This window comes from Panthera tigris, chromosome B1 (genome assembly GCF_018350195.1).
Source record: "Panthera tigris isolate Pti1 chromosome B1, P.tigris_Pti1_mat1.1, whole genome shotgun sequence".
NCBI classification, from domain to species: Eukaryota; Metazoa; Chordata; class Mammalia; order Carnivora; family Felidae; genus Panthera; species Panthera tigris.
Genome location: NC_056663.1, coordinates 117,944,777 through 118,088,955, shown reverse-complemented (window position 1 = coordinate 118,088,955; position 144,179 = coordinate 117,944,777). Strand labels below are relative to the sequence as shown.

Here is a 144,179-nt window from a genome sequence, read left to right as displayed (position 1 = left end):
GGACAAACCAGAATATAAAGTCATCTTATCTTTGAAACATATGTTCTGGAGCTTGTTGGATTTCTAAATCCGTGAACACTGTAGCTTATACATTTCTCACATTAAGACTCAGTAAAGTTTAAATTCCTGAGGGTTGCTGAATTTTTATGATAAATAGCAACATTTAAGCAATGATGAGATTTGAATGCTGAAATTTTGGTTGGCTCACTCAGTAACTAAGTTACTTCTGTATATCATTTTGACATAATTTAATCTATTTTATATATGATGGAATTGAATGAAATGAAATAATGAAAAGCATTATCTGGTCCTAAATTATATGTAGTTACCATTAGTATGTTCTCTTGACTGTGCAAAGGCTTCACATCAATGCCAAACATACAAAATAGGTGCATACCCTTTGTGAAAAGAAAAGACCAGAAGTAGGAGAATGAATCTTTAGCCCAATAACTTATTATTATTGATGTTATTGTTATTTTGGTTATATGTAAGTGTGTTATATTAAACAAGAATAATGTTGACAGTCTTATGAAGAAAAATATTTAATATTGTACCTTTATAAAGGTATATTTGGTGGCAGAGATAGCCAATGAAAAATGATTTGATACAGTTTATCTCTTTTTTATCTACTATTGGCTATAGACCAGGGCAATTACCTTGAACAGCAACAACAGAATGAAATATTTACGAGGATTGGTTTAGAAAAATCTTTGGGAAGTAGTTACTGTTTTTACAATGTTTTCATCTGGGTTTTGCAATGCCGAGTGATTGTCATTTGTGGTGTTTGTTCCTTTAAGAAGGAAGGAATCCTCCCCAGACAAGTGGAGAGCTGATAATGGACATGAAGGAATGGTCTCAGAGCTGCCACTGTCTTGCTTTGCGTAGTCTTGAGCCAACTAACCCACCTTTCCTTCAGTTGGTAAAGAATGGATTATAGGAATATTCCACTATTCCCCAAAAGCCATTGAAATGAGTAATTAATAGGAATTATTACAAAGCAGTAGTTGCTGTTTTGTAGCCCTCCATGGGCCTAATTATCCACTTTCCAAGTTGTCTAGGATCCTCACATTGCCTTCTTTCTTATGCTGCATGTCTTTTTGGATATTTCTTCCTGAAATAATGCTTTCGATGGAGAAAGAGAAAATTCGTTAGTCTACAGCTTTTTTTTTTTCAGTCAGTGAGGTTAATATCCAACATTTACTGAAAAACTAGTTAAGGGTATTTGAAATACAATAGCCATTTCTTCCCACCCTCTTTTTTTTATTTATTTATTTTTAATTTTTTTTAATGTTTATTTAGTTTTGAGACAGAGACAGAGCATGAATGGGGGAGGGCCAGAGAGAGAGGGAGACACAGAATCTGAAGCAGGCTCCAGGCTCTGAGCTGCCAGCACAGAGCCTGACGCGGGGCTCGAACTCACGGACGGTGAGATCATGACCTGAGCTGAAGTCGGACGCTTAACCGACTGAGCCACCCAGGCGCCCCTTCCCACCCTCTTAAAAGACTGTTTTCTAGTCACATTCCCCCAAAACTCTCATCATGAAGCTCTCCATCTACAAAGTACTTTATCCTGCCAAGCTTTGGATCAGGGGGTGGTGAGCTCATTTCTTAAATCATCCTCTACCGCATCTGAATTCTTTCATAGAATGTCATATTTTAAAGCCTTTATAAACAGGTTCTAGCTCTGTGGGTTTTTTTTTTAATTGTAAAAAGTAATAAACTGTGATAGATGATTATTTCAATATACATGGCCTTTAAAAAACTTCATTAAAATTCCATTAAATTAGTTCAAAGTCTCTATAGTTTGATTGAAATCTGTGGATCTTGTCTTTCTTTTATTGACTCTTATTCTTTTTGTTTGTTTGTTTTTTTAACTGCTTTTTGTCTAAACCTTTTGAAGAAATCTTCTGCTTTCTTTGGGAGACATTTTATTAATGAATTAATTAAAAATGTTTATTTTGTGTGTGTGTGTGTGTGTGAGAGAGAGAGAGAGAGAGAGAGGGAGGGAGAGTGGGGGAGGGGCAGAGCGAGGGTGAGGGAGAGAGACTGAATACCAAGCAGGCTCCCTGCTGTGCAGAGCCCTAAACAGGGCTCCATCCCAGGAACCCATCCCAGAGACCATAAGATTGTGACCTGAGCCAAAATCTAGAGTCCTACACTCAACTGACCTGAGCCATCCAGGAGCCCCAGGGAGACATTACCTTTACAGTGAGGAAAGGTAGTATAGTGGTTAGGATGTGAGCTCTGGGTCCAGACTTCCTAGGTTCAAATGAGGATATTAATTGGGCCTTCCTCACAGGGAAATTACAAATATTAAATAAGTTAATTCATGTAAAATGCTTAGTATTACGACTGATATGAAATAAGTATTTAATAAAATTTATTGAGGGCCTACTATAATTCAGGGCCAGTGATGTAAACACTTAGGGATATAGCTAAACTAAAAAGAGAACACATCCTTAAGAACTGAGTTTAGAAGGTGAAGTGCACATTAAAACAAATAAATGGAATGGAATGCAAATGGAAACTGCATTGTACTGACATCATACTGGTTATAGAGGTGGTATAAACCTGGGTGGTTCTTCAGTCTTCCTAGAGGAGGAGTATTACAACTAATCTTGAACTTTGGCTGGATAATGAAGAAGAATCGGCAGGCCTCTGTGACTTTGGAAAGACAGAGCAGGTGGCATCCTGGGCAGGTGGGGTCTGTGATGCCCTTGCTGGAGCCATTCCTAGGGACTTGCCCAGGGTCCACTTCTCAAGCATTCTAATGATTTAGAAAGTTCAAGGAATTAAATTGCTTTTTGCCCAAACTAGGTAGAGTAGATTTATATACTTTTTTCACTAGAACCCTGACCAATATAGTGACTTTAATATATTTTTTTCCACATTACTTTTAAAGAAATCATACTCCTGACAACTGTCTGCTCCTAATCTTGGTCATCTGTTTGCTGTCAATCAAGTAAGGTAGGCATCACATCTATACTTCTGAAATGCCAAGTCATTTTCTGGATCATACTTTTAAAATGTATATTAAATATACATTAGTATCTATTTGTACATTTCAAAGAAATTAACGTTAATGAACTCCAACTTGCTTAAATGTAAAATATAGACACTAATATCTATTATATATTATATATATATAATATGCATATTATATATGCTGTGAAGAGACAAAATAATTGTTTTCATCAAAATGCTTTGAAAACTGCAAAGGACTAATGTAAACATTAGACACTAAACCTATTTTTTTCTATGATCAAATCTTCAGGAATTTTTTGTAGTGAAACACATAAAAGGTACTGTTTCTGAGATCACATAATTAGCAATAGAAACAGACACAAAAGCACATGCATTAACCTATGGAAAGGCTAATAAATATTTGACAATCTAAATGGAAATTTAATGTGCATCTATGTTATAGTTTCATTTTTCTCTGTATGTGTGTTTGGAAAAGCATATTAATGAAAGCATTAATTGAATGAATTAATTAATGAAAGCACTAAAGGGCGTGATGGCAGGCTATGTCATCCTATTTTCCTGAGTGAAGAGCTAAGGAATTATATAGATACTTCCAGTCTTTAAATATTTTGCGTTTGTTTTCTGATCACTCTAGACATTTTCTTATCTTGAATTGTTAAAGTAATTCCTCTGAATTTGTATGAATTATTTTCTTGTGTTTCTGTTGTGTGATTCATTTCTTTGGTGGTGTTAGGTTTGAAAACATTTTTATGGTCTAAGAGTCATCTTAAACATGTTTGTGTGGTTCTTTTAAGATTTTTATTGTTTTTAACATTTCGTGATGGACCAAACAGGAATATATTCAAGTCCCTTCCTACTGAACGCAAGCAAATGATTTCACTGCTACAAGTACCTCAAAGGATTTTCCGAGTAACTTTTTAACTTTTTAAATAAACAACTAATACAACCAATAATTGAGTTCTGACTTAGATTCAAAAATGGTATCAGTGATGTCAATATCTTTGGTATCTTTTATCTCATTTTCCAAAATGTTTTCTTTTTCTAATGTAGATACAGCCATATAAATCCTTATTATCTATTTTCATTCCAGTAGAAAACATATAAGCACCAAGAACAAAGTTTGGATGAAACTGGTATTGTATTGAATCCCTGTTAGAACATTTAATCACATAGTCGATCACAGATTGACAAAATACTTAAGTTGTGAGTTCCTTTGAAGGAATGCTTTGGAAAGGATTTTGAATATCCTTTTACTTGGGCAGGCAGCATTCAAGGAATGCAAAAACAGTATGTGACAGAGACCAGCTATTTCCTTTTATTTTTATTTATTTATTTATTTATTTATTTATTTATTTATTTATTTATTTATTTAATTTTTTTCAATATATGACGTTTATTGTCAAATTGGTTTCCATACAACACCCAGTGCTCATCCCAAAAGGTGCCCTCCTCAATACCCATCACCCACCCTCCCCTCCCTCCCATCCCCCATCAACCCTCAGTTTGTTCTCAGTTTTTAAGAGTCTCTTATGCTTTGGCTCGCTCCCTCTCTAACCTCCTTTTTTTTTTCCATCCCTCCCCCATGGGTTTCTGTTAAGTTTCTCAGGATCCACATAAGAGTGAAACCATGTGGTATCTGTCTTTCTCTGTATGGCTTATTTCACTTAGCATAACACTCTCCAGTTCCATCCATGTTGCTACAAAGGGCCATATTGCATTCTTTCTCATTGCCACGTAGTACTCCATTGTGTATATAAACCACAATTTCTTTATCCATTCATCAGTTGATGGACATTTAGGCTCTTTCCATAATTTGGCTATTGTTGAGAGTGGTGCTATAAACAATGGGGTAAAAGTGCCCCTATGCATCAGTACTCCTGTATCCCTTGGGTAAATTCCTAGCAGTGCTATTGCTGGGTCATAGGGTAAGTCTATTTTTAATTTTCTGAGGAACCTCCACACTGTTTTCCAGAGTGGCTGCACCAGTTTGCATTCCCACCAACAGTGCAAGAGGGTTCCTGTTTGTCCACATCCTCTCCAGCATCTATAGTCTGATTTGTTCATTTTGGCCACTCTGACTGGCGTGAGGGGATATCTGAGTGTGGTTTTGATTTGTATTTCCCTGATGAGGAGTGACGTTGAGCATCTTTTCATGTGCCTGTTGGCCATCCGGATGTCTTCTTTAGAGAAGTGTCTATTCATGTTTTCTGCCCATTTCTTCACTGGGTTATTTGTTTTTTGGGTGTGGAGTTTGGTGAGCTCTTTATAGATTTTGGATACTAGCCCTTTGTCCGATATGTCATTTGCAAATATCTTTTCCCATTCCGTTGGTTGCCTTTTAGTTTTGTTGCTTGTTTCCTTTGCTGTGCAGAAGCTTTTTATCTTCATAAGGTCCCAGTAGTTCCTTTTTGCTTTTAATTCCCTTGCCTTTGGGGATGTGTCAAGTAAGAAATTGCTACGGCTGAGGTCAGAGAGGTCTTTTCCTGCTTTGTCCTCTAGGGTGTTGATGGTTTCCTGTCTCACATTCAGGTCCTTTATCCATTTTGAGTTTATTTTTGTGAATGGTGTGATAAAGTGGTCTAGTTTCAATCTTCTGCATGTTGCTGTCCAGTTCTCCCAGCACCATTTGTTAAAGAGACTGTCTTTTTTCCATTGGATGTTCTTTCTTGCTTTGTCAAAGATTAGTTGGCCATACATTTGTGGGTCTAGTTCTGGGGTTTCTATTCTATTCCATTGGTCTATGTGTCTCTTTTTGTGCCAATACCATACTGTCTTGATGATGACAGCTTTGTAGTAGAGGCTAAAGTCTGGGATTGTGATGGCTCCTGCTTTGGTCTTCTTCAAAATTACTTTGGCTATTCGGGGCCTTTTGTGGTTCCATATGAATTTTAGGATTGCTTGTTCTAGTTTCGAGAAGAATGCTGGTGCAATTTTGATTGCGATTGCATTGAATGTGTAGATAGCTTTGGGTAGTATTGACATTTTGACAATATTTATTCTTCCAATCCATGAGCAGGGAATGTCTTTCCATTTCTTTATATTTTCTTCAATTTCCTTCATAAGCTTTCTATAGTTTTCAGCATACAGATCTTTTACATCTTCGGTTAGATTTATTCCTAGGTATTTTATGCTTCTTGGTGCAATTGTGAATGGGATCAGTTTCTTTATTTGTCTTTCTGCTGCTTCATTATTAGTGTATAAGAATGCAACTGATTTCTGTATATTGATTTTGTATCCTGCAACTTTGCTGAATTCATGTATCAGTTCTAGCAGACTTTTGGTGGAGTCTATCGGATTTTCCATGTATAATATCATGTCATCTGCAAAAAGTGAAAGCTTGACTTCATCTTTGCCAATTTTGATGCCTTTGATTTCCTTTTGTTGTCTGATTGCTGATGCTAGAACTTCCAACACTATGTTAAACAACAGCGGTGAGAGTAGACATCCGTGTCATGTTCTATTTCCTTTTAATAGAAATTATTTGTTTCCTTAAAAAAATCAGTAAGACAAAGGTAAACAACCACCACTATATCTACTAGTAAACTTTTCTATAAAAAAACCACAACCTCCAATAGCTCTAAAATTAGCTTAAAATAACAATTTATTTAGCTCCCATTGCCTCTGGGTTGTTCTGATCTGGGTTGGCCTTGCTGATCACAGCTAGGTTTACTTAGGTATCTATGATCAGCTGGTGTGGTTCTGTATGGCCACAGTTACATGTTTGCCAAATGCCTGGAATGACCAAAGAGCAGGTGGACCATATATCTCTCCACATAGGTTTTAAATGCAACAATAGACAAGCTCTATTCTTGTTCCAAGCATTAAAAACAAATTCTTCGCAACCTTCTACTTGCATAATAATGCTTGCTAATGTTCCATTAGGTGAAGTAAGTCACATGGCTAACCCAGATTCAAGGGCTGGAGAAATGGACTCTTCCCTTTGATAGGAGGAGAAGAGTTGGTAACCATTTATGTAGTCAGTCTCAACATCATTCAAAACTCTTTGAAAATACAATCACTCTCCAAATTTCTATACAGCTACATGCACAAAGCTGCAATGATCAAAGTATTAGTAATAAAGTAGATGACCTTCTATTGACTGAATGTGTTTCCCTAAAATTCATATGTTGAAACCCTACCCCTTAAAGTAATGGTATTAGGAGGTGGTACCTTTGCAAGGTAGATAGGATTAGATGAAGTCATGGGGGTGAAGCCTTCATGAATGGGATTAGTACCATTATAGGAGTCACCAGAGAGCTCACATCTGCTCTCTGTTATATGCCTTGTAAGGGTACAACAAGAAAGCAGTCTGCAACCCAGGAGAGAGCTCTCATCAGAGCCTGACCATGCTGGCACCCTGATTTCTGACTTCCAGCCTCCAGAACTGCAAGAAATAAATTTCTGTTGTTTATAAGGCACTTAGTTATGGTATTTTGTTATAGCAGCCTGAATTGACTAAGACGATGCCCTTACTGCTGAGAAGTACTTTTCTCTAACGTTAAGTCAAGACACTTATTGTAGAGAGGCTGCTATTAAAATAAACACGTTAATGTGCACACCCTGAGCAGTCATCTAAAACTTAGTTCTTTGCAGAGGTTCGGATGAGAGTTAGTTTTTCAAAAGTTAATGTAGGTTAAGTCCATAAAAAAATAAAGATACACTTCCTGAATTGTATTTTCTTCTAGAAAGAAAGTATATTCAGTGATAATAGTATAGGGAGATCTTTGTGTAATATATTAATGTATTACATACAACATGTATAATCACATATATTTTATTTTCTCTAACAATTATTAGATATTACATTACAGGGTTTAAAATTATTTTTTAATATCTATGTTTATTCATACTGATGGGAACATGTACAAAGTGACCATGATGGGAGAGATGGAAGTATGTCTGGGCCTAACAGTATACGTCTTGACTTATCTAGGTGGATGTAGCTTTGCTACTGTTGAATGTCTAACTTTCCAACAACCGAAACCAATGTTGAGCCCCAAATATTGGAATGGCTGAATAGATTGGGCCTTTTCACTCTGAAGCTCTTTTGAGAGGTTCATACATACTGCAGGTAATGGTTTGCCTGCAGGGTCTCAGCCATCACCTTTATCTGAGAGTATAGTGTTTGATCCACTGTCATAGAATTCTCATAATTCTTCATCATATTGGATGAAGAGACCCAATTTATAGCAAAAGTATATGGAAATACACCCATGAACATGGAATTCACTGGTCATATGACATTTTGCACCACCCAGAAGCTGCTGCCTTGTAGAGGGTTGTAATGGATAGCTGAAGGCCTGGTGAAGTTCTGTTTAAAGACAACATTTTAGTAGAATTGGGAGTCATCCTCTAGATCTCAATATATACCATAAGTAAAAGACTTTTCTATGGTTTTGATCCTCAAAAAGGGTAGTACATGGATCTGGGAAACAAGGGGGGTCTAAGCAGGACCCGTCACTTGCCATCATTCCTATTGACCACGTTGGAGAAATTTGGGTGCCTCGTTTCTAGAACTCTGGGTTATTGAATTATAAGCCATAATTCCACTTGTGTCCTCTGTCCTCCTCCTGGCAGAGGTAACTAATTCTTATGATCAGGACAGAGTATGGACATTATTACAAATTGAGGGCAGGAAGAAATATGTTTGACTAGCAAGCAATCCACTCAGTACTCCCCTTCTTAGTACTCTCCTGCCCATTTTTTTAAATAGTCAAAATAGTTTATTTTGTTTATGAATATGGGTCTTGAGTCAGCCCAGGTAGGCTGTTCTCACTCAAGTTTTCTCATGCTGTTGTGTTCAGATAGTGGCTAGGGCTAGAGTCATCTCAAAGGTATCTTCACTGATGTATTTGGGGCATAGTCTGGGGAGACTCAAATAGCTGAGGGCTGAAATAGCTGGGAGTCCTCAGGCATCTCTCTCTCTCTCAACAGCCCATTAATTTTTGTTGCTGTGTGCAAAATTGCTGTTGCTCTACTTTTTTTGAATGAATACACCACAATTTATTTATCCATTCTACTGCTGATGAGCATTTGGGTTGTTTCTAGCTTGGGGCAATTATGAATAGTACTGGTATAAGCATTCTTTTTTTTTTTAATGTTTATTTTTGAGAGAGAGAGTGAGTGAGAGAGGGGTAGAGAGAAGGCGACAGAGGATCTGAAGAGGGCTTTGGGCTGTCAGCATAGAGCCTGATGTGGAGCTCAAACTCACAAAGTGGAGATCGTGACCTGAGCTGAAGTTGGATGCTTAACTGACGAGCCACCCAGGTGCTCTGGTATAATAAGCATTCTTAAAAAAATTTTTTTTCATGTTTATTTATATTTGAAAGAGAGAGAGACAGAGTGTGAATGGGGCAGGGGCAGAGAAAGAGAGATGCAGAATCCGAAGCAGGCTCCAGGTTCCCAGCTGTCAGCACAGAGCCCAACATGGGGCTTAAACTCACAAACTGTGGGATCATGACCTGAACCAAAGTTGGACGCTTAACCAACTGAGCCACCCAGGCACCCTGGTATAAGTATTATTGAATGCATTTCGTGGTACACATATGGGAACATTTTTAAGATATATACCTAGGACTGGAACATTACAGGTTTAAATTGAAAATTAACATCTTTCAAAAACAGTTCTAGTGTATGTTTGAACAAAGTAGTGATAAAAGTTTCAACAGCTGTTTGCTTTGCTTTCTTTCTTCCAACTGTCTCTCCTTCTACCACCAACACAAGGGTTTTTTATATCCCTCTGATCTGGTGCTAACCACAGTTGTAAAATGAATCATTTGCCTTCTCGAATTTGACCATCTTTTACATATAAATAAATGAAAAGTATTTTTTCTCTGGATGAAATTGTTGATTGTGTCAACATTTTTCTGTAGTTAAAAACTTTTCTGAGTTGTGCCTGAAACTTATAAAATCTTTTTCTTGGGATGGTAGTCAATCCATCCATCATCCATCTATTCATCTATTCATTGTTTAACTCAGTGGGCCCAGTGTAATCATAAGAATCTCATAAAAACAATATGTTTGATAGAGACATTAGCATGATTCCCCCCTGTGATAGGAGCAAAACAAGTATGACTACTATCATTACTTCTATTCAGTATTTTACTGGAGTTCTTACCAAGTATAAAAAAGCTAGAAATAGAAATAAATGTTAAAGAACTAGGAAAAAAAAATAAAATTGTTATGGTTTGCAAGTGATATGGTGCTGTTTGTAGAATATACAAAAGAATCTGTAGACATATTTTTAGAACATATGAGTGAATTAACAAGGCTATCCAGATGCAAAATCAACATACAAATATCAATTTTATTCCTATGTACCAGAAACAAATAGGTATAAGATAAAATTAAAAACTGATACCATTAATATAGTATCTTAAGATACCTAGTATTTACGAATAATTCTAATGATTTCTACACAGAAACTTACAAATTATTATTGAGAAAAACAAAAGAAACTTAAAGGAATGGAAGTATATATGTTCATAAATTAAAAACTCAATATTGTTTAGGTGTCAATTTTCCTCTCATTTATTCTTATATTCAGTGCAATCTCAACTAAAGGTGAACAATTTTCCTGTTAAAATGACAGGCTAATGCCAAACTTTAATGAACCTAGAGTAGCCAAGACTGCTGGAGGGATTTCACCTAACACATACTTACTAAAGCAATAGTATTAAGACAGTTTGAAACACAGATAAATATACCAATGGAATAGAACAGAATCCAGAATAATATGTACACATATTCATACTGCCAGAAAGTGGCATTTCAATGTGATGAGGCAGGAGAAAGATGTCTTTTTAATAAGTGGTGCTGAAGCAATTAGATATATGTAAGAAAAAAAATCTTGACATACTTCACACCATACACAGAAATCATTCCATACAGATTCCAGATCTAAATGTCAAAAGTAAAACAAAAAAGATTCTAAAAGAAATCCAAGGAGATTATGTTCATAAATTTGAGGTAGACAACCATTTCTTTAAAGACATAGAAAGCACTAACCATAAAGGGAAAGATTGGTAAATAGTAGTATATTGAAATTAAGAACTCTTATTCATCAAAAGATATTAATCAAATCTTAGAAAATTCAAGTCACACAGTAGAAGAATATATTTAAATGCACATAACTGACAAGGTACTCATACTTAAAATGTATAGCTATCCTACAAATCAATTAGAAGAAACAAGCAATCCAATAAAAAATTGAGCAAGGGTCTCAAGTAAGCACTTCATAAAAGAATAGATTAATATTGCCAATACATTTTTAAAAAGGTGCTCAACTTCACTGGTCCTAAGTAAAGAATTAAAACAGTAATATAACTTGTCCTGGCAAGGGCCAGGTCAGCTATTGTGAAAAAGATAACCCAAAAGTTGATGAGGGCGTGGAGCAACTAGAAACAATAGGAGAATAAGTTACTGCAACCACTTTTAAAACCTGTTTGGCAGCATTTACTAAAGCTGAACATACATATGCCCTACAACCCTATGACCAATTCATCTAAAGACAAATATAAGAATACCACTTGGCATCACTGTTCATAATGACCCAATACCGGAAACACCCCAGTGTTCAACTATACAATATAGTATGATAACTACATACAGTGGAGTACTATACCACATTAATCTAACATACCAATTTTCAAATCTCATACAGTAAAAGAAGTTCCCAGTGACTGCTTTCAAATGTTACTTAAGTTTTGCTTCCAATGTTGAATTTTATTTTTGGTCGTGCGCTATGGATTTGACATAGTCTTAGAACAAGAATAGAACAATGTCTGTCATCATATAATAGATCCTATGTTGTATGTTGGAGATAATTTGGGGAAAAATGTTCAATGTCTGTTTCTGATAAATGTTTGGTTTTAGTGTTGTACACAATTTCATAGAAAAATCATGTTTCATGATGAAATTAATCTTTCTCTTGTCAACGAAAGTTTGTTAGATACATGTCATGATCATTTCTCAATAATGTAAAATGTATAGCATTTGTAGCTCAAAAGGATGAGGGAAGTTGAATTGCGTTTCAGCTTTTTAAAACTGCGTAATAATTTTTCCACTCTTTTAATACCAAGCACCTACATAAATTTTCAGTGTAGCATGTGTAGCACAGTGTAGCACTGTGACTTTTGTATATTTCTACACAATTGTCCTGAGGCTTAAGCATTGTTTGAGAGAGTATTTAATATAAATAATAAGATTATAATCCAGTCAAATGAGCTGTAAAGGGAAGACTTTCTCTCATAAATACTTCTTATTAATAGCTTACTTATTTTGCTATTATTTGAAGGGTGGATTATAACTAGAAGCTGGCAAGGAAATTATACAACTTCTATTCAATCTTCTTAAAGAAACTGTCTAGCAATTGAGTAATCTGAATGAATTGGAGTTTGTGATTCTGATTTACTTATTTCTGTGTGTTGTCTCAAATTTTATTAGAAGCTGACTGAAGCAGATATTATTATTATTATTAATTATTATTATATTCTAGGAATTTCTTAGAAAAATAAAAGTCACCATATCTAATTTAATTCCCAGAAAACCCCTGTGAAATCGTTATCATTCCCATTGTACTGAAGAAAACTAAGATTCAGAGAGATCATACATTGGGATTTAAACAATGGCCTGTATGAATCCAAACTTTATGCTTTAACAATTGCATTCCTTTGTTTAATTCATTTATTCTTTTAACCATTAATTTTTCATTATATGTCAGTCATAGCTCTGGATCTGAGACTGCATTGGTAAATAAGCCAACCAAGATTCTTGCTCTCATCAGCTTTCAGTCTGGTAGCGGAGACAGATATAAAGGAAATGAGCAAATAAATAAACAAGAAAGATATCAGATAGTGATAAATGTATGAAGGATATTAAAAGATGATGATATGATAAGAGATTGAGAGATCAGGGAATATTTCTAAGAGGAGATACAATTGTAACTGAGATCTGATTGACAGTAATTAGCCAGCCATGACAAGATCAGAAGGAACTATTTCCAGGCAGAAAGAGCAACTAATGTAAAAGCCCAAAGGCAAAAATCTAGTCCTAGGGACAGAGGAAGGTTAATATGGTTGAAGCAGAGTGGGTGATGTAAAGCATAAAGCAAGATGAATCAAGGAGGCAGGCAGAATACAATCATTTAAGACTTTGTAAACTAGGGAAATATTGTATATTTTAAGTGTGATGAAAAACCACTGGAGTTTCTTTAAACTGACTGTTGTGTGAATGATGAATTGTTTATGATCAGAGTAAAGGCTAAGGATCCAGCTCCGTGGTCACTGTAGTGACATAGGTGAGAGATAATGTTAGCCAAATGTAGGAAGTAATGCAGATGGAAAGAAACAGTTTTTAAGACAGAGTTGACAGGACTTTTAAACTGGTTAGTTTGGGTAGGAGGGAAAGAAAAGAATCAAAGATAGCTTACTGGCTTAAGCAACTTGTTGGATGGTAGCATCATGTATTGAGATGTAGATCAGAGGAAGAGTTAGTTGGGGGTGTTATGACCACCTCCGATTGGTCCCATTGGTGAAGGAAGGATCCTATCCCCAAAATCTAGGAGATGGTCAAACGTCCTGATACTGGATGGATGAGATTGACAGCAGTTTATTAGTCATGTATTCTTAGCCCAGGGGAAGAGGGCACTGCATGCTAGATTAGGCCATATAGGTGTTGTACTTGGGAGCTGGCTGAACCAGACGGGCTGTAGAAGGCAGGCCTTGTAGTAACAAGAGGGTGCAGGGCCCATTGGTTCCTGCAGAGGATATGATTAGCTTGTTTGAGGAATTTCATGGGCCAGATGGGAGGTGAATCTGTTAGGTTGAAGACGAGGTGGGAGGGGTGCATTTGGTCCAGCTGATCGGAGAAGTACTAGGGGAACCTTTCCCACTGGGTAGGAGCACTTCTGGAAAGAGCAGGGGAGCTCACAGCTAGACTTTTGAGACCCTGTGAGACTTGAAGACATCAAGATAGCACTTGAAATGTTAGTTCTTATAATACAGGTGGGCATTGAGTTCTTTTGACGATATTATATTTGAGATGCCTGTGTGAAGATTCCGTTCATGTAGAAATGTCAAGTTGGATAAACACAACTAGAACTGGAGATAATGATTTAGGAGATAGAGATATGTATCTAGAGGTCAGAATTGGAGGTAATGATTTAGGATATGTAACTAGAGATCAGTATTGGAGGTGATGATTTAGGAGATAGGGATATGTTAAATGATAGGTCTGGGTGGGAGAGTATATAGACAGAGAAGATAAAAGGGCCCAGGATTTAGCTTTGGATACATTTCCACATTGAGAGGAGTATCAAAAAGACCAAGAAGAGTAGCTGGAGAGAGAGGGAGAGGGAGAACGGAAGGGTGAATTACCATAATCCAAGAGAAGCACTCCAAGAAGGAAGTGATCATATGTGACAAATGCTCCTGAGTTGTCTTGTAAGAGAAGTAATCGTTGAATTTATAACCTGATAATCTTGAGCAGAGAGTATCTGTGGAGTTGTGGGAAATGGGGAGAAAATTGGACATTATTTGCTGGTCCCCATTTATAGTTCAGCGAAACCAGTGTTGTCTACTGGTCTCTAGCATTTTGTTATTGTTTCATTTTGACAGTAGCAACAACAAAAAATACCCGATGGAATCTGAGCCACATGCATATAGAAAATAAACATTCATTTTTTTTTGCATGGGAAGTTAGCCTTATCTCTCTTTCAGAGGCCACTGTAAGAATTTGTGAGGTGAGTATTTATCACATGAGAAATTGCAATAGGGCAGAGGTACAGCAACCACCACATGGCCCTGCTTCCTCTCATGTCACACTCCCTCAATACCTACGCCAGAGCCTTTCTCACCTTTTGGTTTCACAAGCAAGACAGGTCCCTGCTTCAAAAAATTGGATACACTTTTATCTGTGCCTGAAAAAATAATCTCCCATTTTCTTCTGGATAATCAGGATCATCCTAGGTTTCTGTTTAAATGTCTGTTTCTCGGGAAAACCTCCCTGGCCTCTCAAATTAGGTTATGTTTCCTTCCTAAGCATTCTCATTGTGATTTGTTTCCCTTTACAACTCTTCAATGGTCATAATTAAATGCATACCCAGGTAATTGTTTGAGTACCATCTCTTCACTTGTCCATAAGTTCTAGGAAGTCCTGATCTCTATTTTGTTCTTAATGATATTTGTAGTGTTTGGCACAAAGCCTAGCATAGCATGAATGAACAGTACGTGTTTTGATCTTTTCTCAGTCGTAAGTAGAAGTGGAAAGGATTCATCTAACAGTAAGGATAAGAACAAAGCCCATTTCAATTTTTTTTTTTTGTTTTATCTATGCCTAGGATGACATATTGGACTAGTTTTTTTAGAATATTAGTATTGTGTATTCAACTTTGCTCTTTATAAAAATCTACTCAAAGTTTGAACTGTCATATTAACTTAATAATAATAATAATAATTCCAAACAGGGCCACCCTAATTAATATAAAATTCTGCAACAAAATAATTCTATCTATCTATCTATCTATCTATCTATCTATCTATCTATCTATCATTATTTTAATATTGCATATGTCTCTTAAACAGTAATAAATGACAATTATGGGAAGGCTTTGTTAGTAATGGAATAATGCCTCAGAGTTACTTCATGCATGATCCTCACTCCAGCTTTGACTCATTCTGAACTTGATGTCACTCCATTCCAATCTCTCTATGTGTCTTTCTTCCACCTTAAGCCATTTATCTCTCCACTCAAACTTGATCCTTTTCTTTTCCTTCATCTCATCCCTGATGTTAAGAGGTTAGTGTCAGACATCGAGCAAACACATGTTTTATTTTTTTATTTTTATTTTTTTTTTCGTTTTATTTATTTTTGAGACAGAGAGAGACAGAGCATGAACAGGGGAGGGGCAGAGAGAGAGGGAGACACAGAATCCGAAACGGGCTCCAGGCTCTGAGCTGTCAGCACAGAGCCCGACGCAGGGCTCGAACTCACGGACCGTGAGATCATGACCTGAGCCAAAGTCGGATGCCTAACCAACTGAGCCACCCAGGCGCCCCTGAACACATATGTTTTAAATACCATGGTAATAAAACAAAGCTAAATATTTCATATTAAAGTCTTCCTGAAATAAACATAAATTATTGCATTAATGTTTCTGGGTCAAAATAAAATGTTTTGTATCCAATAAAGCCAACGGCTTATACCAATAATGTAGAAGAATAAAAAATCTATTTCATTGCTTGTAATGATTCAGAAAATTCACTTCACACTGAGTTTGATCTGAAATATTATATACAGGAAAGGCCTTGGTCATTTGTAATCAGATTAGTGTCCATTCCTATGACTTTGATGAATGGCTGGAAGAACCTAAGGAGAATGTGAGGAAGATTTGAGCACTTCTTTGGTTGTGTGAATCTAAATTGATATTGTAAAAGGTAACTGGCTCTATCTGGCAGGAGTAATTTATTATTTGGCATATTCAAACCTCAACGCAATTTTAGTGTTGCCTAATGATGTACCATCATCTTTACTCTTTTTTTAAAAAAATTTTAAAGTGTTTATTTTTGAGAGAGAGAGAGAGAAAGAGAGAGAGAGAGAGAGGGAGAGAGAGAGAGAGAGAGAGAGAGAGAAGAGTGAATAGGGGAAGGGCAGAGACAGGGAGACACAGAATCTGAAGCAGGCCCTAGGCTCTGAGCTCTCAGCACAGAGCGTGACGCGGGGCTCGAACCCACAAACCGTTAAGATCATGACCTGAGCCAAAGTTGGACACTCAACTGACTGAACTACTCAGGGGCCCCTATCTTTCTTTACTCTTAATTTTGAAAGTAATTTAGAGTTAGTGGGAAAAAACTTGTGGATTGTTTAGGCCTCTTTCCCTCTGTGCACTCTGATTTCTATGCTTGACTTTTTCTTCTCTTTGAGAATGCCTATTTATCCTTCAGGATCTACCTCCAGCATCACCTGTGAAAATTATTCTTTATCCATCTCTTCTTTCCTTGTAATTCTTCCAGGTAGGCAGAGGTGCTCTCCTCAGTCTGTTCCCATGGCACCTTACCATATATTTTTTAATAATTTTTTTTTGTTGTAGTGAAATTATTGTTCATAAATGACTGGGCTTAACGTTTTGAGGATTCAACAAGATAGATGCTACATTTATCAACAGTGTCTTAGTAGCAGATAAGAATTGCAGTCTGAGGAAAAAATAGAGAAAGCCAATAAAAGAAAATGACATTATATAATAGCCTTTTTTGTGATTCTGTGTTCTTCAATTTCCTGAATAATTGTTTTTCCATGGAGGAAATTAATGCGCCGTTTAGCCAATATTCTGATATTTTCTCCAGTTCCCTGTGAGTTTTGCTAAAACAACTCTCCTGATTTGGAATCAACCCTGGGATACCCTCAGCTTAGAATAAGAACCAGAACGGGAGTTTATTCATCAGGATAACTAGACCTCGTGCAATGTCTCAGCATCTTATGGATCAGCATCTTCTCTGAAACACCACATATTTTGAGAGGTTTGGAAGTAGTAGTTCATCTACTTCAAAACTGCCACATAATATTCACACTTTAAAGATTAAAATGTCAAAATGTGTCAGGGTTGTTTGTTTCCTAAGATTATTATCAGACACAGACATATACAACCTTTACTTCACCAAGGTCATGTGGCTGGATCTCACTCTACTAGTCGAAGTCATAGGTAGTTTTTGGAGTCAGACTGCCTGGGTTCAAAGTTAAGTTTTACCAGTAGCAAGCTGTGATTTGGGCAGGATGTTTAAAATTTCTGCTTTAATTTCTTTATTACTTTATAAGATAGTGTGAAAAATTAATAAGCTATTCATGATTAAAAATATAGACTAAGTGTTCTAATTGGTAATAAGGAGGGTGAGGGTGATTGAAGCTGGTGATGAACTTGATTTGCTGAAATAAACACAGTAACTTAAAAATAAATCTCCTACTAAATTGGGCATGCTTTTCTCTTGCCTTCTCACAAATATTTGCTGTTCAAAACAGACAAAATAAGAGGAATAAATTGAGCATCCTCTAAGTCTACGTTGAAAGGAAATCTTCGTGGCCTCGGTAAAATATTATGGACTATTGTGAATGGTCTATACCCTAATAGTCTATATACTCACTATATTCTCTGAGGATGGTCATAATAATAAACTGAATTATTATTACATAACGTGTAATTATATTTTGCTAATTATGTAATGTTTAGATATTTTTAGTTGCTTTCACTTTTATCTATAAAGGGCTGTCCTTCATAGTCTGCTTTTCTGTTATCATATGAGGTAGGTGGGGACTACCTTTTATATTGGACCATGATCTCCATGGACTCTGACAGGCATAAAAAGGAAATAGCTGATTCATGGATGCAGAAGTTCCTTTGATTTCTGAGAGAAATCAGGAGATGAAATCTGAGAGAGGCTAAGCCAGGAGAGGAAGCAGACATATCTAAATTTAAGGTAATAGGTTTCTCAGCCTGAGAAGAGCAGCTAGCATGTAGACCTTAGTTGTCATACTCAGGGTCAAAAGAACTTGCAAAGAGGTTGCTTAATTTTGGTTCACTAAGAATTTGAACCTCCAAGTCTGAAAGAAGGTTTCCCATAATCCAAGAACAAAGAGGGATACTTCCTATAAAATCTTTCTTGCATGCATACTCACAAAACTTGAAAACAATTTTTTCCTAAAATATTTAAATCTTCTAAATTAAGAGTTCCATTCTTCAATGTTCATATAAGACTGGTTAAAATATTTGTTAATCACCTAAGAAAATATAGCACCTTTCAGTATTTAAGAGTAAGCGATTGAATTACAGACCAGAATATTAAGAAAAACTTACATGTAATTAGTGAAAAATTAGTGTAATGATAAATGATTTTGCCTGTTTATTTGCATATAAGGAGCACTTTTACTTATTTTATGTTTTAATACCCATAGTCAATAGTAGAGGAAGCTAATGGTATCTCATTTTTCCATTTGAGTATATACATATGTTTGTGGTACATGTGTTTTTATTTTATTTATTTATTTAAAAAAATTTTTAACATTTATTTTTGAGAGATACAGGGAGACAGAGCACAAGCAAGAGAGGGGCAGAGAGAGAGGGAGACATAGAACCGAAAGCAGGCTCCAGGCTCCGAGCTGTCAGCACAGAGCCTGATGCAGGGCTCAAACCCACGAAATGTGAGATCATGACCTGAGCTGAAAGTGGACGCTTAACCAACTGGCCACCCAGGTGCCCCAGGTGCATGTGTTTTTAGATATGACAGCCATTACAATGGGATACTAAAGGAGTCCATTGCCAGGAGAAGAGGTATACCCAATACTTATCCTCTGGAATTTCATCACTGCTAAGGACCAATGCTGGCTGTGTGCTTCCCATGCTTCCCTTTTCTGAATTTGAGTTTGTAATTATGTTCATTCTGTCCCTTCTCCACCATTGTATACTGGATGTGGAGTGGGGCAGAAGGCTTGCCATTTTAGACTGTCGATTGCAGGACCATGAGGAACCCTATCCATATCAGGTGGAGAGGACTGCACACCACCAGGATATCCTGGTCTTTGAGCTGGACACAGTCACTGGACGCCATTTTGTGATGTCTACAGTGGGGTGTGTGGGGGTATATTCTGTGTTCAGCACTAATGTTGCGCATAGATATTTGATGATCAAATGGGGGGTAATCTGCGGCAGAAGCTAGATTTCCATCAAAGAATTATGCTGCCCTGCCACAGTGCAAGGTTGTTGCTAAGAAGCAGCTGCTTAACCAAGGTCTATATTTCTCTGGCTCTCTTGCTTTAGGTGGTACCATGCGTCTAGTTCTTGTCAGTGGAATATAATTAGGAATGAGGTGTACCTAAACTTTCCCACATACCTTGATTCAAGAAAACTCACTCACATTGGAAGCTGAGTTTAGAAAATACCAAAGCCGCAGAGGAAAAGAGCTTAGTTCATTGAGAGCCACATACTCTAAAAGCAAGAGTTCTATCTTTGGACTTCATATGAAAAGTAAACTGTTTAAGGTAAAGTTTTTGGCATCATACATTTAATTGATCATTACTTAATGCAAATATGTATTTGGTATTTAAAAGTCAAATTATCAAAAGAAAAATTATTTAACTTTTATTTTCTGATGGCTTTAAGTTGACTATATGTTTGTAGAACTATTTTCAACTTTTGTCTGTAAGTGAATGCCGCATCTGATTTTTAAAACTATTCTTCATTTTTTTTTTATTGAGTTGTCAACTTTAGTAAATTCATCATAGACCTATGTTTTCCATACTATAATCTTGTTCTTTAAGTTGTAGAGGACTAAGAAATCATTTGTCCCTCTGGTTCCTCTTAAAGCTTTTCGGTTTGTAGTCAACTATCTCTTTAGCATTCCCACTGTAAGCATTTGCAGACCCCACCTTGGGCTAACATAAGTGTAGGAAAAAGGCAGAGCACTGACTTGGCCAGGGGTGGTATGGGACAGAGGGAATGGATGAGATGCAACTGGAAAGGAAGAGATGGAACTCCTGTGTAGCAGCAAGGTCTACCCTGGTGAGTAGGGAGGTAACGTTTCACAATTGTTTGGACCAAATAGTCTGGATGACTATACTTAAGTAAACAAACACTGTTATTCTGACCTATACTCACAAGGCCTTGAATGAAAGGGTAAAGAGTGTTGTGTAGGAAATTGATGCTCTTTTTGATCTCTTGTGCCTTTATTATGTAAGCAGAGAAAGTTTAATTTCAGCCAAATCCTTTCATTTTTTAGTAATTAGCCATATTTGTCAAGATTGTCATTTTAGCATGAATTCTTTGAATATACAAATATATTTTAAGGTATGCAAATTGTCTTTGAGATGCCAGGGTCCTTTTCCTAGTACCCAACATTCTTAAGTCAGTTTCTCTTGCTTAAAAGCCTCATTCTACTCTTCATTGATCCAGGGTCTCCATTGGAGCCCCCACTAGGTCAGTTTCACTTGGTTTCTCTTTGCTTAGTTCAGGTTCTCAGTGGCTTCTTGGGTGCTCAGAATCTGTTGGTGTCATGATTGCATATTTTGATATCAATTAGTTCAACCGTGCATCCTGCAAACTCTCTCCACCCACTATGCTTACTTATGTAAGACTTAATGGTGCTATGTTAAATAAAGAGTCATTTACTTTTGGGGTCTGCCTTTTAGGAACACAAAGTTGAAGCTTTACATGTTTTAGTGTTTTCCTTAGCCTGGTGCATAAACATATATGCTCAGGGGATAAATTCATTAAAATACCATTTGTCCTCTCAGGCCACCTAAGGCCACCCACACAGATCCACTCTTGGGCCATTTGGAGGTTGGAGGCAGAAGGGACCCAGCAATTGAGATCTCTGGTCCAAATGAGAGTTCTGATTTAGCACACAGAACCATATTCTGATGCCTTTTCATTTATACACAGGATCTTTTTCTGTAGCTTTTCCAATACACTTTAAAAGGAACTACAGTTGTCTTGTTATAAACTGAAAATAGCATTTTATTGGTAATAAAATATAAATTAATCAAGAGTTCTTCACCTAGTCCTCCTGAAATCTCAGACTGGGAAGGGTTTCAAGTTCATTAGGAGGAGTTTGGGTCATTCCTCATTCCTTGTTTGTCTTGTCAGAGTCATAGAAGCTATTTTAATTAAACATATGTTTGTGAAGGTGACATTATATCTAGACAGCAACTATGTTAATTTCCCCTAATGATGATGTCATCTGCCAATCAGTAGCCAAATATTCTAACCTCTAAAAACTGTATCAATTGTTCTTCATGTTCGCTAGCCACAGTAGCAATAACCTTGAAAAAAGTGAAGAAATTTCCTGAGAATTCAATTAAAATAAACAGCTTCACCTTTTTCCTCAGAATAATGCTCTTGAAAATTTTGTAAAATATGGTTAACAATAGCCATAAAAATAAATAACCGAAATAAAAGGAAAATTGCAAACTGTGCTTGTAGTAAATAAGATATTTACATAACATTTAAATACATTTTCTTTCCCCAAGGCACCTGTAACAGACATCTATCATTCTTACTGAATACCTAGCGTGTGTGTTTGGGGAATTTCCACTTATAAGGCAGAGCCTGTCTCCCATGTTATAAACAGAAAATCTAATAGTCCTTTTCAACTGGGCTTGGAGCTAAGGGCAAGCACCCAGCCTAGGCTGTACCAACTGGATGCAGCCACTGTGGGCTTTGGATTGAAAGCTAGTGAAGCAAAGCAGCAGAGATGCAGGAGGACCCATTCCAGTGGAGGTGTGGCTGCGATGGCACCGACATGCGATTAACAGAGGCTAAAGCAGCAGCAATACTAGCAGCAGCCTTGGGTTCCTGGTTTTGGTGATGAAAATTTTGCAAATGATAATGATTGTGCCCAGCAGTTCTGGTGGCAGTATTGCCACTTTAACGGCTCTGAGATGTTCTTTTGTCTATGGCCAGTGACTGCATTGCCCCAGGCCTGATGTTCCAGCTCTCAAAGAGAGTGTGTGAGCTACCTTAATGTGTTTTACAAAGTTCTTTTTGACTAAGATTACCTGAATTCATTTCTTTTTTTTCCTTAATTAAAAAATATTTTTTTAAATCTTTGTTTTTGAGAAAGAGAGAGACAGCACAAGCGGGGGTGGAGGTGGGGGCAAAGAGAGAGAGGCAGACACAGAATCCAAAGCAGGCTCCAGGCTCTGAGCTGTCAGCACAGAGCTCGATGAGGGGCTCGAACTCATGAACCTTGAGATCATGACCTGAGCTAAAGTCAGACATTCAACCGACTGAGCCACCCAGGTGCCCTTGAGTTCATTTCTATTGCTTGTAACTAAAAATACTGAATCACTGGATTACTTCTTATTATATGATTGGAAACCTATTGCAACATGCTTCTGAGTCTAGGGTAAATTTTATCTATGGGCTGGGATTCTCTGAAGGAAATACTTAAGTTCAATTTCAGGGTCTTTTGGTTCCTGGACCCAGTTCCAATGTATGTGTGTGTGTGTGTGTGTGTGTGTGTGTGTGTGTGTGCGCGCGCGCAAGTGAGGTCTTCCCACACAACACCAAGCAATTCTCAGACACTAGCAGGGAGTGTCTGAGAATTCAACTCAATTCTGACACTGTCTACCTGGAGGTAGCATCAGGATCCACAGGTTAGAGGCTCGGTCCTATAAGACTGACTGCTTCCCCAACTGGCTCCACCTCATATGCCAGTCTCAAGCCAAGGTTGCTACCTGTGTTTCTTACCCTTTGGTGACAGACTGGAGTTTCCAACAACCCTCTCCAATGCAGGATGTCAATTGCAAGTCCTGGTTGTTACCTATATTTCTGACCAACTGGCTGTAGAGCAGAGGTTCCCATTACCTCCTCCTGGGGTTCAATTAATTTGCTTGAGCAGCTCACAAAACTCAGAGAAATATTTCACTTACTAGATCACTGGCTTATTATATACTTACAAAGGATATATAAGAACAGCCAGATGGAAGAGACGCATAGGGCAAGGTGTGAGGAAAGTGTGTGGAGTGTCCATGCCCTCTGCAGGTGGGCCACTCACCTAGTGGAGACTGTGTTCACCAACCTGGAAGTTCCCTGAATCTAGTGCTTTTGTGTTTTTATGGAGATTTCATTACATAGGCATGATGGATTAAATCATTGGCCATCAGCAATTGATTCAACTTCATTCCCTCTCCTCTCTCTGGAGGTAAAAGGGTGGGACTGAAAGTTTAATAATGTGGTTAGTTCTCACGGCAACCAGTCCTAATCCTTAGGTGGAGCCCAAAGTCACTGCGTTAACATAACACCTCATTATTGCTCTCAGAATTTAGGAAATTCCAAGAGGTTTATAAGCTTTGTGCTAGCAATGGGATGTAGGACCAAACATATATTTCTTATTATAAATCACAATACCTCATAGGATAATGGCCATAATAAGGGCAAACATTATAAGAAATTCAGTTGCATTCGTAAAAGAAGAACCAGTCCTTCCACTAGTTTGTAAGGTCCTGTTAAGTTCTGTTCAACCAACAGTTTTTCTTGCTGATTTGATGGGTTTTTCCCTTTGGGCTCTTTTAATGATATAAGATATTGATATTCCCATTAGATTTGTTCCTTGAAATCCTTATTCCTTTTTGTTCAAACAGTTTTATTGATGTATAATTTATACCTGGTTAAAGCATACAATCCAATGGTTTTTAGCCTGTTTACAGAGTTGTGTAGATAACACAAAAATCTAACTTTAGAACATTCTCATCATTCCCCAAAGAAACCTTGTACCCACTGGCAAGCACTACCCTTTTCCACTCCTTTCTCTCCCCTCCAGCACAAGACAGCCAGGGAACAGCAAATCTGCTTTCTTTCTTTCTAGATATATCTATTCTGTTCATTTCATATAAGTGGAATCATACAGTTTGTGGTCCTTTGTGACTGGCTTCTTTCACTTAGTATAATGATTTTGAGTTTCACCTATGTTTGTAGCACCATTATTATTTCATTTCTTTTTATAGATTGCCAAATATTTCATTTTATTGAAATATCATGTATTCTGTATTCATTTGTCAGCTAGTAGGCATGTGGATCATTTCCACTTTTTGCGAATTTGAATAATTCTGCTATGAATGTCTGTGTACAAGTTTTGCGTGGACCTGTTTTCATTTCTCTTGGGTAGATACCTAGGAGTGGAATGGCTGGAACGTATGGAAACTCTACGTTTGACGTTTTGGAAAATTACCAAGCCCTTCCACAGCAGCTGTACCATCTTTCACTCAACTCAATTCCAGTATATCCACGTCTTTGCCAAACTGTGCTATTGTCTCAATTTTAATTATGGCCATCCTAAGTGGATGTGAAGTGGTATCTCACTGTGGTTTCCCTAGTGACAAATAATGTTGAACATTTTTCATATGCTTTTTTGGACATTTTTATATCTTCTTTGGAGAAATGTCAATTCAAACCCTTCAACCATTTTGTTTAAAAATTTTTTTAACGTTTTGTTTTATTTTTTGAGGGACAGAGAGAGACAGAGTGTGAGTAGGGGAGGGGCAGAGAGAGAGGGAGACACAGAATTCCAAGCAGGGTCCAGACTGAGCTGTCAGCACAGAGCCTGATGTGGAGCTTGAACCCACGGATTCATGACCTGAGTTGAAGTCGGATGCTCAACCAACCTCAGCCACCCCACAAACCCTTCATCCATTTTTAAACTGGGTTTTTTTGTCTTTTTGTTGTTGAGTAGTAGGAGTTCTTTATATATTTTGAGTATGAAACCCTTATCAGACATATGATTTGCAAATATTTACTCCCATTCTGTAGGTTGTCTTTTTACCTTCTTGAGAATGTCCTTTGATGCTCAAAAGTTTTCAATTTTGCTAAAGTCCATTTTATCTATTTTTTCTTTGTTGCTCATGTGTTTGGTGTCATATCTAAGAAACCATTGCTGATTCCAGTGTCATGAAAATTTACCTCTATGTTTTCTTCTAAGAATTTAATGCTTTTACTGCTTATCTTTAGGTTACTGATGCATTTTGGATTCAGTTTTGTATTTTGTATTGTAATTCTTTGCATCCTTATTCTTTTCTTTTTTGTGAATCCAGTTCTCCTAATTCCATTTGTTAAAGAGATTATTCTTTCCCCATTTAATGGTCTTAGCACTCTTGTCAAAAATCAATTAGCCATAGATGTACAAGTCTGTTTCTGGACTCTTAATTCTATTCCATTGGCCCAAGAATATGTCTGTTTTTGTGCCACTGTTACACTGTCTTTATTACTGTAAATTTGTACTAAGTTTTGAAATTGAGAAGTGTGATTGGAGCCCTTCAACTTTATTGTTCTTTTTCAAGATTGTTTCATCAGTGTGGCTACCCTGCAATTTCATATGGATTTGAAGGTTGACTTTTCCATTTCTGCAAAAAAATGCTGTTTATAATTTTAATAGGGGTTGAATTGACTCTTTAGATTGCTTTGGGTAATATTGATGTCTTAATACTAAGTTTATTATTTGTTTGATCCATGAATATAGAATGTCTTTTCATTTATTTGTTTGTTTTTAACTTCTTTTGGCAATGTGTTGTAGTTTTCAGTGTATGAGGTTTTCACTCCCTTTAGTAATATGCTGTTGGATTCAGTTTACTAGGATTCTGTCAAGGATTTTTGTAACTATATTCATAAGGGATATTTGTAATTTTGTTTTCTTGTGATTTTTTTAATCTGGCTTTGTTATCGGGTTAATACTGGCCTCATAGAATGAGCTGTAAAAGTAAATCTTCCTCTTCTGGTTTTTGAAAGAATTTGAGAAGGCTTGCTGTTATTTTTTCTTTAAATGTTTGCCACCTGTTCTTAGTCTTGTTGTTTTTATTTATTTATTTATTTTTTACTAATTCCATCTTTTTACTTGTTATAGGTATTTGAGATGTTCTATTACTTCTTGATTAACCCTAGGTAATTTGTGTATATCTAGGAATTTGCATTTTAACTAGATAATCTAATCTAGTATTCTTTTATCATTTTCATTTTTGGTTTTAGTTATTTGCATATCTCTCTCTTTTTTCTATGACTGTCTAGCTAAAAGTTTGTCAAATTTGTTGACCATTTCAAAGAACCAACTGGTGGTTTTGTTGATTCTCTCTATTGTGTTTCTATTCTCTATTTCTTTTGTCTCTGCTCTAATCTTTATTATCTCCTTCCCTTTAGTAGTTTAGGGTTTAGTTTGTTCTTATTCTAACTAGAAAGTGTGTAAAGTCGAGCAATTGATTTGAAATATCTCCTCTTTTTTAATGCAGCCATTTGCACCTGTAAACTTCCCTCCAAACACTACTTCACTGCATCTCATAAGTTTTGGAATATGTTTTACTTTTCATTCATCTCAAGTATTTTCTAATTTCCCTTGTGATTTCTTCTTTGATCTTTTGATTGTTTAATAGAATGTAATTTAATTTCCACATTTAATTTATGTCCTGATGCTTTGGATATGTGGTGGTCAGGTGAAAATATCCTGTTTCTTTTTTTCTCTTCTGTTTATGGCAAGTTGGTAAGATAAGGTAGGGGACACTTGTTTCTATCTGAGTGGGACAGAGGAATGGATCAGGGATAGAGGAATGGGTCACAGCAACTCTTGGAAATGGGTAGGTAATGAGGGTCATTGCTGACTCCTGACACAGAATTATCTTTGGGCATTCTTCTCAAAGCACATGGGCGAAGGTGTTGAGAGAGCAGTCTGTGGAGCTGCCCAGGAAGCCTACAAAGAAATTTTTCTGCATTCTCAGCTATCAGCTGGTGGGACTTAGGTTTTAAACTTGTCTGTTGATTGTTAGAGCCCTGAAGTCATGGCTCTACAATGCTATGTTATATACTCAACTTCATACTATTTCAGCTCCACATTCCAATTCACTTGCTCCTGATATCCACACCGAATATTTTTCTACATTTTGATAACTTTTCTTTCTATAGATTTTTTTTTCCTGCATCAAGTTAACTTAGGAAAGCTAGATATTTTTAATGAGAAAAGATAAGGAAGGATAGTTCTGAGGGTGAGTGTGTTCAGACAAGACAGGACCTTCCATAATATATGTTTTGCTAGCCAGTAGGAAAATATTAGGGCTGCTTTCATTTTTAATCCTATTTTTAATATTTTACAGAAAAAAAAGCAAAAACAAATCTGTCAGATATTACCACATACACAAAGAGTATGAATATATTAAACCCTATTCAGTACAATTACCACAACTTAAAAATACTTTATTCACTAGTTACAAACTTTATATTCATTTATTTCTTATATACACAGAGTTTTCACCAAGCTATTTTACAACACACAATCACTGACCTTGTACAGAGAGCTGTTGTACTTTATTTTTCATTCCTGCTTGGCCCTAAGGGAAATTATTACAATATTATTCTACATGACCAGTGTCATGCTTCATTTCCTTAACTTTTGGAACACTGTTGGCAACTATTGGCACTATTGGGATCTCAAATTGTTACTGTTAAACCTGTGAGAAGTTGTAACTCTCCTGCGTTTGCATTTGATGGAATCATTTACCAGACACGAATCAGAGGTTTTCTGATGAAATTCTGCATCAACAAAATTCAAGTTCAGATTAGAGCTGGCCAGCACTGATTTCTCACATTTATTGTGTGCTTCTGAGGTTTGATACTAAGCTCCCTGGCATTCTTCTATGTGCTTTGTAAGAGTGGAGGTCACTTTGAAGTTGGTCGGATCTCTGCTGATAAGAGATTGGCAGGATCTGGAAAGGAATACAGATTTGGCTGCTGGGTCAGAAATGTCACCATCATGAAATTGCGAGATGGAATAATGCAGCAGCATACTAAGCTTACTAAAAAAATAAAAGCTGTTAGATAGGATTCTACAATAATCATGTTGCTTTAATTTTTTTCCTATGCAAGTAATTTCAAAAACACTTTTTCCAGATGCAAAATAATGAAAATACAACATTATTTATTTATTTTTGTCTTTTATAAGTATTTAAAATGATGCAAAGCTTCTTGATTCTCTCAGATTTTTCCCAAAATATTTTGTATTTTTCTGTCACTGATATAAATCCAAAATATCCTAGGATATTTTAACTATCTCCCTAGTATTTCTAGCCAGTTTTTACCTTCAAACAATGAAAAAGATTTGCAGTGAATTTTAACCTCAGAAGATAGGGTGAATTTTGGAGAGAAATTATTCCAAGCCCTGACAAATGTGAAAATATCAACATAGCTTTATTTAAAGTGACCTCTACTGAAAATTACTTCCATGTGTATTATTGTATAATTGTCAGTGTCAGAATTCAGAAAAAAGGGCTAAAATCTTCTCTCTTTCATACTGTTCTTGTTTTATAATTATTTTTTAAACTTTTGACCTTAAAAAGTTCCGCTTTATAAGTTTTCATTTAAGAGTCACAAACAGTGAGTGAATGATGTCAGTTTCCCCTTAAAAGTGTTAGAAAGGTACTATCTGGACCTCAGGTATTTCTGTCACACTCAAAGGATGATACTTGCTACACCCAGCAACACCAAATCTACTGAAAAAGACCAAAAAACCAAAGCCAAACCAAACAAAATGAAACAGCAGATTGAAGGACTATTTTTCCTTAGATGTTTTAGCAAATTATACTAAGTGCTCCTACTATGTGTGAAGGCCAAGACTTATGTTTTTCAACCTATATTTGGTGGTAGCTGACTACAGTGAAACTGAAGGCCAAACTTCACATCCACATTCTGCAGCTAAAGATGGTCCTGTGTATCTAGAATGTTAATTAATGCTAGTCTCATAATCATTTGTAAGTTTAAGGAGATAATGTGTGCTTTAAAATATTAGACTTTTGTTGACACTTTGACATTGTATGATAAGCATTTACATGTTTTGGGATGAACATTTAAAAACATTATATTCAACAATGAGATACTAAATAACGATAAATTTGCTTATCCAAAGCATGCACACAAGCTTCATAGTGTATTGAACTGTTTGTGGCAACCCTGTAATAATGATTGACTATTTTAGCATTCAAGTTTGAATTTAGTTCTTTGAAGTTACATATATTGAGATGATTGTATTTGCATACTCGTGTCTTTATGTACGTGTGTCTGTTTATTGGTGTAATCAGAAGAAATCAGCTTACATACATGGTGGAGTTGTTTAGACTTTGAACACTTTGTAATAATCAAATATTTCTGGCTTTGGGTTCAAAATAGGAAAAAGGATTGGAAAATTTACTTTAGCGGTGGCAACAGACTGTGATTTCCTCTTGAATAATTGCTTTTATCTTGTTTTTCAAAACAATAGTTGATTCTATATTGATGGAGGTATAACAATCCAGTAAAGCATTACAGGTAATTATTTTAGCTGGATAGCTTTAAAAAAGACTAACTGAATATTTTAGACTTTCTGAAAAGTTTGTGTGGTACATCCACATTCTCAGAAGGTTTCTGCTTTTTTGAGGAAGATTGACAGTATCTTTAATTCAAGGAAAGATGATTTATAAGCACTGAGGTCTGGAAGATAAATTCTACACTTAAAGTAGACCTTATTTTGTTATGGCTCTCAGAAATATGTCAGTAAATTTTTGTTATAGTAAATAGATGCTTCCTCAGGACCATTAGCTCACTTCTTTCTAGGGGGCTTCTGAATTATTTAAATAGACAAAATACACCTCTCTGTGGAGTGGTGTATATCATACTCTTGTTTGCCTACTATTAGTTCACATACATCCAAAATATTGTCCTGCTTTCTATTCTAACAGTTGATTCACCTTTCTACATATGTTTATTAGTATATACAGGTAGCACATAAACTTTCTTTTCTAAGGATTTTCATTTGAGTATATCTTCTGATACTTTTCCCTAGTCCTTACACATTTTTCAATGGGAGGAGAGAGAGGATAAGGATGCTCCAAAATTGATAAAGTTAATGTCCAACTTCTTTGTTTCTCTTTGAGTTCTGGGGGAGAGACACTTCTTTGGTGCTGGTAGATATTCCTGTCTGCCATAATAATTATGAGTTTCTATCTTTAATTCTTGCCTACAAAAATTGGTAACCCAGTTTCAGAGACAATTGGGATTCTCCCCTTCATTAGAAGGCATCTTTAGTGTTTTATAATCTGCCTATTTTCTTTAAAAAATTTTTTTTAATGTTTCTTTATTTTTGAGAGAGAGACACACACAGAGCGAGAGCAGGAGAGGCGTAGAGAGAGAGAGAGAGAGAGAGAGAGAGAGAGAGGGAGACACAAAATCTGAAGTGGACTCCAGGCTCTGAGTTGTCAGCACAGAGCTTGATGCAGGGCTCAAACTCACAAACCATGAGATCATGACCTGAGCCGAAGTCAGATGCTTAACCGACTGAGCCACCCAGGCGCCCCTATAATCTGCCTATTTTCTAAAAATTTTTAAGTATTTGTGAAAAATAAAGAGGATCATAGGAATTTGCTTTGTCCTTTTAAGATCCTAAATTTGACTATTTCTTAGCTTGGTATTTTAAAATATGTAACAGTCAAAAAGTAAAGGATTTTTTTTTCTTTTGATGCCACTTTCTCAGAAAAAATAATAAAAAAAGTGACATGTATGTTGTATAATAATTTTATGAGATTTCCTTTCCAGTTACATTTCATGGAGAAAAATCTTTAAATCTTTAAAATTTTTCATTCTTCCAAATGAGTTCATTTGAGTAAAGATTTTCATTAATTCCTACTCTTTGAGGCTAATTTTCTTTCATTCTAATGAGAAAAATGAGTCATTTAACTTTTTTCTGTTTTATTAGATGAAAATGTTTAATTTATATAGATTTTGTTGTCACTCACCACAAAGCTTCTTTAATCTTTTGGAAAAATCATGTCACTTTAGTGTCACAAATACATATGCAACTTTAAAATTTCTTTTATTTTTAAAAAAGTTTATTTTGAGAGAGAGAGAAAAAAAATCATGAGTGCAAGTGGGGGAGGAGCAGACAGAGAGGGAGAGAGAGAGAGAGAGAGAATCCTAAACAGTCTCCTCACTGTCCATGCATGGCCTGACTAGGGACTTGAACTCACCAACAGTGAGATCATGACCTGAGCGGAAATCAAGAGTCTGATGCTTTAACCGACTGAGCCATCCAGGCACCCCTGTAATTGCAACTTTTAAATGAGAAAAATGGAACATTTTAGAAGTATTTTTCAGATCTATGTTAAGTTTGTTGCATGTAATAATTTGGAATTTTCAAAGCATAAATTAAGAGCCCATTTTATTTTTGAGGGGGTAAATCTCTTAATAGTGTCTTTGTTACATTTCTCTGCTACCTTTCTCAATTGAAGCATAGCTGCTCCAAAATTGCCCTCTGTTTCCAGACAGTAGGTAAGACAGGACTGCTAAACAGGAGAATGGGGGCTTATGCTGGCACCATGATGCCCTAATGCTAGTCTTGCACTTCAGAAAATGGATTTAGGAATATTCATCCACAGAGGTATAGGGTGAACTTATGAAGCTTGACGTGGTGGAGGCAGATTTGGAATTCCTGCGGGAACAGCCACTGAAGCTTGGGTCTCTTGGGGTTGCTCTCTTCTTTCGACTGGCTTTGGAGTTGTCTGGGTCGCTGGGCTCAAACACCACTGTCACCGACTCCATCCTGGTCACCGTGTAAAGGCTGCTTTGCCGAGTCGGGTGAAACCTGGTGGTCTTGAGCTCCAGCTCATCATAGCTAGAAACTTCAATGAAAGGGCACCAGCGAAATGCTCTCTTGAAGCCAGCTCGAAATCTGAAGAGAAAGAAGCAGGCCACAGAGAGAAAAAGCCATGTTTTCAAGTGGAAATTTCCTTCAATTGTCACAGAAAACCCTATTTAAGGCAATTAAACACAATCAGTTTTTGAATTTGATTTTCTAGTCAAACTCTTAAAATGTATGCCGCACTATTGGTACTAATCTTTTAAGTTTTCTTCATGAATTGAGTCGTAACTTCCTATCAGTTAGAAGCAAGTCATTGAATAGTAAAGTTGTCCAGCATCAGGTAATCCATAATGCAAAGAAACAGTGTACATTTCTTCAGTAATTTTATACATCTGCATACGTGTACTTGAATTAGGCTTGCCAGTTAAGGCACGTAAAAATGATGCATTTCAAAATAGCTTGTTTTAGAAATGATTACACATTTATGAAGTCTCGTTTAATGTTAGAATTAATTACTAACCTTGATGGTTTTTATCTAATCATATATGAAAATACAAAATCCTTTGCTTTGTAAACCATTAAGTGAAGTTGATGAAAAACAGATGTACTGCTTGTGGGGTGGCTTGAATTGATATATGGTTTATGCAGTTAATGAAAGAAAAGAAGAATTAAGTAATTAACAAACGTAAAGCACTGCATAGTGGAGGCCAACTGGAAAGAGAGCCTAGGATTTAGCTTATAGTTACTTACATGAAGTTCTGTTTCTAGTTGTGCTCAAAACACATTGGTTTATTTTTTTTTTTATTTTTAAATGTTTATTTATTTATTTTTGAAAAAGAGAGAGAGAGAGAGAGACAGAGGAAGAGAGAGCACACAAGCAGGGGAGGGGCAGAGATAGGGAGACACAGAATCTGAAGCAGACTTCAGGCTGTGAGCTGTCAGTACAGAGCCCGACACGGGGCTGAAACCCGCGAACTGTGAGATTATGACCCCAGTCAAGGTCAGACGCTTAACCGACTGAGCCACCCAGGTGCCCCGGAACACACTGGTTTATTAAGGGAATTATCAATGTTCTGAAATGTAACCATGCTCTTCCACGTTCTGACCATTACAACCAAGATGATTTTATCTGGAAACCACATTTTATGATTCTTTCCAGTCTTAAATCTGACTACAGTCAAATACTGCTTTTTAAAAAGTTTACTTTACAAGTAGCTTTTCCTGGGGTGCCTGGGTGGCTCAGTCGGTTGAGCGTCCGACTTCGGCTCAGGTCATGATCTCACAGTCAGTGGATTCGAGCCCCGCATCAGGCTCTGTGCTGACAGCTCAGAGCCTGGAGCCTGCTACGGATTCTGTGTCTCCCTCTCTCTCTGCCCCTCCCCCACTCATGCTCTGCCTCTGTCTCTCTCTCTCAAAAATAAATAAACGTTAAACAAATATTTTTTTTAAGTAGATTTTCCTTAGCGTCTGGGTGGCTCAGTAGGTTAAGCGACCAACTCTCTGTTTCGGTTCAGGTCATGATCTCACAGTTTTGTGAGTTTGAGCCCTGCATTGGGCTCTGTGCTGGCAGTGCCTAGCCTGCTTGGGATTCTCTCTCTTTCTCTCTCTCTCTCTGCCCCTCCCCTGCTCATGCTCTCTCTGTCTCTTTCAAAATAAACTTCTTAGAAAAAATTCAAAGTAGCTTTTCCCTGGCCACCTCAATTTCTTCAGAACTCATTTCCATGGAGACTGCACCCTCTCTTACTCACTGACCTCATTATATAGGAAGGAGGGTTGGAATTCTCTTTGCCCTGACTGTTGCTTCTAGAACCCTCGCAGCAACATCTTCTATTTTGAAATGTATTTACAAAACATCCTTCTTAATAGAGTCCACTCACATATGCCATCATCCTTTCATCTTGTAGAAATTATCCGTACATTTCTATGAATTATCTTCATTTCTTTGAACTGGGCATTTTTTTTTCCTGCACAGACAAAATTCTGATGGGTTTGGAGGCAGAAATAAAAATTTCCCAGTTAGAACTTGTAAGCATATTGTTTTGAGAATGTAATGGTTAAGGTGGGATACTTCATAAAGTAGGAGGAAGTCTAGAAAAAAAATCATGCTCTGTACTCCTGTCAGTGAATTTTTCAATTTTCCCTTCTTTTTGCATTAAAAATTCTTTTTAATATTTCTTTATTTTTGAGAGAGAGAGACACAGAGCACAGATGGGGAAGGGGCAGAGAGAGAGAGGGAGACACAGAATCATAAGCAGGCTTCAGGCTCTGAACTGTTAGTGCAGAGCCTGATGCAGGACTTGAACCCACGAACTGTGAGATCATGATGTGAGCCAAAGTCAGATGCTTAACCAACTGAACCACCCCGGCACCCCTTACTTTTGCATTTTTAATGCAAAAGGGGGAACAACATTATATGCTTTCAGCTAAGCCAGGAGTGACAAGAAACTTGCATTTAGTAATTTTGTTTTTACCTTTTATTCAAACAGCAGTAGATGATGGGGTTGTACATGGTGGAGCTCATTGCCAGCCAAAAACTAGCCAGGTAGACCTGCTGGATGTATTTCCATCTGTTCAGCTGTTGATAGATTGCTGTGAGGATGAAGTAAATATGATAAGGCAGCCAGCAGATGGCAAATGTCACCACGACAATTATCATCATTTTTACAACCTAAAAGGAAAGAAGTAAAGAGGTCAGTTTTGGAAAATTCAAAAGTCATTAAATGTACTGCAAATCATATTTTTCTGCCAATATAGTTAAATACGTGGCGTGCTTAAGGCTTAGTATTAGAAAAGTAAGAGGTAATACAGGGACAGCTGCCTAAGGTAAGCCTCAAGAAAGCATGCTAATGTCACTAATCCTTCTTTACCTAGCCCACATGAATGGGTGGCACTAACTCAAACAGAAACAAATGTATCTTAACTGGCATGAAGACAATAAGTGTTCACAAAAATCCAAAGAGCTTCGGGGAGAGAGGAGCAAGATTTAGCTGTGCTAGCCTGCACAGTAAAATAGCAGAGATATTATACCTAGACAAAGTGCTGCATCACTGGGGATAACTTAGGCTGTTAGGGCTGGGCTGGTTCCTCAGTATTTATTATAGCCTGACTATAGTGAAGACTATTTGGTTTTCTTTACTCTCATACCATGCTCATGAGGCAACCTTCTGAATATTAATATGGTTTCTCTTATAATCTGATATTGGGGAAGCTTTCTCTGCATAGTGATGATGAATATTCACATTAGTCTGAGGAAATATCATTAACTTTAAATTTGTAAATAGGCAATCATCTGGCTTATACATTCATTAGGTCTTTTGGTAAGCATGAATCATTTCCTCGGTTTCCACACCTCTGAAACAAAATATTCTAGAAAGCCCTGGCCGCAGAAGAATATCAAGCTGTATTTCTCTACCTCTGGGCCTTAAGTTCCTAAATGGCAAAGAGAATGTCTTAATTATCTTAATATCCCCAGCATCTAGCGCAATCCCAAGTATATAGCTGAACATAAACAATTAGATATAGAATGAACGAAAAATGAATGACAGTGTACAATTTGCAATAGTGGGTTGAATGAGAGGATGTTTTATGTGTCCCTAAATAAAATAAAATCTGTGCATTGTCTGTGACTATAAGAAAGGTAAACTCAAAGTAGCTTGGCTTTGTGTGGAAAAGGAAATAATACTACTATCCTATGATGACCTCATTTAACATTTCTCATTAGCAATCTATCTACTAAATTTGTTCATACTTCTTTTGGCAATATGGAAATAGTAAAATGTTTAGAATGATATATGCTAAATAAACTAACTTGGGAGCTTACCCATAACAGATCAGAACACAAATCAGAGAAAGTCTTGACATAAATGACCTATGGGGCATCTTAGAACTATGGAAACACACTATTTATGACCTGGGCTTGTCATTTCTCTGCAAGTTAGGGATTCAGATGAAATGTTGGCAAAGTTAAGAGTCAGGAGAGATTCTAGAACAAGGCAAATCATGAAGTGGATCACTGTGGAAGGCAAAGCTTTCCTAAGGGTCTCATCCCTCTAACATCCATGTGACTAGCATTGATCTGATGGACATTGGTCATCAAAGCTGAAGATCCAGGTCAATAGCTCACAGAATGTCATCACTGGCTGCACTACCTAAAGCCTTTTTTCTCAGTGCTCTTTAAACTGCATTTCCACCCCCGCCCCCGCCCCCGCCCCCGCCAGAAAGCTATGTTCAGATTTATGCATTTATCTCTCCTCTTTCTCATTCATGGATTTGTGGCATACAAGTTAAGAGTTATATTTTATTACAATTCACACTTATACAATGTTTCACATATTTAACAACTTATTAGTTGGTTTTCAATGTGTTTTAAGAAACTGAGGCAAAGACCAAGAGTTTTGACTGCTGTGGTTCATGCAACTAGGCTAGATTTTATTTATTTTTTAATTTTTTAAGTATATATTTTTTATTTTTTTACTTCAAGAGAGGGAATGGGAGGGGCAGAGAGAGGGAGGGGGAGAATCCCAAGCAGGCTCCGTGCTGTCACCGTAGAGTCCGATGCTGGGCTCGAACTCATGAACTGTGCGGTCATGACCTGAGCCGAAATCAAGAGTCAACCAACTCAGTCAACCAACTGAGACTCCCAGGTGCCCCTAGGCTAGAGTTTTAAAACTAAGATTTTTAATTCTTTTTTCCCCCTTGCCTACAGTTAACATTTATTGAGTGTCTGGTAGGTCTCAAAAACAGTATAGAGAAAAATAATGAATAGAGGACTATTCCTTATCTTGAAGAAGCTTACAATATAATGAAAAAAATGTAAATTAAAAAAATGCATGAAAATGTGAATATAAAGATGTATATAAAATTGAAATAATATTGATAAGAACTTACTAGTTTATTTTAAGCAAGAATGACGCAGTGCATGGTAACTGTAGTCTCAGGGGATGTAAGAGGAGTGAAACGAGTTCTATTGCCTTTTTATCTTGAACATATGAACATCATACTATTCCTTGAACATGAGAGGCAAGCTCCTGCCCAAAAGTATTCTCCCTCCAGAACATTCTTCCCGTGATTATTCCCGCTGGTAACACCCTCATCTCCTTCACGCCTTGGTACAGCTGTCACTTTCTCTGCTACTCCTTTTCTGACCGACCTGTTTAAAATTGCAGTCTGGGGGCGCCTGGGTGGTGCAGTCGGTTAAGCGTCCGACTTCAGCCAGGTCACGATCTCGCGGTCCGTGAGTTCGAGCCCCGCGTCAGGCTCTGGGCTGATGGCTCGGAGCCTGGAGCCTGTTTCCGATTCTGTGTCTCCCTCTCTCTCTGCCCCTCCCCCATTCATGCTCTGTCTCTCTCTGTCCCAAAAATAAATTAAAAAACGTTGAAAAAAAAAATTAAAAAAAAATAAATAAAATAAAATTGCAGCCTGCCTTTCCAGTTCCCAACCCCTTAGCTTGCTCTTTCTTTTCAGTTTTTTATGTTTATTCTTTACTTTCTGTCTCCTCATGCTAGAATATAAAAGGGCAAGAATTTTCTTCTTACTTTGTTTGTTGACGCATTTCAGGCGCATAGGCTGGACTTCACATATAATCAGCTCAAAAATTTTTTTAAATTAATGAATGAAAATGAATACAAAATGAAAGAAACTAAAGGACATATAGTTGGTTAAGAGATGTCCATAATTTTATTCAGTCATTGATTACTGGTATCATTTGTCCTCCAAGTTTAAAATGGGCATGCATATATAAAATGAGCATGACATTTTATTGCTGTTTCATATTTCTAGGCAAACAAATTCAAGAGTACGAGCATACAAACAATATAACCAATATATTATTTGGGGTGCATGAAAGCATTAAATTTTATTCTGAATAAGTGTTAAGGGCAAAAAAAAATCTGTAACAATGTGAACAAGGTACAGTCTACTATGTTAAATATGGTATGAACAAATATGCATAAACACTTCTTTGAATGCTTTTTTGCAGGCTGACCACAAACTCCCTATGCATGAAATTGTTTTCCAATAATAGTTAAAGACCTACAAAGGCTATCAGAGTCTTTTACATGACTTCCAACCACGTGGAAGAAGTCCATAATGGGGGAAAATTAAAGTGTAAGTGGAGAATTAAATGAAAATGCCTCTGGAAGAGAAGTTTCAGATAACTTCTAATTCACATATATAGAGCCTTATGGACCTTGATATAAAACATTTCAAAACTTATTTGACAATGTTTAGGAAAAATCTAAAAGACCCTAAAAGAAAAGATCTTTCACAGTGAAACACGGCTATAATATACTTCATTCATTTATTTCTATAAAATACATTTTGACTGTTAGCTTCAGTCTCTGCTCACAAAACCTTGTGAAATTATTTCTGATATCAAACTTTCAGGACCCAGGTTTAATGTAAATGCAAAAGTGGGGTCTTGGGTGGGAGTAATTGCATTACTTTGTGAAGTGCCAAAGTCATGAAATTGTAATCCTACTCTTTAAATTGCTAAGGAAAAGAACACTTTGAAACACAAACCATGAGCAGTGACAGCTGTGCACATGCTGTGAGCAGTTCCCCTGTGTCTCATGGCTGGACAATGGCACTAGCACATAAATACTAGGCGGGAAAGGCATTCAGTTGGTAGACTTCCTAAAAATCCTGAAATTTTTAGGCAAGATAAAGAGACTGAAATTTAGATGATTCAAATCTTTCATCATGTCCTAACAAATTTTGTTGTGACTTGATAAAAACATTGATTGATGTTGAGTATTTCATGAATCTGAGACATGCGCCTGCCTCTGAGACAAGGGGATTTGTTTTCCATGGCAACATGGACAGTTGTGGCTACCCACCACTGTCCTTGGCACAGACATTTCCTAGCAGGAGGAAGAAGGGAGGTGTGACAAGCAAACATAGGCAGGATGGAAATGCATGTCTTGGTTAGTGAAAATGAGCTTTGGGCACCTTTTCTTAGTGTATCAAAGGGGAAAAAAAATCTTTGATTTTTGTATCCTGTACAGGTTAGACTGGAATGCCTGCAGCTGTTCTTATCTTTCATATTAAATTAGTGTAGTGTGGATGATTTTGAGGTTTAGGTCATAAAAGAAAAAACGTAAGTCTAGGAAATGAAATAAAATACTGCCAACCGTAAAAAAAATCTAGGAGTCATATTCTTCAGTGCAGGATTTATTCTTTATAAATGTCCGAACTGGAAATTACCAACTCCATGTGAGAGCAAGCTTCTTGTTTTGATTAGAACCTCTTCAGAACGTGCATTCTGGAGGACCATCCCATGGATCACACCCTAACACTGGCCCATGCCTTTTGTCTGCGCAAATGTTCTTAAATGGACCATTATATTTCTTTAAGTCAAAATTTCAGGCCTGTTCATTCTAACCACACATTAGCAAATTAAAATGATATTCTCAGGAGCAAGACATGGAAAATATTTCAATAACAGCATCAAAATTTAAGGTACCATTTCATGGGCTACTTAGGCTGAGCTTTTGCTACTTCTGTTTCAAAGACTAGTCTTAAAAAGTTCAGTCTCAAGTGAGAAAATAAGAACTAAGCAATGATAGCTGTGAAAAAAGTGCAGGGTGGTCCAGAAGCCAAGTTGAATTTTGCTAGCATGAGAATGGATGAGAATATGGGCATACTGGGTAAGTGCCATCCAAGAAATGTGACACTTGTGCCAACTCCAAGTAACATGTGCATGCAATTAACGTTAACTTAGAGTAATGCCTATAAGAAATTATGTCAAGGGGATATGTTTAGAACTTTTTATCCAAAAACAGCAGAATACACATTCTTCTCAAGTGCACATGGAACATTCTCCAAGACAGATCATATGATGGGTCAGAAAACAGCCCTCAATAAATATAAAAGAATTGATATCATACCATGCATATTTTCAGATCACAATGCTATGAAACTTGAAATCAACCACAAGAAAAAATTTGGAAAGTCTCCAAATGCATGGAGGTTAAAGAACACCCTACTAAAAAAAATGATTGGGTCAACCAGGCAATTAAAGAATAAATTTAAAAATATATGGAAGCAAATAAAAATGAAAACATGACAGTCCAAACCCTTAGGGATGTAGCAAAGGCAGTCCTAAGGGGGAAAATATATTGCAATCCAGACCTATCTCAATAAATAAGAAAAATCACAAATGCAAAATCTAACTGCACGCCTCAAGGAACTAGAAGCAGAACAGCAAAGAAACCCCAAATCCAGCAGAGGAAGAGAAATAATAAAGATTAGAGTAGAAATAAACAATATAGAATTCTCCCCACCCCGCCCAAAAAAGGAAACAAAAACAAAAACAAAACCAACCTACCAACCAAACAAAAACCCTCTCAGTAGAACAGATCAATGAATCTAAGAGCTGGTCTTTTGAAAAACTAAACAAAATTGATAAACCCCCAGCCAGACCTCTCAAAAAGAAAAGAGGGAGAATAGATAGATAAAAATCATGAATGAAAGTGGAGAGATCACAACCAACACCACAGAAATACAAACAATTATTAGAGAACACTATGAAAAATTATATACCAACAAATTAGACAACCTGGAAGAAATGGACAAATTCCTAGACACCCACACACTACCAAAACACAAATGGGAAGAAATAGAAAATTTGAAAACAACCCATAACCAGCAAAGAAATAGAATTTGTTATCAAAAATCTCCCAACAAATAGGGGCACCTGGGTGCCTCGGTTGGTTAAGCGTTTGACTTCAGCTCAGGTCATGATCTCATAGTTTGTAGGCTCAAGCCCTGCATCAGGCTCTGTGCTGATAGCTCAGAGACTGGAGCCTGCTTCAGATTCTGTGTCTCCCTCTCCCTTTGTCCCGCCACCTCTCATGCTCTATCTCTCTCTCTGTCAAAAATAAATGAATATTTTAAAAAATTAAAAAAAAAATCTCCCAACAAATAAAAGTCCTGGGCCAGATGGCTTCCTAGGGGAATTCTACAAGACATTTAAAGCAGAGTTAATACCTAACCTTCTTCAACTGTTCCAAAAAATAGAAATGGAAGGAAAGCTTCCGGACTCATTCTATGAAGCTAGCATTACCTTGATTCCCAAACCAGACTCCACTAAAAAGGAGAATTACAGGCCAATATCCCTGATGAACATGGATGCAAAAATTCTCAACAAGATAGTAGCAAATTGAATTCAACAGTATGTTAAAAGAATTATTCACCATGATCAAGTGGGATTCATTCCTGGACTGTAGGGCTGGTTCAATACTTGCAAATCGATCAATGGGATGCATCATATTAATAAAAGAAAGGATAAGAAACATATGATCCTGTCAATAGATGCAGAAAAGGCATTTGACAAAATACAGCATCCTTTCTTAATAAAATCCCTCAAGAAAGTTGGGATCGAAGGAACATATCTTAACATAATAGAAGCCACATATGAAAAGCCCACAGTTAATATCATCCTCAATGGGGAAAAACTGAGAGCTTTCCCCCTGAGATCAGGAACACAAAAGACATGTCCACTCTCACCAGTGTTGTTTAACATAGTATTGGGAGTCCTAGCTTCAGCAATCAGACAACAAAATGAAATAAAAAGCATCCAACTTGACAAAAAAGTCAAACTTTCACTTTTCGCGGCTGACTTGATACTCTACATGGAAATCCCTAAAGACTCCACGAAAAATCTGCTAGAACTGATACATGAATTCAACAAGTCACAGGATACAAAAATCAATGTACAGAAATTGGTTGCATTTCTATACACCAATAATGAAGCAACAGAAAGAGAAATCAAGAAATTGGTCCCATTTGCAATTGCACCAAGAACCATAAAATACCTAGGAATAAACCTAACCAAAGATGTCAAAAATCTGTATACTGAAAACTATAGAAAACTTATGAAAGAAATTGGAGAAGACACACACACACAAAGGAAAGACATTCCATGCTCATGAATTGGAAGAATAAATATTGTTAAAATGTCAATACTACCCAAGGCAATCTACACATTCAATGCAATCCCAATTAAAATTGCACCCAATTAAATTTGCATTCTTCTCAAAGATAGAACAAACAATCCTAAAATTTATATGGAACCACAAAAGACCCCAAATAGCCAAAGTAATATTGAAAAAGAAAACCTCAGTGGGAGGCATTACAATCCCGGACTTTAGCTTCTACTACAAAGCTGTAATCATCAAGACCGTACGGTATTGGCACAAAAACAGACACACAGACCAATGGAACAGAATACAGAACCCAGAATTGGACTCACAAATGTATGGCCAACTAATCTTTGACAAAGCAGGAAAGAGTATACAATAGAAAAAAGACAGTCTCTTTAGCAAATGGTTCTGGGAGAACTGGACAGGAACATGCAGAAGAATGAAACCAGACCACTTTCTTACATCAAACATAAAACTAAACTCAAAATGGATGAAAGACCTAAATGTGAGACAGGAAACCATCAAAACCTTAGAGGAGAAAACAGGCAACAACTTCTTTGACCTCAGCCACAGCAACTTCTTACTCGACACGTCTCCAAAGGCAAGGGAAATAAAAGCAAAAATGAACTATTGGGACCTCAACAAGATAAAAAACTCCTGGCCTGCAAAGGAAACAATTGATAAAACTAAAAGGCAACCAATAGAATGGGAGAAGATATTTGCAAATGACATATTGAATAAAGGGTTAGTATCCAAAATCTATAAAGAACTTACCAAACACAACACCAAAAAAACAAATAATCCAATGAAGAAATGGGCAGAAGACATAAATAGGCACTTTTCCAAAGAAGACATCCAGATGGCCCACAGACACATAAAAAGATGCTCAACATGACTCATCATCAGGGAAATACAAATCAAAACCATTTTGAGATACTGCCTCACACCAGTCAGAGTTGCTATAATTAAGAACTCAGGAAGTAACAGATGTTGGTGAGGATGTGGAGAAATGGGAACCTTCCTGCACTGTTGGTGGGAATGCAAACTGGTGCAGCTGCTGTGAAAAACAGCGTGGAGGTTCCTCAAAAAATTATAAATAGTACTACCATACGACCCAGCAACAGCACTACTAGGAATTTATCCAAAGCATACAGGAGCACTGATTCATAGGGGCACTTGTACCCCAGTGTTTATAGCAGTGCTTTCAACAATAGCCAAATCATGGAAAGAGTCCAAATGTCCATCAACTGATGAATGGATAAAGAAGATGTGGTTTATATACATAATGTAATACTACTGGGCAATGAGAAAGAATGAAATCCTGCCATTTGCAACAACATGGATGGAACTGGAGGGTATTATGCTAAGTGAAATAAGTCAGTCAGAAAAAAAACAGATATCATGTTTTCACTCATATATGGAACTTGAAAAACTTAACAGAAGACCATGGAGGAAGGGAAGGGGAAAAAATAGTTTCAAACAGAGAGGGTGGCAAACCCATAAGAGACTCTTAAATACAGAGAACAAACTAAAGGTTGAATGGGGGGGGTAGGCAGGGGAGAGGGGAAAATGAGTGATGGGCATTGAGAAGGGCACTTGTTGGAATGAGCACTGGGTGTTGTATGTAAGTGATGAATCATAGGAATCTACTCCCGAAACCAAGAGCACACTGTATACAATGTATGTTAGCTAACTTGACAATAAATTATATTAAAAAATAAAATAAAAAGAAAGAAATTATGTCAAGGGGTGCCTGGGTGGCTCAGTCAGTTGAGTATCAGACTCTTGATTTCAGCCCAGGTCATGATCTCCCATTTTGTGAGATTGAGCGCCATGATGGGCTCTATGCTGACAGTGTGGAGCCTCTTGGGATTTTCTCTCTCCCTTTCTCTGCCCCTTCCCCATGCGGATGCACTCTCTCTTTCAAAAATAGATAAACTTAAAAAAGTACGAAATTATGTCAAGCCTAACAAATGAAAAAGAGAACTATGTGTGTATGTGTACAAACATGGAAAACATTTCTGTCTATGTGTGTGCATGTGTGTGGTATTGTATTTGGACTCTACTTCTTTACGTGTTATTGGTCATGCTTCATTTTTAGTGTGTTTTCATTTTTTCCATTGGAAACTTAGACTTTGAGAACATTGTAAGATTTTAGGCTTATGACTATCTAAAGCCAAAGAAAATGATGCAGCCATAAAAGGGAAGATGAGATGAAATTAGAAAAGGAAGTACATTATAGCAAGAAGAATAAAGACTGATGTTATGGGATCCTGGTTAGAGATGAAAATGAATGGAGGCTTCTTATGGACCGAACTGTGATCCCCCATTTTAAAAAAATTTATAAGATTTTTATTTATTTATTTATTTATTTATTTATTTATTTATTTATTTATTGAGATATAATTGATATATACTGTGTATGTTTAAAATGTACAATGTGATGATTTGATGTATTGAGAGATGATTACCACAATAAGTTCTCTCACCTCACACGTAGTTACTGTTTTTGTATTTTTGTGCCTGGTAAGTACATTTAAGATTTACTAGCAACTTGCAAATATATAACCCAGTATAGTTAGCTACAGTCACCATGCTTTACATTAGATCCTCAGGACATATTAATTTGGTAACTGGGTCAGTGGGAGACCTGCAGGAGAGGCATTTCCAGTTGCTTGTGGATGGGCCTCCGGTGGAATCCATAATGGGTTAGTAGAATCCAAGTGCTTCTGATGATAGGTTCCGTTTACCCTGCTTGCTGTTTTTCCAATCACTCACCAGCTTCCTAGTCCTGCAGCTCGTGACCCAGTTCTCTGGATGGAGAGGGAGAGACGTGGGCCTTTTCGGCAGCACCTGCAGAGCTGGGGTAGTAGATACTCACTCACTCACATGCTCTCATACCCCCTCAGGAGGAATCACCTCTGAGAAAGACTCTGTTGGCATTGGGCTGGGTCACTTTTAGGGAGAGGCAAATTTCTCTTAACTTACAGCCAAGGGAGCTATAGCCAAGTTCTCAAGGGTATAGAGATGTTTCTGGGTCTCTAGGTGAGACTTCATTTCAGCCTCCTGGATGCAGGCCTGCCTTCTCAAAATGATTCTCCTCTTTCTTGGACTGCATCAGAATAATCAAGAGTGTCCTATTTGGATCCTTCAACTCCCCAAAAGGCACTTTTGCCTGTGGATAGATGCCAAATTGTTATTGAGTAAGGATATGACAAGACATGTCTTATTTGGTTATCTTGCTGATGTCACTTTTCAAAATTCCTGTTGAAGTCCTAATCCCCAGTATGTCAGCATGTGACTATATTTGTTGATAAAGTGTTTAAAGAGCTAAGTAAGTTAAATGAGTTCATTAGGTTGAGGGCTAAATCAGTATGACTGGTGTTCTTGAAAAAAGTGACTAGAACACTGACACACAGAGGGAAGACCATGGGAAGACAGAGGTTTGCAGCAGTCTGCAAACCAAGCAGTGAAGCCTGAGAAGAAACCAACCTTGACGACACCTTCAACTCAGACTGCTCACCTCCAGAACTGTGAGAAAATGCATTTCTGTTGTTTAAGCCACCAGTCTATTGTATTTTGTTATGGTGGCCTGAAAAGACAATAATGGTGTTTGAAATGCTGAGGCTGCTAGGTAATATGGCTTCATGCCAGCAAAATAGGAGGCAAAATACTATTCAGGGTCCCAGAAAATGGAGATTTCTAAAGAGGTTTGGATTGCTTGTAGAATTGCTTTTAGCAATATAGAATTCCTTTTAGCAATATTGCTTATAGCAATATAGCATATATAGCAAGATAGGCTACGATCTCTATTTACATCAGTTGATCCTCTCTTAGGTTGTAGATGGTCTTCCTCATGAGCACTATTTTCCATGATAATTCCTTTGCAGCAGAAATAATGTCAAGCACATAGAAAGCTTGCTTGCTGAATGAGATGATAGATTTTTCTTGGTTTTTATACAATTCAAAATCCAATTGATTAAGGCAAAACTCCTTTGTTATCACACTTAGGTGTTCACCTCTGACGGAGCAGGGCCGTTATGGCTTATAGGTTAGAGGAAGAGAATTAAAACAGATAATAGCCAGAAAACAATTTCTATAGTTTAAAAAAACAGTAGAAGTAGATTTCTTTACCAGCATTTCATGGGTATCCAAATAATCAAGAGCAATTTTAACAAAAGCTTTTTTTTAAAATTTTTTAACGTTTATTTTTGAGGGAGAGAGAGTGCAAGCAGGGGAGGGGCAGAGATGATTATATTACAAAAATGTAATAAAAGTATACTGTTCACAACATATGGACAAAACACAAAAATACTAATTCATAATGGACTATGAGAAGGTGGTCTGATAACGAGAATAGAGTCTGAAATTCTTTGATCAGTATCTCGTGCTGTTACCTACCAAGAGGGGCTGGGTTGTTAACATTTTAACTGGAGTGCAGTAAAGAGCTCGTTCCTGGCTCTGCATTTCAAATTTCTCCCTTATATAAAACTCTAGAAGATACCCCAGTATTTTCAAACTAAACTTGTGCTCTGCTTAATGACGTTTTCATCCTACCTTTCAAAACTTCTATTCCCTTATTACCTTCCTGCGCCAGTTTCTGTTGATACAGACTGTGTGCTACAGAATGCAATGCCCAGCAGGAGTGCTGTAGAGTATGCATCGGCCAGGTAGTTCTAACACTCACTTTGAGACTCAACAAAGGAAAACCGTGCTGATAGCAACATTGTCTTTGAGAGAGGCAAGGCCAGCGGATGCATTTGTGGGTAACACTGATGGATGACCCAGTGGAGTTGTGTTACAGGCTTAGTAACAGGCTTAGTGCTTTTTATACTCATTAAAAAAACAAACAAAAAAAAAACCTTTCAAATGTATGAACTTATCATGATAAACCTTTGACTACATAGTTTCTTTATTTTATGAATAAAAGACTTAAAACAAGGAGGTGGAGTGTTTTCTCAAGATCACAAAGACAGGTTCAGAGCTAGGACTCCTTGGTCTCTTAATTCTTCATTGGCTAAGGACTCATTTTGCATACATCCTGCTTCTCAAAACCTTTAGAAAAATAGCCCTTGCTTCTTTCTGCATTTACATGCTCAGAGGATGTGTAAGTAAAGGATAGTCAAACATCCATATTTTGCTGAGGATCTACCCACTTGAACTTAATGTGAGATGAGATATTTTCCTAAAGCTAGAAGATGAAAGAGTGAGAAAGAAGTTGGAATGGTGGAGTGGGCCGGGAACTAGAGGTTAGAATTCGGTTTGTCTAATGCAATGTGAATATGGACAGATTTATGTACACTAAAACTATGAAATAAGGATTCAGTACTACAAATATTTTATGTGCTCATGTGGTACCATTTACTTCGATATATTTCATTTATGTAGAGCGTGTTTAAAGACAAATGGAAAAGAAGTATAAGTTCTTAACAATGCTGTATTCTTTACACCCCGTAGCCATAAAGTAGGTCTACTGAGAAGACTACTTTAGTCCCAAATAAATAGTTGCTGTTAGGATTTAAGACCCTTTGACATTCACAGAAGGGGAGAGAGTGAAGAGAATTTTTTCCTCAGTTACCTTTCCAGGGAAGTGAGTGTAAAAGAAAAAAACAAGTGCAACCAGTTGCCATAGGGCAACTCCTTTTCTGTGCCAGGAATTTCTGGGGTAGATCTGGTATCTTGGGAGCATGCCTGGCCAGGAAAAAAGGCTAGGCTGACATCATTTGCCAGACTGAGAGATTTTGTCTTCCTCTATATTGACATCACTTGTCCTTTTAAAAACACACTGTTACTAAGGGGTGCCTGGGTGAGTCAGTCAGTTAAGCATCCAACTTCACCTCAGGTCATGATCTTGCAGTTCATGAGTTCGAGCCCCATGTTGGGCTCTGTACTGACAGCTTAGAGCCTGAAGCCTGCTTTGGATTCTGTGTCTCCCTCCTCTCTGCCCCTAACCTGCTCGTATTCTGTCTCTGTCTCTCTCAAAAATAAATAACATTTTTAAAAATTAAAATCAAATAAAACACTGTTATTAATACATTGTGGTCTGAAATGTTGATCCAGCCAGTGTTTTAAGATACTTTTGCAGTTGGCTTTTTATCTTGAAGGTGTGCACACTTTAATTGCTTTTTGAAACCGTATAAATCTAGAATATTTAAAATTATGCTTTCCAATATCAAATCTAGTAGAAAATAAGATCAGCCACTGAAAATTAATATTTTTCTCTATAATATATGATAAACTAAGAAAGCATGGCTTATAAATAATGTTATTATCCTTATCTGTAGTTACCTTGAAATAAATCTTTGTGATTTGCACATGCTTATCACTTTGCCTAGAGTGCCCTGATCTGATACCTTTCCATGTAAACTTTCCTATCCATTTTTTAGGAGGTCACCTCAAGTTCACCTCTCTCAGTAGCTTCTCTTATTTCTTCATGCAAGTAGTGTTAGATGCTGTCTAATTGACTTAGCATATCATGCTTATATCTTATAACACAGATACATATTACAGTCAAGCATGCTTCTGTTTCCTTCAGTCCAGATACGGGCATATGCATTATACTTCTATGTGTCTCCAGAACCTAGAATAGTTCTTGACATTGAATAATTACCTGTTGACTGAAGTTATCTGATTTTCCCACTCATTTTATAAACACTTTAATTGTAAGAAGCATCATTTATCTTTGTTTTACCAGTGTTTTGCCCTATTATGCATGTAATAAGATTTCAAAAATATGTATTTTTGAACATGGAAGGAACAATTTCATTTTCTTTTTTCCCCCTTATGCTGTGCTTTTTATTCCCGTGCCCTATGCTTTCCATAACTGGAAGCCTGTATCTCCCTCTCCCCTTAACCCAGTTGCCCATCTCCCCCTTCCCTCCCCTCTGACAACCATCGGTTTGTCCTTTGTAATTATAGGTCTAATTCTGCTTCAAAAATATTATTTAAGTGAATAAAACAAAAATGCATTTAAATATCTTATATCTAAATTAAAATAATTATTATTGCCCCTGACTTTTGTGTTTAGCAAGATATTTGAAAAGAATAGTTATTTGAACCATGTGATGGCACAGCCTTCAGAAGGAAGTCAATTATTTTTGCTTATCTAATTTATTGTACACTTAGATTATGAATGTTGTACAACAATGCCATTTTTCTAAAGAAACCAAGGCCCCAGACTCTAGAGATACAGTGCTAAATTAAAAAAGAAAAAAAAGTGGGGCGCCTGGGTGGCTCAGTCGGTTAAGCATCGGACTTCAGCTCAGGTCATGATCTCACAGTCTGTGAGTTAGAGCCCCACATCAGGCTCTGTGCTGACAGTTTAGAGCCTGGAGCCTGCTTAGGATTCTGTGTCTCCCTCTCTCTCTGCCCCTCCACTGCTGATGCTCTGTCTCTCTCTGTCTCAAAAATAAAAAAAATAAAATAATTAAAAAAAAAGAGAAAAAAGTTATCTATTTCCCCACCATTTACATCCTATTAATAAGACATTTATTAAACAGTAAATATAAAAATACTGTGAAATTACAAATTATGATAAGTTCTATAAAAAAAAAAAACAATCAGGGGCACCTGGGTGGCTCAGTCAGTTAAACGTCTGACCTTAGCTCAGGTCATGGTCTTGCTGTTCTCGAATGTGAGCCTCACGTTGGGCTCTGTGCTGACAGCTCAGAGCCTGGAGCCTATTTCAGATTCTGTGTCTCCCTCTCTCTCTGTCCTTACCCTGCTTGCACGCTTTTGCTCTCTCTCTCTCTCTTTCTCAAAAATAAACAAACATTAAAACAATTAAAAAAAAAAAAGAAAAAATAATCATGTCTAGATTTGTAGAATACTATGGAAGGTCTACTTGAGGAAGCACCATTTAAGCTGAAACCCAGAGGATGTACAGACAGATGAATAAAGGGCACATCATTTTAGGCCCTGATAATAGACTGTAAAGACCAAAACATGGTAGAAAGCTTGATGTGTTCAAACAACTAAGAGCCAGTGTGACTGGAACATGGTGTGTGATGGCAAAGTGGTACAGAACAAGGTTGGCAGAGTAAGTGACAGCAAGGTCATGTAGGACCGTATAGCTTATTTTCAGGATTTGCGATTTCCTTTATTTATTTTTTGCAATTTCCTTTATTTTCTTAAGAATATTGGGAAGCGGGGCGCCTGGGTGGCGCAGTCGGTTCAGCGTCCGACTTCAGCCAGGTCACGATCTCGCGGTCCGTGAGTTCGAGCCCCGCGTCAGGCTCTGGGCTGATGGCTTGGAGCCTGGAGCCTGTTTCTGATTCTGTGTCTCCCTCTCTCCCTGCCCCTCCCCCGTTCATGCTCTGTCTCTCTCTGTCCCAAAAATAAAAAAAAATAAAATAAAAAAACGTTGAAAAAAAAAAGAATATTGGGAAGCTACTGAAAAATTGCAAGCTGATTGTTAGTTGATTTACATTTTAATGTTTATTTATTTATTTTGAGAGAGAGAGACAGTGCTCTGGGGCTTGCATGAGTGGGGGAGGGGTAGAGAGAGAAAGAAGGAGAGAATCTCAAGCAGGCTCCACACGTACAGCTTGGAGCTGAGTTGATTTATATTTTAAAAACACCATTTGTAATATACAACATAGTGGCTATAGTTACTAACACTGTATTGTATACTAAAAGATGCTAAAGGAGTAGGTTTTAAAAGTAATCACAAGAAAATAAAGTATTTTTTTACAGGAAAAGAACTTTTAACTATATGTGGTGATAGATGATAACCACACTTAATGTAGTGATCATTTTGTAATACATACAAATGCCAAATCATTATGCTGTACACTTGAAACTAATAGAACGTTATATGTAAATTATATCTCATTAAAAACTCATTGTGGCTGCTGAGTGAAGAATGAATTTGGTGTGAACAAATGCAGACCTGCAGAAGTGAGTGGGAGAGACTGCTGTGGTAGACTTGTTGGCCATGATAGAATCTTGGAGAATTATTTCGATGGACACAGAGAAAAGTACAGAGATCGGAGATATCTTAGGGAGGAAAACCATTAGGATTTAGTAGTGGATCAGGTGAGGGCGAGAGAGCAAGGAGGGGGGCAGTTTAAGAATCACTCTTCTTAGGAATTAGTATCTGGGTAAATGGAGGTGTCATGCACTGGTATTTGGAAAAGTCAGACATGGAGACTCAGAGATCAGTTGTGTATCTTATATTTTTAAATACCTGAGAAATACTCAAAGCAAGGACATCAAGTATGTAACTGATCACATAAACTTAGAGTTCATAGAAGTAGTATTGATTTATAATATGCACTTCAGAGTCAGTGATCTATAGGTGATATTTAATGTCATGGGAATGAATGAACATAGGAATGAATATAGGAATATAAGAATGAATGAATTATATATATTAAACATATTCATATATATGAATTAATTATATATGTGTGTAAATATATATGTAAATATATATATTTCCTGTTGGTTCTGTTTCTCTGGAGAACCATGACATCCACTGTGCTGCACAGCTCCCTAGTATATACTACATATTTCCATATTTTTGGCTTTCCTAGAAGCAGCCAACTTCTAAGCATTTTCATATAAAAATGTATTTGATCTAAGAGAGAATACATTTTTTTTCCTGATTATCCAACCATTTGTAATCAGTTTAGCTAATGGCATTATGGCGTTGCTTCATATTTAATTAATTATTTCTGCAAATATATTGAACACTTTATATGTGTGGTCTTGGTTCACACAGTGAGGAAGGCTGAGTAATGCCATGATTGCCATGTGCAGGCTGGAGACCCAGGAAAGCTGGTGGAGAAAACTGATGTCTCAGGTGGTCAGGCAGAGAAAAATTCAACTATCCTCTGTTTTTTGTTTTTGTTTTTTCCAGACTCTCAACAGATTGGATATTCACCTACACTGGGGTGGGCCATCTGCTTTACTCAGTCCACCAATTCAAATGCTAATTTATTCCAGAAACACCCTCAGAGACACACCCAGATATGTTTAAGTAGATCTCTGGGCATCCTGTGGCCCTGTCAAGTTGATGCATTAAATTGACCATTACAGTAGCATAGCCTTCATATGCTCTTGGATTTGACTTTGATATGCCACAAATAGAGTAAGTTAGATACATGTCTGTGTTGTTCACTGCATTTTATTTCAATGGTGGCTACAGAAACTATTTCCACACACGAACTTATTTTTGTAGAATGTGATCTTGTGTCAGGATAGATTTATTTACACCCTAAGGCAAATATAAGTCAATAGAAGCTTGTGCTTTTGTTCTTTAATAGCAGCAATGGTAAAAAAAAAAAAAAAAAAAAAAAGAAAGAAAAGAAAAGAAAAAAGAAAAGGAAAGAAAAGAAAAAAGAAATGACTTTCCTTTGTAAGTAATTAACTCAAAAATGTAACAACATGTTGTACTTTTGGTTTTATAAGACAGTTTAGGAAAGAGGATAATACATACATACATACATACATACATAAGTACATATATACATACATATCTCAAAAGATAAAAGTAAAGGACAAACAGTTGTCTCCTAAGTTGAAGGGAAACTAAAATTTGTTGAGAAATTGTTAACTGAAAAGCCTACGCTACATGCACTGTGTGAGTTACTTCAGTTTCACTAATGCCAATTGGTACATATGGGAGGTGCCTGGCAGTGTTTTAATTACAGTTAAATGTCAAGTAGATATGCATTTCTTCTCTAACAGGGAGTATTGTCAAGAAGTAGAAGAAGCTGATTCTGGAGATAAAGATAAATAAAACATTCTTTTTTTTTTTTTTTTTAAGTTTATTTATTTTGAGAGAGAGAGAGTGGGGGAGGGACAGAGAGAGAAAGAGAGAGAATCCCAAGCAGGTTCCACACTTTCAGTGCAGAGCTCAACGCGGGACTTGAACTCATGAACCATGAGAACATGACCTGAGCCGAAACCAAGAGTATGACACTCAACTGACAGACCCCAGGCACCCCAATAAAACATTCTTGTATACAGTAAGTTCTTGGTTATTCAAGTGAATGAATTCATATCGCTAACCTAGACCTCTCCTCTAACTTGTTTTTTTTCCCCTCATAATCCTTAGATGTTTTGTATATTTGTATTTTGATATATTTCTTCACTTCTCAATGGTGACATCTTTTTTAAAAGTTGGAGTTTTACATTTAAAAATCATATATTTAGTCTCATATCATAATTAAATGATCTTTTGTGTTTTAGTTCATGAAGTATAGCTTATTGTTGGTATTCTGCTTCTTGTTTCTAAGCAGCTGGGTTCCCTATGGTTTGTTTTTATTTCTTTTTTTAATTCTTAAAGATTTAAAAAAATTTAAAGTAATCTCTACACTTACCATGGGGCTCGAACTCACAACCCTGAGATCAAGAGTCACAAACATATTGTACCAACTGAGCCAGCCAGGCACCCTTGCTTTTATTTCTTTTTTCCAACTCCAGGCTCTGTTCATCCTTGCCTGTGAAGATAAACTGGAAGTGTTCTCTTCAAGCAGCAAATCTGCTTATGTGTTCTTGGAAGATGCAGAGGGTAGTCTGCCCCACGTGTACATAATGGGAGCTTTAACATTCTCACGGTCTCAGCAATGATGAGGTGTATTTCACACACCCCTCTGAGCTCTGCCCACTGTCCTATCTCAGTTGCTGCTTCACTCAGGAAAATTAGCAAGTTGTAGATGAGAAGGTAGAGCTTCAGGCCACCATCTTCCCCCGGATAGATGATTCATTGGGATGTCTTAGAGACATCTCAAAATTTTATGTATAAAAAAAGCTTCCATTCTCTTCCCTTCTTCAAAGCTGGTTCTCCTGTGAATGTCCCTATCTCAGTAAGTGACACCACCGCCCATCTAGCACTGGAAGCCAGACACTCAGAAGACATGCTTGTTTCTTTGTACCCCTCATTTTTACTGCTGCATTCATTGCCGAGGCAAATCCTGTTGGCCAAGTCACCAAAATATGTTTTAAATCTCTTCATGGCTTTTCATCTCTACTGCTATAGCTTCTGCAAAAGTTACCATTATCTTTCTCCTGGTTGAATGTAATAATCACCTACACTGGTCTTTACTTCCATAGCTAGAGTGACTTAAAAAAAAATGAAATAGATTTACTCTCTAGTTAAAATGATTTCCTCATCATATCTGGAATAAATAAAACCAAATCTTCTTACTGTTGCTTAAAATTTCTACCGCATTTTGCTTCTGCCCTGTTCTCTAGTCTTACCCATTACATATTCTCCTTGGTTCTTTATGCTCCAGCACTCGTCTTTCTCATCCTTAAACACGTCAATCTCCTGTTCCAGGTATTACTACCAGTATATCTTTTCATTATTTTGTTTATCTAGGGGGTCTCTCTGCTCTGCTTGAATGCAAATCCCATGAGGGTCTTGAACATTTTAGTTTTGTTTATCCCTATATCTCTGGAATTTAGAACAATAATACATACAAGACACGATTACGCTTTTTCAGATAAATAAATAAATCTATATGTGAATGGAATAGTATTTAATATATAAAATAAAATAAAATATAAAATAAAATAAAATATAAAGTATAACATTTATATTTTAGAATTTTTTAAAAAAATGAAATAATTGGCATTCTTATACATAGTCCAAGGCTGTGGCAGTCTGAATAAAATATACCTTTATCTTCATAGAGAGAGAGCATTATAAAGTTTCTCCTTGGATTCTCTCTATATTGCAGAACTAATTAATATTATATGGATAATTTTGCACTGTGCAAAAATAGTCTTTAACATTGTCATATTTTTAACAGTGATAGATGGTGCTAATGCTAATGAGTCTTCACATATGCAAAGCGGTCATTATTTAGTCTCACGACATGGGTATGGAAATAGAAGAATGGATGCAGAGCCAGGAGATAAGAATTCTAGTCACACAGCATCACTAGCAAATTATCTGTGTGATCTTGTGCAAGTTATTTAATCTCCCTAAACTTCAGCTTTCTCGTAGGATTGTGATGAAGATTATTTAAAATAATGCTTTTAAAGATTCCATGGGGGAAAACTGTCAAAACTACTATGATATTTTAATAGCTGATAATAAAATAATTGTGTTAGCTCACGCTGCTATAATAAAATATTGTAGACTATATGGCTCAAATCGCAGACGTTCATTTTCTCATAGTTCTAGAAGCTACGAGCCCAAGATCAGGGTACCAGTAAAGTCAGTTTCTGATGAGAGTCCACTTCCAAATTGTAGGCAGCTACCATCTTACTGTGGTCCCACAGGATTTCTTCTTTGTATGTTCACAAAGAAAGAGAGTGAGCTCTCTGGTGTGTCTTCTTATTAGGACATTAACCTTATTGAATCAAGGCCCCATCCATCCTTATGACCTCATTTAACCTTAATTATCTCCCTATTGGCCCTATCTTCAAATACAATCATATTAGGGATGGAGCTTCAAAATGTGAATTTTTGGGGGTCCGGGGGACACAATTTGGTCCTTAGCAATAATAAATGTAAGATATTATATTTTCAATTGCTCATTTATGGATGTGTTTAGTTCTTTTATTTTCTAGACTTTTCCTTTGAGTTGTTAATTATCTATTGATATTTTCTAGAAAGTAATGTTTTTCTTTTGATGTTAGTTTTAATATTTATATTAATATATCACAATTCATTGTTTGGCCTAGGAAGAATGATTTCCAAATTTGGAGAGACCCAAAACACAGAATTTATTTAAGGAGCTGCAGAGAGGAATTCTTTCCCTGATATTTTAAGGATTTATTAAGTTGGTTCTATTTAGAGTTGAGACCAAAAAATTTTAATCATTCATCAAATGGCTAATCAGTGGTGTATGTTTAAGCACAGACTCTCTGGAATAGTTACAAGGAAACCTTGAAGACTTCATTGCACAGAAATATATATGGTGTCAAGAACACTAGACTCTAAGACTTGAGTTAAATCTAGGCCTTGTTCAGAAACAGCTATGTGGCCTTCAGAAAATTACTTAATCTTTCTTCATATAAATAGTGTTACTAGGAGGGAAAAGACAAGAACACTCATCATGCAGGGGGTTGTGATGTTTAAATGGAAATGTGGATGCCGGGCTCATAAGATACTCTGGGCATGCTGAGATATTCATTTTTATTTTATTCCCAAATCTGACTAATTTATATGTGTGTTTTAAGTCATTGATACACTGGCCTAAATTGACTATGAACATGCCTTTTTTAAAGGCGAAGAGAGGCTATGGTGGCAACAGGGGGATAATGGGTAAAATGCAGACTGAGTACTAGAGAGCCAAGAAATTTTGTCAAATTTTATAACAGAAAATGTGCAGACAATAGGAGTTTAAAAAACAACTCTTTTTTCATTATAGTCCCTGTTATTCATGTATGTGTGTGTGTGTGTGTGTGTGTGTGTGAGATTGTGAATGATAGAGACAGAGATATTAAGAGAGAGAATAAAAAAGTGAGAAGTGGCATCAAATCTATGTTTTCCATTACAGTGAAAGAAAATAACAAGCCTAACTATTTTATACTTAACAGTGGCTTTGTCATTTCTCCAGTATAACATATTTCTATAAAATAACAGGATAAAACGTATCCCTTGAAAAGCTATCCTATATTAAACACTATTATATTACCAGGAAGAAAAAGATTAATAAATGTCCTGTTGTTGATACTTGTTTTAGCTTTACCACTGGAAAATTAGTAAAGTGAAACTTACTTAATAAACTATTAATTGAACAATAAAAAGATCATAAAATTTTTAAAAAGTTAAAAAACATTTTGACTGTAATGACCATTTAACTGTTAACCATAATACATAGAACATAAAATCAATTCAAGGCATATAATCTCAGGATTTTTTCCTATTGCTATTTGAGTTTTCAGTTGGTTTGTGAAGTTTATCTGAGAAAAAAGAACATAACCTATGTATCTACTCCTTTAGATGCATGAGTAACTTCTGGGAAAAAGTGATATTCTCTGCTCTAATGATTCCAGAAATATATTCTAAAATAGAAAATTTAAGTCTTCCTCATCATGTGTCAGGAAAATTGGAAGTGATCTAGAAAATTAAATTTTTGGGGTTCAATTAGATCAGTAATGTCAGAAACTAATGACTTGTGTTAGAGGAAACTCCTAGCTGGGATATTGGAGAATATGAAATGAAACATTAGTCCAAGTTCGTGGGTCACTACACAGCACAAAAGGTACAACCAAAGATAAAGGACAGGACATATATAAAGATGTTTCCAAAAAAACCCCTACTAATATATTATGTAACTTGTATATAATGTATACAAGTATGTATAGAGGGTATACTGTATTGCATACAGTACATAGACAGTAGCTTGTATATGTATACACACAGGTACACATATGTATATGTGTGTACACACATAATTCATTTTTCCCCCAAATAGTTATAAATTCTTAAAAAAATATAAACAACAGTAACAACAGCAAAACCGTTTCGTAACACTGGAGAGTGATCAAAAGGAGAGTGAACATGTATACAAACTTTTCCTAAGTCCTTGGCCGTCCTGCACTCACATGTGCAGGACCAAGGCTATGAGCAATTTGGGAGGTAAACAATAGCTAAAAGGATGCAAGAGTGGAGAGATTTTAGCAGCCACTTCTAAAGGGGGAGACAGAATTTTAGAGTTTGAGTCTCACCAAATTAGACGGTCTCAGTAAACATCTTGGGTTTTTCCAGAAGAGCTAGGCTTTAAGAGTAAATACTATACCCACAGTTAAGAGATTAACCCTAAAACTAAGGGCAAAACTAAAATAGATTTACCCTAACAAAATATAAAACCAATTTCCACAAATTTGAATGATGCACCAGTAATTTGACCACTAGAAGAAAGCACAGCAGTTTTCAGATGAAGATAGTAGCATACAGAGTCTCTTAACATCCTATCTCATGATATCCAGTATAAAACCAAAAATTATTATATAAGCACATATAAAAAATGTGATCCATAATCAAGGAAAGGAGGAGTCGATAGGTTCTGCAGTTCGCATATAAGGCCTGTAAATAACTATGATAAATATGTTAAAATAGTTATAGGAAAAGGTGATTATAATGAATTAAAAGATGTAGGCTCTCAGGAGATATATCAAAACTGTTACAAATGAAAATGTTATAACAATACCTGAAATCAATACAAGGTATTAGATATCATTTCAATTATGATTATGTGAATACTGATAATTACTTGATAACACTTGATTCATTTTGTCAGTATTTCATATCACTTTCCAAAATTATACTCCTATAATACAATTTTTTTCTATCACTACTAGAAGAGAAGAATAATTTTCTTAGAACCTTTAAACTAGCAAAATCATTGAAGTGTTGAGTTCCCATTAATTGTTGCTATTTTTGACTGGAGTCTATTCTTGTTAGCAACTTATAAAACATGAAAATTAGTGTACAATGTCTTATCAAAAATTAAAACCAGATTTGGAGAGCCAAAATGAGTCATGATCTTTTAATATTTGAGTCATAATATTAGGAGACCATGATTCACTTGAGTAATGGCTTAAGACACATAAGCAAGCAACATAGAGCAACCTTTGATTCATTTGAAATATTCTATTCTTCACATTATGTATAAACTTTCACATATGATAACAATTATTTTTAAAGTAATGACTCACTTGAATAAAGGAGTGGCAGAATTAAGCTATCATCTGTCCCCACTTTGAGAGCATTATGTTCATCAGGCATCCAGGAGGAATGGCAATTATTAAAGAAAATACACCTTGAGACCCCATGAAGCTTATAGGTAGAGAAGAAAAATGAGGAGTGAAAATTATGCAAAATATTGAAAGTTCAATGTCTATGAATTTAGAAGTATCAAATTCTCACTGTTTTTCAATCTTCTTTCAAGGGCATTTGGTCATCAGAAAAAAAATCCAAGGAAACAGCTTCATTAGTTCATTTTAAAAGCATTTATAAGAGTTCCTGAATTATGCTAGACACTCTCTAAATTGTTGAATATCTAAAGATGAATAACACATGAACGTTGCTCTTCAGCTTTGTAGAGTTTGTTGGAGGAGATAGTTAAGCAAATGGATGTTTTCTATATAATGTAGTGTAAGTCGCATGCTAGACTTTTCCATATGATGTTGTGAGTGTCTGAATGCAAATTGGGGTGGAGGTATCAAAGAGGCTTCCTACAAGAAGTGGTTGTGGTATAATCAAAAGACAGAAAGGAAATAGCCAAGTGAGGGGAGCAGAAAAGGAGGGGTGAAAGAGTAGGGGAGAAGAGTGTCCTGGTCACAGAAAATAAAATATGCAAAATTTATGCCTTACTCTAGTAGTACAAATGGTTTGACCCACTTGCATGTAGTGTATAATATAAGACGTGCTGATGACGAAGTTGGGAGGAGTAGATGGAAATGAGATTAGGGAGGGGCAACATGCAGTTTATAGGCCAGAGAAGCCATTAAAGGATTTTATGGAGGACATTAAAAAATTCAGATCTTAGAGAGATCACTTTGAAGACACTGGAATGGATTTTATCTGAGTGAGACTTAATGGAGGCAGGAGGTTCTTTCATAGGCAAGTATATAACCTGGGGAGAAATTGTGTATATCTAAATAAGAGTAGAGCTGGAGCTTATGAAAGAAGTTAATCTGAGTGCTTTCAGAGTTAATTTGACCTTGTTATTGATTCTATTTCGGTTGATAAAAGGGAGATGTTACAGATTATTTCCAGGTTTTGTTGTTGTTGTTGTTGGTTGTTTTGTTTTTTGTTCTGTTTTGTCTGGGCCATTCTACAGCTATTAGTAATATTCTATGAACTGGGGAAGAAGAATTCAGAAATAAAGATGATTATTTCATTTTGACCAGCTTATTTTGAAACATTTATTATATTACACATAGGACTGGGGTGAGAGATGATTAATAGAATTTTAGTCTGGAGCTTACAGCCTGGACCTCAGAAGAAAAGTCTAGATATGGGCATAATGTAGATATAGATTTGAAGTAATTTTCAAGGTTGTTGATGTAGATGAAATGATCCCAATAAGACAAAAGCTATACAAAAGCTATAAAAATAAGAAGGATGGGCCTCTGGGGTAAAGGGTAGCATTTAGAGGTGGCTAGAGGAAGAAAAGCCAGATAAAGACACTGAAGAGGAATGGCCTGAGGCAAGAAAAGAGACAAATAACACAGGAGAGACATGGCAAGTGGGAAGTGATCAGAGATATCTATTGCTTCCATCTGGTCAAGGACTGAATATATCCAATGAATTTAGCAACAAACATGGCAAAAGTAACTTTGGCAAGAATAGTTTCAGCAGAATAGTGTGTTGGAAGCCACAAAGCTTTAATGAGAGGAGTGAAAGATTGGTTAACAAGAGGAGAAAGTGGATGTAAACAAGAGATGGAAGAGATATGAGCATGCTTGAATTTTGAGGGGAGTCATAGTAAAGTGAAGGATGGTTTAACTGATGGAAGACTGCTCTCGAGAGGAAAGTGCAAAGATCAGAGCCCAAGTAATGCGTGGATAAAGAACATGAGAACACTGTGGCCAGAGGAAGATCTCAGAAGCGTGATGAAGTGTGTAGACGATGAGCCTTGTGAGTAATAAGCTCCACCCTGAAGTGAATCCAAATAGAATTCCGGGAATTGTTCAGTACTGCAGAAGAGCTGTGTTGCTGTGGAGCTAAGATCAAGGAGCAATCAGACCCAGAAGTGACCATTGTTAAGGCCTTAAGGGAATGGCATTTACCAGCTTTAAGGAGCCATACTTCCTAAAATTAAAATGAAATGCATATTGAAGTTTGAATCAGAATGAATTGGAAGACAAAAACCAGTAGAAATGCTTTAAGGTCATTTGCTGGATCTACCCATCCTCAAATTGGAGTATAGCTACAACACTCTTAGGAAAAGGATTCAAGGGGGCACTTGGGTAGTTCAGTCAGTTAATTATCCAACTCTTGATTTCGGCTGAGGTCATGGTCTCATGGTCAGTGAGACTGACCCTTCCATCAGGCTCTGTGCTGACAGTGTGGAGCCTGCTTGGGATTCTGTCTCTTTCCCACTCTCTGCCCTTCCCCTGCTTACTCTCTCTCTCTCACCGCACCTCTCCTACATGTGTGTACTCTCTCTCTCTCTGAAAAATTAAATAAAAGAGAATTCAAAATGAATAGATGCATCCTTTTCTTCTTAAAATTAATATAAACAAAACTAGAAGCTAAAAAAAAAAAACCTAGAAGCTTTTTTTTTTTTTTCATCCAACTAATATAACCTGGTACTTTAGTTGGATGAAAAAAGATGATTGTGTGTGAGGCAACATATTGAAGAGAGATGAGAATCTGATCTGTGTTGTTCAATCACCCAAAGACAGGGATTCTGTGACTTTTTTCCAAAACCTTTAAAAAATATTAACAACTTCACATGCTGGAAAACAGTTCCTTTTGCTTATGGCAAAATATTTTTTGGTTTGTTATATAATGGATATAATCAAACAGCCATTTGTGTATCACATATGTATTAAGAAATGAAATCACTATAGCAAAACATTCCTGAACTATGCTTCCTTTTAGGACTATGGGACTTGAGGAAGGTGTGGGTAGAAACCTTCACATCTGAATCATTTTCTCAAAGTTGCCTAAATTCTAAAATGTCTTATAGGAAGACAGGAGATCAATAGAAACTGAGTTATAAGGTCTATGGTTTCCCACTCAGTGTATTACAGGTGATCTCCAAGTAAATGCAAGTTGATTTATTAATTGTCTCCCAGCAGTGGAATTAGAGCTCCCTGTACAGAGTCCTTCCTAGTAAAAATCCTTGGTCTGGTGATGAAATGTTCTGTGAGATGTCCTATGAAATCTTATGGCTAGAATGTAGCCTGGGATTATGATGATAGGACCTGGTTTATTTTCTCAGTCAAGTGAACGAAGCAGTGTCTTCTAGTTGTCCATGAAACCTTGTTTGAAAATAAACCAGTCTGTGGGATTCAAGCTGGATTAACTGTGGTATATAAGCTTATGACCATCAATCATCAGTTTTCAATTTCCAGTGAGGTGCTGTTAATATAAAGGAAATTACTATCTCATGCTTGATCTTCCGCCTTTTATTCAGTATGGATAGCATTGAAGGACCAGTTGTTTATTCTAATTAGTACTGGAATTCCTGTTCTCTTTTGGTATGCAACTGCTATTCTATTCATTGTTTTCAGTTCTTTTAAGATGCTCTTTTCCTATACAGAACTAATATGTGAAACATGTATGTGTTCCTTTAAGGTGTCGATGTGAAAATCATTCTTCTCAGCTGGGCTTAGATGGCTGTGGCAAAAGGCTTTAGAAATTCCTATTTCAGAGATTTGTATAATGCTGCCAGATCATGTTGGAGAATGATAAAATAATGAGGCAGAAATAATCTGAGGATAATACCTGAGAATGAAAACATAAGAAAAATTCACAATGTACGACTTCACCAGTTCTAAATATTTCCAAATAAAAACAGATTAAAGAGAGCTTTGGAAGGAATATAAGTGTATTTATGTATTATGTATTAAAAAATACATAAATTCGGAGATACACTGAGGAAAGCATATAGAAGTACAGAGAATCATGGTCCTTTAGCATTAGCCATCTACACAAAGGAGTAAAGTCTCTCTGAAATCTTTTCAGAGATGAAATGAAAATAAAAAAGGAGCAGAAAGACATCTGAAAAAGTCATAGAGCAAACAATTAGAATCACATACATAAAGGGGTTATGCAACGTACTGTGACAGGAAACAATGCCTACAACAACAACAACAACATTATCTTTCTATTTGTAACCATCTCCTGTCTTGGAGGGGAGCAAAATTGAGTATAAAGAAGGATATATTGTTTGCTGAGAAGGGTAATAAACATAGATGGGAATTTGCCAGCTTGGACTTATTTGAATTATAGGAACAGTGCTACAGTTTGAACTAAATTTGGGACAGTGCTAAATTTGTCTTTAAAAATTGTGGGTGCATTGGTCTTTCTGGAGCAGAGAAATGGATCAAGCAGGGGCTGCAAGAAGGAAAGGTGGAGAAAGAGAAGATAAAGAGGGAGAGAGAGATGTACATAATTACCTGGTTGCTGACTTGGGAAGACATGCCAAAGGAGTTTTATGTTTTGAGAGACAAATTCTCCCTTTCCACTAATCTACAGTCCTTGGGAAAATTTACATTTTTCATTCAGGACACACGAGAAAAAGTGATATACATGAAGTTAGTTAAAAACCAGGTCACATAACTAATGGTCAATGAAAATGGGAGATTACTGGGAACTGGCTCTCATTAACCATGTGTGGGAGGGGGGAGTAAGAGTCATAGATCACTGGGTTGGGGGGGTGCAGGTATCATGCCGGGCACTTGGAATCACTGCAAAGATTGTGTAAAGATGGGAAGGTGAAATAGTTTTAAAAGGAACTGTTCCATTGAGGGTAGGGATGAAAAAAAAAAGGGCTGGAGGATAACGGTGGTGAAAGGGCTCTCAAAAGCAAACTGCCAAATAAAGATGAAAAAGAGTAAAATGTTCAAGTCAAACAAACACAAAAATGGTTTCGACTTTTTCGGTTGACAATAAGCCTATTGAATGAAGTGGAGGGGAGCGCTAACCTAGCCACTCTCAACTTGTTAAGGAACTTACATCTTTGTAACAGCAGAAATAGAAATACTCCTTGATGCCAGCAAGTTCCAGAACCCTGAAATGACTTAATCAGAGGATTTCTTTCTAAAAGTTATGAATAACTTCTTTGTTAAGGGCCGAATCGTGCCCGCCTCCCAAATTCATGTGTTAAAGTTCTAACCCCCAGTACCTCAGAATGGGACTGAATTTAGAAACAGGGTCTTTAAAAAGCTAAATAAGGTGCAGTGAAGGTCATATGGGTGGATCCTAAGTTAATATGACTCCTGTCCTTACTTAGATACTGAGGGAACTCACCGGAAGATTCTAGAGGAAGATGGCCATCTATAAGCCAGGGAAAGAGACCTTAAAGAAACCAAACCCTACCGACACCTTGATCTTCTGAGGCTGCAGGGTCTCGGGAAAATAAATTTCTGTTTTTAAGTCACTTAGTCTGTGGTTCTTAATTATGGCTTCTCTATCGAACTCATACATTTTCCTTGCACCTTTCTCCACCACATCACCTCAACACTCCTAAATCATATCTGGCAGTTATTTTGAAATATAACTGATATGCATATTCTGTTACCTAACCAAGGTAGATCCACGGTGAGCTCTATACTTACACATGTGGAATTCACATAGCTGCTCCTCCAGTGGCTGAAGTGGCTAATTTAATCTGATATCTTGTACTGGTTGCCTCCAGCAGAGAGAGAGAGCCCTTGATTCTGTCAACCCCTGTGTCCTAGTTGTCAACCAAAGGGGCACTAAGAAAAAAAAGCTTGTTCTTCAATGTATTCTTTGGGTTTTTGGAAGGGAGTTTTCTTTCTTCTTTTTTTTTTCTTTTTTCTTTTTTCTTTTTTTAGGAAAAAGACTTATAGCTGAAGTTACCAGCTGAGGGCATGGGGCAGAATGGGAAGTTTGTGGAAATGTTTGCTAGGCTAGCAAGTCTGCTATGGATTTACGAAAAACTTAAGCATAAAAGTATACCCCTGCTACCCATCATTCTGTTAACTGAACCTCTTGATTAATTATTTTACATGGCCAGGCAATTTATATTTGATATTGATAAGGGCTGAATTGTGTCCCCCTCCCAAATTCGTGTGTTAGAGTTCTAATCCCCAGTACCCCAGAATGGGGCTGAATTTAGAAACAGGGTCTTTAAAAAGCTGAATAAGGTGCAGGGATGTGTTTTTCTCCTTTATGAAAAGAGGCATTTTTTTTTCTAGCATAGTTTGATACTAAAGGGATTTAGAATTGTATAATGAGTATTATATGCATGATATAAAGTCTTTTTACTGACTAGACTTCTTAGCCTACTGGAATACTGTATCAAGAATCTGTACAATAGGGAAAGTCCTATACCATATTTTACTTGTGGCTGGGCTGAAAAATACTTTTATTTAATGAAATATGAAAACTTTTTAAGAGCAGTTTAACTCATTCAGCAATAGATAAGTAGACTTCATTTTTAGTGCTGAGGATATTAACATAGTTCTGAAGACACTGGCCCTTATTCTGCAGATTTAGACTAAAATCTTTCCTGTGTGTGCTGGGATGAGGGGCAGAATAGCAGGGTGGAGCTCAGGAAGTCTAAATTCCAGACCTCATTCTTCCCTTCAATGATTTTGACTTTTAACAAGTCACATCAGGTGACTTCACATTTTATAATCTATATAATCAGTAGGTAGCTGATTCAAAACCTTTTTCTTTCATCCATCCATCCATTCATCCAGAGGCATTATGCTAAGCACCGAGGATACAATGGTGAGTAAGGCATATCTCCTACTCAGTATTCTACAATAGATCAGAAGCTTTACCTGTGTTAGAATGACCCACATTTCTTAGGAACACTACAAGCATAAGTTTAAATTAATTTTAATCTACTTTATTCTTTCAATACTCTGTTTTCTCTTCAGATCATATAGATCATTTGCCTTTTTAATCTACCTTATTCTTTCATTCTCTACTTTTTAGAATACTCTAAAAGTACTCAAACTTAAATACAGCTTAATTCTAAAATTAAATATTGTAAGTGGTTATTAAATAATATGTCATTGTTGACAAAAGTGGATATTTCATGTATGCACACATAGCCTGGCGAAAAGTTTTTAAGTTTACATTAAAAACTACTCAAGCATGTGAAATAGGAGGACATGTATAGCATTTAGAGATGGACGTTAGTCTTGGGAGGGGGAAGAGACATTAATGTTTATAGAGATTTACTTTATCAGATAAGAGGTAGAAAAGATTGAAATAAATTCTAACAAGAATCTTGTCAGCCTCAAAGCTGTATGTACTGAAAGTGGAATGAAAAGTCATGAATGAAGAAGAAAATTATACATTAAAGAACAAAGACCAGTCTGTTTCCAGATAAGAGATTCCATGTAGAAAGATGGAAGATTATGTCAGCACTAAATTAAAAAAAAAATCTAACATAAAATTCCATTATGAATGGAACATTCATGGATAATGAATCCATGAATCCATGAATCCAGGTGAGATGTACTGTGAGTTACATGGACAATAGAATAAGACTGATTTAACTTATGGAAGGAATTTGTTTTTTTAACATTTATGTATTGAGTATTCCTTGTATAAAAAGCTAAACAGTGTTAGAATGGTAACATGGATTATTTCCCTCCTTTTTAAAATCTCTTTTACTGACATTATGCATAATGTACTCTAACTGTATAAAGGGAACTAGGATAGCAGTGGGTTATTTCCTTGGCTTTAGTGTTAGTTTAGGATCCAAATAAGATTCTTCTACTCACTTAATACATAATTTTAAGCAAGTTAAACTCTCTAAACCTTGGTTACATCATCTGTTAGATAGTACAGTAGAACCTCAGAGTTAGACTATTAAATGAGATCATATACGTGACTCATGAGTAGGTAGCTGATTCAAAACCTTATTCTTTCATCCATCCATCCATCCATCCATCCACCCATCAGTGCTTAAGCTTCTGATCTTATTATAATTAAAAATAGTTAACTAAAGAAACATTGAGTATCGATGTTATCAAATCTAGATTTTATAATCCTAATGGCCATTTATTTCAAAAATGAATAAAGTAACAGAGGTCCATGCTAGCTTATTTACTATGAATTTGAATGAGAGGATTTCTGTCTTCATTTGAATTGCTTAAAAAAATGGCCATCTGGTTTTATGAGCTCATTTTCTTAGGGTTTAGGTTAGCTGTATTTGCTTTAATTTTTTTTACCACAGGTATCCCAAGTTAGCTCTTGTTCCAACAAATGGGGTCTTTTGAAATGGAAGCTGGAGAAAGTATATAAATATGAGTCAGTACCAATCAATCTGTCACCATGCTGAATAAACAGCTAGAATCATCCCCTGCTGACAAAGTGTCAGAAGCTGAAGACTACACATGACTATTAACACGGCCTGTATGACAATGATGCAAAATTAAATAGGAATAGAAGAAAACAGGTGATATTCACTCTCTTCCTTTTGGAAGCACAAAAATAGCTGCATAAATGATCACTCGGCAATTCATCTCTTTCAAAGAATGTTTTACTAACCTGTTATTAAGTAGTTACCTCTAGTAAAGAGGAACAATGCTATCAATGGAATTTTCTGCATTGGTTGAAAGGTTTTTAAAAATGAATTGGAAATAATAAAAAGTTGAAATAAAATAAATGTAAATCGGAGCAGGTAGTTCTGGCAGAAGGAGTTTTCTCTGCACCTCTGACTTGGGCTTCAGTAGGTTGTTGGTGTGGAGAATGGAAGGAAGGAGCAAGAGAGATGAGCAGAGGAATTTGTGCTCACGATGCTCAGTAGGTGGTTGTGCCTATATTCACTATTATTATCCTTCAGAGGATGTGATATAATGTTCTTCTTATGAAAATTTGGAGAATTTTTATGATTTGTAATGATCAGAAACACATTTTTAGTGCACATTTTTACATATCTAAAGAAGACGCCTCTTCAGTTTGGTAACTGCACGCAGTTAACTAAGAAGTTTACTGATGAATTGTTTATTAAGAATTAATTTTTAAGTTGATTGCTGGTACTAGAAATAAATTTTAAATTGGCTGCTGGTACTGGGAAATAATTATTTTTCCAAAACATTGTTATATATTTTGGTTAGTTTAATCTTCAAATGCCTTTTAACTCAGAATATGTCAATAAAAATGGGGCACCTGGCTGGCTCAGTTGGAGGAGGGTGTGACTGTTGATCTCAGGGTTGTGAGTTCAAGCCCCATGTTGGGTGTATTATTAAATAAGTAAAACTTAAAAAAAAAGAATGTCAGTAAATATTATAATAATGTAATTCAATTGTATTATTGGTAATTAAACAAATCAAAAAATAAGTAAAGAACTACTTTATCTTATTTATTTCCCCCTTGAGCAACATACAGAAATGATCAGTGTAATAGGTTAAGAACACATTCTCTAGAATAAGATTTGCTGACTTCAAATCTTTATTATTCAATAGATGAGGCTGTTCCTTAACCTATCTATTGACTGCTTCTTCATCTGTAAAATGAAATAATAATAGTTCCTTCCCCATGTGGTGGTCAGAATTAAATTGGCTAATCTATTTAAAGTACTGAAATCAAGTGTCTGGCACAGAACAAGCACAACAAATGCTTGTTGCTTTTATAAAGCTACCATAAGCATTATACTTTTTATTGGTGATCATAATTAGGTTTATTTTTGTCTCACGAATAGATGAAAGTGAGAGCAGACTGGAATCGCATATTCATGAGCATTAGGTACCAGACACTTTAATACATACATTATCTTGATTATCCCTCATCAAAAAGTTTTTAGAAAAGAAAAAGTATTTTGGTATTTTATGAATAAGAAATGGAGGGTGAGAGATTAAGAGTCAGAGAACCAGTAGCTGACAATCCAGGAATCAAACCAGCCGATGTGACTCCACAGTTCATGTTTTGTTTTGTTTTTCCCATTAACCCTGCACAAATATGTTACATGTGTTTGTTTTAGGTATGATGTCAGAAATGCAACGAAGTCATGATGGCCCTTTTGTTACAAAGAAATCTTTACTTATGGCTTAAGAAACTTAGCAAAAATAAGTATATATGTGACACAATACAGTTGAAATACACAAGACACGTATTAAGAATCAAGAATAGAGAAAAAATATTTCAAATACCAGAATCCTATAAGCAAAATGTTAAAAGAATCTTATTTTTTCTAAGAATTTAATGGTAGAATTGCTAATTTTCTTCAATTCTTACTATATTATCACAGTAAGTGAGAGTAAACACTGGTTGTATAATAATTAGTTGGTTTATTGTTCTTATGCCTTTTTAGAGCATCACTGATAAGAATATGGCAGTTACTACCCAGATGTGATGATTTAAATTTTATTTTAATAAATAATAAATAAATAAAAAAAATAAAATAATTTTCATTTCTTGTTATAGTAGCTGTACTTGATGTTAATTCATTGGATACATGTGGCTAATGACTACCACATTGGACATGGCAGATATGGAACCTTTCCTTCATTACAGAACTTTCCATTGGACAGCACTATTCTAGAGTAAGTTCGGATGTGTAACAGAATGACCAGGCAGAAAACTTTAATGAGCAAAATATTGGTTAAGTGTAGCTGCCAATTCTTTGCGTTGAACGTAATGGAAGGAATGGTTATCTTGCATTCCATAGCACTAAATGGGTTCCATGTGTACAACTACCAGCTGTTTAAGTTTGGGCAACGTTCACCTTCCTACAGCTTTAATTCCCTCATTTGTTGAATGGAAGGAAATACCTTCCATGAGGCCTACTTACTGTGGAAATTATGAAGGTCAGTACAGACAAGATATAGGAATGTACCTTGTATAATACAAGTAACAGACATAAGGTATCATTCTGAAACCTGGGTCTTTCAACTAGTTCTCTAAAAGAACACAGCCCTAAAAACTTGTGACCAGGATTCAAGTCCAAGTTCTGCCACTTACTAGTTTTATAAGTTTGAGACTTGGTTTCATTTTTTCTGTAAAGCAAGAAAAATTCATATAGCTATTATGAGAATTAAATAATATGTATGTGGAGGGAAGTCAGTGTAGGCAGGTGGACGGATGGATGATATAAATGAAGGGGATTAAGAGCACAGACACAATGTAGGTCAATATTATGTTTAAAAAGACAAATGGCCAACTTTATACCTCTTTAATTTGCTACCACATGATGCTTTCTGATCTCTACAATACTGGCATGTATATTCATGGTAAAGTGCCTAAAGTAACAGATATCAATTACTGAGAACAGTTCTTTTTTTTAAATTTTTTTTTAACGTTTATTTATTTTTGAGACAGAGAGAGACAGAGCATGAATGGGGGAGGGTCAGAGAGAGAGGGAGACACAGAATCTGAAACAGGCTCCAGGCTTCAAGCTGTCAGCACAGAGCCCGATGCGGGGCTCGAACTCACGAACCGCAAGATCATGACCTGAGCCGAAGTCGCACGCTTAACTGACTGAGCCACCCAGGTGCCCCACTGAGAACAGTGCTATGAGCTAGGTACTTTTTGGAGACTTAACATGTATTGCTTCATTTAATGTCTATACAACCATATGGATATCCATGCATTATTATTATTTTCACTTCATTTTATAGGGGTTGTAGCCTCTCTGGGGCTCAGGTAGTTTGTACTACCCAAGATATGCCCCAGAGTCAGCATTTGAACTTGGCACACTAAGAATCTCTGCTCCCAGTCATTACATTCAATTGTCTCAAGTAACATAAAAGAATGCCATTGGTTTATCCACTCATTAACCCTTTCTGTTTCTCCTTACTAAATATTTATGGTCCAGTTCTCCCAAAGTTAATAAATGTTACCATCTAATTCCAAAAACAAAAATCATTTTTAAATAGACAAAATGTTTTTATAAAATTTTTATGTAAAAGTAAACAAGTAAAAATAGCTAGGAAGATTCTGGAAAGAAAAAAGACAAATCCAGTGGAGAGTTGCCCTGTTAGATATTAAAATACATTATAAAGTTTCATTAATTTAACCAATGTGGTGATGAGCATGAACAGCTCCATAGAACAGAATAGAAAGTTGACTGAGTCTCAAACACATTTGAGGAATTTAGAATATGATAATTGTGACATCTTAAGTTAGTGTTGGAAACGATGGGTTATGCAATAAATAGTGGTGGATACAACAGAGAAGCATCCAGAAAATAAAACTGGAATCTCAATCCACAACTCATATAAATAAACTTGAGCTGGATCTAAGTTTTAGATAACACACATCAGTAGACGAGTTTTATTCAATCTCATCTGTCCATATAGAGAGTGATTTTGTAAAACCTATAATAATTGATACTATGCTCATGTGTACATTTATGTGTTTGTGTGTCCTGAAGTATTGAGAATTGTAAGACAGTGGTCCAGTTTCATTTTTTTTGTATGTATCTGTCTAGTTTTCCCAATATCATTTATTGAGCATGCTCTCCTTTTCTTATTTTTACATTCTTGGCTCTTTTGTTGTAAAATAATCAACCATATATGTGTGAGTTAATTCTAGGCTTTCAGTTCTGTTCCATTGATTGATGTGTCTGCTTTAATGCTAATGCCATAATATTTTAATTACTATACATTTGTAATATAGTTTGAAATTAAGGATCATAATACCTCCATTTATGATACCTCCAAGTTTGCTTTAGCTGGCTATTCAGGGTTTTGTGTTTGTGTGTGTGTGTGTGTGTGTGTGTGTGTGTGTGTGTGTGGTTCCATTCATATTTTAGGATCGTTTGTTCTATTTCTGTAAAAAAAAATCCTATTGGAGTTTTGATAGGAATTGCATTGAGTCTGTAGATTGCTTTGGGTAGTATGGACATTTTAACATATTAATTCTTCTAATCCCTGAGCCTGGACTTTCACTTATTTGTGTTACCTTTAATTTCTTTCATCAATTCCTTATCGTTTCAGTGTACAGGTCTTTTACCTCCTTGGTTAAATTTGTTCCTAGGTATTTTCTTTCTTTTGATACAATTGCAAGTGGGATTTTCTTTATTTTTGTTTCTGATAGTTTGTTATCAGTGTATAGAAATGCAACAGATTCCTGCAGATTGATTTTGTAGCACTTGTTATAGATTTCACACACTAAACTTAATTTTCCTGTGAGAAATCCATGATTTCTGAACCTGGTCCCAATCTTCCCTGCACCTGTGATTGCAGAATGAGAAATATTAATGGGTAATCCATAGAGAAATCTTTTCTAGTGATTGCCAAGCACTGAAGGGCTGTAGATATTTCCTCCTAAAGTGCCATCTTTTCAAAAAGGAGTAAACAATTACTCTTCTTGAGTATTACTGGAAAAGCAGAAATAAATATATAGAAACTTTCTAGGCTTTTAAAAATGATTCCTATCCACTGCCACCCATAGAGAACAGGGAGAAGATTTAATCAAAGGTTTTAAACCAAGTGGCATTTGCAGTCAATGCAAAGCTCAGGTGCAGGGGGCACTTCTGATTGCGGGTTATAGCCCCAGGTGAGGTAAAAGTTAGTGGACTGAACAGGTATTCATTTTCTTTAAGCTTCACTGTTTCAATTAGAAGTACTTCATGGTAATATTCTTCCTATCTACCCTAAATTTCAAGTATTTTTTTACTTTGTTTTGGTCTTTGTTCTTTTTCTTGAAGACAGTAAGGTTTTTAAAGACCCAATCATATAAATATTCATCGTGTCCTGATGGACTAAAATATTTAGATAATTTTCAAAGTTAAAAAAGCAGATATGTTCTAATGATTCTCATTGATCCACCAGCCAAAGCACAAACTTTTCTCAAAGTGCCTGAATGAAAAATTGTTGATAAATTATCGAGAACTTCTATATAAAAGTGCTTAAAATATTTTTCTTTATGGAGGAGATATTTTGTGATACATGATGGAAACTTAAAAATATATTTTATAGTTCTTGATTTCATTTCCCTAGAAAATCCTGCTATTATAATACTGGTTTTGTACCTGGATGATAATATACATTTGAAAAGAAAGAACACATGAGAAGATGTATATTTCTTAAAAATGGAGATATTTGAAAAGGGATATATGGTTTTATGATTAATCATATGAATAATAATATTGTGCCAAGTTATTGGGGAAAGATGCATGGAAATACATGTAAATGTGTCATAGAGGCAGAGAAATGAAGGAGGAACACAAAGATAGGAAAATCACACTGCATTATATACAAGCTTGTACATCTACATAATGTATTAATATTTGAAGTCTAAATTATATCAAGTGTTTTTATTGCAACAAAAACATAAGGATTAAACAATTGCTTATGGAGAAAGAGTTCAGACACAAACTTCTAGTTTATTCACAAAGCCAACATTTCAGCAGATTTTCAGTTAATCTGAACATTTGCCACTGCTGACATTGCACAGCGAGTTCTCTTTTAGAAAAATGTGCACATGTTGTATTACTTTATTTGCTCCAGCTGGGTAGCTAAAGGAAGACAATTTTTAGGAAGAAGTTCAGATTAATAGCATAAAATTTGATGTAAATATTAAAACACAGAGAAGGAAATGTGCTATTAAATGATTGATTCACCTTATTTTAATGGAAATTTTCTAGGAATAAGGGGTTTATAGGGTGAATTTGAAAAGCTGAAACTAACTCTTTTTCTCCCTGTGGTTGAGCTGTTGTTGTACTTTGGTTAAATGTCATCACAGGAAATTTTCCACTTATATTTTTTGTTAAATTAATATATAGGAAAAAACAAGCAGCTCTAGGCTTCTTGAAAACTGATTTTATAGTTAATGTATTTCAACTCTAAGTCTTGATAAAATCTACAGCCATCTTAAATGCAAATCACTGATTTATTAAAAGGAGTAAAATGAGAGTTGGGTGTAAATGTCCAGAATTGAATTCTGCATTCAGTTTTAGGTTCTCCATATTGAAAATGATAGAAAATGGCATGAGAAGAGGGAAATACCAATAAGAATCAAGTGCTTGCTAGGTAAAAGGCATGGTGCTAGGCATTAGAATCAAAGAATTTTAATCCCAAAGGGGCCTTCTTTAAACCTCCACAGTCTTCAGTAAACAGGGCCTAATAAAGTTAAAGAGATGTGTCTAAGATCACATGTTGATAGCGCAATAACTAGAATAGAGGTCACTGACATCCAAACCCTGCTCTTTCTGGTCAGCCATGGGATCAAGACCATACAAGTGTGGACAACTTATCATGCATATGACACTGTGTTCTTGGCCTTCCTAGTTATTAATTCAGTCATCTAATATTCTGTCTCTATCTGTAGACTTATTTATCATGGCCACAGAATTGATATTCATGTTATTTATCAATTCTGAATGAGCTAGTACTAAGAGTAGATCTCTGTGGCATGCGCCTCAAAGCCTCCATTTAGACTGACTTCATTCTTTTCATCAGCACACATGGAGCATCCAAATTCAATCAATATTAATGCGATTTGCAACAGGGCCATTTTTCTTTACCTGATTTATAAGAATATCACAAGACAAAAAAAAGAATATCACAAGACAGCTTTTTTTTTTTTTTTTTCTGATATCAGACCAACTTTATCAATGGTCTTTCCACAATGGGAACTTTTAATAAATCACCTTTGATGAATGAATTAAAGTTGATCAGATATAATTCTTATCATTGGTTTTCATTCTCTATCTAGCCACAATTATTTTTCTTATAGATACATTTAATAATTATAATTAAAGTATTAAGCTATTTTTTATGTCTACCGCATATATCTATTAATAAGTATAATTTATTTTTTCCACCTTGCTGATCACTGAGCTTCTGGAATTTAAGTTGTACATGGTTACTCCAAGATGCTTTGTCATTGCAAAGAATTTAGTATCATTTATAGGGGAATGTCACATTGCCAAAAGTAGTCAATTTATGAGAATACTATGTGAGAGAGATGGATAGCAAGTCTTCTCTGTTTCTAAAGTGAATGAGTTCAAATCGTAGCTGTGTAGATTTAGTTGTAGATAAGATCCTAACTCAAATAAGCATTACAATGGTTTATGAGACAGTATCTCTAGTTTTCTGACTCCTAGAAACTGAAGGAAATGGAACAATATGGACAAAGCTGAAAAAAGTCAAAGTATGTTTGATTTCTTTCACCAAAACATCCTAAATATGAGATGTTAGCACCCCCTACTCATTTCCTCCTTATACTGCATTTGATTTTAATCTAGAATAGCAGTAAGAAAGGGATTCATTAAATTTTAGCTTATGATCAGAGCTATCATTCTAGTATAGATTTTTTAAACTGCAAATGTATTTTAAATCAGCTTGTGAGTTATGCATTTGATATTTAAAAAATTTTTAATGATTATTTATATATAGAGAGAGAGTGTGCGCAAGCAGGGGAGGGACAGAAAGTTGGAGATAGAATCTGTACCAGGCTCCAGGCTCTGAGCTGTCATCATCGAGACCAACATGGGACTCGAACACATGAGCCGTGAGATCATGACCTCAGCCAAAGTCAGATGCTTAACTGACTGAGCCACCCAGGTGCCCCTGCACTAGATATTTAAAATCTGACTTTTTATATTCCAACATAAAGAGATGCAGTTTCAGATTTTGGTGTATAATTGTTATGACTTCAAGTAGATTACTTTCATACATGGTATCTTAGCCAGGGTTTTAAAGGTAGCCAAAATCTGTGGCTATATCCACCTGTAAGTAGAATAAAGTAGACCAGGGTCAGTTTTTTCTTCTAGAAACTAAATTATTCTCACACTGGAATGTAAGCATTAGTATAACAAGTTCAGTAAACAGGATAATGTTAGAAAAACATTCTGTCTTAAAACTTTGTAAAAATATTTCAAATTCAATTTTCAATTTGAATATTATAGCAACGTAATGTATGAAATAGTACACATTTCCTGAAGGAGAGCTTTGGCAAGAATATTAACCAATTACTACAAAAATAATAAAACTAATGAGAGCCAAGACTTTTGGGATTGTGTGGTTTTAATCAATACTTTATAATTTGCTACTATTTGAAAATACTCGTTTGAAGTGCCGAGATTCTCAAAGGATACAAAAATGCTGATTCAAAGGGGCACATGCACCCCAATGTTTATCGCAGCACTAACAGTAGCCAGATTATGGAAAGAGCCTGAATGTTCGTTGACTGACGAATGGATAAAGAAGATATATATATAATGGTGTGTGTATAATGGTGTGGTATATATATATATATATATATATATATATATACACACATATATATACGTATATATATATATATATACGCGTATATATACGCGTATATATACATATATATATGTATATACATACATATATATATGTATATATACGCGTATATATACGCGTATATATATATATATATATATATATATATAATGGAATATTACTTGGCGATCAAACAGAATGAAATCTTGCCATTTGCAACAATGAAGATGGAACTAGAGTGTATAATGCTGAGTGAAGTAAGTCAGAGAAAGATAAATATCATATGATGTCACTCATAATGTGGAATTTAAGAAACAAAACAGGTGAACATAGTGGAAGGGAAGGAAAAATAAGAAGCAAAAGAGAGAGGAAGGCAAACCATAGGAGACTCTTAACCATAGAGAAGAAACTGAGGGTTGCTGGAGGGGTATTGGGTGGGGGGATGGGCTACCTGGGTGATGGGCATTAAGGAGGGCTCTTGTTGGGATCAGCACTGGGTGTTACAGGTAAATAAATCACTAAATTCTACCCCTAAAATCATTACTATACTATATGTTAACTATCTTGGATTTAAATAAAATTAAAAATTAAAAAAATAAAGTGCCAGAATTCTTAAGTTAATCACTTTATTACATTAAAGGTACATTATTATTTCAATATGCATATTTAAATAGTCTTATATTGAAAGCCAATAGGTATATAACATACAATAATTTAAAATCTAGAACATTTACTATAAATTAAGGATATCTGGTTGTGCAATGAGGTATACAATGTGCTTTGAAGTTGTAAAATACACTTATATAAGAAAGAGTTTGTTAGTGTGATTGTTACCGTTTTTTTGGAAGACTAGTTCTATATATGTGACTCAAATGTCAGACAATCCTTCTAGCGTTTAGTGAGCTTTGTAGAGTCATTGGATTTTAATAGTGATTTTCATTTTCAGCACTCCAGTTTTAATGAGGAAATATTTCCAGAAGTATTAACTTATTTCTTAGGACTAATATTTAGTCTTTTTACCTGGTGTTGGCTAGAACTAGTAGTACTATTTTCAAACTATATATATATATATATATATATATATATATATATATATACACTTAGGTAGGACATATGTAAAGATTGAACAGGGAAGTTAATCTTCAATTATCTGAAAGTTTCATATTAGTTTAATGTTTGGATTGATACATTCTCTTTAACATAGACATAGTAATTTATTTTACTGACTGTTCTTCAGAGAATTTAATCAATGTTTGAAATTGAGCACAATTTCTGCAGATTGAGGGAGAAAGAGAAATGAAAGCAATGTTTCTCAACAGTTGCAAAGATTTCAGTGATTTGACTAAAATTTCTTAAGCTTTCATTTATTCATGTATTTGGGGGTTCCACTACTTATTTATTACCAGGAGGCTGGCTGAGAGTTTCTTATGGAGTTGTTTCCCCCCATGGTCATGATGAATTTGCACTGTTATAACCAATACTCTCTTGTTTAATCTCTGAAATCCAATCTATATTATCAAAGATTTATTCTCCAGAAGATAGCATATAATTAAAAATGCTCATCCAGAGCAGGGTTTATATTTTTGGCCTAAGTTCTCATATTAAAATATAAAAATCATATGGGGCGGGGCGCCTGGGTGGCTCAGTCGGTTGAGCGTCCGCCTTCTGCTCAGGTCATGATCTCGTGGTCTGTGAGTTCCAGCCCCACGTTGGGCTCTATGCTGACAGCTCAGAGCCTGGAGCCTGCTTCAGATTTTGTGTCTCCCTCTCTCTGCCCCTCCCCCACTCATGCTCTGTCTCTCTCTGTCAAAAATAAATAAATGTTAAAAAAAAATTAAAAAAAAATCATATGGGGCACCTGGGTAGCTCATTCGATTGAGCATCTGACTTTCGCTCTGGTCATGATCATGGTTTGTGGGTTTCAGCCCAACATCAGGCTCTACGCTGACAGCTCAGAGCCTGGAGCCTGCTTTGGATTCTGTATCCCTCTCTCTCTGCCCCTCCCCTGCTCATGTTGTGTCTTTCTCTCTCTCAAAAATAAACATACATTAAAAAAAATATATGATTACTAGATAAAAAACTATATTCCAAGCCATATCAGACAATATTTTAATTTTGGGTACAAATAAAGAAATTAAGAGGAAAGCCAGCTCAATTTTGAAATTTTAAATTTTTAGACAAAATGAGTATTACTTCTGAGATACTGATGACCATACTGATAAATGCCTGTGAACGAAATCCAAGGACAAGTTGATTTATTATGAGAAGTTCATGGCATGAATGTCATTTTGTATTATTTTAGCCCAGAACACAATCTCAGAGAAATATGCACTGGAGCTTTTAAATGTCTGACTTTCTTAAAATGTTCTAGAAGGGTCACTCTCTCAGTTTGAGTTGATATTCATACTTTGAAATTGAAGAGTAATGAAATAAAAATTAAATATTTATGCCTTACTTTCATCAGGTATATAAGGCCAAAGACAAAAATATTCTTTCTTGCTTTTCCTGTCCCTGGGACTCAAATAAAAAATAAAGAGGAACACTTAGATTAACTTTTCATTTCTTGCTAGAAGATATCACATGTATATGAGAAAAAGAGAACTATAATCAACAAATACTGGGCTTATTTTAATTTGTTTAGGAGTAAACAGGGAAAAAAATGTTAAAAAAGAAAAAAAAAAAGATGCCTAAGCCATAAGAAGGAAATGAAAGATGAGAAACTAGGCGAGTAGTACAAAGACAGACATTATTCTGAAACCCGTATCAGTTATTTAATGTGATGAACCTGACGTATAGCTATAAGAAAATAGTACCTGCAAAGAGTATCTTGCAATATGAGCAAGATGTTAGCAAGTGAGGGTTGAAATTACAAAGTAGAAAGAGAAACTATTCATTTAAGGTCACCATGTTGTTGAAATTCTTCTAGTTTTAGAGGCTTTTTTTAAATTTTAAATTTTAATTTTTTTAGATGCTAAAGGCATGATTTAGTTGTTTGTGTACTTCATTTTTAAGGTAATTTTTTGAAAGAGAAATAAATACATAATATTATAGGCTGAAATGACTAAATTAATGTGAACTTCACGCTTACTCTTTTGTTTCCAAATACTAGAGACCATGGTGAAATGTTAACTGAACATAAGTCTTATGTTCTACTATTTACCGATAACAGAGGAAAAACATATCAGTACTAAAATAGAATCAAATTTCTACATTAGATTTTAAAACCTGATTGATCTTTGTTAAGTGAGTGTTTGTAGGTAAGTGGTTTTTAAATTGTTGAGTGTTTTTTAAGGGAAGTGTCCATGTAGTAGGTAGTAGTTCTACATAAATAAGTGAATCGTAAATGGAATAAATAATAATTGGCATAATCAGTATGACTCTTATCTTTGGGAAAGCATTTCTGATTTGCATTAGGAATACATCGACTGAAGAGAGAAAGATGGAATAGATGACTGTAAGATTCTTTTTAACTCCACACATTTGTTTAAAATTTCACATATTGAGTCACATGATAGTAAAAACATCTTAATGAAAAAAATAATCCTAGTAAAATGTCAATATAATAATCTTTAGAAGCTTTTTGTTTCATGTGAATTGTTCAAAAGTAAGCTTTTTCATGCACCCAATAAGTTGTAGAAGAATATTAATGCGGCTCTCATCTCTTAATCAGACATACATGATGGCTGTGTACAGATGGGGATGAGGGAGGGGAGGGGCGGGTTGGAGGTAGGGGAGGGGCAGGAGGCGTGGGAGAGGGATAGAAAGATGGATATTAGGAAACTATAGCACATACTAAGAGAGATCCTGGGGATAAAGGAAACTGCTGGATGATTAGAGGGCATCCGAGGCATTCTGTTCAATAAAGGACAAAGATAGCTACAGCTGCAGAAATATAATCACTGGGCTTAAAGTGAAATTTCATAAGTTGCAGGTGGAGTAATTGAGAATACTCTATAAAAGGTAAATAAAAGTCCTGTAAGAAAGTGACTATTCCAGACCGATTCTGTACATGGATAGTGCTTCTAGAAGACAAAAAGAAATTAAAAGAAAGAGTTGATAAAAAGAAAGAAAACAAGACAAAAAAATAGGAGGAAAGCATTAAATCATATTATATTAAAATGTCATAACTAGGTTTTTCCCCTCTGATGAGCCGCTTACACAAATGCTGGGTAAAATTATATGAACAGTACCTTTCTTTTAGCCTTTAGCTGCTCATGGTACTTGTCGCAGGTGTCTCCTGGGATCTCTCCTCCCCAAAGAGTAATTCCAACAATGGTGTATGTGACACCCATGACGAGCAATGGAAAACAGTACACCAGTACAATGACAATAATATGGTAGCTGCAAGAAATAAAAACAAACAAACGCAAGCTGAAGATCATATTGAGATGCAATATGTGGGGAACTTTGAATTCATTTTCTTTTAAATCATAACTGAAAATTCCAAAGGATGATTTCCACATTTTCTCCGAGTCCTCATTTCACAAATTTATCAAAATATCATGCTCTTGTCTACTATATTTGTCCAAATGCTACCAGCTGATCCTTGCCAATCTTTGATTCATATACAAAAAGTATAGCTGCATTGCAGTGCTATTTAAACTGCCCATGCTCTCCTTGCCTAGAGGTTCTGGACGAATGCCATTTCTCTGCTTGGTAATTGTTGAGCTAACCTAATTAAATTTATCATTAGAGACGAAAAGATGAGACAGAATAAACAAATCAACTGACAGGTATTTTCTCATATGCAAAATTATTCTATATACCCTTGCAACATCAGTAATATTTGAAATAAATTGTTTTTATCCAAAGAAAAAAATGTAACTAGATATTCTAAACCACACTGGATCCACAAGATATATGACTATAATTTAAAAAATCAGGTAAAGACATTTACATGCATTTCTAATGTCATGACATATTTGATAGCATTATTAATTTGGTAAATAACATTCGGGTCTGTTAGTCACATCTGTTAGTGACATCTGTTAGTGTCAAGATACTATAAATTAGCAAACTAAATTCTACGTTTTTATAGATTTAAGTCAAAATGATAAGGATGTAGGGGCACCTGGCTGGCTCAGTCAGCCAAGCATCTGACTTTTGCTTAGGTCACGATCTCATGGTCAACACAGAGCCCACTTCGGATCCTCTGTCTCCCTCTCTCTCTGTCCCTCCCCCGTCTCTCCCTGTCTCTCAAAAGTAATAAATAAATATTTAAAAAAATTGATAAGGATGCAGTTGGGGAGGAATAGAAGGGCAACTGATAATATAACCACACAATTAAAATTTGTATAAAGTTTTGTGTAGTTTCCGCTGTCTTCGGAAGGCTTTAAGGAAATTAAAGAATTCGGTATACTAGTCTTCTCAATACCTGTTTCTTTGTAAAGGGAATCTTAAACCTCCTTGCCTTCCTGTTTCCTGATAGCTTTTTAAGTATTGAGTTACAGTCAGTGGGAAGCGATTCAGTCAACAAATAACTTAATTTTATTATTATGATTACTTTTATTTTGTTATACAGCTAAGATTTATTAATATCAGATAGAATAACAGTATTCAGTTTAATAACTATTTCCTGCTTTTCCTTCAATTAAATACTTCCTAATATTTTTCTTTAAAAATCTGGACTCTGGGAAGTCAGAGAAAAACAAATACCATATGATTTTACTCATATGTAGAATTTAAGAAAAAACCAAATGAGCAAAGGGGAAAAGAGAGAGAGAGAAATTAAAAAACAGACTCTTAATTAAAAAAAACCAAACTGATGGCTATTGGAAGGGAGGTGGGTGAGAAGGGGTGGGTTAAAAAGGTGATGGGGATTAAGCAGTGCACTTCTCATGGTGAGCACCAGATGATGTATGGAATTGTTGAATCATTATATTGTACACCTGAAACTAATATAACAATGTATCTTAACTAACTGGAATTATAATAAAAACTTAAAAACAAATCTGGACTTTGGGTAGAGAAGTTTGATAAAGTGACTGCTTTAAAAAATGACCGTTATATTAAACATCCTATTTCAGCTCATGTCATGATCTTGTGGTTTGCGAGTTCAAGCTCCATGTCCAGCTTTGTGCTGACAACTCAGAGCCTGGAGCTTGCTTTGGATTCTGTCTCCCTCTCTCTCTGCCCCTCCCCTGCTTGTGCTCTGTCTCTCTCTCAAAAATAAATAAACATTAAAAAAATTATAAAAGATTACCATTGTATTTGCATCATTTGTTATTTTTTAAAGAAAAAAATAGGACACTGCATTAGATTTTATTGAATTAAAATTTAAATTATCGGAATAAAAAATGCAAACAGTTGCCCAATTACTTTTTTTCCTTTTGCTTTTCTTAAGATGTGTCCAAAATATGAAATACCAAATTCTATTGTATAACATTCATAATTATTTTCCAACCTAGTGTTTATGTTTCTTTAATGCTAAAACAAAGGAGCACAACCAAGAACCTACCAGAACTGCCTTTCCCTAACCAGGACTTTAAAAGGACAATCAGCACCTTTGGGCTTCAGTTCTTCCTTTCCCATTCTTTTCTCAATTAATAACAACCCTGCTTTCCTTTGTGCATTGCTTTCATCTCCAGGGATTTTATCACTTCCTTCAGGAAACTCTCTAGAGTTACCCCATATAAAATTCATCTCATTTTTCATGTTAGTAACCTTTGTAATTTATAAAACTTATTGACCATACCATATTGTAGTATTTTAAACTTTTTTTTTTTTAAAGATTTTAAGTGATCTCTACACCCACTGTGGGGCTCAAACTCACAACTCCGAGGTCAAGAGTTACTCTACCAACTAAGCCAACCAGGCACCCATGTATTCTAGTACTTCAATGTGTCTGTTTTCCCAAATAACATATGGACCCTTGAGGGAAATGTTTATGTTTCATTTGCTTAATTGTTGCTCCCAACCTATAGTTCTTTAAGTGTTCAATAAATTGAATTGAAAACCACAGTAGAGAATTAACTTACGTGAAATGTTGTTTAGGACCCTCTGGCCATTGCACGTAGCAAAGAGTACGGCCTGGCATGACTTTAATTTTGGAGTAAAGACACTGAGGGAAGGCAAGTAGAAATGCTAGAATCCAAATACTTCCAATGACGATCTTGGTTGCTGTGGCAGATAGTCTGGGTTTCAAGGGATCAATAATGGCCATATACCTATACAAAAACAAACAAAACCATTTTGTTGGTTCTCTTGCTAGCAGAGTTAAAAATGGAGTTTCAAAGGAGTTATCTGTCTCTGGTAAGCAAGTTAATAAGGATTTTGCTTTGTAGAGGCAGCATGGAATGATAATCATGGCATAGTCTTAGGAATCAGGCATACTGAGGTTCAAATCCTATTCTGTCACTTATTCAAACTTTTTGAACCTCAGCTTTTTTATTTTAAAAATAGAAACAAGAACATTCACCTCATAGGGGTGAAGTCAAGATCAATAGAAATAAAGTAAGTGAAAGGTATTGATTATTTGTGCTGTGCCTTGCACATTATCAGAATTCATAAATGTCTGTTGAATGGAACTGGAAAAGTGCATAGTAAGTGCTTAAAAATATGAGTTCTGTACCTCAAGACCTCCATTTTTCTTCTGTATGTTTAACTTTTTAGAAGAAAATTCTGGAGAACTAATATAGATAAACCTATCTGACAAAAATGAGGAATCCTTTATAAAGGATGTCATCAACAACTCCATCTAAAAATATCGAGACAAGATCAGGATTCAGATAATAATAAATAAGTCAAGTTTGACTGAGGCTATCCCTTGCTGTTACCTCTAAAATTGAATTCATGGTTTACCATGAAAATTTTCATAGTGCCTGTGTAACTATGTATAACATAATAGTTATAGAAAAATATATTTGAGACTCTCAAAAACACACATATGATTTTTAGAGAGCAAAGTTTTGGGAAATTGGAAACTTTGAATATGGTAACAAAAATCAAGTTTTATTCACTTGTTAAAATATTAATGATATGTCTGGGAGAAACAATTGACAGCTTCAAATTGGATAATATGCCTAATTGCCAAATTCTGGCTAATAGAGTAGAAAATTAATTTGAAATTATACACAAAATTAATTATATTTTTACATTTCTATCAACAAAACATTGTTGCAATTGTTTTTGCTATTGACAATTATGTGTTTCTCAAATATATTTTGATTTCTGTAAATTTTTCAAAGGCAACAATATAATCAAAGAATGACTATTACTTAAGTCCAAAACATTTTAATTTTAAGAATAAATATTTCAAGATAAGAATAATTTTTTTTTAATTTGCTTATTGCCCTTTGTTTTATGGCTATTAGGCAGAATTGGACCTTTAATAGATATATTGGAACTTACCTATGTACTACTCATCATATTAACTTTAGTTGAAATTTACTTAAAGGAAATATCCTTAATTTATTATGTATGACAGCTAATAGGTAAAAATGAATGTTAGGTAAAAAATCATAAAAACAGTACCATAGTTTTGGAAATAAAGTGAACCACACAATGAAAATAAAATGCCTATGTTTGTTTGTTTTTTTTCCAATATATGAAATTTATTGTCAAATTGGTTTCCATACAACACCCAGTGCTCATCCCAAAAGGTGCCCTCCTCAATACCCATCACCCACCCTCCCCTCCCTCCCACCCCCATCAACCTTCAGTTTGTTCTCAGTTTTTAAGAGTCTCTTATGCTTTGAAAATGCCTATGTTTGAAATTGAAAATTGTTTTATAATTTACCTTTTATGCTTATGTTGGTGAATAGTAGCAACATTTCGTGACTGCCAATCATAAGCAGGCAATTTATTATACACATTATATATATTTAACATCCAAAACAGTCTAATCAACCAGATAATATTATTTCTATTTTACAGAAAAAGAAACTGAAGCTTAAATACATTAAGTAGATTGGTCAAAATGACCCAGATGGTAAGAGCTGGAATTCTAAAACAGTTCTGCCAGTCTCCAAAGTCCATATGGATACAGATGAAGACTTTGAATATGGCAGTTCATATAAGGAATTGTGGAAGAGAGAGAAAAATATTCAAGGTAGATGCCGTCCAAAGAATCCTATTTTGCCTCTGAATCTGAAAGCGTTTATGTGCAATATTAAAGACAAGAGTCAAGCATAGAAAGGGAATAATTATAGTTGGTTATTTCTGTTTCCACTGCTGTTGGTTATGATTCACCACAGCATTTCTCTCATTATATTAGCTGGTTGCTTAAGGAGTGTCTAGAGTCAAGCACAGCACTTATCAATAAATTTTGTTGTACTGAACTGAATATTCCTCAACTCTATCATGATATTTTGCTTTTTTGCTTGCCTGGAAGTTTATGAATGCAATTTGGATGTTTAGAGAGTTGATTTTTTTGAGACTGAAAAGAGAATTTGACTGGCATGTGCAGGGTTAAAGTCCTGTATTACTATTACAGCACAGATAATTCAAAATAGTACAAGTTGCTTCTTGATTTTGTTGCTAAGTTACTCTATATTACAGAAATTATTTCCAAACAGGTAGAATATTGTTTTGTTGGAATTATATGAAAACAGTCAATTTATGTTCTCATTAACTAACACTTCAGTGAAGGCAGAAATTTAGGAACTTCAAGCTGACATTTTTGTCATTTTTGGTGTGATCTGTTATTCATTCAACCAAACATTTACTGAATGCCTACTGTGGTATATGAAACAATAGTAAGGAGAAATGACCTTCACAGAGCTCACAGTCTAGTGAAGTAGACAGATAATAACCAAGGAATGTAAAATAAACAAAATTACAAATATGATAAGTGTTAAAAGGCAAGGAATATATAGCCATGTGAATGTATTTACTGGGAAAAACATATTTAGGTTGTGACTCAGTCTCTCCTAAGACAAGTCATTCTGGGTTGAAATTTGGAAAAGTAACTAGGCAAGGTGGCAGAAGAGTAAGGGTTGCCAGGAAGATTTCTGGAAGAACAAATGACATGTGAAAAACTCCTGCGTAAATGGTGAGTTTTTATTGGTTGAATTGTGTCCCTCTAAAAAAGGTATGTTTAAGTCCTAAACCCCAATACCACAGAATGTGACTTTAGTTGTAAATGGGGTTTTTATATAGGCAAGTGAGTTAAAATGAGGTCATTAGGGTGGGCCCTAACCCAATATGACTGATTTAAAAGAAATTTGGGAATAGAGAGAAACATATGGAGAATGCCACATGAAGATGGAGGTTTGACTGATGCATCTAAAAGCCAAGGAATGCCAAAGACTTCCAGCAAACCACAGAAAGCTACGAGGAGGCAAGGAAGGATTTTCTTACAGCTTTCTGAGGGAGCATGGCCCTTGTCAATCCCTTGATTTCAGACTTCCAGCTTCCAGAGCTGTTAAGACAGTAAAATCCTCTTGTTTCAAGTCACTCTGTGGCACTTTGGTACAAGAGGCCCAGGAAACCAAAGCGAAGGGTAAGGATGGGGAAAGCATTGTGCACTTGAATAAAGACTACTGTAATGGAAACAGAGTGTGAAGGAGGAAGTGGTCTGAGATAGAGTTGTAGAGCAGGTCGTAGATTTTTTGTCCTATGGCGAAAAATCAAGGTGATCAGTCAAAGGAAGAGAATAATCAGACTTTAGTGAGATTTTAGTATTAATTGAAGGAAGGAAAATAATGCAAGCAGTGGGAATAAGTAAACTGGCTATTGTTTTGTTTTGGGTGAGAGATGATTGCTGCTTGAAATGAGGTGTTACCAGGGAGATTGAATTATGGTAATGGTTTGAGGAAAATAAAGGAATGTTAAAACATTGTAGAAATGGAGAGCCAGTTGGCCATAGAAGTAGGTACAGTTGCCAGGCACTGCTGACAAGATTAATTTGAAACTGGTAATTAGGAATTCATTGGGGCATCAATATTTCCTGTTCTGTGGCTCTCTCCAGCAATAATAATTTGCTCAAAAGTAGGCATGAAAAAAATGGATCCTTAGGCTCATCCAAATAAATATCCTCTGGACCTTGAGAAGAAATAATCCAATCTGCGATATAATATCACTCAAATGATTGTTAGCACTTTATTTCTCCTTTAAAGAAATATGTATCTTTGATATGATCACGTTAGCTTTTCCCAGGTTTTTGTCTGAGCTTCTCACTACCATTCTTACCTTTATTAAACAGATTCTCAAATACATTAGTGCCCTTAGTATGATCATTTGATATGTAATCGCTAAGATTGGATTCTTCACTCTTTCAATTAGCATATCACTCAAACAAGTTTAAAATTATGTCTTATTATTTTTTATAGAGTCTGTAATTCTCAGAAGCATCCACTGAAAGCTCCTATTTTAAATGCCATCTTTTATCAATTTTCCTTTCCATTCTAAGACAAGGCCACATTCTTTTACCACTTACTTTTCTGATATAATTGAAGGGTCTTTTCTGGTTCTTTGATATCTAAACAGATTATTTCGACATACCGTTACTTACTTTCAATAAGCAAGCCTTTTCCATTTGCGATTGTTCTTGATATCTGGTATGATTCTTCCTTTTGTTAGCATTTTTAGTAAGCTCTGTTTCTGGATTTTTATATGCCTCTACACATTTTAAAATTTTGGTATGAAAGGCAGTGTACAGCCTTCAGATATGCACTTGATTAACAATGCAAAGAATATTTGCCTCAAATGATGTGGATTTTGCTGTTTTCCAATTTGCTTCCAGTCACAGTAGGCAATGTTTTAGGCTGTAAAGCCCATATATATAATGTTGTCTGCCTATTGTCTGTACAAAATAAAGATTCGTTGTAACAGCTGTTCATGACCCATACTGTTTCAACTTCTGGCCTTTGGTGCTAAGGCATTTTCTGCTTTAAAAAATCACTAGAGAGAAATATAATCTTTTCTGAAATGGCATTTTGCAGACAAATTTCATTTATGCTTTTTCATAAGTATTTTAAATAAGAGTGAGCCAGTTAATTAATTTGTCATAACTACTGTCTTAGTGAATTTTGAAGGGAACAAATATTTATTAAAATAAGCTTGTATATCCATACATTCAAATATATGTACACATATAATAGGAACTTCAAAATATTATCAAGCAAGAAAAATAACTTGCTTATTTACCCAGATTTTTTGATTTTTATAAGTAAAATTTATAGACTGGCACTTGAGGAAAATTAGATTTAAAAAATAAAGTTTCAGGGGTGCCTGGGTCAGTTGGTTAAGTGTCGAATGCCTGATTTTGGCTCAGGTCATGATTTCAGGTTTCCTGAGATTAAGCCCTGCCTTGGGCTCCATGCTGACAGTGCAGAGCCTACTTGGGATTCTCTCTCTCCCTCCCTCTCTGCTCCTCCCCCGCTTGAATGCATGCATGTGTGCTCACTCACTCCCTCTCTCTCAAAATAAATAAATAAAACTTAAAAAAATTTAAAAAATAAAAATAAAGTTTCAGAATAGTGAAAGTACTTGACTTTCATTTTATATACTTTTGGTTTAAATTCAGCAATTAGATTTACCTATTCATTTATTAATTGAATATCAGCTATTTGTTTTCAATTATTTCTTGAATGCTTTTTTCCCAAGATTTTATTACATTCTTTGACCATATTGATAAATAAGATAGATATGGTTCCTGCTCTTGTAGAATTCAGAGTCTAACACAGAAGAAAGACATTATTCAAATAATCACAAAATATGTACGAAATTACTACCTAAATGTTCTTTGGGAAACATCGCCTCTTGGATATTTGGTTAAACTTTCCATGGAGCTTTACTGTAATGGCCTGTGTGAGTTCAGCACCTTCCCCCATGATTTCTAAGTGAAATACAATCTAACCTATTTGGTACCCTCTGTTTTTATTCTTGAATCTGTATAAAATACTTTCATGTCACCCATTATGAACCTGAATGCAAACTTGTACTGTCATATGATTTCCACAACAAATCCAATTATATAAAGCATTTCAGATTTCAAAATTTTATTGGATTTAGGAATTTAGGGGAGGGGAGAATACACCACCACTTTTTATCCTATGATTCTAAACTTGACTTTTCTTCTCTTCGTTATACTCATTTTATATTCTGCAATTTTTAAAGAACTCTACATGTACCGTGGGTGACCCTGTCATTTGCAACCCCTTGACAAGTTTAGCCCAGTTTTGCATTTCTGTTAGTAGGCTAGTTTATCTAGCCCGATCCTTTAGGAAGTCTGCAAAATTATCTCCACTGTGTACACAGTGTTAAGAAGACATGTACTAGTAATCATAAAGCGTAAAATAGGCAATTTGACCTAGTCTGGGGTGTGGGTTGAAATGATGGTAGAGATATTAGTAGGCTTCTCCGAGGAAGCAACATTGGTTTAGAACAATAAATAGGAGTTAATTAGAATTGGGATTTGAAGAAAAAGTGGAACAGCAAGTACTGAGGTTGGAGGAAGCAAGAGGTATTTGAGAAACTAGAAAGGCCAGATTCTCTACAGCACAGAGGAGGGAAAGGCAAAGATGTCAAATAAAGCTGGAGAGGTATTAATCATGACTTCACTGATATATATCCAATATATATTTAGGTTTTCTTTTTTAACAATAAAAGCAATAATTGCTAACACCTGTACCAGACTCTATTCTAAGAGCTTTATATATAAATCAGGTAATCTTTAAATTCTAATTATTTATAATAATTACAAAGTGATTTATAATAAAATGCTACCTCATTAGTGAGTACCACATAAAACAATTTCTCCTCAAAATTTCAGACCTCAATTTAGAAGTAGTTTTCTATATTAACAATATAAAATTTACTGTTGAAAATTATTTTATGCTATTTATATTATCTCTGATGATAAATAATTTAAAAATCAGAAAATAATAGGTTATTTCATCTATGAAATACCATAAATACTGTAAAACTATAAACCCTTTTTTTAAAGTCCAATTTACTAATATTTTGTGTCATCTCTATATTGTCTCAGAAAATTAATGGGAACATATATAACCACTTCTATATATCACTTTGAAAGTGCTGCTTTCACAAAGTCATCTTTATGTTATCAATCATATATTGAAAAGTTAACTTTGTTAAGAAACTAGTTCCTGGGGTGCCTGGGTGGCTCAGTTGGTTAAGCATCTGACTTCAGCTAGGTCATAACTTCACAGTTTATGAGTTCCAACCCTACACCGCGCTCTCTGCTGACAGTGTGGAGCCCGTTTCGGATCCTGTGCCTCCTTCTCTCTCTCTGCCCCTCCCCCACTAATGCTCTCTCTTTCTTTCTGTCTCTTAAAAAATAAACATTAAATAAATTATATATATAATATGTATAGAAACTAATTCCCCATGAAAATAGTTTTGAACTCTTGGCAGATTATTTTCTTGAAAGCAATGCTTTCATTAAAATATATTTGAAGCTGAAAAGGACTTATATTTTTAGTATTCAATATTTTATACAGATAACACAAAACACTAGATGTAATTGTGTATAGTATAATTATACATGATATTCTATTTATACTATAAGGTAATACGCTTCCTAAAATGCATCCAAAGCCCTTTTTCAGGTCAATAAGAAAAAAAAAAATTCAATCCAATATTATTTCATTCTATAAGGAAAAGAGTTTTTAGATGAAGAGAGAATTCAAAAGTTTGCCCCAAAATGGAGGAGTTAGAATAAGAGCTAAAGAAACTCCTAGGTAAGGGCAATAGACAGGTCATATTATAGTCAATGGGTAAAGGAAATGAAATTTCTTAACCAGAAAAGACTTGAGACACTTGCAAGCTTTGGTCAACTGTTGGGGCACCTGGGTGGCTCAGTCGGTTAAACATGTGACTCCTGATTTCAGCTTAGGTCATGATCTCGTTGTGATATTGAGCCCCAAGTTGGCCTCCACGTTGGGCATGGAGCCTGCTTAAGAGCCTCTCTCTCCCTTTCCCGCTACCTCTCTCTTTCTCTCTCTCAAAAAGAATATATACAATATATAATACATAAAATATGTTATATATTATATAAGTATATAATTATTAAAATACATAAATATAAAATAGATATTAATACACATATTAATATATATGTGTTTATATATTTATATTAATTTATATTAATATAAATATAAAATAAGTATTAATACACATAAATGAAGAGCTATAGTGTAGATAGTAGAGCAGTTTTAGATTGCTACAGGAGGTAGAGCTCAGACCGCATTTTCTGGAGAAAGATGAATCACAACTCTGTAGGGCACAATGGACTGTCTCCAGTGGTAATACTTTTTTTTTCCCTCTGTTGTTGAAGGCACTGAAGAATCAGGAATAGAATGAATCACCACTTATTGAGTGAGTTAAGGGATTATAAACTTCAGGTGAATTGTTGAAATAGATGAAAGTAGTCTCCCGCATAACTTTGAGATTATAATTTTAATCAGAGGGAGGTTGTCTGAAAACTAATTATGGTTCCAGGCCCTTATAATCAGAATTATGACAGGGAGTAGATTGTTGGGACAACTGAGTGAAGTAACTTGGTTTGTGTAATTTGCAGAGTACTACAGTATGACTTATATATCAAATAGTATTGAGCCAAAATTTCCTTCCATCTATTAGCTTCCCCTTAAAATTACTTGGCTTTCCTTTTATATGTCTTTTATATACATGTGATTAAGTAAAGCCACATATTATAACTGGTACTGCAAGTCCATAGTTCTGGCAGACAGTTTTCTTTTTTTAAAAAATTTTTTAACATTTATTTATTTTTGAGAGACAGAGAGAGACAAAGCATGAACAGGGGAGGGACAGAAAGAGAGGGAGACACAGATCTGAAGCAGGCTCCAGAATCTGAGCTGTCAGCACAGAGCCCAGCATGAGGCTCAAACTCACAGACTGCGAGATCGTGACCTGAGCCGAAGTCTAATGCTTAACCAACTGAGCCACCCAGGCCCCCCTGGCAGACATTTTTTTTTAACCAACAGTGACATTAAGAGCTTTATGAGAATGGATGGAAATGATTTTATATATACCCTTTTACAGTGTGAATATCTTCAGAAAAAACATGAATATTACTATGCATATATGAAAAAAAAGTTTATGTTTCAATAATAGGTTTTTCATTTTTGGAAAATGAATACTTTTTTGAGTATACTCATTATAAATATTATTTGTATATATGTATGAGTTACTCTGAACCTCTTCTTTTTCTCATTTCCTTTGCACAATCATAAATCTTATCAGTCCACCTTCTGACATCACCAAATCTGTTCTGTTCCTCTCTTCCAACTCTCAATGCCTGGATTATTGCAACATCACCATAATGGGTTTCCTGGATGCTACTCTTAGCTTTCTTCACAATGTCTTTCAAGTTATCTTTCTAAATAATTTCACTGTTTCTTCACTTTTGACAGGATTAGCTGCAATTCTGCACACACTTTACTACAGTGGCACTAAATATCTTAACTGGCACTAAATATCTTAACTTTTGCTCAAACTTGCTATGTTGTATAAGTCAGAGCTCCGGGAAAAACAATGGCACACTCAAGTGGGAAAACTGAAGAGAGTTTAATAAAGAGGTCATTTACAAAATTAAATAAATAAGCCATTTACAAACCCCATTTTACAAAGTTGTTAAAGGAAATCAACTTGAAATGAATATTCCTGGGACTAGCAACAGCAAGGAGTTGGGAGGCATGGGTGTCCTCCTGACCAGGTCTCAAGGATGAAAGGATGCTATAATCTGAACTGAGGAGATGAACACTTGGGGGAGTAGCACTTGACAAGAGATATGGATATTGTTTTGGGCTTAGCCAATTTGCAGCAATCCTGAATGGAAGGAGAGTGGATACATTCCAAAGTCGCTCTCCTCTCTTCCTCCCATCTCCTTCAAGTATCTCCCACTAGGCAAAGCCAAAGAAGAGGCCAGAGAGCAAGGGACCCTTTCGATGCATATAGTCCACAGAAATATTCAGCCTGGGAGGAGGGGACAGAAAAAAGAATAGAATAAGTAGAGAGAAGATCTGACTTGAAAAATAGAAATTGTCCAGCTTACATATCCTTTGACAATTTAATGTTTCTCACATGGTAGTTTCTTTGCTGGAATGATTTCCCTCTCGCTCATACATACATTATTGTAAAGTTCTACGACTGCTAAACTTCTAGGCATCCTTCAGTTTCCACTCAGATTACAGAATGATCACTGTGGATTTCTTCCCTTCCCTCTGTCCAGAGTTAGTTTTTAACCTTCTCAGTGCTCCAACAGTATTATGCTCATAATTTGATCTGAACTCATTGGAGATTCTGATTTGTTCATCTCTGTGTTCTGTAGCACCTAACAAAGTATCTATAGGAGTCAAATGAGAGCTGAATACTGACTGCAAATGGCTATTGCATATTTGGACAGTTGAACATTTGACTACTTCTACGGTTGTTGAATATTTGGGTAGAGTAAATAACTGTTTACAAAAGGAGACTTCAGCATGTATGCATTTTTTTTAAAGGAAGAGTTTCCTTAACTTTACTAAGTGGGAATAATAGAGTATGATCATGAGGTTATAATGTCATTAAATAACACAGTATATACAAAGAGATGTAGATAATGTCAGGCACAGTAGACACTCAATCTAAATCATCCCAAACTATGTTGAATAAAATGAAATTAACACTTAGGACAAAAACAAAAATAAAAAACCAGGTAAAGAGGTAAGTTTGAGATAAAAACAAACAAAAAAAATGAACGTGGTTCTTAAAACTCATGATTGGCATGGAAAGAAAAATAAGTTTATGCCAAAATTCTAATCTAAAGATTGGAAAATCTTTTGATATTGTCCCTAGCTCTCTAATACAAACCTATCCCATCAGGGTGGTACAGTATATCAGTTATTTCTTTTCTAAATCTCCATCTGAAACAAATTTCTATACAGAGAGTAATGCAATTTTCTATGCAACTTCAATAAGAACAACTCCTGCTCAATGATTCAATGATTAAATGGAAACATTCAGTGTTACACTTGGAGATTGTTAAATTTCTTTGTGTGTACTAGGAATTAATTCCCACCAGTTTTGTCTAATGTGGATCTACACCACATCAGACTGCTTTCTGAAGTAAATACTGGCATGTAGCAGCTCCACTAGATTATCCTTAAAATCATAGGGATGATGACACTCATCAAGCAGGAGGATTTCCAAATCTGTGAGTATTTACATTGTGATGATGTAAAGGCTTATTTAACTGTGCAAATGGAAGAAAAACAGGCAATGGATAACCTTTAAACTTGGGTAATAAAGATGGAAAATGAAGGCTTTTTCATATCTTATTTTTCTTTTTAATTATATTTTCATTATATCTCATTAAGGTAAATTGTGCCCACATTATTCAATGGTAGGAAGTGATAGGAGAGCAATTTAAAAATGTCTTCTGTTCATCCATTCAGCCAGTCATACAAGAAATATGTAGAGTGCCAACTATATGTAGTCAGTATCCTAGATGCTATGAATATAGTAGGAAACAAAATAGTAGTAAACATTGTGAAGGAAAATAAATTAGAAAACGTGGATAGAAAGTAACATGAGGCTACTCTTTAGATGGTGATCACTCAGTTCACACATGAGATACACTGAGAAAATGAAAACGTAGTTATTCACTTTTTTGTAAGAGTTGCTTCTTTCTCCTCTTACAATGCACCTGTAAATATAATTTTATCTTAATAGTCTTTCTTCCTTGTGGGCCATAACTGTAACAAGTCTTCCTGAACAACAATATGCCAACAAATTAGGAAACTTAGGTAATATTGAAGAATTCTTTTTTTAATTTTATTTTTTAATGTTTATTTATTTTTGAGAGAGAGAGACAGAGACAGAACACAAGCAGGGGAGGGGTAGAGAGAAAGAGGGAGACACAGAATCGGAAACAGGCTCCAGGCTCTGAGCTATCAGCACAAAGCTCAACGTGGGGCTCGAACTCGGGAACAGCAAGATCATTCCTGAGCCAAAGTCGGACACTTAACTGACTGAGCCACCCAGGTGCCCCCAAATTGAAGAATTCTTAAAAGGAAACAAAAGACTGTATACTCAAAACTCTTCCAGTAAACAGAGGAGGAAACACTTCCCCCTCTCATTATGTAAGGTTAGTATTACCATGATACCAGAACCAAAGGGTGCATAAAGGTACAAACTTCTAGTTATAAAATAAGTCATGAGGATGTAGCGTATAGCATGGCTTCTATAGTTTATACTGTTTACATAGTTGAAATTTGCTAACGGAATAGATATTAAAAGTACTCATCACAAGAAAACTATTTTAACTGTGTGGATGTTAACTAGACTATAGTTAATATAATTTTATGCAATAAAATTTTATATTTTATACAATATTATAAATATTGTATACTTTATAATTTTATAATTTATACAAATGTCAAATTGTTATATTGTATACTCAAAACTAATATAAGGTTATATGTCAGTTATTTCAGAAACATACGAAAAGTATTATCCATCGTGGAAAAGTGGGTATTATTTTGGAAATTCAAGTTTGATCTGAAAATTGATTAATGTAATATACTATAGTAATAGGATAAAGAACAATGACCACATGATCAGGACAACAGATGCAGAAAAGAATTTACCAAAATCCCAAATCTTTTCAGAATAACAACTCTCCACATACGGGGAATATAAAGAAACTTCTTCAACTTGATAAAATGCATTGATGAAAAAATCTACAATTAACATAATACTTAATTGTTAAAAATTTAATTCTTTCTCCCTATAATCTGGAAAAAGACAAGGATGTCCCATTTCTTCAGTTCCATTAAAAGTTGTACTGGAGGTTCTAACCAGGGTAATCAATCAGGCAGAAGCCAAACAAACAAAAATAAAAGAAAAAATAAAAGAAAAAAAGGAAATAAAAGTCACCCATATTGAAAAGGAGAAAGTAATGTCTTTATTAGCAGATGGCATGATCTTCCATGGTGAAAATCCTCAGGAATCCACAAAAAACAAAACTCATTAGAATTAATCGATAAGTGCAGCAAGGTCACAGGATACAAGTTCAATCAATTGGATTTCTACATACTAGCTATGCACAATCTGAAAATGAACTGAAAAATTCCATTCAGTAGCACCAAAAATGAAACCATTATTACATTATATGTTAACTAACTTGGATTTAAATAAAATTAAAATAAATAAAAAGCCGATCTTAAAAAATTTTGGAAATGCAAATCTCCTAGAATAGTCAAAACAATTTTGAAAAATAAGGACAAAGTTGAAGGACTTACACTTCCATATTCTAAAACCTATTACAAGGCTACAGTAATCAAGATAGTATAGTACTGGCGGAAAAATAGACATATAGATCAATGAACTAGAAATACCAAGCGTCCAGAAATAAACACTTACATTTATTGCTTGATTTTTGACACATGTGCTAAAGCAACTCAATGGGGGGAACTCTAGTCTTTTCAACAAACAGTACTGGGACAATTGGATATTCACATAAGAAAAGATGATTTGTCCTGTTATCTCACACTATATGCAAAAATCATCTCCGAATAGATATCATATACAAACGTAAGATTTAAAACTATAAAACTATCAAGAAAACACATAGAACTGAATCTTCACTATCTTGAAGTAACTAACGATTTCTTAGAATTGACCACAAAAGCACAATGAAGGGAAAAATGATATACTGTACTTCAGCAAAATTAAAAATTTTTGCTCTTCAAATACACCATGAAGTAAGGGAAAAGACAAGCCAAAGACAGGGAGAAAATATGTGTGAATAATATGTCCAATTAAGGACTTGTATCCAAAATACACCAATACTCTTACAATTTAATAAGAAGACATATAACCCAATTTAAAAACAGAGAAAACAGGGGCGCCCTGGTGGCTCAGTTGGTTAATTGTCTCACTCTTGATTTCAGCTTGGGTGGTGATCTCATGGTTGGTGAGTTTGAGCCCCGCGCCGGGCTCTGCACTGACAGTGTAGAACATACTTGGGATTCTCTCTGTCTGTCTCCCTCTCGCTGCCCCTCCCCTGCTTTCTCTCTAAACAAACAAATAAATAAATAAAACTTAAAAAATAAAAACAGAGAAAACAATTTGAAGTATACACAAAAAACTAGATATTGTATGATTCCGTTTATACCGAATTCCAGAAAAGAAAATCTATAGCAGGAGAAAATAGCATAGTAGTTGTTTAGGTATGGGTGTGGATCAGGCAGTGACTACAGTTACAGTGAGGTTTTTCTTTGGGGTAATGAAAATGTTCTAAAATTAGATTGTGTTAATGGTTATATAACTAAAAACTTATGAATAATTATTGAATTATGTACTTAAATGACTGTATTTTATGGAATGTAAATTATGATTCAATAAGGCTATTAAAAATAGTATCTCAACTATAAGAAAACAATCCAATTGAAAAATGGGCAAATGGTTTGAACTTCACCAATGAAGAAATAAATATTAGTGAGAAGCACATGAAGATGTCCAACATAATTATCCATTAATGAAATGTGAATTCAAACCACACTGGGATACAACTGTACACACACTAGAATTGCTAAAATCAAAACAAAAATTTTGACAGCATCAATTGCTGATGAAGATCTGCAATAAGTAGAACTCTCATATACTGCTGGTATGAATACAAAATGGTACAGCCACTGTGGAAGACAGTTTCATAGTTTGTTTCTCTTTTTCACTGAAGTATAGTTGACATACAATATTATATTAATTTCAGGTGTACGTCACAGTGATTTCACATTTATATACATTGCAAAATGCTTACCAAGATGAGGGTAGTTACTATCTGTCACCATACAACGTTATTATAGTATTATTGACTGTATTTCCTATACTGTGCTTTACATCCTCATAACTTATTTATTTTACAACTGGAAGTTTGTACATCTTAATCCCCTTCATCTGTCTCGCTCATCCACCCACCCACCTCCCCTTTGGCAACCACCAGTTTGTTCTCTATTTATGAGTCTGTTTCTGTTTTGTTTGTTTTATCTTTTAGATTCCACATATAAGTGAAGTAATATGATATTTGTCTTTCTCTGTTTGACTATTTCACATAGCATAATACCCTCTAGGTCCATCCATGTTGTCACAAATGGTATGTTTCCATTCTTTTTTTTTCCTTTTCCTTTTTTTTTTTTTTTTTACAGCTGAGTAATATACCATTGTATGCATATACCACATCTTCTTTATCCATTCATCTACTGATGGACATACAGGTTACTTTCATATCTTGGCTATTATAAATAATGCTGCAACGAACATAAAGGTACATTTTTTTCATATTGGTGTTTTTGTTTTCTTTGGGTAAATACCCAGAAATGGAATTGCTGGATCATATGGGAGTCCTATTTTTAATTTTTTGAGACATTTCCATACTGTTTTCTATAGTGGCTGTTCACCAACAGTGCACAAGGGTTCCCTTTTCTCTACATCCTCACCAACACTTGTTATTTCTTGTGTTTTTGATGACAGCCGTTCTAACAGGAATGAGGCGATAGCACAACTTTATACCTTTATGATAGGGTACAGCAATCTCACTCTTTGTTATTTACCCTAGAGAAATGAAAGCTTTTGTTCATACGTAATTCTGTGCATGGGTGTTTGTAGCAGCTATATTCACAATTGCTCAAAACTAGAAACAACCCAAATATTTTCCCAGGGGGGATGAACAAACTTTGGTACATCCACACAATGCAATATCCTCAGCAATAAAAAGGACCAGGCTTTTGAAGCACTCAAAAACTTAGATAAATCTCAGAGATGGTAGTGAAAGTATCCAGTGTCAAAGCATATATATTATATGATTATGACCAAACTACAGTGGTGGATGATAAATCAGTGATTACAGGAACTTAGGCCAGGGAGAGGTATGAATACAAAGGTATAGCATGAGGGGAAAAATTGTTTTGTGTTCTGTTTGTGGTGGCTGTTAAAGGAATCTATACGTGCATTAAAAGTCCTACATTTGCATATCAATTAAAATCAGTTTTACTGCATGTGAATTTTGAAATGAAATGAAGTTATATAGTTGGAACTTAGATTCCCACACATCACTGAAATCAAATTTGTGATTTCTAATAATATTAGATATTCTTGGTATAAAAACATTTGCACGGTGGAGGTTATCATGTAAACATTAACTCCCCCAGAAAAGATTGGCTGTGTAAGTATCACAAACATTAGACTTTAAGGCATGAAGTGATACTAAATAGAAGAATGGACATTTAATAATGATAAAAAGATATATTTAACAGGAAAGCATAACAAATCCTAGAATTGTATTGACATTGCTATAAAATATGCAGAGCAAAATGGACAGAACTAAAATGAAAAATACATTCTCATAGTTGGACTATCACATACTTCTCTCAGTAGCTGATAGGACAGAAAACAAAACAATGACTGTAACAACACCTAGTAAAGATGAGGAAGATTTGAAGATGATTAATGAACTTCATAAAACTACAGAGGAAAGTTCATCATATCAGACAATGTCAACAATTTTCTCCATCTCCATTTATTTTGAATCTTTATATATGTGGTGCTTGTAGGATTTTTTTTAAACAACCTATCAGAGTGTTTTTCCCTGAAAATTAACAAATCAAATAGTTGAACTGTATCCAAATAGCACACAAATGGGAAATACTGTACAAAGGGTCATTAGATATCCTCTTTTATATAACTCCAGAGATTTGCAGAAACAGGTACATGTAAAGAAACTCAGGATGAGTTCTAAGGAACTGGTTATAGCAAAGGCAGAACCATTGTCCAGGCTTCTATGGAATAAATCAACAAAATAACAGAGTAATGAGAAAGCATATGAACATTCAGTTCTCACTACAAAATGAAATTCTGGAAAAATAATCTTATCCTGCTTTAGAGAAAGTTACAGTTTTTCCCCAGATCCTAGGGTATGCGAAGAAAATTCCCCACAATCCTCCTACTGAAAGACAACATTGCTATATATCCTGGTTCATTTCTCATTTCCTTTTTGCAATTTTATTTTTGTATATGTGTATTTATTCATATATCATTATATAATTATTTTTTATTTATTTAAATAATTACCTACATTCTCTTTAATTAACATTTTATTGCATGCTCTTTGAATATAAATATTTTCAAAACACTATTCTTAATCACCATATAATAGCCTAAAACATGCATAAGAAAGTCTATTTCTGACCTATTATAATGTGAAAAAAATTACAAACAATGAATCATTCTTTGCAACTTTAGTTTTTATGGATAGATACCTAGAGGTAAAATTGTGTTTAAAGTAATCAGCAATTTCAGTATATACATTACCAAATTGATTTCTTGAAAGGTTGTTCTGATTTCTATTTCTATCTGCTTCTTTCTTTAGCACTGTATTAATATAAAATATTTTTAGGTGTATGTGCATTTATTTCATTATTGTAAAGATAAATATTTTTCTTTTATTTATGTAATAGTTTTATTTTTAAAAATTTTCATGTTTTGCATTTTGCATTAATATTATCTTATTGATTTATAGGAGTTCATTATAAGTTAAAGTTATTAACCCTGTGTCTCTCACTTATATTGAAAATAATGAAAGCAGTTTGCTTGCTATTTAATTATGCTTTTGATTTTGTGGTTAAACTGTATAATGATTTGGTTACACAGTTTCTTACAGTCAAATCAACTGATATCTTTCTCTATATTCTTCTGCTGCCCTATTGCTTAGGAATTTTTTCCTAGCTAAGATTATTTAATGATAATATTTTGTTTTTTCTTCATGGTTTAATTGTTATATTTTAAATATTTAGTCTATCTGATATTTATATTAGCACATAGTGTAAACTGAGGCTCTAACTTGTTTTTTCCTAATTAGATAAATTCTGAATTTCTTATTTTTTTACTAATTATGCTTTTTTTATTGCCTACTGGTATTTTCTTTGTATAATCTTACATGTCTAGGAATTTCATTATATATACTGTCAACCCTCCTTGGTTCTTGTTCAAGTTCCAAATTTTCTCTTTTATTATAATTTATAGTATTTTCTCATTCTTATTGGCAATTTCCTTTATTATTTTTATTATTAACAAACATTTCTTGATTAATCTAAGCAACTCCTTCTCAAAAATTTTTTCGTAGACTATTTTAGATTCTATTCAACTTCCACTGTGGTTTTACTAGAATTACATTGAGCCTTAAAACAATAGATATATTATTACTATTTAGTTATTTTTTACTATATATCTTCTGTTTTCAAGCGTGTGTGTGTGTATGTGTGTGTGTGTGTGTGTAAAGTTTATTTCATGTAATTCTGACATACTGTGTTTGGGGATAAATATTTGGTTATCATGTTAAGAAAATATCATATATTGTAATTCACCAAAAATTGTATTAGGAATGTGTATTGAGTTATCTTGCATGCATTTCAAAATCTATTTAGAGGATCACTGGCTTTATTTTGACATCATATATACATAGTTTCTGGTATTCAGCTGTTCTTATTTGTCTGGGTTGTCTTTCCTTGCAGATGTTTCCTTTCTCCCATTTCCCTTGCAAAGCTATATAATTTGTATCTCTGACAAAGGTACTTTTTTAAAGTTTGCATTTAAATTCTATTAGTTAACATGCAGAGTAATATTAGTCTCATGTGTACAATATAGTGACACAACACTTCCATACAACACTTGGTGCTCGTCACAAGTGCACTCCTTAATCGCCATGACCTATTTAACCCAACCCCCCACTCACCACCTCTCTGGTAATGTTCTTTACAATTAAGAGACTGTTTCTTAGTTTGCCTCTCTTTTCCTTTTGCTTGCTTGTTTTGTTTCTTAAATTCCACAGATGAGTGAAATCATATGGTAATTGTCTTTCTCCGACTGAATTATTTCACTTAGCATAATACATTCTAGCTCTATCCATATCATTGTGAATGGCAACATTTCATTCCTTTTTATGGGTGAGTAATACATTAGTTATATTTGGTGAATAGAATGGTCTATATGTGCCAACTAGCAAAATAGTGTGCAAATGTCTCAGAGAAAAGTATCTATTTATTACCAAACTTAGGCAATTAGGTTGTGATATTTGACATACAAGCAATTCTCACTTTGGAAAGTATTAGGGGAACATCATATTGACCATGCAAGTTGAAACTGCAAAGTCATCTTAATAATCAATGAGAAAAATGACAAATTTTCTGTGACCTTTAAAAATTTCTGTCAAAAAATTTAAAACTCTTACTTTCAGTTACATATACGTAAGGAAATTAAAAATTAGTAAAACTAATATTGAATACAGTATAATTTGAAACATTAGAAATGTTAAAAAATTAACTTTTTTATAGAAAATAAGCATCATGGGACTTCTGGTTTCTGGTTCTGTATGTAGGGTGTTTGGAACTTGCTACTCCATCCTAACAAGTAAAATGGTGCACAGACTGAAAAATCAACAACTTTTCTTGGGTCTGTAAGAGAGGGGAGGATGCACTGCCCCGAAGCTTGGTAAGATAGAAAAGCAAATACCTGAGCAAAGGCTCACATGCAAAACCTCTGTTGGAACTAGTGTCGAGGTAGGAAAACCTGAGCTGTAGTAGATGAATTGCTGGAGGCCCAGACTGGACATGACTGGAAGTTAAAGACTCCCTTTATGCTTGGGTCCCCCACAGTATCATCAGATTTATCTCCAGGAATTTGACCGTGTTACCACATTAATTATTGGAGGAACAACCCCTCATGCCCTGGCAGGGAGAGGGGAAAAGGGACCATTTTGAAATGTATCAAAGACTGTTCTTCTTAGCAAGGCCTGCCCTCAGAGGAAATTGGCCAGAGCCTAATCAGACAGAGTACTATCAGAGTCCAACTGTCCTAGGGGAAGCGTATAGCCAAGTCCAGCCCCATATAGCATTTCCAAGTAGGAGAAGGGAAGTATCCCACTCTAACCCACTCTAGCCATCCTGGCCCATCTAAGGGGGTAGTAAAAAAAAAAATTAAAAAAATTAAAAATTAAAAAATTAAAAAAAATAAAATAAATAAAAAAAAGGAAAAACACTTATGAAGTTCACAGGCCAGAGGCATATGCTCACTTACACTGAGACCATGACAGGACTCTAGAACACCCACTCTTTCTTCACACTTCACCAGTACATTGCAGTTAATATGGCTTAGTAACTGAAATTTTAACCATGTTCTTGAGAGGACTGATATTACATAACTAAATCTGGTAACTGAAATTTGTGCAAAGTATAAAATTGGTAAACTATTTATACAAATATTTATGTATGTATGTATTTATTTATTTATTTATTTAATATTTAGCATGTGTATTCTGTTTGTGAGCTGCTAAAGCTATAAATTTGGTATCTATTTATATGTTTCTAAGGAGATCTGTTTCACTCCTAGTCATTGAAGCTATTTATCAGCAATGGTTCTGTGACTGGTGAATGAGGATTGCCAGTAATTTCTTGGATAGGAAAGATATTTTAATCTATTATTTTTACTTTTTACTTTTTTATTTTATTTATTTTCTTTTGTTTTTGAGAGAGAGAGGGCACAAGTGAGCAAGGGGCAGAGAGAGGGAGAGAGAGAGAATCCCATGAGGGGCAGAGAAAAAGGGAGAGAGAGAGAAGCAGGGGTCACCTGAAGGAGGACTCATGTTCACCCGAAGCAGGACTCGAGCTCATCAAGTGCAGTTCAAACTCACCTGATGTGGGGCTGGAACTCAAACTGTGAGATCATGACCCGGGCTGAAGTCAGATGCTTAACCAACTGAGCCACCCATGTGCCCAAAATCTTTTATTCTGTTTTTAATAATATTGGATTATACCTGTTTTGTTGGATTCTGAAATGCTAGAGCCTGCAACATGAAATTAGGATTATGTAAATCTTTGTTGAAAAGATCTTGAAAGTATTTTGATTTAAGGAGTAAAATATTTCAAGCTAATGAAAACATGATGCATAGTTTAAGAATTTTGAGCTCATCCTGGGAAGATGGCGGTGTAGGAGGACACTGGGCTCACCGCGCATCCTGCTGATCACTTAGATTCCACCTACACCTGTCTAAATAACCCAGAAAACCGCCAGAAGACTAGCAGAATGGAGTCTCCGGAGCCAAGCGCAGACAAGAGGCTCACGGAAGAGGGGCCCCTCCCAAAGTGGATCTCTGAAGAAAAAGCGAGCTGAGCCTGCCCCTCCCACCCCTGTGCACCTGGCCGATCCACCCCAGCTAATATGCCAGATCCCCAGCACCACAAGCCTGGCAGTGTGCAAGTAGCCAGGATGGGCCACACCACCCGACAGTGAATCCCGCCCCCTAGGAGAGGGGAAGAGAAGGCACACACCAGTCTGACTGTGGCCCCAGCGGTGGGCTGGGGGCAGACATCAGGTCTGACTTCGACCCCGTCCACCAATGCAAGTTATTCAAGACAGCACAAGGGAAGTGCCCCGAAGTCCTACACCACTCCAGGGACTATCCAAAATAAGGAAACGGAAGAATTCCCCTCAGAAAAACGTCCAGGAAATAACAACAGCTAATGAACTGATCAAAAATGATTTAAACAATATAACAGAAAGTGAATTTAGAATAATAGTCATAAAATTAATTGCTGGGCTTGAAAACAGTATAAAGGACAGCAGAGAATCTCTTGCCACAGAGATCAAGGGACTAAAAAACAGTCAGGAGGAGCTAAAAAATGCTATCAATGAGTTGCAAAATAAAATGGAGACAACTATGGCTCGGATTGAAGAGGCAGAGGAGAGAATAGGTGAACTAGAAGAGAAAATTATGGAAAAAGAAGAAGCTAAGAAAAAGAGAGATAAAAAAAATCCAGGAGTATGAGGAGAAAATTAGAGAAATAAGAGATGCACTAAAGAGAAATAATATACGCATAATTGGTATTCCAGAGGAGGAAGAGAGAGGGAAAGGTGCTGAAGGGGTACTTGAAGAAATAATAGCTGAGAACTTCCCTGATCTGAGGAAGGAAAAAGGCATTGAAATCCAAGAGGCACAGAGAACTCCCTTCAGACGTAACTTGAATCAATCTTCTGCACAACATATCATAGTGAAAGTGGCAAAATACAAGGATAAAGAGAAAATTCTGAAAGCAGCAAGGGATAAACGTGCCCTCACATATAAAGGGAGACCTATAAGACTCGTGACTGATCTCTCTTTTGAAACTTGGCAGGCCAGAAAGGATTGGCACGATATCTTCAGTGTGCTAAACAGAAAAAATATGCAGCCGAGAATCCTTTATCCAGCAAGTCTGTCATTTAGAATAGGAGGAGAGATAAAGATCTTCCCAAACAAACAAAAACTGAAGGAATTCATCACCACTAAACCAGCCCTACAAGAGATCCTAAGGGGTATCCTGTGAGACAAAGTACCAGAGACATCACTACAAGCATAAAACATACAGACATCACAATGACTCTAAACCCATATCTTTCTATAATAACACTGAATGTAAATGGACTAAATGTGCCAACCAAAAGACATAGGGTATCAGAATGGATCAAAAAACAAGACCCATCTATTTGCTGTAAAAAAGACTCATTTTAGACCTGAGGACACCTTCAGATTGAGAGTGAGGGGATGGAGTCACAAAATAGCCCTTCATAAGTATACAAGAATTGAAATCATACCATGCATACTTTCAGACCACAATGCTATGAAGCTTGAAATCAACCACAGGAAAAAGTCTGGAAAACCTCCAAAAGCATGGAGGTTAAAGAACACCCTACTAAAGAATGAATGGGTCAACCAGGCAATTAGAGAAGAAATTAAAAAATATATGGAAACAAAGGAAAATGAAAATACAACAATCCAAACGCTTTGAGATGCAGCAAAGGCAGTCCTGAGAGGAAAATACATTGCAATCCAGGCCTATCTCAAGAAACAAGAAAAATCCCAAATACAAAATCTAACAGCACACCTAAAGGAAATAGAAGCAGAACAGCAAAGGCAGCCTAAACCCAGCAGAAGAAGAGAAATATTAAAGATCAGAGCAGAAATAAACAATATAGAATCTAAAAAAAACTGTAGAGCAGATCAATGAAACCAAGAGTTGGTTTTTTGAAAAGATAAACAAGATTGATAAACCTCTAGCCAGGCTTCTAGAAAAGAAAAGGGAGATGACCCAAATAGATAAAATCATGAACGAAAATGGAATTATTACAACCAATCCCTCAGAGATACAAGCAATTATCAGGGAATACTATGAAAAATTATATGCCAACAAACTGGACAACCTGGAAGAAATGGACAAATTCCTAAACACCCACACTCTTCCAAAACTCAATCAGGAGGAAGTAGAAAGCTTGAACAGACCCATAACCAGCAAAGAAATTGAAACAGTCATCAAAAATCTCCCAACAAATAAGAGTCCTTTACCAGATGGCTTCCCAGGGGAGTTCTACCAGACGTTTAAAGCAGAGATAATACCTATCCTTCTCAAGCTATTCCAAGAAATAGAAAGGGAAGGGAACTTCCAGACTCATTCTATGAAGCCAGTATTACTCTGATTCCTAAACCAGACAGAGACCCAGTAAAAAAAGAGAACTACAGGCCAAGATCCCTGATGACTATGGATGCAAAAATTCTCAATAAGATACTAGCAAATTGAATTCAACAGCATATAAAAATAATTATTCACCATGATCAAGTGGGATTCATTTCTGGGATGCAGGGCTGGTTCAACATTCACAAATCAATCAACGTGATACATCACATTAATAAAAGAAAAGATAAGAACCATATGATCCTGTCAATCGATGCAGAAAAGACATTTGACAAAATTCAGCACCCTTTCTTAATAAAAACCCTTGAGAAAGTCGGGATAGAAGGAACATACTTAAAGATCATAAAAGCCATTTATGAAAAGCCCACAGCTAACATCATCCTCAATGCAGAAAAAGCATTTGACAAAATTCAGCATCCTTTCTTAATAAAAACCCTCGAGAAAGTCGGGATAGAAGGAACATACTTAAACATCTTAAAAGCCATTTATGAAAAGCCCAAAGCTAATATCATCCTCACTGGGGGTAAACTGAGAGCTTTTTCCCTGAGATCAAGAACACGACAGGGATGTCCACTCTTACCGCTGTTGTTTAACATAGTGTTGGAAGTTCTAGCATCAACAATCAGACAACAAAAGGAAATCAAAGGCATCAAAATTGGCAGAGATGAAGTTAAGCTTTCACTTTTTGCAGATGACATGATCTTATACATGGAAAATCTGATAGACTCCACCTGCAGCGTGCTAGAACTGATACATGAATTCAGCAAAGTTGCAGGATACAAAATCAATGTACAGAAATCAGTTGCATTCTTATACACTAATAATGAAGCAACAGAAAGACAAATAAAGAAACTGATCCCATTCACAATTGCACCAAGAAGCATAAAATACCTAGGAATAAATCTAACCGAAGATGTAAAAGATCTATATGCTGAAAACTATACAAAGCTTATGAAGGAAATTGAAGAAGATATAAAGAAATGGAAAGACAATCCGTGTTCATGGATTGGAAGAATAAATATTGTCAAAATGTCAATACTACCCAAAGCTATCTACACATTCAATGCAATCCCAATCAAAATTGCACCAGCATTCTTCTCAAAACTAGAACAAGCAATCCTAAAATTCATATGGAACCACAAAAGGCCCCAAATAGCCAAAGTAATTTTGAAGAAGAAGACCAAAGCAGGAGCCATCACAATCCCAGACTTTAGCCTCTACTACAAAGCTGTCGTCATCAAGACAGCATGGTATTGGCACAAAAACAGACACATAGCCCAATGGAATAGAATAGATACCCCAGAACTAGACCCACAAACGTATGGCCAACTAATCTTTGACAAAGCAAGAAAGAACATCCAATGGAAAAAAGACAGTCTCTTTAACAAATGGTGCTGGGAGAACTGGACAGCAACATGCAGAAGATTGAAACTAGACCACTTTATCACACCATTCACAAAAATAAACTCAAAATGGATAAAGGACCTGAATGTGAGACAGGAAACCATCAAAACCCTAGAGGAGAAAGCAGAAAAAGGCCTCTCTGACCTCAGCCGTAGCAATTTCTTACTTGACACATCCCCAAAGGCAAGGGAATTAAAAGAAAAATGAACTACTGGGACCTCATGAAGATAAAAAGCTTGTGCACTGCAAAGGAAACAACCAACAAAACGAAAAGGCAACCAACGGAATGGGAAAAGATATTTGCAAATGACATATCGGACAAAGGGCTAGTATCCAAAATCTATAAAGAGCTCACCAAACTCCACACCCGAAAAACAAATAACCCAGTGAAGAAATGGGCAGAAAGCATGAATAGACACTTCTCTAAAGAAGACATCCAGATGGCCAACAGGCACACGAAAAGATGCTCAACGTCGCTCCTCATCAGGGAAATACAAATCAAAACCACACTCAGATATCACCTCACGCCAGTCAGAGTGGCCAAAATGAACAAATCAGGAGACTATAGATGCTGGAGAGGATGTGGACAAATGGGCACCCTCTTGCGCTGTTGGTGGGAATGCAAACTGGTGCAGCCACTCTGGAAAAGAGTGTGGAGGTTCCTCAGAAAATTAAAAATAGACCTACCCTATGACCCAGCAATAGCACTGCTAGGAATTTAGCAAGAACTTAGCAAGGAAATTTAGCAAGGAATTTAGCAAGGGATACAGGAGTACTGATGCACAGGGGCACTTGTACCCCAATGTTTATAGCAGCACTCTCAACAATAGCCAAATTATGGAAAGAGCCTAAATGTCCATCAACTGATGAATCAATAAAGAAATTGTGGTTTATATACACAATGGAGTACTATGTGGCAACGAGAAAGAATGCAATATGGCCCTTTGTAGCAACATGGATGGAACTGGAGAGTGTTATGCTAAGTGAAATAAGTCATACAGAGAAAGACAGATACCATATGTGTTCACTCTTATGTGGATCCTGAGAAACTTAACAGAAACCAATGGGGGAGGGGAAGGAAAACTAAAAAGAGTTTAGAGTGGAAGAGAGCCAAAGCATAAGAGACTCTTAAAAACTGAGAACAAACTGAGGGTTGATGGGGGGTGGGTGGGGGGGGGTGGGTGATGGGTATTGAGGAGGGCACCTTTTGGGATGAGCACTGGGTGTTGTATGGAAACCAATTTGACAATAAACTTCATATATTGAAAAAAAAAGAATTTTGAATTTATTTTATACCACGTAGTTAGCTTATTGGGAGAACCTACCTACAAATATCCATTCAATTTGAAGGTATAAAAATCAGTACACATGGCAGTATGCCATCTTTTAAACTCAACAGGTTAATTCATCTGGGAATTCTGAACCGTGATTAATAGTATTTATCCAACATAAAGACTCAATTTTGTGAGTATTTCATTCTCTTCAAAATTGTTCCATATGCCTATTTGAAAATCTCCAAGTCTTTTTCTTCATAGATAATTCAGCTTAATGTTATAATCATGCATTAGGTTGGTAGAGTATTTAAAATGTTTTGTTTTTATTTAAATGCTAACTACTCGTAGTCAATTTATTAGGAGATATTTTCTATTCCTTTTTACAATGAACTTTAAAAATGCTTCTACAATTTTGATTATTTTCTGCTCTAACACTCTACATGTGCTTTCCCCTATGATGTGTTCTCATGGTTACCACGAACTTTATTCATTCATTCAGTTGAAATACAGATCTAACCTAGTCCTCATGGAACTTACAACCCAGTAGGACAGATAGACAAAATCCAATAAGCAATAAAGATGAGCTAATTATATGGTATTTTAGAAGGTGATGCATGTGATTAAGAAAGAATAAAGCAATTTTAAGTAGCTTAGTCATGGTTCAGAAGCAGTACAGGGAATGGGCAATATGGCTATCTGAAAAAAGCATGTTTCACATAAAATGTAAGATCCTGGGGGTACCTGGGTGGTTCAGTTAGGTAAGAGTCACACTCTTGATTTCAGCTCAGAGAACCATGATCTCATGTTTGTGGGATTGAGCCCCGTGTCAGTTTTTACACTAGCAGTGCAGAGCCTGCTAGGAATTCTCTCTCTTGCTCTCTCTCAACAATAAAGAAAATAAACTTAAAAGAAAAAGAGTGTAAGATCCTGAAGTAGAAATATGCCTTGTATGTTGCTGAAACAGTGAAAACTAGTGATGGTGGAGCAGTAAGTAAAAGAGATAAGATCAGAGAGTGACAAAGGACTAGGTACTTATAGACCACTGTAAGAACTTTGATTTCTACCCTGAGAGAACTGGGGAACCACTGGAGAATTTATTGAAGGGAAAATGATCAGATTCATTATTAACAGGATCGCTCTGGTGGTTGCATTTAGAACAGACCAGGGGAACAAGAGGGAGAGTAGGAAAGTGGGTTAGGTGAGACATGAATTGACTCAGACTAGGGAGGCAGCAGTAGACATCTTAAGAAGTGATTAGGTTCTACATATATTTGGAAAATAAAGGTGCTAGATTTGCTGATGGATTGGATATGGAGTATGAAAGAAGAGATGAGGCAAGATTACTTCCAAGAGTTTTGGCCTGAGGCTCAGATTTTGACCTCAGAAGAGTGCAGGGGTAAGTTTGGAGGAATATCAGGAACTCAGTTTGGATGTAAACTCTGGGGCTATCTCAGTCTCAGTAAAGTCTGAGCTGCCTGTTAGACATCTGAATGGTGAAGTTGAATAGGTTGTTGGATTTAAAATTCTGAAATACAGCTGAAGGGTTCAAGATAGATATATTAATTCAGCGTTTCATTAGGGTATGGGCCATATCTAACTTGTTTATTCCAATGTGCACCATACCTACATTTAGTAGTTGGAAGGTACTCGAGAAGTATCTGTTAAGAGAGTAACTACAAATATAGTGAGTTATGTGCTGGTAAATGTTTAACTACAAGAACTCTGAGGGGAAAAAAAATCAAACAGAAAACAAAACTTCTGATTTCTAGTGTCTTCCGATTTTCAAAGTGTAAACTCTAACCATGATTTCAAGCTACAAAAGTAATATCACTAAATGCTGAGTTGGGAAGAAATGCATGCAATTGATTCCCTCTAGCCAGCTCTAGAACACTGAGCCCACTTGCTTGCTTAGTGATATAGTCATATACATATTTTCCTTACTTTACAGGTATGCATAAAAGATAATTTTAAATAACCTTGATACTTGAGCAGATGGGAAGAAAGATATCTGATAGATGATAAAAAAAGCTCAAAATGGGGGATTTAAGCAAATATTTAAAAACCTATGTCACCCACCGGGATACAAGTGTGCTGTTTCGAAGGGACACATGCACCTCCATGTTTATAGCAGCACTATCAACAATAGCCAAAGTATGGAAAGAGCCCAAATGTCCATCGATGGGTGAATGGATAAAGAAAATGTGTTATATATATACAATGGAGTATTACTTGGCAATCAAAAAGAATGAAATCTTGCCATTTGCAACTATGTGGATGGAACTGGAGGGTATTATGCTAAGTGAAATTAGTCAGTCAGAGAAAGACAAAAATCATATGACTTCACTCATATGAGGACTTTAAGAGACAAAACAGATGAACATAAGGGAAGGGAAACAAAAATAATATAAAAACAGGGAGGGGGACAAAACAGAAGAGACTCATAAATATGGAGAACAAACTGAGGGTTGCTGGAGGGCTTGTGGGAGGGGGGCATGGGCTAAATGGGTAAGGGGCATTAAGGAATCTACTCCTGAAATCATTGTTTCACTATATGCTAACTAATTTGGATGTAAATTTTTAAAAATTAAAAATAAAATAAAATAAAAAAACCTATGTCACATACCAAACTAAATTTATCCTTGTACCTTTAGCCAGGCTTTTAAATTATTCCACACAGCTGAGATATCGTTATACAATTCCTGGGAAAAAGACTTCACAGCCTATAAAATAATCTGTTATAATGTTAATAGTACTGTCTTGCCAGAGATTTCTTCATAAATTTGAATTCAACTTAGAAACTGTGTTTAATAATGTTGCCATAACACATCTACCACAAAAATGTCTGTACAAAGGTTAATCAAGTTGTTGTTCTATTCTGGAGTCTAAACTGTTTGGCATATACCTTAGAGTCACTATTGGTTCTTTAAAAATATGTATTTTAATTAATATTTAAAAAATTTGTATTGTGGCAAAATATAAATAAAATTACCATTTTAGCAATTTTTTAAAAGTTTATTTTTTTTTATTTTGAGGTAGAGAGAGAGATAGAGAGAGAGAGAGAGAGAGATAACTGGGAAGGGGCAGAGAGAGAGGGAGAGAGAATCCCAAGCAGGCTCCATGCTATTAGAACAAAGCCCTATGTGGGGCTTGAACTCACCAGCCATGAGATTATGACCTGAGCTGAAATCAAGAGTCAGATGCTTAACCGACTAAGCCACTCAGGCACCCCTGTTTTCTCTGTTTTTAAGTGTACATCTCAGGTATTAAGTATATTCATATTGTTGTGCAGCCTTCACCATCAATCTCCAGAACTTTAATTATTTGTTTCATGTAAAAGAAGTGCATTTTGTTATAGATAATTAAAAAAGTACAAAGCAAAATAAAATTACTGAGAAAGTCTCACCAATCAGAGCAAGTCAATCTTACTGCACGTATAGAATTATATTAGACTGTTAATCCATAGTCTAAAAATTCTTCATGTGTTAGAGATCCTGCTGAGTCTCAATGGGATTCAAACTCTGTGTCTAATGAAGTGGTAGGTCTGCCAATCCCAATTTTATATTTTGCAGAATTTATTTAATGTATCAGTGATCAAACCTCAATAAAAATGATTTATGTTCAGAGTGATGAGGCATGGGGGAGAGGAGGTATGGACAATTCCTCATCCTGGACATGCCATTTATTGTTGAGCCCCAGGGAGAGAAAGTTGCAAGTAGAAGATGAAGGAATATTAGTCATTAAGAAATTGTTAATGGAGCAAAGATTAGGGACAAGATCATTCTTCCAAAGTCTCTTTCAACACAAATAATCGTAACAAAAATTTCAAGCCGAGGGCAAAGTTTGTGACTTAGCGAGTTTTGCAGATTTAGATGAAATTTGCCCGAAACAACAATCTGGAGTAGGACTTGGCTTCCCCATCCAGAGAAACTGTCATGCTCTGGACCAATGTAAGGATGCTGATTTTCTTTTCTTTTCTTTTTTTCGCTAGTGTGGGATGGGGGAAATAGAAATGCTAAAGGGGACTACTGATGAACTGTTTGTCAGACCTCCCTAGGGACTCTGAAATCATTGGAGACTAGTAAGAAGGGGTTTATAAGGAAAGGTTATAACATGTTAAAAATTTTGGATATTTATGCTAATGTTACCACATTAATACATGTGTACCTGGAGACTTGAGAGGACCTATGTTGTATTCAAATGTGATTTAAAAACTGAGAACAAACTGAGGGTTGATGGGGGGTGGGAGGGAGGGGAGGGTGGATGATGGCTATTGAGGAGGGCACCTTTTGGGATGAGCACTGGGTGTTGTATGGAAACCAATTTGACAATAAATTTCATATATTAAAAAAAATAAAATAAAATTAAAAAATGAAAAAAATAAAATAAAATAAATTTCTACATGGAATTCCATTTTTTAGATGCCTCATTATTTACTCTATCATTTTCTTTTGTTGGAATTTTTAATGTTTTCAGTTCTTTGAATTTTAGTTTGAAAAATATCCTTGAATATATTGGCAAATTGAACTCCTGAAAAATTTTGACAAAATATACACAACTGTTAGGCTAAACCATATGAAATAGTAATTGACATTTTAAATGATAAAAAATGGCAGTTGCATAAGGTTCAACCTAAAAGTTTGTGTAAAAATGCCCTTTTCACTACATACGTGCCAATGTCTGATAATTTTAATAGATAAAGATTTATATCTCATTATTTTAATTTCCATTTGTTTAATTACTCTTCTGATTCATTTATTCAGCAGTCTGGACTATGTGCTTATCATGTGCAAACTGGTATGACAGGCATAAGGATACAAAGAGCACTCAGATCAGAATGAAACCTGTGTTCATGGTGTTTACAAATCTATTAGAGGAAATTATTAATCACATAGTCTTAAATATAAATATGAATTTTAATATGTGAAAAATGCCATGACAGACATGTGCTAAGAGAGTTGATAAAGGGACATCTATTTAAATTAGGAGGCTCATAGAAGGTTTCCCTGTGAAAGTGACATTTGAGCTCTTATCTAATAGAAGAGTACACTTAACTTATGAAGAATTGGCAGAGGGGAATTTGAAATGGTGTACTGTGTTCAAAGATTTTGTGGCAAAAATATAGCATCATACATTCAGGGACTTGAAAGAGGATAGAAGTGGCTGGAACAGAGCTTAGGCAGCTGAGTTATCGTATGAGATTAAATTGGACAGGTCAAGAAATCAGTCATTATTGTCTGGCTTAAGAATATTCTTTTTCTCACATGAGCAGTGGGAAAACATGGTAGGAGTTTTAAGCAGGGGTGAAGAATCATGTTCTTAGATATGTTTTAAAAGCATCATTCTTTTTTTACAATAGGACCATGATGGTAGCTTGGACTTGGGAAGTGGAGACAGAGACAGAGAAAAGGTAATAGACTTGGGAGCTATTTGAACAACTGAATGGATCCTTGTGCTGTGTCTTGAAATGGGGAACAGTGGAAGAGGAAAATGTTTAGAGGTAAGATAACATGTTTGGTGGAGTTTAAGGAGCTTTTCAGACATCCAGGTGGAAATCTCAAGTAGATAATTGAATATACATGACCAGAGCTTGAAGAAGGTTTAGATACAGGACTTTCAATTGTGAGCCAGTTACTTTTTGAGTTTTAAACCAAATATACGTATTATCTATTAAAAATTAAAGAACATTATAGAGTAAGATACATTTCTAATTCTCATATCAAATAATGTCTAAGATTTAGAATTTGTTCAATAAATGTTTAGTAGTTTGTTAAATTAAAAATGACATAATAATTTTGGGCACCTGGGTGGTTCAGCCATTTAGGTGTCTGACTTCTGTTCAGGTCATGATCTCACGGCTTGTGGGTTCTAGCCCCACATCAGGCTCTGTGCTGACAGCTGGGAGCCTGGAGCCTGTTTCAGATTCTGTCTCCCTCTCTCTCTGACCCTCCCCCACTTGTGCTCTGTCTCTCTCTCAAAAATAAATAAACATTAAAAATTTTTTTAAGTGACATAATAATGTGACATTATTTTAGTAATTTAAGGAAAGAAATCTATATTTATGCATGTGTATAATTTACTGTGCACCAGAGTGTGTGTATATATATCATACATATATGTGAGATATATATAAATATATCACGAAAATGAGAGTTGGATATTTGGAATTTTTGCACTGTGCATATATGCCCCTTAAAATGAATGAGTGACAAAATACATTGCAATAAAAGACTGGTATAGAGGATATATAAGGATCAGAGATTAGGGGCTGGAATAAAGATGATTTGGAGAGTTTTAGCTATGTATTACAACTTTGAGTTACCTGCTTCCCAAGGTATATCCAAAGTTCAGGTGAGGAAAATACTTCTAGCAGAAATGTACTTTATCCTTTCTTATAATTTCTTCAGTGCATCAAATCTGGCCACCTGGAAACTGTCCAAATAGAGATTTGGTTCCCTGGAGACTTCATTCACTGAATTCTGCTTTGGCACATGCCTCTAGCTCACCCAGAGGAACACTTAACAAACATCTGTAGGAAACCTGCTTTTGCATTGTGACAGTGTGGTTGAGGACAGTGTCCTCTTTATTACCCATACAAAGAATTTCTTGAAACTCAATACTAGAAATCCCTTAGCCCTTAAGGAATGTGTATGTATTGTTTTTATAGATAGTGTAAACTATATTACTAATTGTATTCTTTTGCATGTATATTAAGAGTCTCAGACATATTTCAAGTTCACCTTTCATAAACGATTAGGACTCTTTCTTTCATAAATGATAGGACTCTATCCATGTTACAACTTCACCCTGATTTTGTTTGTATTTTCTCTCTTTATTTTCTCCAGTCTTAATTTTTAATTCATTTATATTTATCTACTGTATAGATTGTTATGCATTTTTATAATCCAAAAGAAAACCAATTTGATAATAGAAAAAAATGGTAACTCTTTATTCAAAAGTGAAAAATAAAGCCATGGGTTTAGATGAGTTTACTTGGGGAGAGAGAATAAAGTTAGGACAAAATCAGGCCCAGGATTTAGCATTGAGGAACCTATTTCTTTAATCACTACATAGAGGCAGAGAATCAGAAATACAAGCATGGAAGACAGGCCAAAGAAGAAGGAGGGGACCAGGGAAATTGGAAGCTGAGAAACAGTAGCCACATGATAGGTGGTAGGCACTACTGAAAAATCAAGGAAGTTGAGGACTGAAATGCCCCCTGGATTTCACAACAAGCCTCTCTAGATAGAGTGTTGGGAGATGAAATCAGATTTAAGTAGCTTGAGGAGAAAATAGGAGGTGAAGAAAGGGAGATACAGAATGTAGGCAACCCATAAATTTATGTTTGTTAGACATTTTAATTTTTCTTCTATCAACTCTTTATGACTTTGGTTCTTTTCATACAGTACTATATGTTCTTATTAGTGGGTAAGAATGTGTTATATATTTTAAAGGTTTTGTTTTTACACTAGGTCTGTTAAATATGCTGCAAACTCTTTTTCAATATATTCTTTCCCATTATGGTGAATATAACCTTAATATCAACTGGAGTTCTGCTAGTTATATAAGAGCGCTTGTGATGACATATGCTGTGATGATCTGATGTTTTACCCATTCGATTAATGTATATTTATTGCTTTCACCATGTGCTCATGACTAATTTTGTAAGAATTTGCAGTATAGGAGTGCGTGGGTGGATCAGTAGGTTAAGTTTCTGACTTTGCCTAAGGTCATGATCTCACTGTTGGTCAGTTTGATCCCTGCGTAGGGCTCTGTGCTAACAGTTTGGAGCCTGGAGCCTGCTTCAGATTCTGTCTATCTCTCTCTCTCTCTCTCTCTCTGCCCCTCCCACACTCCACACTCACGCTGTGTCACTGTCTCTGTCTCTCTCTCAAAAATAAATAAACATTAAAAAACTTCAAAAAAATAATAATTATCCATACTTGGTGCGTCCCTGGATTTCAAGAATATAAGGTATTTTTTGTTATTTTGTTAATGTTTTTGGACAATTAAATAAAACATACTGAATTAGTTCCTTAAGGTTTCCGGGTAAGAAACAGTGAATGTCATTTTAAAAATTCTTTAATTAAATATTCCAATTAATACTGGCCTATGAGCTTGGAAATTGTCCTTTACTGTATATTAATAAACCTTCCTAGAGCTTCTAACTTGATCTCAAAAATGCACTTAGAAAATGGAAGAAAATATTTACTGTTTTTTAATATTCCCATATATCAAGTAGATATGCCATAAATGAATCAAATGACAATATTTTTATATATTTCCAATATCTACATTCTTAATTAAAACAAAGGTAATATATATATATATATATATATATATATGATGTGTTTATTACACATGTAAGAGATATAATATATATATAGTTATATAGTTTATGTACTATAAATAAGCACTGAATTCTAATTTAAATGAAAGTAATAATTTTTGTCTAATTAAAGTCTTCAATCATCAGAATTCCTTAGGAGCCGTAATAGCGTAGAGGCTGAGAATAGCACAGGCCCTTGAGTGGATTACAGTGGTTTGAATCTCGGCTTTATTGTATGATCTTGGGAAAGCTTAGCATCTTTTAGATAAATGTTATATTTAAATGTTAAAATTCAAAATGGCAAATTTGGGAAGGATGGTGAAGAGAAACGGTGACCTTGTTGGCAAAGAATTCCAGTATGTGTGTGTGTGTGCATGTGTGTGTGTATTATGGGTGTGTAGGGATGCTGAAGTAGCCTTCCAGGCAAAAGGAAACTTTGTAGAACTGAAAGATGGTTTCTAAGCCAATAAAAACTGTTTTGCAGATTTCGAATAAAGCAGAAGGTAATGTGTCTCAGGATGAGACCAGAACCTGTGATCTCACATTCAGATCGTTAGTACAGATACTAATATTATACAAAAAAAAAAAAAAAAAAAAAAAAAAAAAAAAAGTCGAAGTAGAAAGCAAGCAATTCTCTCAGTGCAGAATGAGTACCAAACACTTAAAGAAATACGCAGTGCCTTTTATTCAACAAAATGTGTGACCGTTACTGTAAGGTTCTCCATTTATGAAATACAGGTGTTCATTAAGGGATTATCTACAATCAGGTCTAAAATTTCCAAGTTCATAGGAGATTGCAAGCATTTTGCTGCAGCTGAAGAAAATCCATTTGTGCCTGTGTCAAAGCTGAAATAGTTTTTAAGCTCAGAAGATCTTTTGATTTTATGCAGAGGGACAGAGTGAGTTAAATATGTTTTCTATTGAGGCTGGGAGGATACAATTCAGTTTATATTAAATGAGGGTAGAAAATACAATTCAATAAGACAAGTGTTCACACTGCAGTTTAAATGATGTATTCCTTTCTCAATAAGAACTAATTAGGGAACTAATAACCTTTGTGATTATTTCAAGAAAGCATTAATTATACAGGAAAATATGATTTCTGTGAGTACATACTGTTACCTATGTTCTATATGAAGTGGAGAGTCTATGCAGCCATAACCAAAGGCGCCACCACTCACCTGAAATATCTCAGAGGAGGTCAAGCATGTAAACTTGAATCTATAAAGTAATTGTAAATATCACAGGACTACTTTTCCAGTTCATGTTTGATAAGACACTAGTGCAGAAAGATTCTGTGGAACGGTAAACTTTGGAAAATCTAATAACTTATATGTCCTATTTTATTCTAAAAATTTTCTTAATGAGGTTTTTCTGTATTTCTGTATTTGTTTTCATCAGTGGTCTACCCAAAGTCTTACTATAAATTACAGTTTTTAAAAGATTTTCAGAATCTGAGCTGAGCATGCTTCAAATTTTGTTGCAAATTTCATGCTCCATAAATTTTGTATTGTTTTGGTGATTAAATAATGTTTCTACTAAAGAAATAGTAATGAATAGTAAAATATTCATTCATTTCAAGCCAGTGACTGAAATAACATTACATTATCAATCAAAGTAATTCCAAGACCACTTCAGATTTTGTATAAATGGAAAAATACCCCTTTTGACCCCTTAGGCTTGAAACATCAATTTCACACACACTAAATTTTCATCAAATTTCATAATGAATTATTAATATCTCAAGAAGAATATTCAAGAGAATTTTATAACATGATATGCTAATGTCCCTCCTGATCACATTAAAAGTCACATGCTTACACGTAATGGATTAGAAAGGAACCCAAAACAAAACAAAAAGGCAGACGCTCAAACCAAAGGAACATTCATTTATATCTTGGTAGAGCAAGGTCAGAGGCAATTTCTCCTGTTCCTCAACTTGGAGCTGATTTTTTCAGTTCCTTCTTTATACTCACTTCTGACCCCACAAAAGTGAAAGGGTGAGATACATGTAGACGACCAAGGATAAAGGGAAGATTAGCAGTTTCAGAGGCTTTTGAAAAATGTGATTTTGTGCTTATTTATCCTCATTAGTGGCAACTAACCATTGCTCTTTCAGTTTAATCCTTTAAGCCTAGCATGTGAAAGTAGTTTGTGCTCACTGTTTCAAAATGGTAAATGCAGAGGATGGATTTACGGAAAGAGTTGGTTTTGTCTTATTTTTTCTCATAGTAGTGGCTTCATGTAGTGAGAATATTGTCTCATTTTCTTTTGAAACAGTTTTGTTGCTATAGAAAGAAGCTCACTTTTCTTTTCAAAGTTGAGGACATTGAGTCTTGAAGTTAAAGTCACTTCACCCCCACACATCCCCCGTGAAGCTGCCAATCACAAAACAGGGACGGGATCAACTGTTATTGATTTTTTAGAATAATATTGAATTAGAGTATAAACAGCTTTCAATAATAGGTAGGGGTTTACCATTGTCTTGACACAAGTATGCATAGTTCATAATGTTCAATAGGAGAGAGCAAATACAAATACTAAAAATTTAGATACCAGAAAAGTATTGGAGCTTCTTTTAATTGCTTAAGAATCTCAGAATCCTCACTGTAGATGGGGGAACATTCTAAAAAATTACCTTAAATAGCTATGTATAAAGTGGTGTGTATTGTTTTGTAACCATTTATTATTTGGGATTTTGTTGTTGTTGTTGCCCGTTATCTGAAACATTAGATTGTATGTAATCTTGCAGGCACAGGATGTATCCAGTTTATAGCCTCCCCAGATTATTAAAAGTGAAATCTAACCCAAGACCCTGTAGAAACTTATAGCATACAGCAATCTTTTGGAGAGGTATTATTACCTCTGATGGATGTTCCATGACTGGGAGGCCAAACCACTATTGGCTTTGGAGCAAGGATAGAGAATAGGATGGGTGGGGATGAGGACCAGCAGACCAGAGAGAGGGAGGAAGGATGGAGGGTGACTCATTGTCCATTTCTCTGACAGAATAGTGACTAACGAGAGAAGGAAGACCAAAAAATACATTTTACAGAGAACGTAAGTTTTGCAGCAATTGTTTGCATCCATTTGGGAAAGCTCGTATTAAGTGTTTCTAGCTGAGTTTGTCCTACTTGGAATGACAGACTTTCCCTATCTCTCTCATTGGTCTTCTCAGTCCCTCCAGATGCCATTAATAGAGATCAGGGGGCGTTGAGGGAGAATGGGGGAAGCCATGGAAGCAGAAACTGGTTAGCCAGTTGGGGCATTATCAATGTGTTCGTGACTTCTTTTTCCAAGAGTTCTTTCCTAGTCCCTTTCCTTTTATCAAATCCATCTTGTCACCCTGTCATTGGTAACATTGTCCCACTGCCCAGCTTTTCTCTCTCCCTTCTCCCTCCTTCCTCCCTATTCTCTCCTCACCTGTCCACGGCAATGGCCGTCATAGAGTAGATGCTGGCGAACACCGCTGTGATGGGAAAGAAGTTCTGGAAGCGACAATAGTTGGCGCCGAAGTACCACTCGCTGTGAAGCGCATAGATGAAGTTGACCAAGGTGTTGAAGGCAGCCATAGAGGCGTCGGAGAAAGCCAGGTTCACGAGGAAGTAGTTGGTAACGGTCCTCATGCGCTTGTGGGCCAGGATGATCCAGATGACGATGAGGTTCCCGAACACCGCCACCGCCACAACCACGCCGTATGCCAGGGACCAGAGCGCAATGCGCCAGGACGGCTGCACGAACTGGTTGGTGAGGTTGGCCCGGGGTTGCGAAGGCGCCGGGGAGGCCGCGGGCAGTCCTAGGGCAGAGGACGAGGCCGAGAGGTTGCCAGCTTGGACTAGCAGGTGCAGCCACTCAGCCTCAGCCGCCCCCGGAGCGGCCCCTGCCGCGAGCGCAGCGCTCAGGTTCCCGGGATCCGCGCCCGCCGTGCTCGCGCGGTCGGTCCAGTTCGCGGCTGCGGGGAGAGAACCCATCGAAGCTAGTCTGCAGCCCCGATCTCCCCACTCACGGACGCCAGCCGAAGGTCTTCTCTGCTTCCTGGTCCCTTTGCTGGTGGGCAGACCTCAGCTCCGCCTGGAAGCAAGGTAGAGAGGCTACCGCAGCCCTTGATGGTTAAGAAATGCTTTGAGCCAGCAGGTGATGGGTAACGGGGGAAGCACTTTTTCCGAGGAGTTTGCGTCTCTAGCCGGCAGGAAGGATGAGACAGTCGAGAAGCGAGTTGTTAGGAGCTGTCACCTGCGGGGAACTCCGGGATCGCCCCTGCGCGAGTTCCCGGGCACCGGCTGGATCACTGAGGTTCAGGCGCTGCAGCGGGCTTTATAGTCTCTTACAGTCCCGGCTTTGGTGACGTTGTGGGGGCCGCGGAGCTGACGAACCCCTTCGAGGGCTACGATTGCACTCCTTTCCTCCGTCTCCCCTTTTGCATTTCATTCATTCGCTACTGGTAGCCGCGCAGCAGGCGCTCGGCGCGGTGAGACGCTCTGGAAAGACTGCACTTTCTCAGCTGTAATTAAAATCTGTACGAGATTGTTTTTCCTCTCTTAACTTCAAGATATTTTTACTGAGGTCTGTGTTCTCAGACATCTATTATGGGCTGCTCGTTTCTAAACCAATTAAACTATTCACCTCTAGGGCGAAGGCACGATGCGGAGAGATTTGTCAGAAAGAGCTTGTGTGGCTATTACCTGCCGCAAGCTGGGGGCACAGCTAGACGCGCATTTTGTTAGGTGTCACTGGCTCTTGGAATTTCTCCCCACTTGCTGCTTGTTTATGTTCTCACGTACCAGATCCCTTTTCCTCTCGCTCCCATTTGCAAAGTCTACCCGTTTCTCCTCTTCTAATCTCCGTCACCAGAAACCAGTCTCCTCCGCCTTCCTCCCTGGCAGAGACTATGGATTCTCCTGTTGGAATGCAGTTACCCACCGAGGATAGATCATCGATTTTCTTGAAATACGATGAGGAGACTTGCATCTTTTCATTTCCCTGGCGTGAACATATCTTGTAAGCAACTTAAACACGTTCATTTGGTTATACGGCTTTGGACATTTGGCGCCTTGGTTTTCGGGACTGACGTGAGGACACATTGATAAGGATGCATGACTGTAACCTTAGTGTCCTGTGCAGACCAGAGGGCCTGACTTCTGAGCTTTGCTGGCACATGTGAGCAGCAGGGCTCTGTAGGGTACAAGCAAGAGGAAGTAGTCTGTGCTTAGATGGATGTTACAGGCAATTTATTAGTATGTTCCAGAGCAGAAACTCTTCTTTATTATTTTCTTGGGGTCAGGAATAAAGGGATTTAGGGCTAAACATATTAGCAACTCCCCCCAAAACATTGAACTCTTTGAAACTCAGTTTTCTCATTTGAAAATGAATATAAAAAAAAAATCAAATTTACATAGTTATAATTATATGGAGCAAGTAGTCTCAACAACAGGAGGCAAGAGGGAGACCTTAATAAATGTTAGCACCCTTTGCTGTTGTTATCATTGCTCATTGTATCTGAACGTTTTCAAGTAAGATAGACTAGCATAGCAAGTTTTACTTGCTTCAAGAAAATGTAGTGTGTGATTTGTGAACATTCTGTATTCTTTAGTTTCCTGGTGTTAGAATGTATTCCTCAAAAACTGCAGTGATTATTGTTCTTTTTTAAATTTTTTGATGTTTATTTTTTAAGAGAGAGACAGAGTGTGAGTGGGGGAGGGGCAGAGAGAGAGGGAGACACAGAATCTGAAGCAGGCTCCAAGCTGTCAGCACAGAGCCAGATGCAGGGCTCAAACCCATGAACTGAGAGATCATGACAGGAGCCGAAGTTGGAAACCTAACAGACTGAGCCACCCAGGCACCCCACTGCAGTGACTATTGTACAAATAGACTTAGGATGATTGGTAATGATACTGTTTTCCTTATTGTAATTTTTATGATAAACAAGGTACTATATAGAAATAAGTTTGAAGCAACCTGATAATAAATATATTATACAACTCTGCTTCAAAATAAATGCATGCTGAAAATGATAATTATCAAGTTATTATTTACTATTTCTTCTCAGTGAGGCCTATGAAAATATATGATAAGTCATAAGTGAATTTGATAGAGATTCCACATGTCCTGCTTACTAATTCTAAACTAAACCATTTTCTTTTGAAAGGCACATTATTTCTTTCTGCCAATTCACCATTTAGAAATTACTTGAGTTACAACTGAAAACTTCTTTCTTCTCTAATGAAATCAAGGAAGAATTAAAAAAAAATTTTTTTGTTTGACATGCACCATTCATCAAATGAGTCATGTGGTGACTTAGTAATAATTATGCATATTTTGATCAAATATTTAAAGTTGTAAAATTGCCTACTTGTGTAGAAATCCATTCAGTTTACTCTGTTGCTTTACTTATCATGTCTGTGATTTTGCCTTTATTGGACTTTGCCATGAGTGGAAATGATATGAAAAAAAAATGATAATGATGGAATTAGAAGTACTTAACAATAAAAGGGGTTTAATGAGTTCTTTCAGAGGAAGAGAGGAATCCAGGACATGGCTTTCCTTTTAGAGCTACCTTCTATAGAATCTATCTGTTTCCCCATAGAGGACTTATTGTTCATTCATTGCTTCAGTCATTCCCCTCATCGGTATTGAGTATATTTCCTTCCAAGAGCTGTGCCAAGTCCTAGGAATGTAGCAGGTAAAACTAAAGATATAAGCCAGATATGAACCCTATCCTCACTGAGCTTGTAGTCCAACAGTATTTTTAACATTAGAGCAAGTATTATGAATAGTGGAATAGGAAGGTATAGAGAAAAATGGGAGTGTGCAACTGAACAAGAGGATGTGTTCATTGAATTCTGGATTCTGTCAACTTCTCTTAAAGAATTTCTTTGTGAGGAAAAGATATTTGTACCCCTCTGTTTACTGTAGCATTATTTACAATAGTCAAGATATGGAAGCAACCTAAGTGTCCATAGATAGAAGAACGGATAAAGGAGATGTGATATATACACACACTGGACTATTACTTAGCCATAAAAAAAAAATGATATCTTGCTATTTGTGACAACATGGATGGCCCTAGAGTGTATTATGACAAGTGAAATGAGTCAGAGAAAGACAACTACCATATGATTTCACTTAAACATGGAATCTAAAAAACAAAATAAAACAACAAAAAAGCAAGAGCAGACCCATAAATATAGAGAACAAATTGTTGGTTGCCAGTGGGGAAAGGGGAAGGATGGGCAAAATGGGTGAATGGTAGTGAGAGACACAGGCTTCCAGTTATGGAATGAGTAAGCCATGCAGGGATGAAAGGTACAGCTTTGAGAATATAATCAGTGGTATTGTAAGAGTGTAATATGGTAGCAGATGGTAGCCACACCTGTGGTGAGCATAACCTAATATATAGAGTTGTTGAATCACTATGTTGTACACATTGTATGTCACCTACACTTCAGGGAACAAAAATTTCTTTGTGAGGATGAAATGAAATGCCAAATAATAGACTTATCAGAAGAGTATGCCTTGAAAAGTGGGAAGGCTTAGAAGATAATGGCTAAGAAACATTTCTTAGCCTTCTTCCTAAGACAATTTGATGAATAATCTGCTCATTATAGCTCCAGAATCTGAATCCTGCCCCTACCTGAATACAGTCTACTGGTATTCCTTTTTCTCTTACCATAAGAAAGCCAAAAGTTTTCGTCTTGGACTCCTGAGGGAAGGGGAAGGGGCAGAGGAAATGTTAACATAGCAGAAGGCATCTCTTAAGATCCTATACTCTTACATTCAAAACTTGGGAGTGTGGCTTTTCTGTCCCCTTTCCCCTCCTCCCCAGTGCTGCTCAGGCTACATCATGCTAGTTCAGACCTCTGGGTGCCTGCTGAACTAACACCACGATGGCTCCTCTCCAGCTACCATCTATGATCATCCACCAGGACTTCATCAGTCACGATGAGATGTTCTCTGACATCTACAAGATTCAGGAGATTGCGGACCCACTGTGTCTGGAGGTGGAGGGGAAGATGGTCAGGAGGACAGTGAATAACATTGATGACTCACTTACTGGTGGAAGTGCATCCACTGCAAGGCCCTAAGGGTGAAGGTACTGGAAGTTCAGTAATCACTGGTGTTGATATCGCCATGAACTATCACTTGTAGGAATCCAGCTTCACAAAAGAAGCCTACAAGAAGTTTATCAAAGATTATATGAAATCAATCCAAGGCACACTTTAACAATGGAAGCCAGAAAAAGTAAAATCTTTTATGACAGGGGCTGCAGAACAGGTCAAGCTATCCTAGCTAATTTCAAAAGCTACCAGTTCTTTATTGGTGAAAACACGGATCCAGATGGCATGCTTGCCCTGCTGGACTACCACAAAGATGGTGTGACCCCATATGTGGTCTTCTTTAAGGATGGTTTAGAAATGGAAAAATGTTAATGAATTTGGCTGTAACTTTGGATGTATCACCCATTGTCATAACTGGCTAATCCTCTTCCTCCACACAACACTAGAACTTAGATGAATGGGACTGATGTCATCTGGAGCTCTTCAGTTATTTTGACCTTGACTTATTTGGAATGGAGGCATTGTTTTTAAGAAAATTAAAAAAAAAACATTTTGTGTGGGTTGTCTAAAAATGCATTTAAACCAATTTGAGAGAAAGGCTCTTAGTTTAATACATATTTAAATCCATTCTGTGTAGTGTCCTGGAGAAGCTAGAGCCCGGTTGTAGACTACTGCTAGAAAGCATAAGACTGCCTGAAGAAGTGAAAACTACTTCTGGGGCTGGAATATTAAAAAACAAAAACAAAAAACAAACCAAGAACCAAAAGTCTTAATTCTGAGTTCAAGTAAAGGGAAAGACCGTGCTCATAGCTGTGTGAACATTTGAAGTGGATTCCTTATACATGTCATCATCAACAAACAGAAGTAGTTAACCCTAGAAGAGATTTCCAAAAGAATAAAAAGAGACTAATATAGTAAGAAAAAAAAAACCTCTGGGGCGCCTGGGTGGCTCAGTCAGTTGAACATCTGACTTCGGCTCAGGTCATGATCTTGCAGTCTGTGAGTTCGAGCCCCATGTCGGGCTCTGTGCTGACGGCTTGGAGCCTGGAGCCTGCTTCAGATTCTGTGTCTCCCTCTCTCTCTCTGCCCCTCCCCCGCTCATGCTCTGTCTCTCTCTCTCTCTCTCTCTCTCTCTCTCTCTCTCGTCAAAAATAAATAAACATTAAAAAAATTAAAAAAAAAAAAAACCTCAGGAGTGTGTTTGAGCACATTTAAAACCTATGCAAATGCATGAAGATGCCAGGAAATAAGCCAAGCATGGTATCATGGGAGATGTTAATAGATTTTACATAATAGTGATTAAATATTGATTTGCCTGCATAAATGTTAATATAAAGTATGATCTTTTATGTGAATGTTATTTATTCCTAATGACAAAGAAATATTTACCTATTTTGCTATGCTAATAGATTACATTTCTTTCAAATTTTATTTGTTCTCCATATTTTTGCTTAGAAGACATATTGGTAATGTGCCCTAGTACTTTGCTAACAACTTATAATAATAGAATGGAAACTGATGACCTGCTTATTCCCTCTCTTTTCTCCTTTTTTACTCTTACAACTTAAGGAAACAGTATGGCATATTTCATACTTGTATTTTTATTTTAACAGTCCTCTTAAAAACAAGCACGATAAGGAGGAATTTCAGGTATTAGTGCTGGCCGGTGGAGAAGTTATTTTCAGAAAGAGGAGCTGGTCAGAATTTCAGATTTCTCTGACATCAACCTTCTCTTTGACAGTTCTCTCATGCTTTTGGTTTCAGTATGTTCAGCGTTCCCACTGTGTTGAGATTTCTTTTTTCTTATGAATTTCAGATCTGATAGTCCACACTTTGACTCCTGCTTTGCAATTTTTTCTTTGTTATTTCATCATAGCTGCTTTACAATTACATTGGGTCATTTTCACTCTCTGAGTTGTGGGCTCTTACAATCAGTTTACTGAGTATTGCTGGTAATCAATGAATAATCAACAATCAATACAACTCCACTCAATTGTGTAGACAGGTGCTACTTGAAAATTCTTGCTCTCTACCAGATACCCTTTCATGTGGGTTTGTCTGTGATCAGTTCCTTTTTCCTGAATCCCAACTTGCCTTCAGTGTTCTTTCTCCATCATCCTTATTCTGCTCAGCAAGTTGTCTCCACTTTATCTGAAAAAAATTAAGAACATCAATCAAGAATTTCACATTTCCATGTATTTCAACCATCTTTTCATCATTTGTTATCATTTTGGTGAAAGTGGTTTATCTTCTCCTAAGACCCATTCTTTCATCTGTGCTACCTGTTCTTTCAACATGTTTCCCTCTTTTTTTTTTTCCTTTAGGGTTGAAACATCTGTAAGAATCTACATTAAAATAGCCCTTTTCTGACCACATTTCCTGTTGCTACTTTTCTCTCTCTTCTTCTATTCCCACATGACCTTCTTTACCAAAATATCTAAACTCAATATTTTCACTTCCTCACTCACAATAATATTCTTAAGTATTAAATCTTAATACTCTTCTGTCAATGCACTGTCCTATCAATTACCTGCACGTTAAACCAAACCGTCACTTTCCGCCCTTAACTTCCTTGACCTCTCTGTAGTATTAGCATTTGACATTTATGTTAGTTTCCTAGGGCTGTCATAATAAATTACCACAAACTGAGTGGATTAAAACAACAGGAATTTATTCTCTCAGTTTGGGGGGCTAGAAGCCTGAAGTCAGGATATGGGCAAGGTTGGTTCTTTTTGGAGACTCTGAGGGAGAATCTATTCCATGCCTCCTTCCTAGTTTCTTTTAGTTGCTGGCAATCTTTGGTGTTCCTGGGCTTGTAGATGCAACACTCCAATTCTGTCTCTGTCATCACATGATGTTCCCTGTTATCTTTACATCACCTTTTCTTTGTCCAAATTAACCTCTTCTAATAATGAAATCAGTATATCAAACTCATTATATAGGGTTTATATAAGGTCAGTATATCAAACCAACATACCTCATCTTAACTTGATTATATCTGCACTTTATTTCCAAATAAGGTCATATTCACAAGTACTAGGAGTTAAGACTTGAATATATTTGAGGGGGGGGGACACAATGTTGAAGGTCATATTTAAGGAATGTTTTAAATTGAAGACTAACAGCTCAACTGTTGTGTATAGATTTGCAAATCAAGCACTGGGTGGGAAGCAATGAATAAAGATACTATGAGTAAAGATACCATGAATCCCTCCTTAAAAATGCTTATTATTTTCTTCAAAATAATAAGCTTCAAAATAATGCTTCAAATGCTTCAAAATAATAAGCATTTTTAAAACAATGGCCCTCAATGAAGTGTATGAATTACTAAGAAAGTAGAAAATGGTATGATGTAAAGTAATATATATCAAGAATCTTAAGTAGTACTTGGCAATGAGAAAGAATGAAATCTGGCCATTTGCAGCAACGTGGTTGGAACTGGAGGATATTATGTTAAGTGAAATAAGCCAGGCAGAGAAAGACAGATACCATATGTTTTCAGTCATATGTGGATCTGGAGAAACTTAACAGAAGACCATGGGGGAGGGGAAGGAGGAAAAAAAAAGTTACAGAGAGGGAGGGAGGCAAACCATAAGAGACTCTTAAGGATTGAGAACAATCTAAGGGTAGATGGTGGGGTGGGGGAGAGGGGAAAGTGGTGATGGGCAGAGAGGAGGGCATTTGTTGGGATGAGGATAGGGTGTTGTATGGAAACCAATTTGACAATAAATTATATTTTTAAAAAAAGAATCTTAATAATCTCACTCTTCAAGTACAATAATTTCGCTCCTAGTGATTTGATCTAAGGAAATAATCAGAAAATCAGACAAAAATGTATGTACAAAGATGTATATTGGAGCTATATTTGTGAGATCAAAAATATAAAAGTCATAAATGTAAAATAATTTTGGCATATCCAAAAATTGAATCCTACTATCATCAAAGGTGGGCTTTTCTCCTATCATTAGAAGAGCATGTTTTAAATGTTCTAAAATTAGGTAGAAGTGATGGTTGCACAACACTGTGAATGTACTAAAAGCTACTGAATCGTACAATTTAAAATGGTTAAAATGGTGGATTTTATGTTATGTAAATTTCACCTAAAACAGGAAACAGTTCCTAAAAAGACCAGAGAACTGAGTTCAGAAGGATTCATCATGTCACAATCAAGATTTATGCAAAAGAATAAAGTCAAGACATAGTCAAAGGAAGTTACAAGACCACTGGACTTCTAGATAAAGAAATAATATTATATGTAACAGGCAAAAAAGTCAAATCACCTGTAAGTTTAATAAATTAACAAATTAACATAGTCTTGAAATTTTATATATTACCTGCTGGAAGAGAATTGAGGAATTCTTAAAAATTCTTAGGGAAAGGAAAATGTATTCCAAAAAATTTATCCCACTAATGAAACTCTGTTTTCAAACATAAAGCTGACAGAAAGACATTTTCAAACATGCCAAGACTCAGATATTATAGCACCGATGACAAAAAATACTCCAGCAAACCGACCAACAAGCAAGCAAGCAAAGAGATAATCTCTTTGGAACTGAAACCCAGCCAACAAAGGTGGACTGGAGTAACTATCATTTGAAGACTGGAGCCATGGACCAGAGTTGGGTATGAACCACAGTGATGACTTTGAGGTGATTTATATACTCACTCCCAATGTTTCTAAACATATGCGTGCATAACATAGTCACAGATTACATGAAGAGTACTACATTTTGTGTGCAAGAGAAAATCACGTTACCAAAGTTGCCATAAAGAATTCTCTATATCATCTATAAAATATGATATATGTACACACCGGATTTCCTGAGGAACCAAATAGCTAGTCTTCAAACTGGAATCTGTTGCTGCTTCTTCAGTTGAGCACAAGATAAATTATTACATTGTATTCAGAGTCCAGATGGTGTACAGGGTACATTTTAAACACTAGTATCATACTTATTTGCACGGAATTTTTACACAAAGAGAGATGGGAATGAAGAATGACTGAATTGAAGATACATTTCTCCTATCTCCTCTTCTCACTGGGACTATGCGAAATCAAGAAAATGGAAAGTGTATTAGCTGAAAACGTAAATTATTTCTCTTCTTCCTTTTTTTCTTCTTATCTTTTTCCTTCCTTATTTCCCAAGTATATTTACTGGAATTTTAGAAAATTAAATGCATGTGTGATATAATTCCATAGAAGTATCTAGTGATGATAACTTTGCTACCTGCATTTATACTCTAAATTAATTTGGAGATTATTTCCAAAGAAACAAAAATATATTCATACAAATTCATTAAAAGAATTCTAGCAACATTAAGATTTGTTTACTTTTTTGTAAAAAAGGAGAAAGGTTTTACTTAAGTAAGTATTGGGGTGGTAGGTCAGACATCTGTTGGTTATCTACAAATACTGGCATTGCCTATGTTGATTTAAGAGATACAGGTGACATAATTAAGAGAAAAATTCATCTTTCAAAACTCATTAAAGTGTCTATTACTCTAAATTAAAAGCTGCTAAGTATGTGTGTGCATGGGAGTAGTTGGATAATTCAGCTTTTTTTTAGTTCTCAGAATAAGAGCTCCTTAGAGAACGCCTATCTGTTAATTAAATCAAAGTTAATCAGTGCAATTACAGGATTCCATGATTGGTATATAATTTCTGTGCTACACATTCACTTACTATCATTTAAAGGAGGAATCAGAAATTAGTGTGTACAGAAGTGCTGATATCTTTATTTACATATGTTTCATTTTGGTTGGTATAATTTTTAATTTCAAATATTATCACTGCGTAAACTCCACAAGAATGGAAGTTTATCAAAGAGAAAATAGGTAAAATTTGCTCATAATAATGCACAAAATTTTCTGAATATGCATTTATTCCAAAATGTTCTTAGTGGTCTAAGAAGATTTCTAAGAACATAGTCTATAATAAGATCAGCACTTTATATGGCTTAATCTATATTTGGGTATTTATGAACAAATTATATATATTGCACTATTGCACTAATATATTATGTACATTTAATATATTAAAAAATAAAAAAGAAAGATGAGGCCATTAACAATAGTTTTAAAATATACATATAGGGGAGGAGTTAAGATGGCTGAGAATAGGGGGACCATGGGCTTTCCTTGTCCCTCAAACACAGCTGTATTGACATCAAATTACTTGGAACATCCAGGAAGTAGATCTGCAGAGCAGCAGAAGGATCTCCGCAGTTGGAAGGAGACAGCTTGGCGGATGCCAGGTACATGGATATGAATTGGGGGAGAGAAAACAGTGGAACAGAGAAAACATGGAGGGGAGGGAACATGGATATGAACTGGGGGAGAGAAAACAGTGGAACAGAGAAAACATGGAGGGGAGGGAACCCTTTCTGTGGAGAGACATAAGGGAGAGAAAGAGAGAGGAGTTGAGCGAGTGTGGCATAGAGTTAGCGCAAGAGGAAACGTCGCCGGACCCTGCACTGTGGAGCAAGAAGTACTGAGTGTCCCGGTTCTTTTTTGCAAACAGCTTTTGGAGCTCAAACCTTGAGGTTTTGGAAGTGCTCAACTTTCCCAGTTCTTGTTTCAACAGCTTTTGGAGCTCAAACTCTGAGGTTTCGGCAATTTGAGACTTTCTCCGAAGAGGAGCCGTGGTACGAATTCCTGGGGAGAAGAGAGCTGGCTCCGGAGTGCATAGCATGGTGTCTACATCTCGGGTGCACTGGGAGAGAGCAGTCCCCTTCTTGGTGTACTTTTGGAAGAGAGTTTATTGCCCCCTCCTCCCCCCCCCCCCCCAGGACAAAAGACCCTGCAGATGCCAGCCAAAGGCCTTTAGTCAGCTGGGTGGAGAGGCTCTACTCCAGAGGAGGGGAATGGATCCGTGCTGAGTCCTTTAAGACTTTGAGTTTTGAATCCAGCCAATGCACCAGGGAGAAGGCGCAGGATAGTTGTGGAGCAGGACGAGCTGCCTGCCATCGCTATTCTGTGAGGGCTGCCTGAGCAGTGGGGATTGAGATTCCCTGGACTGAGGTTGAAAGATTGGGGTGGTGCCATTTCCCGCCAGCCCCCCTTCCCCCCCACCACCACCACTGCAGGACTTCAGAGAGCAGCACTGCAGTCCCCATTAGAGGCGGGACCCACTTACACCAAACCCTGCTCCTCTGTGCCTGGCAACCACTTATTTACAGGGGCAAGACTGACTGAGCCAATGCAGCCGGCCTCTTCTCCAAAGCAGCATCTCCAGAGCATCACAGCCACCACCTCCTAGACACTAACAGACAACTCCTCCCATTTTCTTTTTTTCCCTCCTTTTTTTCTTTTGTAATCAGGCACATAGTTTCTGATTTGTTTTTTGTCATTTCATCTTTTTTTTTTCTTGGACCAGGCTTTTTAAATTCTTTTCTTTTTCCTTCTTTTCTCTTCTGCTTTTTGTTTTCTTTCTTTTCTTTTTCCTTGGAATCAGCCTTACAATTTTTTGGTTCTCTCTCTCTCTCTCTCTCTCTCTCTCTCTGTGTGTGTGTGTATGTGTGTGTGTGGTGTGTGAGTGTGTGTGTTCCTTTTCCTTTTCTCTTTTTATTAGGCTCCCCCTGTCCCCCACCGCTTTGTTTTCCAGGGTTACTTCAACAAACAAATCAGAGCACACCTAGTTAAAAGTCCAAGCACTCTACCACTGCAAGCAAGGAGGAGCTCTGCAGAGGACTGACAAGTGGGTAAGAGCAGCCTAAATGCAACAGCAGAGTGCACACAGCATAGACCAGAAACACTTCCTGGAGTGCCAGGCCCTGGACAATGTATGACCCCTAAAAGTACTCTCAGGTGCAAGACACATAGCAAGCTTTTAAAATACGCAAAAGACAAAAACTTAGCCAAAATAATAAAAAGGAGGAATTTTCCCCAAAAGAAAGATCAAGAAGAAATCACAGCCAGAGACTTGTTCAAAACAAATATAAGCAATATAGCTGAACAAAAATTTAGAATAATTAACAACTTAGGAAACAACAGATGTTGGTGAGGTTGTGGAGAAAAGGGAACACTTTTGCAAGTTCATGGGAATGCAAACTGGTGCAGTCACTCTGGAAAACAGTATGGAGGTTTCTCAAAAAATTACAAATAGAATTACCCTACAACTCAACAATTGTACTGCAGAGTGTTTATCCAAAGGATAAAAAAATGCTAATTTGAAGGGACACATGCACCCCAATGTTTATAGCAGCACTATCAACAATAGCCAAATTATGGAATGAGCCCAAATGTTCATCAGATGATGAATGGATAAAGAAGATGTGGTGTATATATATAATGGAATATTACTTGGCTATCAAAAAGAATGAAATCTTATGGCTCCTAGGTGGCTCAGTCGGTTAAGCATCCAACTTCAGCTCAGGTCTGATCTCGAGGTTCATGGGTTCAAGCTCCCCATCAGGCTCTGTGCTGACAGCTCAACGCCTGGAGCCTGCTTCAGATTCTGTGTCTCCCTCTCTCTCTGTCCCTCTCCTGCTCACGTTGTCTCTGTCTCTCAAGAATAAATAAACATTAAAAAAATTTTTTTAAAAAGAATGAAATCTTTCTATTTGTAACAATGTGGATGGAAGTCGAGTGTATTATGCTAAGTGAAATAAGTTAGGTAGAGAAAGACAAATATCACATGATTTCACTCATATGTGGAATTTAAGAAACCAAACAGATGAACATAGGGGAAGGGAAGGAAAAATAAAATCAGAGAAGGAGCAAACTGTAAGAGACTCTTAAACGCAGAGAACAAACTGGGGGTTGCTAAAGGGGAGATAGGAGGGGGATGGGCTAATGGTGATGGGCATTGGGAGCACTTGTTGGATGAGCACTGGGTGTTATATGTAAGTCATGAATCACTGGGGTCTAGTCCTGAAACCAATACTATGCTGTATATATATACACATATATGCATATATATATATACACATACATACTTGAATGTAAATTATATATATATATATATATATACACACACACATACATACATACATATATACATATGAACACACACATGTGGGATCTCAGTAGGTAATCTACACTCACATAAAATAGATTTGGTCATGGATATGAAAGTTCTCCTACTGTGATCAATTTGGAATGATATTAATGATGTTCCATAGGTACTTCCCTCACACAACTTGTACAAATAAGTGTTTAGTAGCAGGCTGCTATATAGCTGCCTATACAGTTGGGAGTCAGCAGGTGTGTGCAGAAATGACTATCCTACCTTTTTTTTTTTAATTTTTTTAACGTTTATTTATTTTTGAGACAGAGAGAGACAGCGCATGAACAGGGGAGGGTCAGAGAGAGAGAGGGAGACACAGAGTCTGAAACAGGCTCTGGGCTCTGTGCTGTCAGCACAGAGCCCGACGAGGGGCTTGAACTCACGGACTGCAGATCATGACCTGAGCTGAAGTCCGCCGCCCAACCGACTGGGCCACCCAGGCGCCCCTATCCTACCTTTTATAACATTGATATGCTTCCTAATTAGTTGAAACACAGATAGTTTCCTTTTTTCTCTTGGAAAGTTTTATCCTTTTCCCTGGGAACATTTAGAGTTCCTCAGTATCCCAACAGCTAAAGATATGATACTCTATACCGAATTACCTGTAGGTGCTAGCTGGCATGAGATTGGCAAATGAGGGAATGATAGATAACTCTATTACTGGGAAGTTGGTGCATTTTTAATATGTGTTGAGGCTGCCTCAGTCATGTTGAGCAGCCTGCTTTGGTAGTCCAAAGTCTCTCCCCCAGGACTGATTGCAAGATTTGATAGTGCTCTTTTTATTAAATTGTATAAATTTTGAAGAATGTCCCTGATCCTTTTTCTCCATAGGCCGTCTTTTTTTTTTTTAATGTAACTATTTTTTTTTTTTCCTGAAAGAAGTCTTTCAGGAATATACATAAGACATTAGAGTGGGGTTGACCCTTGAACAACAAGGGTTTGAACTGCATGGGTCCACTTATATGCAGATTTTTTGCATTAAATACAGTATAGCATTGTAAATGTGTTTTCTCTTCCTTATGATTTTCTTTTCTCTAGCTTACTTTATTGTAGAAATATAGTATATAATATATGTAACATACAAAATATGTTAATTATGTTATCAGTAAGTCTTCTGGTAGACAATAGGCTATTAATGTAAAGTTTTGGGGAGTCAAAAGTTTGGATTTTTGATTGTATAGGAGGTCAGTGCCCCTAAACCCTGCATTGTTTGAGGGTCAACTATAAATATGTATATAGTCCAAAAATATATTTAGAAATGTAATGCCATAATTGTTAACATCTGTATTTTATGAGTGAGGAAACTAACAGAGAAGTAATTTGAACTTAACTGACAGGGCCAGCATTCAAATCCAGATGTCATAACAGCAAATCCCACAGTCTTAATCAACCACTCTTTGGCCTCAATTTAATTGGAAAATTATTGGAAGAGACTAATATGGTTTTCTATAATCATCACACAGGTTTCATATAATCATTTCTATACACATTACGTGTGTAAAATACACAGGGTGAAATGAATAAATAATACATCAGCATTCTCTAAAAGTCAACAAATAAAGGGAAAGTAAAAGGGCACATATTTTAAAATTATTTATAGTTCAATGTATATTTAATTTCTATTACTGTACTGGTTAGATATATTTTTTAATTTATTTTTGAGAGAGAGAGATTGAGTGTGGGAGGTGTAGAATCCAAAGCAGGCTCCAGGCTCTGAACTGTCAGCACAGAGTCTGACGTGGGGCTCGAACTCATGAGCCATAAGGTCATGACCTGAGCTGAAGCTGGACACTTAAGTGACTAGCCACCCAGATGCCCTGATATTTTGAATGGAAATTAGCTCTTATCAATTTCTCAAAGAAACAAAGCACCTCGGAAGGCATTTTACTTGAGAGTTTTATTATTGATCTGAAAAATAACACGTTCTTGGCAGGGGTAAATTACTTGACAGAAAAAGATCAAGTACCTCTAGGAAATTGTGGCCAAATATCTAATGGTGATAGAGTCTAAGGTTTACAAAATTTTATGATTAAGGGCAGGAAGTATTTCTCTTTTTTCTTTTCTCTTAAAAAGAACTCTGATCTTAATATGATAGGTATATTTTAAGAAAAAAATGCATTTTCTAATCTGTAAAGTTAATTGATTTTAATTTGATGCTTGAAAATGAGAGAACTATATTACAGGCATATCTTGTTTTATTGTGCTTTATAGATACTGAGTTATTTATAAGTTGAATGTTTGTGGGAACACCATGTTGAGCAAGTCTATCTTCATCATTTTCCAACAGTGTTTCCTCACTTTGTGTCTCTATGTCATATTTTGTTAACTCTCACAGTTTTAAAATTTAAAAGCTTTTCATTATTATTATGTTAATTATGATAATATGTGACCAGTGATCTTTGATGTTACTATTGTTATTGTTTTAGGATGCCATAAACCTCACCCATATATGCTGGCCACCTTAATTGATAAATGTTGTGTATGTTCTGGCCATTTTCCCATATCTTTCCCTCTCTTTGGACCTCCCCATTCCCTGAGACACAACAATATTGAAATTAGACCAATTAATAACCTTACCCTCCAAGTTAGCCAACTTGTGAATGCAAAGGAAAAGCTCTTGAAGGAAAATAAAAATACTATTCCGGTGAACACATGAACAATAAGAAACTGAAACAGGCTTATGGCTCATATGGAGGAAGTTTCAATGGTCTGAATAGATCAGATCAGTCACAACATTCCCTTAAGCCAACACATAATCCAGAGCAAGGCCCTAACTCTCTTCACCTCTATGAAGGCTGAGAGAGGTGACGAAACTGCAGAAAAAAAGTTGGAAGCTAGCAGAGGTTGGCTCCATAACATAAAGTGCAAGGTGAAGCATCAAGTGCTAATATAGGAGCTTCAGCAAGTTATCCAAGATTTAGCTAAGATCATTAATGAAGCTGGCTACACTAAACAACAGATTTTCACTGTAGACAAAACAGCCTTCCGTTGGAAGAAGATGCCATTTAAGACTTTCATGCAGCTGGTGACTTTGAGTTGAATACAGTGCTCATTTACCATTCCAACAATCCTGGGACCCTTATGAATTATGCTAAATCTACTCTTCTTGTGCTCTGTAAATGGAACAGCAAAGCCTAGATGGTAGCACTTCTGTTTACAATATGGTTTGCTGAATATTTTAAGCCCACTGTTGAGACCTACTGCTCAGAAAAAAAGATTTCTCTCAAAATATTACTGCTCATTGACAATATACCTGGTCACCCAAGATCTCTGATGAAGATGTACAATGAGATTCATGTTGTTTTCATGGATGCTAATACAATATCCATTCTCTAGCCTATGGATCAAGAAATTATTTAAATGCTCAAGTCTTCTTATTGAAGAAATATATTTTATAAGGCTATAGCTGCCATAGATAGTGATTCCTCTGATGGGTTTTGGCAAAGTAAATTGAAAGCCTTCCAGGAAAGATTCGCCATTCTACATGCCATTAAGAAAGTTCATGATTTGTGGGAAGAAGTCAAAATATCAACATGAACTGGAATTTGGAAGAAGTTAATTCCATTTCTCATGGATGATTTTGAAGGGTTCAAAGTTACTTCACTGGAGGAAATAACTGAATATGTGGTAGAAATAGTAAGAGATCTAGAATCAGAAGTGGAGTCTGAAGATGTGACTGAGTTACTGCAATCTTATGATGACACTTTAACAGATGAGCTGCTTCTTAAGGATGAGCAAAGAAAGTAGTTTCTTGAGATGGAATCTATTTCTGGTGAAGAAAATATGGAAATTGTTTCAGTGACAACAAAGAGTTTAGAATATATAAACTTAGTTGGCAAAGCAGTGGCAGAGTTTGAGAAGATTGAGCTCAATTTTGAAAGAAATTTTACTGTAGGTAAAATGCTATCAAACAGCATTGCATGCTACAGAGAAATTTTTTCTGAAAGGAAGAGTCATTTGATGCAGCAAACTTCATTGTTGTCTTATTTAAAATTTTTTTATTATTATTATGTTTCTTTATTTTTCAGAGGCAGAGAGAGACAGAGCATGAGTAGGGGAGGGGCAGAGAGAGAGGGAGACACAGAATCTGAAGCAGGGTCCAGGCTCTGAGCTGTCAGCCCAGAGCCCGATGCAGGGCTTGAACCCACAAACTGTGAGATCATGACCTGAGCCAAAGTCGGACGCTTAACTGAGTCACCCAGGTGCCCCATTGTTGTCTTATTTTAGGAAATTGCCACAACCATCCCAACCTTCAGCAACCATGAGCTGATTAGTCAGCAGCCATCAACACTGAGGCAAGACCCTCCACCAGCAAAGAGATTACAACTCACCCAAAGTTCAGATGATAGTTAGCATTTTTAAGCAATAAAATATTTTTAATTAATGTATATATACTGTTTTTTAAGATATAATGCTATTGCACACTTAATAGACTACAGTATAGTGTAAATGTAACTTTTAAATGCACTAAGAAGCCAACAAAATGTATTTGTCTCCCTTTATTGTGATATTCGCTTTACTGTGGTGGTCTGGAACTGAACCTGAAATATATACAAGGTATGCCTGTAATTTGGAAACAACTTTCATAATCTTATTATTTTTATTATTTCCTATGGCAAAACAAAATTTCCAAGATAGTTTCATCTTTAAGTTCAAAATTCTTAAAGGATTTTTGAAAATGCATTAAGTTTATACAAAATAAAATAGTGTGAAAATCTGAAAAAACTGAGAAAAATAACATTTGAAAATTTCTAGGCATAAGAATTTATCAAAGAATAAAAAAGGGAAGCATTGTTTCATCCAGATGAATATAAATGGTTCTAATCCTAGCATCTCTTCTTTATACCATCGTTCTCCAAGTGAGGTGTAAATATTCCACGTAGTGCTAAAGAAGATTCATTAGGATGAGGGGGGACATATTAGAACTGTTATTATTTTTATTATTTATCTCACCCTTTAAATGTTTTATGCTATTGGTATGTATTTTAAAATTTACATAATGTATTAGTATAGTAGAAAAAAGGCATAAATTATACGATAATGATTGTGTGTGTGCATGTGCTGATTTTCAATTGGTGAAAATCTGTTCTAGAAGATCATAATGCTGTACTTCCTTTTCCTGTCTCTTTTCTCTCGCTGCCACCACAGTCTCCAGCCATAGAGAAGGCGCATTGCTTTCAGTCCCTGGGAGATTTCCCCCTGTTGACTTAGAATAGCAGGATGCAAGGATGCTGACATGACAGAAAACTACATTTCTTCTCTTGTTTGTGCCACCTTCCTGAGACCTAGGGGTGGTGTGAAGAGTAAGGCCACCTACCTGATGGATTTTGTTGAATCTTAGGAGATTATGGTTACCATTTCTACTCTATATGGCAGACCCTTAATCCAACCCTGATGTCTTGCGTTCTATTCAGCTAGTATTAATCCTTGATTCAAGTATTTAAAATTATTTCTCTAGAAATACTAGACTAATAGACTTATTGACATTCTTCTAGTTTCTTTACATTAGGGTAGATCAGGTATAATAGTGGGGGAAATGGTGGGGGAAATGCCTGAATAAATCATTCTTAAAATGGGAAAATTCTGATCTTAGTCTTTGCAGTGATTACTGCTGCTCTTTTTTGGCTGCTACAATTTGTTGATGATAAAAAGTATTATCTGATGAGCTATAATTAAGACTGTGTTTCTGAAATCTTAGTGAATAAACTTATGAAAAATTCAGTTTATTTATAGAATTCTTCAGACAAAAGTTTATAGACCCAACTGTTTTCCCTGGGCCTTAAAGAAACTTATTATTTTCTCTGCAGAAATAATTTCCTTGGATGGCTGAAGAAATAAAATCAAGGGAGAGAAAAATTATTCAGAAGTCTCTTATTTTGGAGGGACTGTAGAGATCACTCAATCCAAAAACCTTAGAGATAGAGTGACTGAGTCACCAGGAGTCGAGAAGTTCTTTGCTTTTGTGTAAGTACAATAGCGTGGGGGTAGTGAAGAAACTTTATTAGTATTGCTAGACATTGGTGCCTATTGTACTGCCATACCTAGTTAGCAATTGTTAACTTCTTGGGCTTTAATTGAAGTTTCTATTGTTGAACACCATGCAAGTATTTTGAGGCCTCAGATACCTATTTTGTTTTGTGTTATATCAGATCTTCATCCCAAAAGGATAGGAAGTACACAGAGACTTTTCTTAGTAAGTAGAAATGGAAATATTCTTGGTCCTTGGAAGTATTCAAGAAATGTAACAGGGGAAATCATTGAGGGTGCCAACTACATAAATGAACACACAGCTGCTTGCTATTCTTTGCATCCCACTCTAAATCTTCCTGAGGAATTACCTAACATTCTGGCTAAATGGGCCCCTCCCAGTGATCAGTTATTTGAGGGTTGTAAAAATGCAACATAGCTGACAGATAACCCAAGAGAGGAAGGTTAACAATATGGAAAGCATTTGTACTGTGACTGGTTGATAATAATATGGTATATATTTTTTAAACATATATAGGGAAATAGCTAATGAACCAGCAATATATATACAAAATGACACATAGGTAACTGGGAAGTAAAAGTAATCTCAGTGGGTGCTATGTTATGGAAAATGTTGTGGATTTTGCAAGTGGGAATCAAAGTGGGCCATATTGATGCCCACCAAGAGAATGCCATCAAAATTCAGAAAGGGACTACAACAAACCAGTAGATACTCCTGATGGTCCCTGAAAAGTCATCTCTTGCACACATGAGATGAGTTGGCATGGGAGGGGTACCAAGAAATACACAGACTGTGTACAGAGAACTATGTATCCTACTGTCTCAGAATCTTACAGTATTTACTTGTTTGTCAACAGGAATATTAAAGACTAAGAGAAGCCATGGCTGCATGTTGAGCAGATCTAGGAAGGCCCATAGTTTATAGATTACATTAGCTCTTTACCCATAATGCCGGATGGATACCAAAGGGCTTTAACCAGTGTAGACACTTATTCTGAATTTAGATTTTCATGATTGGACGTATCATTCAGACATTGTGCAGAAAATAGAGAAGAGGGAATGAGGGATGGTACAGGCACATAGCATTAATTTCTCTCCCACTTCTAATACTTTTTTTCCTTCCTGTCCCTGATTCTATTGTGTGGATCTTGGATTGCATTTATGAATTCCAGAAGAAGAAATGATTTTTAATATTTAACATTTTTTAACATTTAATCATAAGGTATGATGCATAACAATATCTCTAAAGGAAAATGAAGTAAAAAATTAATGAATTAAAAAAAACCCTTCAAGAGAAAATTAGACATGCAAGGACTATTCAATATACTATGATTAGTATAGTCAATATACTATGATACTATGATTAGTGTCTCCAAAGTGAAAGACAACGAATGGACTAGAACAAATACTAATAATTATAAAAGAAATAATGAAATAGGGTGATACTGAAATCTATGTACTAAAACACTTCAATACTATATGTGAATTCCAACTGAGAATGATCAACACCAACAAATTAATAAATGTCAAATATCTTTAAAAAGGGATTTGGAAACCAGGAAAGAATTAAATTATTTTTAAGGGAAAAAAGCAAATGGGTACAAAACTTCTTGAACATAATATTTCATAATAGAGCAACTTACTGAACATATTTAAGGAAGCAAGGATTTTATATCCATCCAAAATATAGGTCACAGACAATTACAAACATGAGAATAATTGATTAGTATTGTCCCATGAACTATTTACGAATAATCTTCTAGATAATTATTTTAGTCATCTGAGAAATTATAAGGGAAGTTTTACTATTAGGTATAGTGATAAGCATAAAGTATATTAAACTGTATGACCAAGCTAAATGTTTGGCTTGGCTGATGCAAAAATTACAAATATATATGCTTTGACATCATAGGTATAATAGAACTATCATAAATTGGCAGATAAGAGAGAGATTATATAGAAATGAAATGTTTACTAATTGCTTTATAGGTATTAAAAAGTAAAATAATATGATTTTAATCAGATAGTTGGGGCATAGGGAGAAAAGGGAAGAAGATTTTATTAACTTAATTATTGTTGATAGTAGGAATCATAAAATAGTGTGTGAAAAAGAGAAGACCTAGAATATTATATATGATTATTGTTAGCAGTATAAAGCCAATTGTCAAAACAAAAAATTATAAACTTATCTACATAACAAAAGATATGACAAAATAAAAAGAAATACTCCACATTACGTAGGCTTTCAATAAAATAAATAATGTGACAGAATTGAGAACAAACGTTTGGCCTTATCAGTAAGTATAAGTGACTGTAACTCAGGCATTTTTTTTTATTTTTTATTTATTTTCTTTTTGAAATTTATTGTCAGATTGGTTTCCATACAACACCCCGTGCTCATCCCAAAAGGTGCCCTCCTCAATACCCATCACCCACCCTCCCCTCCCTCCCACCCCCCATCAACCCTCAGTTTGTTCTGTTTTTAAGAGTCTCTTATGCTTTGGATCTCTCCCACTCTAACCTCTTTTTTTTTTTCTGTCCCTCCCCCATGGGTTTCTGTTAAGTTTCTCAGGATCCACATAAGTGTGAACACATATGGTATCTGTCTTTCTCTGTATGACTTATTTCACTTAGCATGACACTCTCCAGTTCCATCCACGTTGCTACAAAGGGCCATATTTCATTCTTTCTCATTGCCACGTAGTACTCCATTGTGTATACAAACCACAATTTCTTTATCCATTCATCAGTTGATGGACATTTAGGCTCTTTCCATAATTTGGCTATTGTTGAGAGTGCTGCTATAAACATTGGGGTACAAGTGGCCCTATGCATCAGTATTCCTATATCCCTTGGGTAAATTCCTAGCAGTGCTACTGCTGGGTCATAGGGTAGGTCTATTTTTAATTTTCTGAGGAACCTCCACACTGTTTTCCAGAGTGGCTGCACCAGTTTGCATTCCCACCAACAGTGCAAGAGGGTTCCCGTTTGTCCACATCCTCTCCAGCATCTATAGTCTCCTGTTTGTTCATTTTGGCCACTCTGACTGGCATGAGGGGATATCTGAGTGTGGTTTTGATTTGTATTTCCCTGATGAGGAGCGACGTTGAGCATCTTTTCATGTGCCTGTTGGCCATCTGGATGTCTTCTTTAGAGAAGTGTCTATTCATGTTTTCTGCCCATTTCTTCACTGGGTTATTTGTTTTTCGGGTGTGGAGTTTGGTGAGCTCTTTATAGATTTTGGATACTAGCCCCTTGTCCGATATGTCATTTGCAAATATCTTTTCCCATTCCATTGGTTGCCTTTTAGTTTTGTTTGTTGTTTCCTTTGCTGTGCACAAGCTTTTTATGTTCATAAGGTCCCAGTAGTTCATTTTTGCTTTTAATTCCCTTGCCTTTGGGGATGTGTCAAGTAAGAAATTGCTACGGCTGAGGTCAGAGGGGTCTTTTCCTGCTTTCTCCTCTAGGGTTTTGATGGTTTCCTGTCTCACATTCAGGTCGTTTATCCATTTTGAGTTTATTTTTGTGAATGGTGTGAGAAAGTGGTCCAGTTTCAACCTTCAGCATGTTGCTGTCCAGTTCTCCCAGCACCATTTGTTAAAGAGACTGTCTTTTTTCCATTGGATGTTCTTCCCTGCTTTGTCAAAGATTAGTTGGCCGTATGTTTGTGGGTCTAGTTCTGGGGTTCTATTCTATTCCATTGGTCTATGTGTCTGTTTTTGTGCCAATACCATGCTGTCTTGGTGATGACAGCTTTGTAGTAGAGGCTAAAGTCTGGGATTGTGATGCCTCCCGCTTTGGTCTTCTTCAAAATTACTTTGGCTATTCGGGGCCTTTTGTGGTTCCATATGAATTTTAGGATTGCTTGTTCT

At 36.0% G+C, this 144,179-nt stretch overlaps 1 protein-coding gene and 1 pseudogene across 1 annotated transcript; one reads left to right on the top strand and one right to left on the bottom strand.

Moving 5' to 3' along the window:
• Positions 1-31,879: 31,879 nt before the first annotated feature.
• Positions 31,880-121,229, bottom strand: TACR3 (tachykinin receptor 3). The gene is made up of 5 exons (XM_007080980.3): positions 120,682-121,229; positions 82,771-82,959; positions 79,984-80,134; positions 34,574-34,770; positions 31,880-32,192 (listed from the first exon to the last, which is right to left on the bottom strand). The coding sequence occupies exons 1-5, from the start codon at positions 121,227-121,229 to the stop codon at positions 31,880-31,882; spliced, it is 1,398 nt and encodes a 465-aa protein (XP_007081042.2).
• Positions 121,230-125,165: 3,936 nt separating this feature from the next.
• On the top strand, positions 125,166-125,756 carry LOC102960915 (annotated as a pseudogene).
• The last annotated feature ends 18,423 nt before the right edge of the window (positions 125,757-144,179 follow it).

Excerpts from the sequence above, each read along its gene's own strand:
- TACR3 (XM_007080980.3), bottom strand. The coding sequence starts at position 121,229 with ATGGGTTCTCTCCCCGCAGCCGCGAACTGGACCGACCGCGCGAGCACG. Across the intron at positions 80,135-82,770 it reads GGTCCTAAACAACATTTCAC|CTACCATATTATTGTCATTG; the intron begins GTAAGTTAATTC and ends TATTTCTTGCAG. Across the intron at positions 32,193-34,573 it reads TACTGCTGTTTGAATAAAAG|ATTTCGAGCTGGCTTCAAGA; the intron begins GTAAAAACAAAA and ends CTTTCTCTTCAG.